Genomic DNA, 128,333 nt, shown 5'->3' with positions numbered 1-128,333 from the left:
CTGAGACGGATTGCCTTGCATCTGCATATGAGCAGCCAGATGTCGGGCTTAAGGGAGGCCATACACATAAGAAGCACTGAGGGCCCATTTTGACAATGAGAACCCATAATTTCTTTCTTTTAAAACATCACTGACATTTTACTGCTGTAAAAGATGTGCTGTGGAGGTGTATATCTCATGTTAACACAGAAATAAACTGTGTTTATTGTTCTGAGAACTGGCTTTTATTATTAAACACCAAGCAGTGCACAACAGAAACAAAACGTGGAGTGGGGGGGGCGGTGTCTGCTATTATAACTGCATGTAAGTCCAGCTGTCGCTCTTGTAGCTGTCTGAAGGGATGGAATTAAGAGGGTATCGGGGCAGTCCGTGACTTTTGTAGGAATGTGTTGGGGGAGTTGGTGGAGTGCAGTGAAAGAAGTTCTATTGTAGCTGTAGGTGGGGGTGAGCTTGCATAAATTGTGTCTGCAATGACACTATTGTCTTTAGACGCTCTATCCGCTCTTCCACGGCCTTGATCATGTGCTCATGGCCAGCAAAAATTCTCTGCTGGTTTGCCTTCCGTTCCTGTCTGTCCATCTTCTGGGATTCTGACACTGATTCTCTCCATGCCCTTTGCTCTCTTTTGGACACCTCAGAGGACTGAAGGAGTTCTTGGAACATCTTCTCCTTGCTTCTGTGGGGTCACTTCCTTATCTGCCAGAGGCTGTAAAGGTCACATCTGTGTAAGAACAAGAAACAATTAAGAGAACCACTATTGTCAGTGCCTTAACAGTACACATGTATCTCTGTGAAACACTCCTCATTCTCACTGTCTCCCTGAGCAGAGCACAGCTCCCTGATCAGCCTGGGAATGGTGAGTTTGGGGGAGGGGAGCAAGATCATTCAACTAGGTCAAGGTTCTGAGTGGGTGCTTGCTTGGGGCATACATGCAGGTACACTGGGAAAACAAATCTCAAACTGTGCCACCATTCTTCACAGGCAGAGGCCATAGAAGCTGATATCTTGCTCCTTAGAGTCAGCAAGGATGCAGCTAGTAGTGGACAGTAGCAGTTTTGTTTAGCTTTTGAAAGGACTGACTGAGAGCTTTTGATCAGTCCAGCATCACTGTACCTTGTTTATCTCCTGCTTTTTTATAGCTCTGAGTACAATTATCAACACAAAGAGATACAGTAATGAGCACAAAACTCAGTGTTAAAGAGCTAGCCTGTGATTCAAATGGTCAACTTGTGCTACCATCTCACAAATGGCAGAGTGGCTGCTTCTGGTTGGGATGTGGAAGGATCTCTTCAGACCTCAGAGTCTAAACTGTTGCACCTCTTGTTACATTTCCTGGAGTGGCTGGGAAACTTCAAGCCCAGGAATGTGAGATGTTCACTCCTGGATCAAGATATAATGTTCAGCACACTAACCTGAACCCGGTCTGTAGATAAAGGTTCTGGTTCTCTGAATGGGAAACAAGCATATTTACATAAACAGATTCAGATTTAATCACCAAATTAACTGCTAATGAAAATCTCGTGACCCTCCTTTGGGTTGATTTAATTCCTTCTTTCAGTGCTCACAGCAAATATGAGGAGAGCACTATCTAAGCCTTCTTCCTTCCCAGGTCACAGTCAATTGAATAGGAAAGGAAGAAACTGAGACCCTATAGGGAAACCTTAAAAGAAGTTTAGGGTAATTTCCATTTCCATTCAGAAAAACAAATGTGACAAGTTGTGCCGGGTGGGGACTCTCTTGTATTAATGAGGAGTCTCAGATACTGGCTATGGTTGTTGAAGCCCCGAACCACTGCCCAAGAGTACTATGCAATGTGTGCTAGAAATCATCCAGAAATATATGCTTATTACATCAGTATTGCCTTCTGTGCTGTCTGCTCCACAAGTGCTGGGAGTCTGTTGGGATTTAGCTGGGGCCTGACCATGAAATACAGCCTGAAACTACTACAGACATGTCTAACAGAAACTCTCTTTGGAAACGAGTGCCACCTAAAGATATATTTTTTTCTGTAACCTCACATTTATATATATAAATAAATATAATCATAGAAGTGTAGGACTGGAAGGGACATCAATATATCATCTAGTCCAGTTCCCTACACTCAAGGCAGAACTGATTAATAACTAGACTAACCTGTTCTTAAAAACTTTCAATGACAGAGACTCCACAACCTCCTTAAACAATTTGTTCCAGGACTTAACTACCCGGACAGTTAGAAAATTTTTCCTCATGTCCAATCTAAACCTCCCTCTTGCTGCAATTTAAGCTCACTGCTTCTTGTCCTATCTTCAAAGGTTAACAAGAATAATTTTTCACCCACTTTCTTGTAACAACCTTTTATGTACTTAAAAACTGTTCAATGAGTTCTTGCACATGTCCATTCAACTGTAGGTGTGTGCATGTACCCCAAGCACAGTTGCTGAAAATCGCCTCCTCAGTGGTACCCATCAGGTAGGCTCTGGTGCCCCCTGGTGCTCCATGCTCAGAGTGCCTGTATAAAGGGCCCAGCCGACTCCACACCTCTCAGTTGTTTCTTACCGCCCATAACGGTCACTGGAACTACTCTCCTAGCTGCGACAAGCTGTTCTTTGTTTTTCTTTGTTTCTTCATATGTGTAAAATTAGAGCATGAATAGTTGTTAGCTTAGTTAGATAAGTTTATCTCGCACTTCTCCGTCAGTTAGCGGAGTTTCGTCCATTCCCAGTGCCAAGGCATGCCTTGGTCACCCGGCATCAAGCCCCGTGCCTCCTGCAACAAGGCTATGCCTTTGAGTGACCAAAACTCTAGTTGCCTAAAGTGCTTGGCTGAGGCTCACACTGGGGATTGCTGTCATATCTGCCATGAGTTTAAACCTCATACAAAGAAGGACCAGAAGGCCAGGTTAAAGAGCTTATTGATGGAAGCAGTGTTCAGACCTTCCTCCAAGCCAAACCAGTCAGATTCGGCACCGAGACTTCAGCGTCAGTGCGGAGCACTCCTCTTGCTGTACAGGAGTCCTGGCACCGTTCACCATCCCCAGGGCTGAGAAAGAAGCCTAAAAAGCTGGCCAAGAGGGGATGTTCCCCAACTCTGAAGAAGGCCAGGTATGGGAAGCAGAGAGGAGCCTGACCTAAGTCAGGACACTCCTCTCCCTCGGCATCCCAGGCAGCACCGTTGCCTCTGGCCCATACGCAGGTACTGTTGAGTCCGATTCTGGATGAGCCGTCGGCACTGGAGGGACAATGCAGCACCAGCACTATCATATTTGTTGCAGCCGGAGACCTGCTGGTGCTTTCAATTCTCCCATTGCTGACGGTACAAGAGTCAGCGGCATCTGTGCCAGTGGGCAGGAGGGAACATGTAGCTCCCAGCTGCTATCTAGTTCTGGGTCCTGTCTAATTCCAGGTATTGTCTAGAGAGAAACGTCCTTGCTGGCCCCAGCACAAACCTCCCCACTTTGCACTGGTCTCTGGCACTGGTAGGAACCCTACCTCCATGATCCCTGGAGGAAGGCTCGTCATCTGATTCGGAGGTTGGGTCATATTCCTCATGTCCAAGGAGTTGCTCTCATTATCCATCCAGTCATACGTACCTCACCGTGGACCCCGACCCAGGTATGCCAGTGAGTGCTTGGCCTATTGGTCACTGGCTTATGCCAATGCAGTGGCCCTCTTGGAAACTGAAGGGGTTCCCCCCACTGCCAGGGCCCCATTTGAGATGCTTTTACTCAATGGCCTCCGAGAAAAGGGCGTCTCCATCCCATCAGGCAGCGCTGAGTACCAGTACTGAGCCCAGTGCTGAGCTTCAAGATCCAGATCTGCAGGATCCCATTGGTATAGAAAGAGAGGAGGAGAGCCCCCTGCTGGGTCAGGCCTCCTCCTTCTCCTCATCCTCCTCCTCTCTGGACGAGGCTATGTCAGAGGTGGGTATGTCACCCCCTCAAGATCATTATAAGGCTCACCAGGAGCTACTGAAGAGGGTGGCCTCAAACTTAGGCTTCCAAGCAGAGGTAGTGAAAGAATCGTCCCATAGCCTTGTTGAAATCCAGGCTATTGTGGGCCTATCGAAAGTGGCCCTACCTCTCAATGAGATCATTATGGACCCAATGAAAGCCCTGTGGCAAACCCTCGCCTCCTTTTCCCCCACATTGAAAAGAGCTGAGAGGAAGTATTTTTTGCCCATCCAGGGTTATGAGTTCCTATACTCTCATCCAGTCTCCCCCCTCCAGAATCCCTTGTGGTGTCTGCGGCCAATGAAAGGGAGAGGCAAGGCCTACAAGGAGCGACTCCTAAAGCAAAAGACTGCAAGATACTGGACCTTTTTGGTAAAAAGGATTTTTCTACTGGGGGACTACAACTTAAGATCGACAACCAGTAGGCGTTGCTGGGCAGATACCATTTCAATGTGTGGGACTCCATATTGAAATTCAAAGACCTGAAGAGGAAACAGAGCAGGGTTTTTAGGTGCAGACAGCCACCCTTATAATAGAATCATAGAATATTAGAGTTGGAAGGGACCTCAGAGGTCATCTAGTCCAACCCCCTGCTCAAAGCAGGACTAACCTCAGCTATATCATCCCAGCCAGGGCTTTGTCAAGCCTCAGCTGAAAAACCTCTAAAGATGGAGATTCCACCACCTCCCTAGGTAACCCATTCCAGTGCTTCACCACCCTCCTAGTGAAAAACTTTTTCCTAATGTCCAACCGAGATCTCCCCCCCTTGCAACTTGAGACCGTTGCTCCTTGTTCTGTCATCTGCCACCACAGAGAACAGCCTAGCTCCATCCTCCCTGGAACCCCCTTGCAGGTAGTTAAAGGCTGCTATCAAATCCCCCCTCACTCTTCTCTTTTGCAGACTAAACAAGCCCAGTTTCCTTAGCCTCTCCTCAGAAGTCATGTGCTCCAGCCCCCTAATCATTTTTGTTGCCCTCTGCTGGACTCTCTCCAACTTGTCTACATCCTTTTTGTAGTGGGGGGCCCAAAACTGGACACAATACTCTAAATGCGGCCTCACCAATGCCGAATAGAGGGGAATAATCACTTCCCGTGACCTGCTGGCAATGCTCCTCCTGATGCAGCCCAATATGCTATTAGCCTTCTTGACAACCAGGGCACATTGCTGACTCATATTCAGCTTTTTATCCACTGTTACCCCCAGGTCCTTTTCTGCAGAACTGCTGCCTAGCTCGTCGGTCCCCAGTCTATAGCTGTGCATGGGATTCTTCCTTCCTAAGTGGAGGACTCTGCACTTTTCTTTGTTGAACCTCATTAGATTTCTTTTGGCCCAATCCTCCAGTTTGTTTAGGTCCTTCTGTATCCTATCCCTACCTTCCAGGGTATCTACCACTCCCCCCAGCTTAGTGTCATCCGCAAACTTGCTGAGGGTGCAATCTACCCCATCTTCCAGATCATTAATGAAGATGTTGACCAAAACTGGCCTCGGCATCAACATCTGTGCTGCTCACACACACAGGAAGCTTGAAACAGATCTTTTAATGGGATGTCCAAGTACTATATGACAGTTCATGTCACCAGATCTGTGTTCCCTTTATTTTTGGATCAACAGCCCTTCTCTGAGTGGGAGCTGTGAAAGAGGTTCCACAGGATTTAAGAGGGAAGGGGTTTTACTTCCACTATTTCCTAATTCCAAAAGCCAAGGATGGTCTCAGACCTATACTAGATCTGTGCCAACTCAACAGCTATCTCAAGAAATTGAAATTCCACATGGTTTCCCTTTACTGAGCTCCAACCTTTGATATTCCTGGTCTCAGATGCATCAGACCTAGGCTGGGGAGCTCACCTGGGACCCCTCAGTACCCAAGTTCTGTGGTCCCTGGAAGAGTTCTCGCTACACATCAACGTCAGAGAGCTCAGGGTAGTTTACCTGGCCTGTCAGTGTACCTCATTCACATTATGGGAAGGAGTGTGCTGGTTCTCACAGACAACACTGCAGCCATGTTCTACCTCAACAGGCAGGGAGGGGCTTGCTCTTCCCCGCTGCGTAACAAAGCAATTCACTTGAGGGAGTTTTGTATAGCCCACTTAACCCACCTTGAGATGTCTCACCTTCCAGGAGTGCAAAACCAACTGACAGTTTGCTTCAGCAGGTCTTTCTCCAATTATCACAAGTGGTCCCATCACCCAGACGTTTTTCAGTGGTGGGGGACTCCCCATATAGACCTGTTTGCGACCAGACACAACTGAAAGTGTCACCAATTTTGCTCCCTACAAGGCCGCAGCCCGGGCTCGCTCACAGATGCCTTCTTGCTCCCAGGGACAGGGACCTTCTCTATCTTTCCCCACATCCTGCTTGTGCACATGGTTCTGTTGAAAATTAAGTGGGACAGTGAGCGGATCATTCTCATAGCCCAAGCGTGGCCCTGTCAGCATTGGTTCACCACACTGCTAGGCCTTTCCATAGTGACTCCAGTTCAGCTCCATCTACCCCTGGACCTTATCTCCCAGGACCACAGTTGGCTGCTCCACCCGAACCTCAGCGCCCTCCACCTGATGGTCTGGAAGCTGTAGGGCTAAATACCATGAAGTTGGCCTGCTTGGAGCAGGTCTGCCCAGTCCTATTAAGTAGCAGGAAGCCCTCTACCAGGGATATGTACCTCTCCAAATGGAAGCAGTTCTCTGGGCTTCCCAATGTGGAGTCTTGCCCACACAGTTGTTACTGCAGGCCATTCCTGAGTATTTGTTACACCTGAAACAACAAGGTTTAGCGATTTCATCAATTAAGGTTCACCTTGCAGTGACTTCAGCATTCCACCCTAAGGGGGATAATCGATCCATTTTTTCACATGAGATGTCCATTTGTTTCCTCATAAGTCTAGAAAGATTATATCCACAAATACGGGAACCCAGCCCTCCATGGGACCTAAACCTGGTCTTATCAAAACTTACAAGCCCCCTGTTTGAGCAACCTGTCCCTTGTTGTACCTTCTCTGGAACGTGGCATTTCTGGTGGCTATTACTTTGGCCCTTACATCAGAACCCCCATACATGATCTTCTTTAAGGATAAGGTGCAGTTGTGCCCTCACCCTACCTTTCTCCCGAAGGTGTTTTTGTAGTTTCACAATAATCAGGCAGGCAATCTTCCTGCCAGTTTTCTATCCAACACCACATATTAACTGGGAGGAGCAATGTCTCCATACTCTGGACATCAGACGTCCCCTAGAATTCTACATTGAGAGAACCAAATCATTCCGTAGACCCATCCAATTCTTCATAGTGGTAGCTGACAGGATGAAAGGCCTTCCCATCTCGACTCAGAGGATCTCATCCTGGATCACATTGTGCATTCGTAAGTGTTCTGCACCAGCCATCCTGACTGCCCACTCCACGAGGACACAAGCATCATCAGTGGCATTCCTGGCCCAGATCTCTATTCAGAACATCTTCAGAGCAGCAACTTGGTTATAGTGCATATGTTTTCCACTCATTACACCATCACTTAACAGGCCAGGGTCAATGCCAGTTTTGGTCAAGCTGTTTTACAGTCAGCATGTCCATAAACTCTACTCTCACCGCCTTATGATACTGCTTGGGAGTCACCTACAGTGGAATGGACACGTGGAAGCACTCAAAGAAGAAAAACCGGTTACTAACCTTTCCATAACTACTGTTCTTTGAGATGTGTTGCACATGTCCCGTTCCATGACCCGTCCTCCTATCCCTCTTTTGGAGTGACCAAAAAGAAGAAACTGAGAGGGTGCAGGGTCGGCCAGACCCTTTACAATGACACGGTACCAGGGGGTGCCAGAGCCAACCTGATGGGTATCACTGATGGCAAAATTTCTGGCAACTGTGCTAAGAACATACACACACACAGCCCTACAGCGGAATGGACATCTGTGCAACACATCCCAAAGAACAGTAGTTATGGAAAGGTCAGTAACTGTTTTTTATCGTGTCCCCTCTCAGTTTTCTCTTCTCCAGACTAAACAAACTATTTTTTTCAATTTTTCCTCATGGGTCGTGTTTTCTAGACCTTTAATCATTTTTCTTGCTCTTCTCTGGACTTTGTCCAATTTGTTCATATCTTTCCTGAAATGTGGCATCCAGAATGGGACACAATGCTCCAGTTAAGGCCTTATCAGTGAGGAGTAGACTGGAATAATTACTACTTTTGTCTTGCTTACAACACGCCTGCTAATACATCCCAGAATGATGTTCAGTTTTTTTTTGCAAGTATTACACTGTTGACTCAAATTTAGCGTGTGAGCCACTGTGACTCCCAGATCCTTTTCCACAATACTTCTTCCTAGACAGTCATTTCCCATTTTGTATGTTAGCAACTGATTGTTCCTTCCTGAGTGGAGTACTTTGCGTTTAACCTTATTGAATTTCATCCTATTTACTTCAGACCATTTCTCCTGTTTGTCCAGATCATTTTGAATTTTAATCCTGTCCTCCAAAGCACTTGCAATGCTTCCCAGCTTGGTATTGTCTGCAAACTTTGTAAGTGTACTTTCTATACCATTATCTAAATCACTTATGAAGATATTGAACAAAACCGGACACAGAATTAATCCCTTTGGGATCCCATTTGATATGCCCTTCCAACTTGACTTTGAACCACTGATAACTATTCTCTGGTAACCAGTTATGCACGCATCTTATAGTAGCTCCATTTACACTGTATCTCCCTAGTTTGTTTATGAGAAGGTCATGCAAAACAGTATCAAAAGCCTTACTAAAGTCAAGATATACCACATCTACTGCTACCTCTCCATCTGCGAGATTCATTCCCCTGTCAGAGAAAGCTATTAGGTTGGTTTGACATGATTTGTTCTTGATAAATCCATGTTAACTGTTACTTATAACCTTATCATCTTCTAGGTGTTTGCAAATTGATTGCTTAATTATTTGCTCCATTATCTTTCTGGGTACTGAAGTTAAGCTGACTGGTCTGTAATTCCCTGGGTTGTCCTTTCCCACCTTTTTATAGATTGGCAACATATTTGTCCTCTTCCAGTCCTCTGGAATCTCTCCCATCTTCCATGAGTTTTTGAAGAAGGCTCATATCTCCTCAGTCAGTATGCTGGGGTTGGCAGAATCCAATTTAAAAAATAATAATTTTGAAGGATAATACTGATGTTTATTTTTAAGGATATTTTTATCTTTCAGTTTTCATAGTTTCACAAAATTAAGTGTTTTAAGCACTGGAAATTATGGGAAAGGGTCATATTAGGGGGAGGTTCGACAATTATTCAATGACAGTAGACATTGAGATTCAAAAAGTTATAGTTCTATAACCATTAAAACACAAACTGTCAACATCACATCAAAATATATTCAGTAAATATCCTTAAATCAAACTCTAATAAGTTCTCAAGCAGCATATTTCTTACTTTACTTATCTGTGAATTTCCATTATCAATGGAAATATTTTGTGTCAGTTTGAGTGAGTACAGTGAAATAGATGTTTACTGACATTTACCAATAAAAATCTGATCCTTTCATGCCTATAATATATATATCTTTTTCATCCACTAATTTCATTTTCATGGTGATCCAACATCCTTATTAACTTTCACTCTTCACATTATTCCTTTTCTTTCTAATGTATGCATTTTAAATAAACCATCTCAGCATCCAGGTACTGCATATTGAACTAGAAATGTTTACCGCCTTTTGGAGATCAATAGTTCTGAAGAAGAACTTATTATTTTAATGTTTCACTAGCTGTTTTCTAAGAGAAATTCACTTAATTAAATCATTTCATTTTAGAGGCCCAAAATGTCTAGAAAGTGTCAAAGAGTCCAAAACAAAGACCCTCAGGATGGTCAGATGGTCCAAAAACTGCCCAACATGGGTCAAAGAGGAGCTAATCAAATACCAGCTCCCCTACATGTTGATGCAAAAGCCATCACAGAGAAAGATCCTCCATAACCAGCTTAGTCACCTGCCCCAATAATCTGCCTCAGAAATGTAACCCAACAATCAACCCCCAAAATAAACCCCAAAACCACAGACAATACACAGTCCAGAGATGTCAACCCCCAAAACCCACTGCCCATAACCTAGTTCAAAAAACCCTATCAAATCTAGTCTCTAAAGACTTCAAAAATAACTTGGAAGACCACCACTAAACAGCACAAAGAAAAAGACCCCCACTATCCCCTAAAAAAAAAAAAAAAAAAAGATAGAGCTTCAACTAGTCCTCAAATATCAAACCCAAATCCAGCTCTAGCCCCCCTCCAAAATGCCCCCAAATAGCACAACATTCTTCAAGTTATTTAAAGGATAAACATGAAAAACTCACCCAACACAGTTCCCCAAACTATTGAAATAGCACAAAAAGTGAGCTAAAGGCAGCCAAAAAGGTACCCAAAGTATAAGTACAGTGCCTCAGAGCTGCCAAAAGTGTTTGAAAGTCCAAAACATTCTCAGAAATGCCCAAGAGTGTTTAAATATCAGGAAATGGTCCAAAATGATTGTTTGTTTTCAAATTATATAAAGCAAGTGCCCAATAGCGCTCAAAGAGTCCAAACATAGCCCAATGGTTTTTAATGAAGGTGTCAAACCCTCTCTAAAATATATCATAAAAATGTCAAGAATTCTTGGAGATAGTGCTTGAACCTCATAAGGCCTCACTCTTTTACTTGCTGAATAGTTTGGACAAATAATTTTCAGGCTGAGAGTTGCTGGCCAACTGTTCACTTCAGCAATTCACTAATTGAATGGTGTGGTTATTCATTACACCATTCAATTATATTATTTCTCCCTAATTAGATAACTGAAACTTTAATAGGAAAACTCATGATCAAATAGCAACCCCAAACACTACACTTCCAGTATAAATAATCATTAACACTAAAATGCCTAAAATTGTCATGAGCATGAGCATTTTCTTTATCAACCTGTCCCAGGTAATAATGTGCACTTGCAATATATTATTCAGCCACTAGATGTCTTTGCGTGCCACACAGAATTCTAGATCGGGTCCCGTCACTTGTAGCCAAGAGACAATTAGTATTTAAGCTAAGTGTAAGCCTGCCTGCTGTGTTTGTCCATATTCTGTGGCAGTTTTCTTGAATAAATGGGTCCTGTTTAGGATGGAGTGAGATTCCATATTTCAGGACATTCCTCAGATGATCATGAACAAATTACATGGATCTATACACCATCATGAAGCTAGCTATGTGCTTTTTTCATTAACATTTTGCAAACTCTTTTAAAATATTTGATTAGTATTATTCCTAACTCTTTTATGTTATTTTTTTCCACACTGAAAAATTGCCTTGAAAAACCTTATCTGGATTTAGATCTTCATTCGTGCATCATCTACAAAAAGCAGTCTCATATGTATTTGTAATGCCGGATTGAATAAATTGCACCATATTCTGTCCTGCTGTGTCTTTTCATGCTGATATATATATTATACGCAGAGCTGGAAGTGCTGCTTATAAAAGTTGCCTTATAATTTCCCTTATAAGACCTTATTTTTTCAGTTGCTTATAACTATGTTAAAACTAACTCTTTGGGCTGAAATTTTTGTACCAGGTGTCTGTCTCAGGCTGATTTTTGGTTTTTGGTTTTTTGAAAAGTTTCAGCTAAAACTATTCTGTTGTTTTTGAGACTGAGATTAGAGAAAAATAAGTTGTTTTACCCAAGTTTAAAAGATTCTTACAATTGTTTAGTTGAGGAGCTCTAGCACCTCTGTGCTTTGAAGCAATGTCTTTAACTTTGGTGCATTCATGGACAGGGTCACCCTGGTACCAGGGATATGCTTTTGGCCATCTCTGTGAAAATTCACCTAATCTGAGCCAATTTATAAGCCTCAGAAAAATTGCTATTCACACACACACTGAATCTTGTCAGAGTTTGACAGTTAAATTTTCTGAAGATTTCATCTGCACTGAACATGTGGGAATTTAAATGCAAAAGTAATGCACATTGGAGAGAAAAAATTAAACCACTCATATACCTTACGAAGTTCTAAAGTAGCTGTGTCAACCCAAGAAAGAAAAGGGTCACTGTAAATAGCTCAATGAAAACTTCTTCTAAATGCACTCTGGTCAAAAAAACCAAAGACGTTACAATGCATAAGAAATGGGATGAAGAATATCATCATACACGTTACAATACCTTTATATAAATCAGTGGTGCAGCCTCATCTGGATACTGTGTGCAACACTGATATTGCAGAACTGGAGGGGGTTCAGAGAAAAGTGACGCAAATGATCAAGAGCCTGGAAAAACTCTTGTGAAGAGAGATTGAAAACATTGAGTGTTCACCTTAGAAAGGAAATGAGCAAGAGGGGACACACTAAAAGTATATAAAATAATGAATGGTCTACAGAAGTTAGACCAGGAACATCTGTTCTCCCGGTCTTGTAACACAAGAACAATGCAGATTTCAATGGAAGTGAACAGTGGAAAATAAAAAACAGATATAAAGGAAATATATATATCACATGTTGTGTGAGAAAGTATCAGCGTATGTGCTATGTGCCCAGCCATTTAAAGGCATCATCAGCCATGTGGAGACCCAGTAGCCCACCATTGAAATAAGTCAGTGGGCACTTAATGATATCCAACAGTCTAAAGTTGACCACAGCTGCATTGCGGGTCATTAGAAAAACCCTATTTGAAGAGATTGGCCATACACTTGCCCTGTCCTGTTCAAAACCGGTTCAGAGATTACCACAGGTACCTTGGCAGATCAAAACCTGGTGGACAGATGGTTGGGTCAGTGATGAGAAGGTGATTAACAACTGTTGTCCCTGATCACTTGTTGAGCCAGGCAGAGTCCACCGTCATGTCCTGTAGTGGCATAAATTACCATAAAGGGCATCTAGAAAAGAGGTGGGTTGAAGAGGTCTGTGTACAACAACAGGTCACTATTCTCATGGATTTTGGCTAGCAGCGTGACAGAAGCCTTTTCATGGTGAATGAGGGGTGGTGCTATGTTACTAAGTATTGATAGCCATGGCAATGGAGTTGCCCATAAAGTCCCTGTAACAATATACATAGCTTTGTTAAGCTCTACATCCACCAGCCTCATGTGAGATGAGTGATACCAGACAAGCAGCACAGTACTCTGCTGTCAAATAGCAGAGGGCAAGGGCTGATGTTCTCAGCATCCGGGTACTCACACCCCAGGTTGAATCAGCCAATTTTCTGAGCAGGTTGTTCCAAGTGCTGACTTCGGCTGCTGTCTCCCTCAAGTGGTTGCGGTACATTAATGACCTATCCATCATCACACCAAGGTAAACAGGGTTTGGATCACGCTGCAGGAGTTGGCCATTTATGAAAACATTTAACTCATGGCTTGTGCTTGCATTATGCAGACAGAACACACTAGAAACCATCTTAGAAAACCTTGGCTGCCGGTGCCATTGACTACAATAGTCTGCCATGAGCTTCATATCATATTGACCTTGTCAGTTTCTGAGAAGGGCTGAGCTTGGTAGCTGCAGCAGATGTCATCAGCACAGATAAACTTGCACAAGAATGTAGCTGGCAGATCATTGATGTACACATTGAATAGTATTGATGAAAGAACTGAGTCTTGAGGGAGGCTGTTGATCTGGCACTTCCAGGAGCTACAGCAGTAGCCCATGTGTACTGTAAACTACCTGTTTTGGAGAAGGAGTTCTACTACTTTGACCACCCAGCGTGGGGCAACTCGAGATAGTTTAAACAAAAGGCCTCTGTGCTAAACTGTGTCATAGGCAGCAGTCAAATCCAAGAAGACAGCTCCTATCTTTAGATTTTGTTGAAAACTGTTTTCAGAAAAGGTGGTCAAGGCCAGGACTTGATCACAGGTGCTGTGTCCTTTCCTAAACCCTGCCTGCTCAACTTGCAAGACATTGTCAAAATCCAGGGTGATTTGTTGGAGGATCAGATGCTCAAACAGCTTGAAACACACTGACAGCAAGGATATTGGGCTGCAACTCGACATGTTGTAGGGGTCCTTGCCTGCTTAAGAATGGCAATAATCTTTGACATCAAGTGCGTGGTAACTTCTTCTCAATAATGACCCATATGTACAAGTTAGTAAGCCACTGTGATGCCTTCAGTCCAAGTTACATGAGGAATTCTGGCAAGATGTGTGATTAAATGGTGGAACTGCTTGGCATAGGAAGTCATTGTGGTCAAGAATTTAGCAAAATTCAAAAGGGGATTGAACATTTATATGGATATCAAGAATCTGTGACGTTGTTATAATTAATGTCAATAAATGTTTTGAAAGGGATTTTAAATTTCATGTCTCAGGGTTCAAGTTCATCTCTATCAGAGACCAGGATGAGCGTATGTGGGGCAGGCAGATTATCTCACATCCACTGCTGCGGGGTAAATACACCTTTCTCTGAAGCTTCAGGTTCTGGCCACTGTCAGAGATGGGATACTGGAATAGATGAATCTTGGTTCTTAATGTTCAGGGTTCTTATGTTCATGCTCCATCCCTTCACAGCTCCAACATGTGATTGGATGATGCCTGCATCATCTTCACAGAACAACTGTGCATGTTCCACCTCAGGGGCTTCAAGGGCTAAGTAGGGCTTTCCTAGTAACTGATGTTCCTGCCTGCTGGGGACCTTTGAGCATTGGAAGTAAGAGCAGAGGATGCTGTCTCTCCTGTTCTTTCAATGAACCCCCTGTCGATATCCAGGCAGTGAGGAGGTGAAGGAGGCACCAATCTGACTGGAAAGCAGATGGGGAGAATAGGTTGCAAGATCCAGAAGATAGTGAGAAAAGAAGAGGGAGGAAGAACAGGAGACAGAGTTTTGAGGTGGAGCAGATGGAGAAGGAATGGAAGCTGGTGGGAGGTGGCTGGTGGATACGAATGGGGATGGCTGGGGGAAAAGGACTGTGGGTAGATACAGAAGCTGAGTCCTGAGGGGAGAAGGTAGCATGTGATCATGTAATTACAGACTATCATTATGCACATGCACAAGGAAGCCAATCTGAAGCTGCACAGGCCATCTTAATTCTGGCATTTCCTAAATGGAGTGCTTGTCTTTGTAACCTGAATGTTCTTTTAATGTAAGAGGTTTTTTATTAATGTACAATGCAATAAAGTTGAATAAAGAAGTGATCCAAAAGGATTGGAAAAAAGCTTGGAGGAAGAAACACTATTGTGCATCTGCTAGCTCTGAATTTACTGGGTGTTCGTAAGATTAACGACTCAGTCAGAGTTGCACTAACCGAGGATTTTTTTTTTATATAGTTTTAATTCTGTAGTCCCACTTACTGCACTGAAAAAGCACTCGGGGGAAAAAGAGAAGTTTTGCAGTTCAGAGATTTTGAAAGTAAACTGGTGGTGCATGATAATATAACCACATAAAAGTTCACCATGTAACCTGTCAGATTTTTGCATAGTGTGTTATAGAAATCTTCCCCGCCCTTTTCCCCACCCCCAAACCTCCTTCCCTGTCTAAATTCTTCAGTCAAGAGAATCAGATCAGAGATACCATGGGCAATCATGGAGGGTTGTAGGTGGCTACACAGACTGCACTTCTTTAACCTCACAGGAACCTCTCCCATCTCCACCATGCCGATGAAATGAAGGCTCCTCCAGGCATGAGGGCGAATAGAATTTTACTGCACATCGTTCTTGTGGTGCTCTCTCTGGCTAACCGTCAGGCTTATGGTAAGATGCTTTATCAGTTTAATATTAAGGTTAGTTACTAGCCTTCACAGAAAATCATGTACCCAAGTGATTTTCAGTGTAGTCTAGGAAAAGAGAAATTCAAATTATGAAACTATGGTATGCTGAATGATGGTGGAATAAGATACAGGACATGAAGTTAAAATAATAAGGAAGTGGATTATGAGTATTAAAATCAGGCCTCTAGGTTACTGTCTAGATTGAAATTCAGCTAATTGGGACTGGTCGCAATCCAGTTCTTGACCAAAGCCTCAGCCAGCTGTGCAAGGATAGAACCCAAGCACCTTGTTAAAGTCCTGGGATTCTACCAGCTGTGGATTGATGCCAGATTCCCATCACAGTGCTTGTGTGTCCGTACCTAGTAATTATCAATGCTGCCTCAGGTACATGTCCTAAAAAAAACATGGGGTCTGATTTTCCTCTCACTGTTCCCAGAAGTTGACTTTAATAGGGGTACTCCTGCCTTTTACTGGTATAAGTGGGAGTTGGTCCCTGTATTTATAAACACATTGTGCCTAATTCATCATGATAATTTTTCTAAAATCCGTGACATTACAACATGGTGATTGTGGAAAGAGAAGTTCTGGGCTGTCTCACAAAAGAGAACAGCCCTTTAAATGTATCCTTTGTGTTCATGATTTAAAAAAAACCCAAGTCAACGATGACAAAGATAAGTACATCCACTACATTTGCTTATTGCTTCTCATGTATTTGCTACTATTAGTTCAGTCTAAGTTTGTCCAGCCTATTCCATTTGTCCAAAATAGCGTGAAATTGTGCACATAATATGCTGTACGCATTGTTCTGATTTTGAATGGCTGTGATATGTTAATCTTAAAGTTGTATTTCCACCACTGCTATCATTTACTGCCCAGTACATGCTTGTAATATTGTTGTAAAACTCCTATTAATAGAACTAGACCAAGGTTAAGTGCATGTCATTAGCAGTTTAGACACAGATCATGGGAAAGTCAGAGGTGTGGGGTAAAGGATGTGCCACTGTTTTGCTCAACAGTGGAAGCTATGTGATCAACTCTGCCGCTGACTCAATGTGTTATCTGACCAGGGGCAAGTCACTGAATATTTCAGTATTTTGTTTTACCCATTTTAAACTAACAACTACCTCAAAGGTTTTGTGAGCTTCTATAAGTATTGACCATCTACCTCAGGGCTCTCTGTAAGTTTACTCTTCCCTTATTACCTTCCTTGTTGAATTTAGCATCACTCTGCCATTGCCCCCCCCACTCACGTCTGGCCATTTGTCAGTCTCTCGGATAATCACTTCTCTGCCTTATTCCACACGGCCCAAGTGCATGGATCAAGCCTCTCCAAATTCATCTGCCAAGCCACTACCCTTTCCACATTTAAGTCTGTCAAAAATCCATTTCTGCCATGTTGTCTATAATGAATCTTGTGTGTACATATAGAAAATCCCTGTTTTTGTTCCCCATCCCTGACTTACATCTAACGCTGTCTGTCTGTCCTTTGACTGTGAACTCCTCAGAGCAGGAGCCATCCCTTCTTATATACTTGGAAAGTGCCTTTGCACATCATGCATGCTACCTCAAAGAAACAACAGAAAGGCACCAGAAATATTACAGATTGCTGAAATTTGCAAAGCAGTCTCCATTATAACCCCATGATTTCTCATGTTCATAACTTTCTGACACATTTACATTTTGGCTGTAAGTTTCTTACACTTGTTCCTTGCCTAAAGGTGCATTTGTTTGAAGAGTTTAAGCCAAATTGCTTCAGCTATTTTTGACATGACTGAAAATGTATTTTCCCCCAACACAGATAAAAACTAACCCTTTCCCCTCTACACAGACAGCTCAGCTTTGAAACTTCATGTAAGGAGTCATCAATATGGAGCGTACAAGTTTATTAAATTTGAAAAAAGAAGTATATTTTTCACAGGCACAAAATTACAAGTGGAAAATCTCTCAACATGCTTCATTATTATTTTTAGCCTAATAAAACCTCACCAACTCTGTGACATGTAAGCGTATATTTTTTCCCACCTAGCCTGACAGGCACAGTAGCTGCTGCTCTCAAGCAGCTGCTGAAGCAATCTGCACAGATAATATTATAAATATCTCCGTGAAACAGAGTCCTGCAAAAAAAATTGCCTTAACATCAGGGAAAGGCGAAGATTAGAGGGGAAAAAATGAAGGACTTTGTGGTTTTGGGCTTTCATACCAATATGGCTGCATTGCACATTACTCTGCAAATTCTAAACTTTCATTAAAAAATTCTTATTATCAAGCTTCAGCCAAAGTGATCTGTTTTCACTGTTGACATGGCCTTGCAGAGAACTTTCATCAACCAGCTAACAGCAACAGCAAAAATAATATGACTCACTATCAGGCACCTCAATGGGAAGGTGAATTTCAAACAGTAATTGCTATAATTATTCACAAGAAATTTCTCTTTGTACATAAAGAAAGACATTGATGAAGCATTAAGGTTGCCCTGTTAAAATTTACTGAAGAAAGGCAAAAATTAAGCATTTAATAACAATATTAACTGAGCCATGTTGTGGAATATTTTGCAACTTTTAAAAAATATCATGGATATCTAGTTATATAATACACTATGTTTGAGCAACGTGACTGATATAGTTCTCCTGTGGGAACCTTAATGTGTGCACTCTTGTGTTTTATTCATTAGTTCATTCCAAATGTCAAGGAAATCAACTAGAAGTGTGCCTTCTACATTGCTCCTCTCTTTGGTTCCCCTTCCCTATATTGCAGATGGGAGAAGAAGCAGATTTGCCCATGAATCTCTCTCTCTCTCTCTCTCTTTTTTTTTTTTAATGAAGTTATAGAGACCTCAGCACTAAACATACAGTTGTAACAAATTATCAGACCTCATTGTCACTCTATATTCCTTCAGCCATGATCAGGGAAGTTTGTGTAAGGGAATTTTACAGCAATATTACAGGTAACGGCCACCTGATGCTTGATTTAAAAAACCCAAAAAAAATAAACAACCCACATTATTTTAAAAATTCTATGTTGCATATATTTCCTGCCCCTGAACGTTATACTTGCTGCATATTGATTGGACTTGTTCACTTTAAAGAAGGGCGACACCAGCATTTAACCTCCTTTTGGGTGGAGACGGGGAGATACAGAAAAAAATAAAACTCTCTGTCTTTGTCTGAGGCCTGGTCTACACTACGGGGTTTGGTCGATGTAAGCTGCCTGGAGTCGACCAAGCTATGAAAGTGTCTTCGCTTAAATTTGGCTCCTGCCAATATAAGTGCTTCTTTAAACCCTGGTGTGCACTAGAGAGTAGTGACATAATCTGCCCTGCATCGACATAACTGTCACCGTCTATGCTAAAATGTCACTCCCGCTGATGTAACTCGCCCATTACACCGATTTAACTCCACCTCCGTGTGAGGCAAAGCATTTAGGTTGAGGTAGTTCGGCTGACGCAGTGTCAGTGTAAACACTGCATTGCTTACATCGCTGGTTGCTGGCTTTCAGAAGCCGTCCCACAATGCCCCACACTGACAGTTAAATTGATGCGAGCGCTCCTGGTAAGGACACGCCACCGACACAAGGAACATAGTGTGGACATGCAAAAGCAATTTGATTACTGTGTTGATGTAACTTAGGTCAACATAATATTATCGTATAGACATACGCTATGCTCACGTAACACCACCTCCCTGAGCAGCACAGTGTCACAGTCAATGTAATTAGGTAGATGCAGCCTCAGTGTCGACACTGTTGCTTACATCCACTGTTACTGGCTTTCAGGAGTCATCCCACAATACCCCACACTGACAACACACTCGTGGGTTTGCACACCGCCAACACAAGAAACCACATGTGCACGAACATAAGCGATTTAATAACTGCGGTGGCTGTATGCTGATGTAAGTTAGGGCAACATAATTTTGTAGTGTAGACATGGCCTGAGTCTTTCTAGAGTGTCTCTTGCCATAGTACTCTGTCTACACTTACAGTGGTGCAGCTGTGCTGCTGTAGTGCTTAATCAAGACGCTACCTATGCCAATGGGAGAGCTTCTCCTGTCAGCGTAGATGCTCCACCTCCATGAGAGATGGCAGGTTTGTCAACAGGAGAGCTTCTCCTGTTGACATAAGTAGCACTGTCTACACTGGGATTTTGGTCGGTATAACTGAGGGACGTAGTTATACTGACATATGTTCATAGTGTGGACCAAGGCTGAGCAAATAAAGAGTTACATATCAAGAACACGCACATTCAGATGGGGAGTTGGCAAACTGGTTTTGCAAAATGTCAGATCACCCCATCCCCAAGCTTTTGGTCCCAAACTTTATGTTTACATGTGACCTTGCAAAAGGGGGTTGATTTGTGCTCTTTTTTGTTTCTTTATGATAACTAATTGTGGCTGAAAAAAAGTTCTCTAAACAAATAAAAATGTTCTTGCTTTTGTTCTACCTATCAATTATGTTCTAGAGTTTAAGACCAGAAGAGACCACTGGATCCTCTAGACTGACCGCCTGTACATCACAGGCCACCAACACCAGTCTGTTCTCAGAAACTAAGCAGCATCAGGTCTAGTTAGTACTCAGATGGGAAACCACTCAGGTACTGGAAGACTCAGTAGGAATTGCTCTTCCCATCTAATTAGTACCCAGAATGGAACTAGGAACTGCTGGAGTTGATGTTTTCTTTAGATAAAAGGTAAAAGCAAGCTGCTAGTTAGTTGTGGTTCTCAAAGGGAGTGATTTTTTAGAAGAGCAGGGGTCTTGGCTTCACTGTTTTTGTTGACAGATTCTTAGATGACTCCGATGTAAACTACCACCAGGTGTTAATTGAAAAATCAGGATGCTCAGTTTTTAACACAGTGTTTCTACCAATGGGTTGAGTTAGTTAAGTGTTAAGATATCTCAATTAATCTGTTTCCGCCTGCCTGATTAATTTGTGCCATAAACACACACCATTTACCAGTTCTCCTAAGTGTTTTCCAGGAGAAAACAAAACTTGAATTTCTAGTATAGGCAAATAAACAAAACAAGAAACCTTTAAAGTATAAAGCACTGGAGGGAGGATTTCTCTCCCAGTGGGGCTATGGCATGGGTATTCATTTGAGAGGAGATATTTAGCTCAGTGACACAACAGAAAAAAAGATTATGCTTATTTATGAAGAATCCAGTCTAGCTGGAAACTGAAGTTTGGTGCTCTGCATCCAAAACATTAGAGCAATCAACTGATCTAAAGGAATCTCTGCTTTTGCAGTATTTGAGGACTATAAAGACTAGTTTGATGCATAAGCAATGCACATATTCTCGATTCCTTTATTCTCTTTCAAGTCTCACATCCAAGCACTAATCATGCCCACCCTGTTTAGCTTTTTAAGACGCGAGTTCCACTACATCTGACAGCAACAGGCCAGCTTTTTCAAGCCCTCAGCTAATGACTGTGGAATTACCATGCACGTACACATCTACAGTATCATTTCTGGAGTTGGTTAGTGACACCACTAGCGTTAACTCTTTATACACAGCAGCACAAAAAACAGGCAGAAATGTTCAAGAGAGATTTTCAAAGGAAAGGAAGGGGAGCATTAATCCCCCTCAGTAAGCTTGTTAGATAAACTCTCTGTATAACTGCACTAGTGTCCAGATTTTCCCCTCACTAATGCATATCCCAAACTCCAGTTAATAAAGAAAAAAAAGTCCCCCACTTCCTGGGATTCTGTATTTTATTTAGGCTCTTAAACCAAACCAAAGCAAAACCTCAGACCATTTCTGCCATGAATCAGAGGCCCATTACTGCTCTAACCATCTTTAAAGGGAACCTGCAAAGAATTTTTTAAAACTTGGCCTTGTGCCCCTTAATTATGTATGAGGCAGGCCTGAAATGTTTGTTTAGGATTTTTTCACTGCTTGTTTTTCTCCTTAGAAAAACCTGGAATGTCAGGTCTGATTTTCACTGGCTTTTTGGAAGGGCCATTGGGAGGTCTTCAAGCATATTCATTGTGGGCTCTAACCATTTAACTGAAGGAGAGAGACTGTTGAATTTTAACAAAGGCTTCCTTTATCCCAAATGTTTAGTTAATTATTGCAGTTAAAATCGGCATTAACAAAAACCAAAACCAGAGGAGTTTTAAATAGTCTGTCCAAAATTCTCTTCCACTGCAGTACCTCAGTTTTCACTCATCCGTGTCTCCTGATGTTACCATCACACTAGTTCTCCATTCTTCAGTATCATCTTTCAGCCTAGATGGGAACTGAATCTTTAACATTAAAAACCAAGCAGAAGTGGGTTTTTTGTTTTTTTAAGTTACACACACGAGTCATTCAGGCTAACATATAACAAAAACAAAAAAGGGTACAAGCCCTCCCTTTTTTTTTTTTTGGCAGATTATTATTAGCAGCAGCTGAGTGACCTCAGGCAAGTTACTTGCCTTTTGTTCCTCAGTTTCCCCACTTGTGAAATGAGGATAATGATACCGATCTCTTTAGTAAAATGTTTTGAGATGTGTTGATGAAAAGCACTATATAAGAGCTCGGTATCATTTTATTATATTACTCCTCCTCCTCCTCAAGCTTAAGGGCTAAAGAAGTGGCCATGAGAGATCAATCCTTCTGGACTGTGGGGAGTCAGTTTTGCCTCCCCAGTACTGTCATCATTGCAGCAAGCCTGATTGTTGTGGTTTCCTACAGGTGACGCTGAAAGAGCAAATAGCAGTACTTGCATTGCAGCCAATTAGAGTATCACGCTTCTGTGAACACTGACATCAGAAAGGAAAGTAATGTATACTGCATATGTTAATTACTTTGTGCCTACAGAATCTTATTTCCTCAGACAAGGCAAACAGATTGTTCCATAGTGAGGGCTTTCTGCTGCACCAACCCTTGCTACTGTTCAAATTTTAAGATAAAGATGTTTTGGAGACACATGCTTTTTTTAAAGAGGGGAAAACATGAATCACATTCTCCTTGCTCAGAAGCAGATGAACACATTTTATTCAAACTCTCTCTTTAAAAAAAAAAATCACCTTTTGGATGATACAAAGCACAAGAACTCTCAACGCAAATGGAAATTTTTGTGAAGTTCAAAGTGAATGAAACATTTGTGTTAAACATGGAATGGCTCCATCTGCCTTAACTGATAGCACTGCAAGGAGTTTATGGGAGGGGACTTTCCCTCTGCGATCATCTATGTAGGCAGGTTACAGTTGGTCTGGAAAACTGAAATCCTCAGTCTCAAAGCAGGTCTGGTACAAACAGCAGAAGTGCAAGTGCATCCATGTTTCAGTGCCAGCTTGCCTCAGTAAGATGGTTTCTGTCCCAAGAGCTCCCTTTCTTGGCTTTTGCTTGGCAAACCCCATTCAGGAGAATAGCTCAGCAGCTTCTTTAAGAGTCTGAACCCAGCTAGGCTCATCCGCACCTGTTTGCCACAACCCAGGCAGGTCCTTCCATTGCATCATACTTTAGGGTATCTCATCCAGTCCAAGATGATTATTTCCCTTGGGTGATGCCTGCTTTTTTAGCTAATGATGTGGTTGAAAAGGAATGTGGTTTTAACTAACATTTACATTAATTAATCTATGTTATTCCTTAGTTCCCGCTTTCAAGGGAGTCCCCTTAGCTACATATATCATCCCTTCGGGAGAGTTTAGGAAATATTAATTGGATGATTCTTCCTAAACGAATAGCGAATGGTGATGTTTCTGTTTCTACACCATTATACAAGTGCATGAGGATATACAGACAAGAAGAATCCCACAATCCCTGCACTGAAGAGCTCAAGATCTAAAGCCCCATTCCTCTGGTAAAGTCTGTGTGGACAGACCCCCTGCACCTCTGTGAAACTCACAGTAGGATCAGGGCCTAAACTAGAACAAGACAGGGAAGGTAATGTTAGTGTGGAGGGGGGAAGAAGAAAGAAAAATTTCCAGAAATAATATAACATTGTTTCTTTGAATACTGATGCCAAATTAGTGAGGGCTACTACAGGTTTGTTTTAAAGCTGTGTCAAAGGAAGGAAGGACTAGATTGTGCAGGCCCTCCAAGACAAACTGGTTTTGAGGCGAAAAAAGCAGGAGAGGTGGTTTGCATGAGTGACCATGGACAGCTATTTAGATGAAGGATAACAAATTAATATATTTAGGTAAGAGCCATCAAGTATATGGCAGTATCAGACAGGCTTATTGGTATAATACAAAAAACTATACAGCAAATTTAACATCCTGACATAGGCATCTGTCACACTCAGTGATGGCATAGAAAGGGCTGCTAGCAAGGTGTGATCACAACAGGCACTTCCGGAAGATTATTATAGAAGAGTTAATTGTTGTTCTGGTTGAAACTTCTGCTTTCTAATTCTAGCTCTTTGTTTCCATTTTCAGACTATTCAGCCACATGCTGCTGTTGTGGTATCTATACGCCTTACACATTAACAGCCTATTTGAATGTTCCTTTCCTCAGAAATGGAAGGGTCTGAGTTACAGACAAAGATGATGATCTCACTTCATGATTTAGGGTCCATTCCTGCAAACACTTGCACATGTTTGTAACTTAAAGCACGTATCTAGCACTACTAAGTTCAGTGGGGCAGAGACTGCCTGCATGCTTACAGTTACATATGTGTGTGATCACAGGATTGGGGTCTTAGAGAATATAAGAACAATAGATTCATATTTGGTAGGTTTATAACAGTAATAATTTCTTTTATTTCAAGGCACCTTCTCTCAAAGTCCTCTGTGTGCCTTAAAAAAGTAACCTGAAAACGTGGTTTACAATAATGGGGCACCACTATTAGATTTTAATCTATTTGAGGCAAAGACTGTCTTTATTTTCATATGCTACAAACTGGAAGCATGTTGTCACTACTAACCAAACCACCACCACCTTAAGTAAATCCTAGAGTAGCAACAAAGTCTGAAAGGAAAAAGAGGGGCGGGGTAAGCCCCAAAACCCAGCACGCATAATTATATCCCTTTTTCCTAACAAATTGGGTTCCAAATCCAGAAGTAATATGTGAAGGGCAAATTACACAACAGTGGGAGGAAATGGGTTTAAGGGAATCTAAACTGGCACCACTTTCATATTATTCCAGCAGGTATGCTCAACAAGTTACTCTAGCTTAGACTCATTCATGCACTAGCTGTAAGGACTTGTCTACACGGGGATAGGGGTGAGGATGGGGTGCAGCTGTTAAACTGGCAGCTTTTTGAGTTTATCCACTTTGAGTACACCTGACACAATTTATTGTGTGCACTGACTCTGCATTTATCACAAACTCTGGGTTTCTCTTTCAAAATGAACTCAACTTTGCCGTGAAGCGAGTTAGTCCAGTTTATTGTTCGTGGCCACACCATGCTGCTCCTAACTACTTTGGCAGTCTTCCAAACGCTATACCGTACCACTTTGCGGGCGATTGTTACTGACCTTTCTGCCCCATCCTGTTCTGGAGTCAAGCTGATCAGATGTCCTTCCCTCGTTTAGCCTCAGGAGTGGGGGACAAAGTTGGGGGAGAAATGAGGTCACATTTAGGATACTTTTTCCCTATCTCCTTTTCTATTAATGCACAACAACACTAAGCTGTGTGAAAGTTAAGGTGGATCTATACATAACACACCTAACAGAAAACCACAAAATTAAAGAAATGAAGAGTTAAGGCATCTAATAATACATACCTTTTACTTCTCCATCCAGAAGGCACAGTTCACCAGTAGTGCAACTATCATAATCTTAACTATGTCCCAATTTCACAGAAACTGTATTTTCCATAAAAAATCATTTTAACAAAGAATTACTGACCTGCTGTAATGGTAACAACTGTCAGTCACAGCTGGGCTAGATTTGAATCAACAGACAAAAGTTGCATCACATTACCAGTTTTCTGCAAGTGCCAGTTCTGTGTCTTTTGAGATAAAAGAACCCCTAATCTACGCGTTATCTTCTATCAGTGACCCATATAGAAATAATGAGGCGATCCCATGAAAGCAAATAAGGCCGGGAATGGGCAGTGACAGCCAGAAGAAATATGAATGGAGTTCTAGGGGAAAGAGACACTATGAAACAATTATAACTTTTCAGGTTTTTCTTCTCTTCCAGGAAATGTGACTGGGAACTGTACTGTTGAACTTCAGGTCTCACGTTTAACTAAATATCGCAGTCAACCGGGGAAATCTCTCAGTATAAAGTGTCCCGTGAAGTACTGCTCAGAAAAGCCGGCCATGAACTGGTGCAAAATAGAGCAAAATGGGTGCTTCCCCCTGAAAGATGGGCCAACAAAACAGACAAACTGGACAGAAGAGAATGTGTTTGTCCTGACCTTTCTATCAATTTATCAGAACGACAGTGGATGGTATCGTTGTAAAACTGTTGGGGGCAACTTAAACAGTCAGAGTCACGCAATAACTATTGTTGTTCAAGGTAAGCATTAGAGGTCATCTAATTGTGAAGGGGTTTTGCTTTATCAGAACTGATTCCAAACTTAAAACTCATTCTGGCTGGAAGCCTGTTTCTACAAACACACTATTCAGTGACACGTTAACAATCCAAGCCGTCTCCTAAACAGTTTTACTTCCCTCATTCTGCTCCTGTTACTGTTGGTCTTCCCTCTTTACAGCTCTCTTAAAGGTCACTGTGAAGAAATCAGGAAAGACCCAGGAGGATCAGGAAAGGAAAAATACAGTCACTGGGGATTCTAAAACTCTTGGGATTTAGGATGATCCATGAAAGGCCAATCTACTAATAAGAACTAAGTTAATCAAAGCCAAGGAAAGTCAGGAGAGATATAGTCTGGTCACAAGTTGCATGAATCAGTCAAGATGCAAGAAGGTGCATGTTATTGAGCAAGGCCAACAAAGTACAAGGAATGAAGTGGCTTAGGAGGAGAAAATCATACTGAAAGCAACAGCTGTCTTACCAAGAGTGCAAAGAGAGCATATGAGTTTGTGCTATGCCTCTTGGAGCACAGAATACAGGTACAGCTCAGCAGCAAGAGAGATGATGCCCTTAGGATCTGGGGTTGGTGTAGTTCCCAGAGTAACTAAGACAGCTCAGAGGTCTGCTCTAATTCATGGCAGCCCTGCCTGGGCTGCTTATAAACAGCTATGCAACCAAGGAACTGTTTAGTATGGCTCTGGCACTTTCCTGGCCTAGTTCAGCTGTAAGGTTGTCTTACACAGTGCCTGCCTCAGGAGAATTCTCTCCTGATATGTTAAGGAGCTTTTATGGCCCCTGTTCACTGCAGCAGCAATGTACATAGGGTGTAGTGAGAGAGAAAATCCCTCTCAGCATTTATATCTGCAGCTAGTTAGAACGTTTAGCCTGTGCCCAGCTCACACAAGTCTCTTGGTGTGAGATAAACTCTAACAGAAAGTGCTGAACCACTAAGAAAAACAGAGTATTCACAAATGTATTTTGAAAAAGTGACATTAAGATCTATTTGCAAATTATTCACTCAGCTGATTTTTTTTTAATGCCAAATAAGTCTTTGAATAAAATGTATGTATATTACTCAAGCAGCTTTAGGAGACAAGTGCTGCACCTCCCCACCAACTCCCTTCTTTGTTGTTTTGTTGTTTTCCTTAATTGAAAGCAGAAGACATTAAATGGTTGCTTCTTGAGTATGGAAAACAAAACCGTAATATAGAGTTCACCAAGTTCTCAGCTCTGTTTCAATTTTTGTCATGCTTTTCTTTTTCAGAAGAAGTGGCTACAAATACCACCAGAAATCCACCAACAAGTAAGTTCAGATCTTTTCTCATAAAATAGGGGAACTATCTAGTATTTACATGACTGTGTGTGTGGGGGGGGGGGGGAGGGGGGGATGAGGGGGTCATTTACTTTTTGCACATACTGGAATACTGTTTAACCTCATCGCTAAATTACTGCTGCTCAAACCAAAGCTTGAATGCTTCACCTGGAACTAAATGCCCATCATCTATTCCAGAATCCCCCACTGCTGCCCACCCAATGCACGAATATATCAGCCTAAGTGAGACAAAGCTAATTAGACACTCCATCATAGCTTAACAGATTGTTCATTCACACACATTGCTCTAGATCACACACATTCTCATACTGCGTAATACATGCTACTTGTGCCATTCATGCTCTTCCAGGAGTCACACTGTATCAGAATTGTAGTCTTTGATTAATTTACAGTGCAAAATGCACAAGTCACTAATAATAAGTTCTTTTACTCAGGTGACTCCTTATATATTTGTTACAGGTAATGAGATTGGTGAGTCACATATATAGAGAAATGAAGACTTTATTTAGTACCCAAATGCAAGCAAGCAAGTATAATTACAGTCATAGAAAAGACAGAGAAGTATAGAAAAATAATTCCTTACAATGTGCACATTCACAACCCTATGGAGATCATCATGAGTGAAGGTGGAAAGAATAACAAATAGAGAAGCCCTGTAAATGGGAGTGATGGTAAGGTTTCCACAACTAAGAGCGGGTGTATACTTTTTTTATACCCCTTCCCATCACAGCCACATATGTCTGGGACCATATTTGGTTAAGTCTCAGAGCTCTGCCCTTGTAAGGCACTCCTGGGGATCAGTGTTAGGGTGCAGCTGCTTGCGTGGTCAATTTGCATCAGTATATTTCACAACGGTTTCAACAGGTAAATGTAGTTTTGCTCCATGGTTACATATACCCCAAAGCCTCTAGAATGCTATTATTTTAAGTTTAGTCTATTCCTTTGCAGTTTACTTGTTTATCACACGATACATATTGCTAAACATTATAAAATATGGATTAAGTACTTATGCTCAGTATTTAGGCTTTATACTAACTGCTGGTCTCTGTTATGCATCAAACTTGCTGTAAAGCCTATTTCCACTATTTATACATTTTGTTTTTCCCTACTCAGATTACAACTTCAATATCTATAAGCATGTTAGCTTTTCCTAACATATAGATTATAGTCTGCGACCTCATCAAGAAAAAAGGATCTGTGCATCCTATACATTACATGGGTTTTAAAATAGATTTGGGGGATGATCTTTACTATCTTTGTCACCTTCATTAAACAGACTGTTCTCTTAAAATATTACAGGAAGCAAAGGTACGAAAATCTCGTAGGTTCCCACCAATCTGGCTCCTCCGCCAGCCCTTCTCCTTTCTAAGCTTTTCCTCCTGCTGTCCCTTAAAGGAAACCCAAAGCTCCTGAGTCTGTAGCTGGGCACCTGGATATGCGGCCTGATTTTCAGAAGTGCCGAGCACCTAGCAGCTGTCAGACTTCAGTGGGAGCTGCTGGGTGATCAGCACTTTTAAAAAATCAGGCTAGTGCCAAAGTCTGGACTCAAGATCTTTCGGCATCCATTTCTGACAGTCTTGGGCTTTGACTTTAGTTGAGAAAAAAAATTAAACAGAACCTCCCAAATTAGGTTTTCTATGCTGCAAAAAGTTCAGGAAACAAAAAAGAGATGAGAGTCTGGAGCCAAAAATGGGAGTTTTGAGCACCTCTAACCCCAACTCCCCCATGAATTTCAGCCAGCCATTCACCCCTCACAGTTCACTAAATATATTCCTAATGAATACTTTAAAATGCTTCATTAACTATCCTAATTCAAGTTATTCTAAAAAGTCTGCAGTTGGCAGATTAAACAATTGGTAAATTTAATTTAAGAACTAAATGGATGGCTCAGAATAATCCAACCAACATCCTATACAATGTACTAATAAATCTTAGAGGAATTTGCAGGTACCACTAGTGTCACAGAAGATCCTCAAGGACCTAGAAGCAACAATAAGAAGTGGATTATTTATGTCCTATCATCTCTGGGAGCATTGTGCCTCCTCATCCTTATCTGCATATGCTGGCTGTGTTGTCTGTGGAGGCACCAAGGTGAGCTATATATATATATACACACACACACACACACACACACACCCCCCATCTCCTGTCCCTTCTTTTGCTGCTGTGGGCAGAGTCATTTGCTTTTCTCTGGTTTTCGCTGTTTAAATGTTTCTTCTCTAAGCACTGTTAAAATGTCTGAGAATAATTATTCCTCACTGAGCTCGATCATGGCCAAGACTTAGTTGTTATGATCATGATTTTTTGGCAGTTTTATTTGTCCCATGGGCTACTCTCATTTAGGGATAGTGGAACAGGTTTGGATAAAACAAGAACTGACCCAAACCTCAAATTCCACTGCTTTAGTAGTATGAAATAGTGTGATTTGCTCTCTCTCTTCTCCCTCTCCCTCATCTTACAGATAAGACATTAAACAAGAGTCTTGACCGTGTATGGTCATTACAGATCCCATGCTACAGTTCATAAACATGAGACAGTTAACCTTGCAGTCTTGATTACACTCCAATTAATTACATTCTGCTTCCCTAATTTCCCCTCGTATTTTCAATTAGATACAATATTATTCTTCCATTCCTAAAATGTAGCATCATAGATGTTACGAAGAGGCTATTTTCCACCCAGAAATGGAACCCACAGTTCCACTACATTGTCATTTCAGTGGTGTGAAGTGATGGCTCATTTCCCTTACTTGTTTCTCAGTGGTTTTCCGAGAGTTAGTTGGTTAATATTTGTAAAATGCTTTGAGACCTCCAATGAAAAGTGCTATACTTGCCTACTAGATGATTCAAGTTTATTGAGTGTTTTCTAAGCCTAATGCCCATGGTTAGCTTATTATTGTTTATGACTAGACCTGCCTCCTCTCCAGTTAATATAGGGGAACCTCCCCCTCCCCCGAATATACTAGGAAGATATCTTCTCATATTTCTGGGGCTCTATAGGGGCACAGAAGCATCCTAGAACCCTCGGTTATATTTCCCAGTAGACTGTAGAATATGTTTATTACCTTTTGTCAAACAGGGTCTTCCTAAATCCACCCTGGGCACACACTTACTGGATTTTCATGTTTTGAAGTGTATCCATCAAGGAAAGGGTGTATTACTAGTGTCCATAACCCTTTTCTACTAGCAGAAAGACAATTCACACAGTTGTTTTATTGACCTACTATCTTCTTTCTTTCTTTTTTCTCTCCAGTGAAACACAAGACGACCCCAGTAACCTCAGAGAGGAAAATGAGCATGGTGTGTTTGAGCTTTGTGATACCAAACTTTACTCTATCCTGTATTATTAATAAGTGCTGACAGTGTGCTTAGCCTTGTACAAACATATAGGAAGACTGTCCCTAGCTCAAGGAACTAACTGTCTAAATAAAAGACAGAGAATACTCCTCATTCATGTACCACCACAAAGGCTGAAGGTGCAAACTTCAAGTGAAGTAGTTTTGTTTTGTTAGTCTGTGTTCTATAGTTGTTGGATTGCAGCTGTATAAGGAATAGTGGAAGAAAGCTGCTGTGAATAGGGTTTTGATGGGACAGAGGGATGATATTCCAACTATATGGGAAGTGCAGAAGATGATGCAAAGAGGATACAGATTGGGTTTCTAGGACAGGAGCCTTGAAGGAACACAAGCAATGGAAAGGGGAGTGGAAAAACATAGAAGCAGAAAACCTGGTAAGGTTGGAGTTGGGTAATGCAGTGAAGGTGAGGACAAGAAGTTTGAACTTGACATTGAAAGTGAAAGAAAAATAAAAAAATAATTTGACTATGTGTATTACCATAGCACTGAGGAACCCTAGCCATGGACCAATACTCCATTGTGCTAGTCACTGTACAAACAGAAAAAAAATACAGTCCTTCCCCAAAGATCTTACAGTCTAAGTATAAGACAAGACAGACAACATATGGATACAGACAGGTGAGTACAAGGAAACAATGAGACTCTATTCATCAGTATGATATACAGTAGCCTCAATGCACTAAGAAGCCAGAGGGCAGGGATCTGATCAGAGTGGTAAGCCAAGGAAGACAAAAAATGCTGCTGCTAACATTACAATCATTTCTAGTCCCCCAACAGTCTGTAGGCAACTAATATGGAGTAGATTGCAGTAGTCAAGGTGAGAGAAGACAAAGTGGGAAGGACTGAGAGGATTTCAGAAATGTGTAAGGAGGGAACTGATTGATTTGGAAAAAGGAGAGATGTGGAAGAAAAAAAGGAAAGACAGGAGACACATTCAATAATGTTGCAAGGCTGATATGGAGGATGGCACAGTTGTCAAAGGTGATGGAGAAAGAAGGGAGAGGGTTTAGGACGAAAGAAGGGGAGCTCCAATTTTGTCATTGTGAGCTTGATTTGTCAGTGGGATGAGTCAGTAAATGTGAGCTAGCAATGAGAGGAAGAAGGCAAGAGATTTGGGAATCACCTACCTATTGATGGTAGCTGAAACTGAGGGACTGGATGAGCTTGCCTAATGAGAGAGCACAGAGGGAGAAGTGGAAGGGATAAAGGACAAAACCCCGAGACAAAAAGAGAGGGGAGAAAGGGAAAAGTTACTGGTGGAAGAAACAGAAAATTGAAGCCCAGGGAGAAGTGTCAAAAAACAGAGAGAGAAAGATGAGTGAAGAAAAATGGTTCTTAAAATGTGGCCAGCATGAGGTCATGTGACACTTGCAAGGGAAGTTCCAGAGGAGTTGAAAGGGCATAAACCAGACTGTTCAAGGTTCAACGGGGCATTTCAGGAAAGGAGGTTGAGGTAGCAGGAACAGATGTCCCACTCAAGGAGGAAGATGCAATTTAGGTGGTTAGGCAAGTGGAGTCTAGAGACGGTTTCTTTAGGAAAAGGAATACATACGTGAGCTTGTGAGCAGACAGAGATGCTGGAAAAGAGAAAAATAAATTTAAGATTAAAAAAGACTGAAAGAAGGAATGACAGATTAGGAGATGGAAGGATGGGAACAAATAGAGATAGTCTTGCCTTCTGAGACTGGATTGGTGATGGGCAAGGAGAGCCATGGAAGAGAGAGGCACAAAGTGAATGAGTTAGGAGAGCTCTTGCAACATGATGTCAGTTTTACCCTGAAACTAATGACATCACATGGAGACAGTGTAAGAGGAGGAAAAGCAAGGAGACAGGAGAGAGTTTGGGCAGGGAAGTAAAGGTAGAGAAAGGCTAAAGATGCAGTGATTTCTAATTTTATCTCATCGTTTGGTGCATTACTGTAAATATATTCCAGGGAATCTGGTTGTCCACCTCTGCTCCAAATTTTATCCATAATTTTTAACGCAATTATGTAGTGGTAGATCCCACCTGGATGAAACCTTATGCTGCATCTCTGTTACGTCTCACGTATGCTTTGCCCAGCAGGCACATATATGAAACACAATTCCACACAGAGCTGAACACCATTCTGTTCTCTTGCAGGTCAGCCAGCCTCCACATGCTCCATACCACACTGATGAGACCATGAAGACCCCCAATGAAGGATCTACACTTTACTATTGCTCCATGGCTAGCCTGCAGCAGCAATCGGATGACAGCACAATTTATGATAACAATGTCCCTCACTGGAATGGTTGCAGGGCAGCAATAGGCTCTACCTGTGACAGTGCTGCTGTTTGTTCTCACCAATCCTCATCTGAGAGCCAAGATGACCTTGTTTATGCTTCACTAAACCATTCTGCTATTCTAGAAAAGCTCCCAAGAAAGGAGCAGGATGTGGAAATTGAACTTACAGAATATGCCACAATTTGTGTGAAGAAATAGCCCTGGCAATGACATCTCTTTTCCTTGGTCAGTACCATAATGTTACATGTTCTGCAGTGATTTAAGCTTTACAAGAGGGACATAAGTACACCTTCTTTCTAGACAAAGAGAAACTCTTATCAATAAAAGCATACTGATTTTTCTGATATGTTCTGGAATTCAAACTTAAGTGAAGCCCATGTTCATGCTTGGATATTAGCAACCACATGTTCATTATCTTCCACGTGGAGTCATTTGAAGCTTTCATATTCTAGGAATCCCCCGCTGCTCTGGTCCAAAGCACTGCCGAGAACAAAGTCAGACTTTGGACAGGATCAATAAAAATTGAAGAATAATGAAAGGTTAGAAGCATTGGAAAAGACAACAAACAAATGTAAAGGACAATGACCTAGATTAGGTCCACTTGGGGAAAATTATGAATTATTTTTGTTGAAGATATGAACTTTGCTTGAAGAACATATTTAAGCACAAGATTTATGCCCCACTGGGAGGTTCACTGTGAATATGAAGAATGTATCAACCTGCTACTAACCAAAAAGCAAACTAGTGGGTTTTGTTTTTCATTTTTTACTACTAGCTTATCATTCTCAACCATCAGCCTATCCCCATCAGTGTAGGTGGGGTTATCGAGACAGTATGCAAAAAATAAATAAATAAAAGATCATGCTTGCTGTGATGGATGAGTAAATAACTGTGTGAAGTTAAAGAGGCAACAAAGAGGAGGAATGTATTGATAAACTGCAGGATACACAAACAGGGGTAATTGATGCATATATTAATTTATGTATTTACAGATAAACTGATATTGTGTTGATAAGACACATCACAGATGCATGGATGGTTCAGCCGGTTCGTATGGAAGGTTAGACTATAGGTGAACATGGAATTCACTTTTCTGTGGAGAACCATGATTAGGGAAGCCAAACACCAGTATCTTTTCAAGGAGTGTCAAATTTGAGGCAGACGTGACTTATATTGTATAGCTAGCTTTCTTTGATCTTTATGTTTAAAGATCGCTGTCCACCTTCTCACATGTAAAATGAACCATCACCCCATTCTCACACAATTCTACTAGCTCCCCATTTCATTCAGGATCCAGCTAGCAACTGCCCTCATTTTTTAAAACTTTCTATGGACTTATTCTAACCTACTTCTCTGACACTTTATACCTCCCAATCCAGACCCTTTTCCTGGCCTTCTCCACATCCCATCATACCTTCTCAAAGTAGCTGGCACAAGAGCCTTCACCCTTCATAGATCCTGCCATCTCCCACCTCTCTCCACCTCTTTCAAAATTGTATCTGAAAACTATTGTTCCCCTTCTTTACACCAATTAATTTCTCTCCACCTTTGATTTCAGGTTTAATTGTACTGTTTATTTATATAGAGAGACTGGGATACAACTGCATGTAAGATATTATGCAAGATGAAGATGGATTGTGCTGCTGAGGTGGTAGACAAACAGGACGAAGGGTCTGTCTACACAGCAAAGAAAAACCCATTGCTGGCCTGTGTCAGCCAACTTGGGCTCATGGGGCTCAGGCTATGGGGCTGTTTCATTACTGTGCATACTTCTGGGCCCTGGCTGGAGCCCAGGCTTTGAAACCTTCCCACCTCACAGCGTCCTAGAGCCCGGAAGTCTACACAGCGATGAAACAGCCCCGCAAGCCCAGCCCCACGAGTCTGAGTTGGCTTGCACAGGCCAGCCACAGGTTTTTCTTTGCTGTGCAGACATACCCTGTCAGTTTGTTTATTTGCTACAAATATTTCATTTGTGAACAGGCTGATTTTTAATTTATTCACTTTTCATAACTGAGATGAACAGTTTATGTGGTCAAATTTCAGTCTACAGATTAAGGGAACAATTTGGAAACAAAGTATTCATAATTTGCTATCCTGGGATTCTGATTGGTTATTTAAGTCACATGATAATGCTTTTGTTCATTGACTGAAGGATGGAAAGTTTTTGAAAAGGGTAACAGTGAATGATGAGCAATGAATGTTCTCATGCAGGCATGATCAATTTTACTGGCAAGTAAATGTGGGTGAGTGAACAACTCCAAACATTGGCACGAACAAAAAGCATTCACATCAAACTTTGTGAATACAAAGGGGACACCAAAAAGACATTTTAAATGTGAAAGAATGTTTGCAACATTGCTTTACATCATTTGATCAGCTCTAGTTCTAATACCATGCATCTGGTGCTGCAAAATATGTACTTACCAAGAAACTTACTCATAGCAATATTTGTATCAACAGATTAGTGCTGCAACAATGAAAAGTCTTCTAGCTTGGTTAAAATTCAGACCACAATTCAAAAGGAAGGATGTACTACATCTGCTGTTCTCAGGGTGCAGGTAACATACCAGATGATTTGTGCTCAAGCTAATGGAAAAGAGAAATGCTTGTATCTTATCGCTGTACTATGTCAACTAGCACCATAGATATTAACAGGTTCTTGATCATTCTTTTCCACTGCTAATAAAGAATATTTATAATTCTCATGGTACATTTAAGTTCTGTGTTAATTCCACCCACTTGAGATAAATCTGCAGTATCAACACAAACAAAGCTCTCATTGAAGTCAGTGGCAGTTTAGCTTGCAAAAAGATTGCAAGATCAGGTCCTTAGTTTTTAAGCAAACACAAGCCATAGATCATTGCTCTGCTTTGGTAAAATAGAGCTAACTACACAGTTATTTATTTCTCAGAAGAATTTTACTTTAAATGTTCTTTTATTTTGAGTCAAATTCTGCTACCCTGACTAAACAGTATCTATCTTACCCTGGAAGTGGGGCCACTGAATTCAATGGTACTATCATGGAGTAAGATACATTCAGTATCAAGTGGTGGCTGGCAGAAGTGGGCCTCTAAAGACATCTGGTGTTCAGTTAATGAAAATAAAATGCTTTTCATGAGCTACAAGTAAGTAGGGTAACCAGATAGCAGATGTGAAAAATCAGGACAGGAGGTGTGGGGTAATAGGCACATATATAAGACAAAGCCCCAAATATTGGGACGGTCCCTATGAAATCGGGACATCTGGTCACCTTACAAGTAACTATCACAGAGGGCATGGCTGCTTCTCTGGGGTGAGTTCTACCATGATCATCTCAGAAAGTATGTGAAAATGGGAAGCAGAAAGGGAAAGCCATTAAATTAAGCAGATGCAAGACTGGGAGCTGTGGGTTAGTGTGCTCCCTGCAAACCCAGGTTTGATTTGGAAAGCAAGATTTCTGCAGATAAACAGGAAGTGTCTTACCACCAAATGTGCTAACTGCAAAAAAATACTAAACGGAGCTGGCATGCACTTACGGTGGTTCTGTTTTTAGCAGAAGACCAGACATCCTGAAGCAGTGAAATGTTAAGAGCTGAGAGCACCCACCATTTAAAATGGAAATAATCTGTGCAGGTGAAATGCAGTCTGCTCAACTTCCATGGGCCTTTTTTCTCCTGGAAAAGACTGAAACGGATTTCATTTTCGGTTAATCCTGTGCGTCTCTGCAGTGTGCCATGACTCATAATCCAAAACTAGAAGGACTATCCCAACCTCTGGTTCAGGAGTTAGTATACCGTCTTCTGTTCCAACGTCCACAGCACATGCCAATAATTCAGTGTTACGTTTGACAATTCAAAAATAATTTTTAGGGCTCAGCTGAGAGCCTCAGAGACTGATGTTCTTTAGTTTTTTAAGGGTATGTCTACACTGCAATTAAACACCTGTGGCTGGCTCATGCCCATTGACTCAGGCTCATGGGGCTCAGGCTATGCAGCTATAAAACTGCAGTGTGGATGATTGGAGCTCTGGGATGCCACAAGGGGAGGGGAGGGTCCCAGAGCGCAGGCTCCAGCCCGAGCTTGACTGTCTACACTGCAATTTAATAGCTTTGCAGCCCAAACCCTGCAAGTCTGAGTCAGTTGACACAGGCCAGCCACAGGTGTTTGACTGCAGTGTAAACATACCCTGAACAACAGGCAGCGCACCAGCAATGCCAGTACAACCTTCTCCTAATCTGTCTGACCCATGTGCCTCAACCCTTGGCTTAAAAGAACCAGTTTCAGGGGTCAAAGGGTAATTCAGGAACTTGTCAAAATATGGAAAATGAAAAACATGACAGACATTCAATTTACCCAGCCACTGTAGCACATTAAAGTAGGAAAAGGGGCCTAGGAACCATTCCGTACCTGACCAGCCTTCCTAAAATACGTGAGGCTGTACTGAACATATTAGAGAGACATGGTAGGTGAGGTCATCTCTTTTCTTGGGCCAACTTCTATTGGTGAAAGACAAGACAAGCTTTCAATCTTACACAGAGTCCAGACCAGAAGAGTTCCACATAAGCTTGTCTCTTTCACCAACAGAAGTTGGTCCAATAAAAGATATTACTTCATCCACTTTGTCTCACTAATATCCCGGGACCAACATGGCTATAACAACACTACAAATGGCATACATTATGCATCCTTCTTCCTGATCCTCTTCGCTACCAGCACGTTTTGCATCACACATACTGTACATACTGTATATTCATACAGAAAGTCAGAAATACACATGCAGGGATGAATTCTGCCCTCCATTACACCCATTAAACTTTGCGGAAGTTACAGTGAAGTCTATGGAGTGCGTGTCAATTAGAGCAGGACTGAACCATCAGCTTTCGAGATAGTCCATTAATCTGATTTGCCCAGAAAAAGCTGGTAGTTACAGTATAAGCGATGCCAGGTCATCCCCAGAATAACAGGCATGGCATGGAACCTTTCAAAAGGCTTAGGACTGGGAGTAAAATACATATGCCAACTCTGTTTCATTTTTCCTATTCCCCAATCAATAAATTTGTTCATTACTAAGAAATAAGAATAGTAAATAGTGTGGTACATCATAATTTGCAGGTCCAAAGGTCTGTCAGACCTGGGACTATCTCAAGTGAGCCGTAAGTTTGCTCCCTTGCTATACGAAGAAGTTCCTCAATGAAACAGAAGTTCTATGAGGAAGTAGCAAGCTCTGCTTTTCCATCAACGTGAGCAGCAATAGTGTCCCTCTCACTATATCCTATCTCTTGCTACCTACAACAAAGAGCAGGCATGAGGTGGGGGGACAACGGCAATAGCCAAAAATGCCTGAGAAGCAGAGTTTGCAGCTCCCCAAGGGAAGCAGCATCTCAGAATCTTGAAACTTTTGTGGTTTGTCAGAGAGCAGCCCTGGATCTGATGAATCACAAAAGGCCCACTGGGCTGGGATTCCCATTGCTGAAGTTTCTCATTCTGTTCAGAGCATATTCACACAAAAGTTAAACAAACATTAAATACTCTTACTGGAATGTTGCTACATAACTACCTTATTTCTCAGAGTTCAGAATCCTAAACACAAGAACCCTCAACAGAGAGAGACAAAGCAGGCTGCTCCCTGAGAGGCACAAGTCACCCCATCTTGCTCTAGGTTAGCTTTCTGCAGACAGACTCTGATAACATGCTTCCAATCTGCAAGCAGGACCTGGAAACCCCTTACCCTTAATATGATCATTTGTAATTTTAAACACAATTTTCAGTACACCAGAGGCATGTCTGAGGGACGATGAAGGGCCATGAATGGAAGAAAACAAAGGAGGACAAGAGAGCTGGGCAGCCAGGCTCCACACTGGACTTCTTGGCCCTCACTGCACAGCCACCTCCCATACCACTGCCTGGCTCATTTCCCTGGCCCCCATTACCATGGATCTTCCAAACCATCAAAAATGTAGATAGATAAAGGAGAGGAAGGGATGGAGAACCAGGGAATTGTGAAACAAGGCTGCATCGTGGGGCTGTGTACAATGAAAGCCAGGGAATGCAGTTAGCTTCATTGTGCTGCCCAGCCCCCAGTTCTGTTCCCCACCCACCCACTCTGATTCCATTAGTCAAATCTCCAGTCTCTGCCCCTCAGGCCTCCTACTCTGTTGACCAATGTTAAATGGAAAGGGGAAACAAGAAACAGCGAGGGAGCATAGGGAAGAGGGTACTGCAGAGTGGGGGAAGGTGATCGGGGATAGGCTGGGGGGCAGGGTGTGGAAGAGATTACAGTGGCGGCAAGGCTTTAGGGGAGGAAAGAGGGAGTGACCTGACAGGGTCACAGGAAAGAGGCTCTGAGCTGAGGATGCAAGCATCTAGAGGGCAGCAAGGTGGACTACAGAGCATGAGTAGAAACATAGGCGGGGAGAGTCACAGAAATAGAATTATGGCAGGGGCTTGCAGGGTGAAGACTTCCTGTTATTGATTTTTAAATAGCAGCACAATTCCCTCGCTCTCTCTCTCACACACACCCACCCACCCACCCACCCACACCATTAATTTAGTGTTAAACTAGCTCAAGGGCATTTCCTGCTAACACGCTAAATAAACCAACCAAACATCAAGGACAGCCCTAAATAAGGGAACATTAACAGATTCCCCACCAACTTCAATTCACGTTTCTTATCCAGACACCAGAACACACAAACAAAACTTCAGCTTTATCAACTGCTCCATAAACTCCTTTTCCCTTTCATGATCCAGCCGACCACAAGCCACAACTCACATTCCCAATTCCTCATAACTGCACACAAATGCAAAACCAGGACTCTAACCTCATGACTTTTCCATCTACAAACACTGCACTGAAGAGCCATACAGGGGATCTGGTGTTTCGGCTGCATGTTTGAGTGTGATTGCGAAGAAGTGGATGTGTGCGCTGTGGGCACTTACATGTTCATGTTAAAATGGTCTGTTGTAGGGCTGAATGTCTGGGCATTATGACGTTCAACTTGTAAATCATGTAAGCTGAAGCTGGTATGCACCTTTATGTTGCCTTAAATGGTGGTTTCCTTGATTTTTAGTAATTGCATTGATAGGAAATACACTTGATCAGACTTAATCCTAAATTAATGGTGCAAATTATGTGAAATAATACTAGACTTAACTAAGATCTTTGAGCTACCCCATTACATATTTCTCATCAATTCAAGGAAAACTTTGCTGCTTTTCACATGGTTGTGTGTGTACGGCGCTTCAGCTAGTTTTCAATTCGTATGACAGTGTTCAGAACTAACCCAACAGGAATGATCTTTTCAAGTCAGATTTTGTGAGGTAAGTATCAGGCCAACCCAGACACATATTTGTAGTCGTTATGTGGTTGCACATGACATTCTTTTAACTGAGCTCAAAACTAGTGCTGTTTGCTTTGCAGTAGCTTTTGCTTCCTTCTACTGCTGAGTTTTTTTTCAGAAAGATAAAACCTTACCTCTCACAGTGAATCACAGACAAATTTCCACACCACAGGGGAAAAAAAAGAAAAGAAAGGGGAGGGGGAAAGAGAGACCTTGTGGAAGACACTACTACAGAGCACATGCATCATTGGTATATGTAAAGGAACATTATGATGCTGTGGTCAGGAGACAACTGCAGCAAAGAAATACTCACTGCTACATCCCTGCTGTACGCTGCTTAGAGAAGCTGTGATCTAATGGCCGAAGAACAACACTAGCTCCTAAATTCCAATCCATGCTGGACACCAAGTCTCCTTTTGGCCTTTGGCAAGTTACTTAGGCCCAGATCCTCAAAAGGCAGTTAGGTGCCTAACTCACATTGATCTTAATGGGAGTTAAGAACCTAAATACTTTTGAAGATCTGGGCCTTATCCCCATTTTCCCCATCTGTAAATGTGGATACTACTACTTACTGTGCAGGACTTGCCACCCTGCAGGGATAGTATTAGCTAATGCACACAGAGTACCTTGAAAATGCTAAGTGCTGTTGTAAATACTCCCATCACTCGCACAGCATTTTGTCCTCAAAACCAGCCCTATGGACATATGCATTCTGATCCAGATCTTGGATTGTCATCATCATATTTTACAATGTCTTTGTACTGTTCATTCACCCTTCATTAAGGGCCAGATCCTCAGCTGATGTAAATGGTTGTAGCTCCACTGAAGTCAATGGAGCTAGTCTATTTTATATCAGCTGATGACGTGACTCTAGATGTTTTAAATTCTATTGACAAATATTGTTTTAACTGAGTGCAGTATCATCTCCCATAGACTGATGTCTGTGGTCTGAACAGTTCAAATGGCTCATTTCCTTCCTTTCTTACAGCTCCCATCTGATACTCTGGAACATTGTCTCTCTCTGTCTCGGTCTGATAAGGTAAGTTACTACTTTAGAGTTAGCTGGGGTATTGCCCCAAACTGCCCCTTCCATCCACACAGAAAAACCTCTAACCCGAGATTGAGGGTGTTTTAAGCCTTGGCTAACAGTCACGGCTGAGCTCAGGTTTTGCTTCAACCCAGGCTGGCAACCTACCTACTTTGCCATGGAAATGCAGGCTAATCAAGACCAGACACTCTTAGTCCTACACGGCTATCCACAATTCCATCTGGGCCATACTTTCTTGTCTAGCTCCTCCCTTCTCCTGCGCTGTAAGTCATCTACAGTGGCTCAGCATTTTAAACCCACATATGCCTGCTCTGTTTCTGCTGTGCTTCCAGAGCATTTCACACAGGGATGCCATCCATGAAATCCTCCTCCCAGGCTGCCAGTTGGCCAGACGTTGACACTAGCCTTCTGGTAAAGCTGTGCTGTGATATCAGTAAGACCCATAACTTGGGGAAATGGACCCACAATGACATTTTTATGTTAAATGGACACAAATGAAACAAAGAGGCACCGCAGTCAGTCAGGTGCACTATAAATCACATTGTGGTTTGCAGACTGAATTCCTTAACATTTTCATTTAAAGTTCTTGCTGCCAAAGGTTGTTTGCTTTTGCCTTCAGAACTGTCTGCATTAATAATGAGCAGCTCCACTTGGAAGTTAGTCAGGTAAAGTATTGTTCTCATCTCACTCTCAGAGACAGCTGCTCTGTGCTAGGCAAAAGACAGTGAGAGAATTCACCATGCTAATGAATTCATAGAGGAATCCAGTTTTATGCACCACTAAGAACCATGGGATATCCCACCAGAAATCATGCCACAGGCTAATACAGAACCATTGTGGATGAATCTTAGTGGAGATGCTCTGCGCAGGCTGACTTAGCCCGGGCTAACTCTGTAGCGAAGACATAACCCTAGAGATGGGATTTGTTAACCATTAAGATATTCTACAAAGCTCATCTATTTTCTAGAATTTTAAAAGGATGGTCAAAGAAGGATCGTTTTTACTGTATTATGGGCAATTTACAGCTTTATTGATCTGTTCATTACTAAGCCAAGTCATTTGTACTGGGGATTTACCCTCAGTAAAGATGTTTAAATAATTCAGCATGGGACCCTAAAACCATTGGGAGATGTACTTTCAATATATGCAGATACATATATAGTGTTGGGGGCCCAGTACAATTTGAGTTGCTTGACCATTGTCTTACGGGCCTAGCATAGCTTCAGTTGCTTGCTTGCCTATTTTGGCTCCTGTAGCCTGACATTTTTAGTTGAAAAAATAAATAGGACTACTGAGTGACCTTGCAGACGTCTTAGTTTTTGCATACTACGGCACATAAGACAAAATACACCACAACATGTATGCTTGCAGCTGCACATAGATAACGACAACAGGAACAAGTTATCCTTGAACGTCTTGGGGTACACTGTTTCATTGCAAGGGGGCATATTTTTACACCGCCCCTCCTATCACCAGATGTTGTTTTAACAACCCCAATTATTATAGTAAAAATAAAATGTAGTTAAGGGTAAAAACCCAGTGTAAATAATTAGCATATATAATAATAAATAGAGAGGTAATTAGGTCAAAGTTGTTTATGGAAGAGTGTAACAAGTCACTACTTAAACAAAAGGGTGCACTCTATCAACACCTGACTCTGTGGGAGGTGCTGCAGGTCAGATCAGAGGCCACTAACTCCCTGGCGGGGCTCCTGAAAAAAGGCGTTCCTGTATACAGCCTTCTGAGTGACTGCTTAGCTCTCCAGGCTTAGTGAGTATGATATATTGTAGTTAATTTTAGGTTTTGTATTCAACTAGTATATCTATAGAAAACCTTGCACATTAAACCTTACTGATCTGCAAATCGGGTGTACGATGTCTCACTGGTATCCACACTGATCACTAAAGTGCCCAGTATCAACATACACTGCTTGCCTTGGTCCAAGCACTGATCATGACTATCTGTGGTTGTCTGGAGGAAGTGGCTGACTTCAGCAGAGCCATGAATTTTCATGTGGAAGCCAGATTTCTTCAGTTCACTATAGTGACAGCCACAGTCATGCAAGGAAAGTAAAGCGTGAAGTTACCTTATGTAACTGTGGTTATGGAGATGGTATCTAGCCTCAGCCCACGGCCTCAAGAAATGTATGCAATGGTCTGTTATCTAATGTGTGTGGCTATGAAATCCTTGATGTCATCTATCCATTTCCTCTTCTCTGCAGTCTAGGGTCATACTTACTGATGCAGCAATACTTACTGAGTGACCCAATGATCCTTAATGTATCCCATCGCTTCTCACCCCAGCCCATCACACTTCTCTGCCAGGTTGGCTATGCCCACAGCTTCCCATTTTAACCATTAACCTTTTATCAGCATTAGAGACCGTGACAAGAGACAGAGCTGTGAGGCTACGCAAGGGGGGAGGAAGCAGTTGATAGGCGTGAGATTTAATTTTAGAAAGCTGCTGGCACGTGGTAGAAGGAAGGCTGAGCAGAATGGTTTCCATCCCTACCACTGACCCCAGCCTCACCTTCCAGCATGGTTCCTCTCTTTCCTCAGGGCTCTATAATTTTAAATCTGAGCATAAAGAAAAGCAGAGTCACATGTGTTAAAATACTCCAGCTCCCCCAGAGAGGCAGTGGAGAACCACACTCTATACCCTCAACCCCACAAACCCAGTGACACCAGGCGCCTCTCTGGCAAGACACAGACAACCACCTGTGGCTCTTTTTAACACCATATTGTGAGGAGCAGCAGTTACTGAGCGAAGCCTCTGCCAGAATGACCACAGAGCTGGTCGACCTGATAAAAAGAGAAAGAGTATTTAAATTCTGTGTGGGATGGGGGGGGGAGGGGGCTTGATTTAGTACTCTCAGCTGAGTATCTCTGCTAGGTCTGCATTCTGGAGGATAACTTCTCTCACCAAGGCTATCAATTCAGCACTGTTCACCAACGCAAAATTCACTGGAAATTTCCCCCAACACACTAAAAAGAAAACCATAATAATAATAGACACGGCTACTCTTGCAAAGCATTTCAAAATGTTTTGGTCTAGGCCCATCTGTGCAAAAAACCAAAAAATCATTTACTGTGGCATGATGATATATTCAGGGTATAATGATCAAGAGAGCAGATGTTCTATAAAACAGATGTACACAGCTTGAAAATATGTTCCTGTGCTGTATGCATTTATTCAAGCACCATATGCATCAACCTTAGACCTGACTCGGCTGGTAACACCTGCTATAAAGACTGTGGGAAGAAAAGAGGAACTGCTACCACCACCCAAAAGCCCCCGATAGCTCATTCAGTGAGATGTGATCACATTCTTTCACTTTGGGAACAAGCCGTAAGTATATCAGTCCATTGCCTTACCGAGATGTTGCAGGGGATGCACACACACACACAAATACTGGGTGTAACTTAATTCCTCGGTCTCTATTGGAGTGCTGCAGAACTATGTTTCAGTTTTCAGGAATTCCAGCAAACCCCATCCTGAGTGCAGATCATGCAGTGTCATTTGTTTCTGAGTTTTGCTTACATTTTGTGTTTGAACAGACCCAGAAACTCTATGGAAACCACCAAGTTTTAAGTAGCAACAAATCATCCCAGCACTACTGGATATTTGCCTGAGTTTACTGAAGCATCTGAACCTTCCTACAAACCTGACCCTATTTTTGGATTTGTAAAGTGAGTAGCCCTACACAAATGCATAGCTACTGTAGGTTTACTGAATCAGCAACTGGACCTCTGAGCCACACAAACAGATAAGCCTCCATGCAGCTTGGGTTCTTTGATTTCTTTGATATACCAGGGAGCACATCTACTCTACACAATGCACAGACGTTTAGTGGCTGAATAATATACCCCAAGCTCACATATCATTGCAGTGCTCTTACACTTTTCTCCCCACAACTGCCAACGCTACCCATTGAGCTGGCAGGTAGCATGGTTAGGCCCTGTTTTCTGCTAAGACAGCTAGAGAAAGAGGAATTCACCATCTTCGCAAGAGGACTCATATGGGGTGCTATCCTGCCTGAGCATCCTTACAGAGAGAAAATGAGCGAGGCAACAGGGAGGACAGTATCTAGCCTATCAGAACAACCTGCTGCTGGGACCCCAGCCAGCAAACCACATTTCCAGGCACAGCACATCTCTTCCCATCTATGTCTTCGAAAGGCTATTGCTTTCCAGTTGTTTAGTTAGAGGATGTTAGGGTGACAGCCAGTGGATATTACAACAGCATCTCCACTCTAAACAGAAAGACCCTGTGCAAGTCAGATCACTCATCATGTGCCGCACCAGCACAGTGCAGTGACTCAGGCCCCCAAATGATGAATTATCACTATTTAAAAACTGCCCAAATATGAAGGCCTTTTGGACAGAACAGAGGGCTAAGAGAATAAAAACCCAGGGTCTAATAGCTAGATTTATGAAAAAACTCAGGAATTGCTACAGACTTTTACAATCATGTGCCACTGGTGTAGCTAATGAGATTTCTTCTTTTTCCCTGTCTGTGAATGAATGATTTTTTTTAAAAAAACATATTAAACTGATATCAAACATTGATATTATGTGACGTACGACACACAATAGTAAAAGAGGGGAAACGACTGCATCTAATATCATTAAAATGTATACAAAAGGGAAGTCAACTATAGGGGATACGACTTTGGGCAAAATATTGTAAACTTTAATGATAGGGTTTACTTCATGGGCAATCCTGTTAGGAAAGAAAGGGGTTGCATGCATATTGATTTCTTTTAGGTTAAAATTATGAAGTTAAGAAGTTTCTTTCTTGAAACTAAAGCAACACTAGAAGGGGTTAAGTGGGGAGAGAAATACCAGCTTGAGCACACAAAGGCAAGAGCCAGAAACGGGGGGCCATATATGGGAGACCTCATGTAAGCCAGGGAATATTATTTTGTCACCTTACCCTGGCCTTTAAATATGACAGAGGCATGTGACATATGATGGGTTTTGCCTAGTTATAAAGTAAAAGGTTGTCTTTTCTCCAGCACACACCAGGTGGCAGGAAAGAACATAGATTCAGAGCTTCTTTCTACACTGAGCCCTCTGCTCCAGCTAACGAATCCACGCTCAGACCCTTACACCTCGGTGAACCCTTACAATTTGGCAAATTCAGTGGGACGCTGCAAAAGCATAGTGGTTCACCTGCCTGGACCTGTTTGCAGCAGTAGGGTATAACATTAGATCTAAGTCATGATCCCTCAAGCTTATTTACTGGAAACACATGGCTAACTTCCCCTTTTTGTGATGTTTTAGGATTATTATTTTTAAAAACATTTAATCTTTTAATGTGTTACTGAACTACTGGGTAATGCCCTTGATTGCACAGATGCAAAATGCAACTTACAATTAGGTTTTTTTCTGAGAAAGTTAGGTGTTTTTCAACAGTTCTTTAGAAAAAGAAAAGGATGTAAGGAGTTTGTTCTGCATCTAGTTGTGTGATCAGCTGGAAGGCCCCTTAATAGGTGATTCAGTTATAGGGGGTTGTTTATTTCTGATGTTAAGGGTGGGGGGTGGGGGGGGTTAGGACAAAAGTGCTCAGTTAAGAGGAGCCCCCCCCCCTTTTTTAAACGGTGCTTAAAGAATCGATTTCCTGAGTTATATGAAAAGTGACACTTGCTTGCCTCCTCCATCTCCTTGTCCTGTGGAGCTGTGTTTCCAGAGAGACGCTCCCAGCAAATGTGCAAGAATCAGAGTTAAATGGATCCTTTCAACAAGCAGTTTTCAAATGCTGCAAAGATAGCGCCACACTTTTTTTTAAACCTGCAATTTTCACTTGCGTGGGTTTTTATTGGTTTACACAGGAATCCCCACACATATTGCACTTGGTTAATTCTGCCAAGGGTGTTCGGTTAAAAAAAATCTTATCTCATCTTCTGAATTTCGAAATGAATTAAGGTTGGTGGAAGGTAGGCAGGCAGACAGTCTGAATAGCTGTCTCTTTGTCCACAGAGGAAGTACAGCATAAACAGAAGCACTGTAAATACCTTCACAATACTCTCTCCCACCATGTCTCATGACCTGGGGGGACCCCCTTCCAAAGCGCCATTCTACAGGAATGGTGAGTTCCTTTTCTACAGCTTGTTCTATCCGTGCCCTCTCTGCTGGGAGCAAGTTGTGCTGTGGACCCTGCCTCCCTAAGAATCAATTACCAACGCTAGGTAGTGGATATACTTTGGTCAGGTCATTCAATGGCTTTCAGATAGCGACAGCTTCCAGTCACTACTGTCTACTGATATGGCCATATTCAAACCACGGTACATCTACACTCGAGATTTTACCTTCAGTTAACTTCTTGCCAGTTAGCTTGAGGTAGTTGATCTATTTGTAAAGGGAAATCTGGACACTCCTCAAATGTTTGTGGGTTTATCTTCAGCATCTGTTAGGGTAAACAGCATCTGTTAGGGTAGTTTACGGATGCCTGTAGCCCTGAACAAGCATTTAGGCTATGTCTTCACAGCCAAAAGTCTTGTGTTTTTTCACAGACACATAACCAATGCAGGTTAGTTATCTTACTGTAAAATCCTAATGGAGACAAGGCAAGGGTAATTTTTACTGATGTAGCTAGGTGAAGTCGATGCTACAACCCCTACCCGTGAGCTTGCCTAGCTACATCATGGAGAAGACTACTGTGACTTATATCCATTAAGATTTTACATTGAGACAGCCCATGTGCATTAGTTATGTTGCTGTAAACAACAAACCCTTTTTTGGCCATGAAGGCAAAGCTTTAAGGCTAGTCTACACTTGAAAAGATAATTAGGATTAAGGTTTGGTGTTGTAGCAACTGGCATGGAACCTGGAGGAAGGAGCACAAGTTGCAAGAGGGAAGAGTATGAAGAAGCACCAGGAAGTCAGTCTGTGCGCACATGGTTAGAATGCTTGATAAAGTGGCAGAAGCTCTGTAAATAGTTCTGTTTATAAAGAGACCATTTAATTTTACAAGCATGCAGTGGGGGTGCTTGTCCTGGGGGGACCATCTGCAAAATTCAATTTGAGGGCCCCTACCTGGGACTGGGAGGAAGATGTGGGCAACGGGGGAACTGGGAGAGGCCTGGGGGAGCAAGGGGTTCTCCCAGAGCCTGTCCCATCCCTGCCCCACCCATGGAACTCAGTTCTGACTCTGCTTCTGAGTCCATCCCAGACTTACAGCAGCTCTGGCCCATGCACTCCCCCACCTATGCCCAGGACCTGCCAGCTCAGAGGATGCTCTGCAGCGGAGGGAAAGGGTCTGCATGGCAAGAGAGCACATGGACTGGAGCTGCTGGCGAGGGCCTTCTGTTTGCCCCACCACGTATCCTGCTCCCTGCGGGGACTCTGCTGTAAATGCAACCCTGCTACCTAGCTCTGGCTGGTCCAGGGCTCCTGGCAGCTCTGGCCCTTGTGCTTCCTTGCTTCCAGGTGGCCCCTTTCCTTCCTGGCTGCAGAGCATTTCCAATCTGGTAGGGTGAGGGTAGGGGGTGGCACTTAAAGGTGGTTCTGTCTGGGAATGCTGAAGCTAGGACCATGCAGGGAAATACAGGTGCCAGAGCCACCAGGAGTCCAAGGTGGAGCTGGAGCTAGGTAGAGGGGCAATTCTTACAGCAGAACCTCCACCAAGGAGGAAATGGAACAGCTGACCCACATTGGGCCAAATGGAAGTCCCATGAGGGTCAGATCTGGCTTTCAGGGGACTCCCTTGCTGCCTCAGGGCCTGTTGTAGGTGCCTAACACAACACCACTACAAGCATGGAGTCTATGCATGTTATTTCCCAATGTGCAGTACATGAAACAGATGTATAAATTTAAAGCACAATAGCTATACCTAATACTTCCAAGCATGGACAGTCTTATGCTGGAAGTCTTATGGACAGTGCCTCATCCTGTTTAGCTTGAACCAATGAACTAAACAGGAACAAGGCACTCACATTCCAGAATAAGTGTTTTCACATATGGAATTTTTCTGTTCAACAGCCTTTCCCAAAAAGCTCCATATGTTAACAAGCCCATTAGAGAGTGTCCAGACTTGCCTTTACAAACATGTCAGCTACTTCAAGTTAATTGGTCATTAATTATCTTGAGATTAAAAAAAAAGAACTGCGTAGACGAAAGATCATTCACAATTCCGAGCTACTCCATCCTGACATGGTCAAGTTTTCAGTGAAAGTGAAAATCACATGACGACTTCTTAAAAGCAAATCTTTGTGACTTGAAACAAAATGTAAGCTCTGTTCCAAAGATTCTCTCAATAAATTACCAATTAGGGCAAGTCTATTGACTGCTTTGTCCTTTGCTGTCTGTGCCCCTCCCTGTGCTCTTTTTCTGCGGGCACCATTTTTTATTCCTTTATAAACTTGGACAATTTTAACTGTAGATTTTCTCATGAGAAGATAATTAGATCTAGGAGTCTTTTCCCTATCAGGATTTAGACTTCTCTGATCCCATGTAACTTGTTAAAGAAAAAGCCAAGTATTTAAACACTGGAGTCTCTAGCCTCCAAGTTTCTGTTAGATTAAGAAATAAATTAAACAAAGGAAGGAAGCAGGCAGGGGTGGGGGAGGAAGAAAGTGAAGAAACTAAAAAAAAAAAAAAAGAAATAAAAAAAATCAGCCATCTAGAACTCAGCCTCTTGCTATGAGAATAACTAAAAAGTCAGTCAAAAACGCACATTCTTAACAATTCCAAAAAAAAGTCCAGATTATTTAACCCTTAGATTTCCAGCATTTATGAACTGCCACTAAGGAGAATGCGTAATAATGGGTGCCCTGGCTATACCTGAGACCAACTCTAAGAGCCTTTCCATGGGAGGAACAGCTGGATTTCTGAGCTCCTTATACCTATGACTGTCTCCTTGAGTATCTGTCTTAGCTCAATATGCTCAATTTTTTATAAAAGTGTAAAATACTTCTTTACATGTTTTTGAGCCTTGATGTTCTTTTTATGGTGTTTAATTCTCCTTTTAGTTCCAGTACTGTATTCTACCTGGATTGTATAGTGCTCCAAAAATCTTAGAGCTGGCAAGAAAGCGGTGTGGTTCTCCTGACCCCAAACCTTCTGTTGCAGCCCTTAGCTATAGCTGATGTCTCATAGGCACATCCAAGTCTTCTACTATCTCATTCCTGAAAGATCTGCACGTCCCTCTCCATTGGATCAATTTTTCCCATCCCCACAAGGCCTGGGGAGCAAACACCTTAAACAGCTGCAATCTAGATGCCTCAAGCTTATTATCCCCACATGATATTCCAGCAACATCTTTTTCCAGGATCACACCAAGTCCTTCAACACTCAATTATGAGCCCCTCTCCCATTTGCCCCACTGATGCTGCATTTCCACAGATGCTCCTATGCTCTCAGCTGCCACTGTCTTCTGTGGCCCCACTGCCCCTTGCGATTTCATAAGTGAAGGCCTTTCCTTCAGTAATCTGCAGGAAAGTGTTTCATTAAAGAGCTTGAAAGTCCTGGTGTAGACCTGCCCCTGCCCTAGGAACTGGCAGAAGCTGCAGCACCTGCAGCTGTTGCCTTTTTCTGAGGCTGCGGCATTCTTGCCTCCCTGTATCACTCCATAGTGGGAGCAGGAACAGAAAAGGTCTCTTCAGCATAGCCTCCCATGACAAAGGATGGAAAGTGAGTGATTAAGCAGAAGAAAGGGAAGAGGAAAAAAGAGGCAGGAAAGACTGAATCTTTTTTTTTTTCTTTTAAGTGGGAGGAGAGAACAAAATGTTGGGGTCATTATGCCTAACTTAAGTGGAGCCTTGCCCAATAAGAAACCCTGCTCCGTTCCTATTACTTCTGGACTTCCAGAGCTCAAATAGCTCATAGCAATGTTACTAGGGGCTTTGCCAAGGAGAAACTCCCTTTTAGCTCACTTGGTTATGTCAGCTTTCTATGGACCACCAAGATCTCAGTCCAGCTATGGTAATATGCCAGGTGCACCTACACTTAGCTGAATTCAGGCTGGCATCAGAAAATGATGCAACGCTGACTTTTGTGGATCTGCACCTGCTTTACACCAGGTCTGAATTTGGTCCAGCAAGTCTAGCCTCAGAATGAAAAAGACCTGTCGAACGCTTAAACCATTTTAGTTTGTGGTCATCAGCTGGCAGATTCAAGAAGTTATTTAACTGCAGAGCAAGCAGATAGTTACTGTGAACTACATGGATGAAGGGAATGACACTATGCTTGCTAGTATAACCAGGGAGTGGAAAAGTTTGTCCTATAAATCCCTCTTAAGAGGTCAAAGACGTTTCTTATTGTGGTTTACAAAGGAAGGGGGTTGTTATAAGGGTGGTGGGGTAGGCAATTATATGATGGCTGAGTAACATGGCGAGAGGTTTTTTGTTGTTGTTATTTTGTTGTATTTTTTAAGGAAGCAACAAGAATGAGGGGAAGGGGGAAGATCAGGGTGAAATTTAAGATGCGCCCGGCATAAAAATATTTCTTGACTCCAGCCCTTACCCTCCACCTCCTTTGTGCACCCCCCGAACATTTTTAGAGGAGATTGTGCAACCTGGCTAGACATGGGAAATTTCTTGGTAACACAACGTTAGTAGGAATTTGATACAATGGCTTGCACAGCAGGTCAGAGCTTGCGAGGAAGGACATTTGCCAGAAAATATTAAATATTAAATTGCAGCCTTATCTCTGACAACCAGAAAGATTAGTACAAAATATAAGCAATTAATAAAATCATCAAAGGTACATCCTTTAAAAAGGAACTTTCCGACCGTTTCTCCTTCTATTTCCCCAATATATGAGATAACAACATACTGTAAAAGCTGCCAGACCTATGGGAGCCGAGGAATTGGAGCTTTGGCGTCATAAAGCCAAAATGAAAATAAATTTTTTTGGTCTGTTTTTAAAAGTTCCCCAAATCACAAAACATACCAGGGAATTACCGGCACTTGCGCTCTCTGTCTGAGAGTAGCAGCTGATTCTCTTTGATCTGCTAGGCCTCCAGTAAACTTAATTCTGATCATAAGAAAGAAAAGTTACTTCATTTGACTAGGTCGTGAGGGAGTTTACATCATAAGAGCCAAACTCCACCATGATTTACAGCCAGTACAAGCCTGTCATAGTCAGTGGGGTAGCACATGAACATCTTTGGCAGAATTTGGCCCAGTTAGTGTAAGGAATAAAAGTGAGTGTAAGCAGTGTCGTACCGTGGGCCTCCAGCACCCAGGGGTCAATGCTTGCATTTGCACCCCCACCCCAGGCTTCATGCACCCCCCACGCAGGGCAGGAGGGTTCCCTGGCTCGCACCAGATGGTGACGCCCCCCAGCTGCCCCAGGGAGGGCGGGGGGGGGGTCTGTAATTCTGGGGGACATGCCGCTTTCCTCCTTCTGCATCCCATGGACTTTCTGGTGCTCAGGGCAGTGACTACCCCGGATCTGGCCGGGCTCCGCTGCCACCCCCTCGCAAATACCTGCCGTGAAGCACCCGTCTCTCCCGCTCCAGCCTCACAACCCAATCAGATCCTGTGCCAGCTCTCTCTACTGGGTGGGGCAGCGTCATCCCCTGGCCGGGGTAGCAGGGGAAGGGAAGTTCCTCCTGCTGGTCACCCACAGCTCCCCACCCCCTTACCTGCCCCTGAGCTCCGTCCAGCCACCCCTCAGAGACTTCTGCACCTCCCACCCCCTGCGCGTCTCTCGTCTGAAGGGCCCGGCTGGTGCCCTCCCACAGACCGGCGCCAGGGGACCATGGTCCCTTCCAGTCCCCCCCGTCAGTCCATCACTGAGTGTGAGGAGCTTGGTAACTCCTAAGAGTCTTCTTCCCAGCTCGCTCTCTCTCTCCTAATTAAGCACAGAGCCAGTGGAAGAACTCCCAGGAGGAAATAATACCAATTAGCTCTTATATAGCACTTTTCATCAATAGACCTCAAAACATGTTATAAAGGAGCTCAGTATCGTTCTCTCCATTTTACAGATGGGGAAACTGAGGCCCAAAGAGGCAAAAGGACTTGCCTAAGGTAAGCAGGCCAATGGTGAGCCAGGAAAGAGAACTCAGGTCTCCTGAGCCCCACTCCATGGGTAGGATTCCTGTGTTCTGTTCCCCCACACTGCCATGACTAGCTGACTTTGAAACTTTTGGCAAGGTGCTTTACCTCTCCGTAGCCCAATCTACTAATCTTTGTGACGTGCTCCAAATTCAAAGGGAATACGGACTTTGATTGAAGGAGGTGTTGTAGTCTCCCAGCTGTTGGCTGAGGGAAAGTAGTATGTGCATGAAAGCAGGCTCATTGAACACATTTATCTCCCATTTTCTTCTACTCAGAGCAGCACTGTGGTGAGGGGGCGGGGAGTAGGGCGGGGGGAGGAGTGGTGGTGAACCAGAGAGAGAGAGCCGATGGAGTCAAATTAATTTAGTCAACCCTAAACCTTCTGGCATTTCAGGCTGCCCTCTTGCTTTCCCCAGCCTTCTGCCATCTGAGCCTGCTTCTGTTCTAGCACTTATAGAAATGTAACACAATAAAAAAGCCACCTGTCTGGAGCCACTGGGAATCAGATTCACCACCACTCCTCCCCCTTCTCACCCCCACCCCCTCACCACAGTGCTGCCCTGAGTAGAAGAAAATGGGAGATAAATGTGTTCAATGAGCTTGCTTTCATGCACATACTACTTTCCCTCAGCCAACAGCTGGGAGACTACAACACCTCCGTTGATCAAGGACGTATTCCTTTCTACATACATGCTCCGTATTGTGCAGAGTACTCAGGATATATCACACACACTCACCCCAGAGTAACCTCTTTACTTTTGCTAAACCAAAAGCCCGTTCTTTGCAAACACTAGCCTAGACAAAAGGGGGAGGGGGAGTTGAGTTTAACATCTTGGTATGAAACAACTCAAGGGAGAATAAAAGTCATAAGTGGCATGAATGTGTTGAAGGAGAGAAATACCTTTAAGTGATTACCTGTGGTTTAAAATGAACAATGTTTTACCAGAGATGGCTAGTTGATCTGAGCTGCATGGGGTCCTTTAGATGAACTGGATTAGGAATGCTTATTTAAAATGCTTTTCTAAGACCATGGAGCCTTCTTTCTCCATGGATCCTCAGCAGCATGCTCCATTTAAGCCAAGAGAGCCAGATTCTGAGCTGGCATCAATTGGTGCAGCTCCCCTGAAGTCCAATGGAGCTCTGCTCATTTACACCTGCTGGGGATCTGGGCTCAAAGTCTATGGCCTGTAAACCCAGAAACCATGAAGGAAAGAAGAAATCAGATGAGATGAGGAAAGCTTGAACCAGAACCCATCGGAAATTAGAACTATCACAATGAAAGTCTTTTCTTAGCCTGGTCCTTGAGATGCTTCATTATCAAATTGTTTGGCTCTCTGATTTCTTACTTCCTGTGTGGTTTTACCAGTTTTACAACTGGTGTTTGCTTTAATGTTATGATTTTAAGCATTTCTTTGTTTCTGTAGTATGAGGCCCACCATTTCATCAGGTTTCCCATGTTTAGTACTCAGGCTTGGCCAGCTGGAAGATGTTCACCTACAAAACTAGTGTGCTGCTAGAAATGGCAGTGTTGACTCAGATGGGCATGCTTCTTCCTCTCATTCAGTATGAAACAATAGCCCAGCCCAATGTCAGGGCAGTGCTTTGCATACTTGCTCATAGCATGCAGCACATTGTAATGCCATGAGGACTGAGGATGCCTTGACTGACTCAGAATCCTTCCCTCCCACTCATGATCATGTAACATCCTTGCGGCAATTTCAGCAACTGCTTAGATGGAAAGCATTTAATCCTTTAGTACATCTTAAAAGCTGTAGTCATGGCTAGCACCATGTGAATAAGCCTGTTTTCTGTGGACCAAAGATTAGAGTTTGGGAACAGAGATGGTCAAAAATTGGAATTTCTATCCCACAAGCTATTTCAATATTTTAACATTTGTTTTCCATCTCAAATCAGAATGAAAAGCTGAAGTATTGAATTTTTTTGCAGGACGAAGAATTTAAAAAAATGTTGATTTGGAAATGTTGATGCATTATATTTAGGGTCAGTTCAACATTAATCTGGGTTTGCTTGAGATGCCATGAGTGGCCTATGTCCCATTTTCCTCCATTGGCACAAGGACGCCAAATTAGGATTGCACCGGCACCCTTAATTCTGCCATTTCCTAATTTCTAAATGCTTAACTCTGCAATCTTAACGGTGTTCTTTTAATGTAGTTTGTGTGTGCAATACATGCTAAACAAATCACAAATTTATTTTTCAGTACTTCCTTCCGTTCTCATCTCTGCAGCCATCACTTGTTCTTGATGCTCTTGGTCTTACGGCAAGAGCGCACAGAAAAGCACCACAGTCCAAATGGGGCATAGACTCCATTCAGGATCAGGTGCTTCAGAGGAACACCACAGCAGGCAGACATGGGATAATCTGGCACCATGAAGGTCTCATTCTCAACTACAATAGAAATTGGTTTCAACCCTAAAGCATGAAGTTTTCTCCCCCTTCCACTATTTTTTGTTAGCATGAGCAATAACAGCTCTGGCTATTAACATTATCTATATAAATGTCCTATCCCTCTTTCAATCTTACTAAGTTTGTGGTCTCGGTATTATCATGTGGCAATGTGTTCCACCGTTCAATTATGTGTTGTCTGAAAAAGTATTTCTCAATCTTTTTTGAATTAGTCACACTTTAATTTCATGTAACATCTCCTTGTTTTTGGTTAACAAAGGGAGAATAGAATCTACCATCTACCTTCATTAGACCATTTATTATTTTATATACTTTTATCATGTCCTCTCTTACTCATCTTTTTTTCCTAAAGTGAACAATCCCAATCTTTCCATCTCTCTTCATATCAGTCTTTCCATATCTCTTATCATTTTCAACTCCATTCAATTCTGTAATGTCCTTTTTGAGATGGGGTGACGACCCATGCTGCATAGAGTATTCTACACGAGGTAGCACCATTGATTCCCATTCCTTGCATATCCTAACACCTTGTTTGTTTGTTTTATACTGCAGTTGGATATTGACCAGAAGTCTTCATGGAGCTGTCTCCAATGAGACTTTGAGTCCCTTTCTTGAGTTGAGACAGTTAACTTAGTACACTGCAATATGTATGAGCAATTTAAATTTTTTCTTCCAATGTGCATTATTTATAAATGTGGAACTTTGTCTATCATATTGTTTATTCATCTAAGTCCCTCTGAAGTTCTTCATAGTCTTCTCTGCACTGAACCTAAATAATTTTAGGTCATCTACACTGTACAAACACTACCTTCAAATATAATAGGGAGTGGGAGATTTTGTATCTATAGTTAAATATGCCAGCCCAGAATCCTCAAAACCTGGATGTCTAAATTTAGGCTCCTGAATCTGTATTTAGACACCAACATTGTCTGATTATCAGAGGTGTTTAGCATCCACAAATTCCACTGAAGTCGATGGGTGTGCCAAATACTCCATAACTCTGAAAACCAGGCCACTTCTATTTAGATGCCTAAATACAGATTTGGATGCCTAAATTTAGCCACTCCAGTTTAGATATTTTGGGTACAATTTTCAAAAGCATCTTGGTGACATGGGATCCTAAGTCCTATTTTCAAAAGCACCTCTTATATGCTTTTGAAAATATTACATTTTGTCCTTAGGTGATAAGACAGTTGGATTCTGGAATGCATGTGAAAGAAATTGCAAAAGAGTTAGGGGACTGTTATAACTGTGTGTATTAAAGTGTCTTGAAATGTATTTGTGTTATTACAACTTTTAATAAGGTCATAATTTAAAGAGAACAGTAGCTATAATTTCTCCTTTCACCCACCTTTTGTTGGTTTGAACTACTGAGGATGTAAGCTCTTCAGAGCAAGGATTGTCTTTGCCTATGTGAATGTACAGCACCTAGCACAAAGGGGCCCCAATGTAGAGCAGGACACTAGATGCTCCTGTTATACAAATAGAACAGTAATCTACATGGTACTGAACTAAATATAAGACATTGGCTATCAACATGACCATAAGAGAACTGGAATTACATTAAAAAATAAAAATTAAAAAAAAAGACCTTATCCTAACATCACATGAAAGGTGTTTTAATACTCTAAGTGTCTTATTTATGGAGATATTTATAATAACAAGTAGGAACAGTCTTATTTTTTGTTCTCACTTTAATTGAACAATAGATATGTTAATAGATATGTCTGGTTTGCTTCATATTTTGCATTCATGCATACGGAAACATGCTTCACTTGAACTCTGTACCTCTAGAGACAATTTTTCCTCTTGTAATTTTTTATACAATTTTATTCCAAAATAATCTGTCCAGATTCCCATGACTGATAGCCAAATCTTGTGTAACCCATTAGATAAGAAGCCTGTCTTAATGGGCAAAGTGACTTAGTTCAAATCCTTGAGGGGTTCATTTTTAAAATAATTTTTTTGTAACAGGCCGCATGACCTCTATTCTTAGTGTCAAAATGAATCACTATTTTTAGTACTTTGTTACAATTAGAGATAATCCACATTTAAGAAAAAGAAACATTTGAACAACTTTCAGTTTAAGCAGCAAAACATAATACACAGTAAAGAAAAAATCAGTGAAATAACTTTGCCTAGGTACTAAATGGAAAGGAACCAAAATAAGGACCTCAGATTCAAACCCTTTTGAACTTTGTGGGATGTTTAACCTTCAGTCTCTGGATGCAAATCCTCCCACTACTAGACTAGACTGATTTTTTGGTCACAATTCATATGACACAGGTCTCAAACAACTGTTCGCCCAAGATTTCAGCTAAAACCGTGAATATCTTTTCAACTGAATGTATTTTAGGGGTTTTCGGACATCAGGACCAAAATCTCATGAGATTGCTTCATGAAATTACAGTGCCTGCAAACCAAGATCAAACCTGAGCCATAATCCCACACCCCATCCACTGCAGCCAAATTAAAATATTCCCCGAGCAAAACATGCCTCTGTCAATCATTGAACCCGCCAGCATGCGACACAAGCAACTGAAATGTGTGGCAAATGAGATGTGGAATATCTGTGTGAGTTTTGCATGCCACAGATTATGTTTAACTCTAAAACGTTTTCAATGGTTATTTTCTCATTGTGTGAATTAACTAAACTACTTTATTTAACTAGAACTATAAATTCTATCATGTGCAACCATAAGCCCCACCCCAACACAGGCCATCAACACGGTCACAGATCTTAAACTTGAGCTAAGGATTAATTTATCTTCTCTGTGCACTGGGCATGAGCGGGGGGAATGTGACACATACTTTGTTAGTGGGTTATACAGTTGGTTGTTAAACAGCAGTAGAAATTGGGGGCTGGGGAGTCCACAAACCTGAGTCAGCTAAAATATGCAATGTCCTACAAAATCCACTAGATTTGAGAACTCTGGATCCTGGCTATGAGAATAGGCTGATGAGCTCCTGCTGACACAACTCAATGAAGGAACATACAGAGAGAATAATTACTGTACCTTGAGTAAACCACAAGGACTTTGATATGGTTCTATGACAACGAAGTAGCAACAGGAAGTCACGGGGCCACCTCTGGAAATAAAATACAATAGCAGAAGTAAAGTTAAGATTACATACACTAACAGTTATCCTACTGGGGGGGAAGGGGAGAGAAAGGTCGCAGCTCTCAGGAGTGAGAAGACACACTCTGGTGAAGACATTTACCTCTCTCTACTATGTAGCACATTAGAAGCAGCCAACACTCTGAACAGCCCCTCTCTACTGCTTCCCAGCTGGACTTGTGGCACCCTAGCACCCTGCTGTCTAGCACACCCCCAATCAGATAATCCCTCTGGCTCCTGGAGCTAGCTCCAGAAAGGAGTTGTATGTGTGAGCGTAGCAGGGAAGGAGGGAGACTTGAGGGATATGAGAAAACACTCTGCTTTCACCTCAGGATGTTGGCAAGAATCGGGAAATTGATTGAAGGAGATCCAGAGACCCACTTTTTGTTTTAAAGGGGGAGTGGTGTGTGTGATTTTTGTTGTCAGGGGAAAGTGGGGTGTGTGTGATTTCCCTCACCCTAGGGACTGTTGGTGGCATCACAGCCCATGGTGCCTCCAGTGCCACAGACATAGATAGAACAACTGTGGAAGTTATACTAAAGCAAATAGAGTAAGAGCAGAAAGCTGGTCTCTCTCTCATGTGGAGATGGCTATGGATTTACTGAGACCCAATGCTTTTCATGAAGCAGATCAGATCTTACATTATGGAAGATTTATATGAATATGTTTCATCCAAAATGGCAGAAAGGAAGCTGCAGAATAGGAGGAATTCACCCCAAAAGAAAAGCTCAGGCTTTTCAGTCTCCCCTTTGAGGTAGATTTTTGCTACTACTCTGCAGACTCCAGCCAGAGGGACCCTCAGAATAGCACCCACAGCCTCTGCCCCGAAAGCAGGGAGCAGAGGCTACAGATAGGAATTTGTTTCAGTTTTTTCTTTTAAAAAAAAATAGGAGTTTGGATTACTTTATTAAACAAGTATTTCACATGTAGGGTTCCCCACACTCACCATTGCTTGTTTAGACTGTGTAAGCACTGCAACTCCTTGCCTAAGCAATCCCTTAGATTGTCACAGCTCATTTTCATCCAGGTACATCCTCAAGTGCCTTACAAAATTATCATAGAACATTCTCTCTCGCTCTCCATTAGTACAAGTCAAGTCTTAAATAGGGCACCTAGTTGCTCCCCTTTCCAAGATAGAGAAGTCCAAATCAAAATCTCCCCTTTGATGAGCAAATAGATCCTAAAATAAAAGGCCAACATGCTTTACAGGCCAAGCACCATCTGGTAACAAAGACCCTGCTTCCTTTGATTCCTTTTATGCATATCACCTGGCCTTCATTGGATAATGAGTCCCAGTTGCATATACCCCAGGCCACTTAAACTGACCTGGTTCCAGATCTGACAAAACTGAAGGTGTTTTGGCTTTACTTCCAGCTCCAGGGCCAATTTTCGGGCCCCACATCCTCCTCAAGGGCAAGAGAGGTGGTATACCCTATCACACAAACTACAGGCTAAATTCTCTACCACAGCAATCCCACTGATTTCAGTAGAGTTGCACTGAGAAGAGAATTTGGCAGTTGATGCTGTATCTTCAGGAAAAACTTCACTATCACCACATCTTTATGAGAATTAACTGATCTTTTTCTAACATGGCTTTTTAATTTTATTTTTTTAAAAGAGAAAATACGTGTTTAGATCAAAGTGCAAGTAAATTTTCTCAGAGAACTTTCCTCTGCTAATCTCACATCAGTTGAATCTGTATCTTTAATAGCAAAAGATATCTGTATCTACATATATCATATCGCATCAAAAACACACTGGAAAATCAGAGCTGTCTCAGCAGGAAAAAAAAACAGATATTAAGCTGAAAACTCATCTGTATATTTTATAACAAACAAGAAATTTCCCTGGTCTTTTAATTACTTTTTCCACAGTTGGTATCTACTAAGAGCTACCCTGTTTTTCTTGGTGACAGAATGAGTCACTCAGATAAGACTTACTACTGAAATGTCACTGATGACACATTCTTCAATAGTTTCCTCTGTAGCCATTATTTGATCACATTTAGGGTAGGTCTCCCTAAAAAATGCTTTCATCGCTTTTTGGACACATCCCTGCTGGTTTCACAAAAAACAATATTTTTACCCAATTTATATAAACCTCCCCTGATGGATCTGCTGGTCATCCAAGCACATATGCACCTCAAGATCCATTGCATCACACCAGGCTTGTCCCCTGATGACATGTCCTGTATGACGCCTCCCTCACTACTATAAAGCGCTTCCATAGAGAATCACATCCACATGGAGGTCAGAACCCAGACATCTCTGTGAATGGTGACTACTCCCATGGCAGTGCTGTACTGCCGTTATATATGCAGGGACCTGGGACCAACCTAGCTAGCATCTGCCCGTTTCCACTGCAGCCCCCTGTGGATTGTGATAGGATACAGGGGCTGAGGAAAGTGGAAAGACAAAGGACAGACAGAGTGTGTGAAAAGAGAGTAAATATATGAAGTGAGCAAGGAGATAAGAATGGGAAACCAAGGCACTGAAAAGAGAGGGGGAGAAGACTAGTTTGGGGAACTAAAGAAATAAACAGAAAATAAAGTGAGATAAAGGGGAAAAAAAAGACAGAAGCATCGAAATATAAAGGAGTGGGGACCCTTTTTTTCCCCTTCGACCCCAGCTATCAAAATCCTTCTATGCACATCTCGCTGCCCTTACCCAACACGGTTCCATACACTCCCTTCTAACCCTCACCAACACACGTGTCCTCTTTTTCACTCATCACGTTTTCTGATCTAAAATCCCAACCTGATGTTATTGTTCCTTCCTGGTGATCCTCACACACACCCGGGCCTGACAGGGAGTGAGCCACACAATAAGGAGAGCTCCCCTGTGCCCACCCCAAAGTCCTGTCTTCAGGAAATTAAATCACACCATAAAGGAAAACAGTTCACAGTGGTGCTCTAACACATACAGCATGAAGCAGTTCCACCCTTTTCTTCAATGGAGTTGTCTGGGTCACCAGATCAAAACACTTGCTCACTGGGAGTAGCTGAGGTTGTGGTCTAATGTCTGACCTCTTTCTGTTTGAGAGTTTGGAAAGGAATGAGACAGAGCATGGAGCAAGAACAGTGTAAACTTTCTCATAGGCTTTTTTGGGGTAATGACTAAAAGGATAAATGGTTGCCTGGAGTATTTCCCTCAGGGTTAGCGGACCGAGGAAAACAGGATTCCTGGCTTAAAAACAACTGGAAATGTTTCACCAAGTTATGTATTTTGGCAATGGTTTTGGAGGGTATTCTTTGCTTGTTTGTCACACTAAACTAAACACACACACATATGCCAAAGAGGGAGAAGACGCAAGGTCTGCATGTTACCCACCCCTGCAGGATATCTGGCCAAACTGCGGGAGGTTGCCCACATCTCATCATTCTGTACAAGCACCTCCTTGTCTCCCTCCTCTTGTTTATAGCGCTCTCTCCCTCTGTAATTATGAGAGTGGTAGTACCTTTGAAGTTGGATCATCTACAAGCTGAAATTCATACTATATCTGGGATGAGCAGCTGAGGGATGGGGCAGTGGTGAGAATAAGAGAGACCTTTTATCAGCAGTAATGTCAGTTCCTTTGTTCTTGGAAGACAATGCTGTGTGCCAGTGTTGTACATGTATATCCTGAAAGGGGCCTGTCAATTAGACTTCAACATGTTATATATATATATATATACACACAGTAAATGGGTCAGGTGCAGATGAGAAATAGTTTGCTTTTTCATTAAAAAAACCCCCAAAATTGTGATATGATGAAGTTCACGAAGATATTATTCAGATAATTAATAAACATGTAAAACCACACTGGTTGTAGTATAGAACATTGGGGTACCCACTGATAACCTTTTGCCATCTTGAAAATGTATCACTCATTCCTACTCTTCATTTTCCTACCTCTTCGACAGTTTTTGATCCATTTCTGCCCTTTCTTACCCCATCGCTACCAAATTTCCTTAATAGCTTGTATTCCTTGTAGGGGACTTTGTCAAAGGCGTTTTGAAAGGCCACATAAGTTGTCAACCATGTTCTCTCTCTCCCCCCTCCCCCCAATTCTATTGCTATGATTAAAGAATTCTAATAGGTTAGAGTTGTGTTTTTGTTCTTTATCCCTATCCGATCCTGTATTAGGTGTTTTACAGTTCTATTTAATTATCATTTCTACTATATTACCAGGTATGAAATTAAAGTTCATTTGTCAGTAATACCCAGGAGGATCATCCCAACTCATTTTATAAAGATAGAAACAACTTTTGCCATTTTCTCATGCAGTAATTGATTTTACTGAGAAAATGCATATTTTTGTCAGCAACTCACCTACTTCTGTCGTGAATTCTTTCAGAATTCTTTCATGCACATCATCTGGCTCAGATAATACGTGACACATTAAAGAACAACTTTCTTTCAACATCTTTTGACATAGAATTTTAAGACTGGAAGGGGCCTTCAGAGGTCTTCTAGTCCAGTCCCCTGCACTCAAGGCAGGACTAAGCATTAGCTAGACCATCCCTGACAGGTGTTTGTCTAACCTGCTCTCAAGCTCTAACAGTATCTTAATCTGTATCACCCAAAAAGGAGTAGGTAATCTAAGAGTGATACAAAGACATCATTTAGCATCTCTGCAATAACCTTATTTTCCTTTATTGCGCCATTATTTGCTCTAGTAGTCTTGCCAACACCACAGATTCCCTCACAGGTTTTCTTCTTTTGATGTACTGAAATAATTTCTTATTTGTGTTTATATTGCAACCATCCATGATTCTATGGCTTGCACGTTAATTCCATATTCCAATGTACATTAACACTGCATAATAGAGAAAAAGAGACATTTTATACAACAGATGCAACTACATTAACCATGTGAGAATTACATGGAAACAATTCCCATAACATGATAATGAGTGGTTGGTGATCCTCAAGAGGTTGGTTTTGGGTATTCAGTACCCAGAAATGTCTTGGAAGTTAAGCATCCAGATGCTGATCTGAACCTGCCAGAGTAAAAAAAAAAAATTAGGCTTCCTAGTACAATTTCTGATACAATATTTCTGCTTCCAGTCAGACTGGGAAAAACAAACAAACAAACAAAAAAAACGTGAGAACTTCTGTCACGGTATTTCATCATCTCCATTTTTAGTGGGACCCAAGAAGCATCAGGCATCCTTATGACAGCACCAAAACAATGATAAAACCAATGAAAGAAGCTTGAAAAAGCAACAAGCTAGAACTGCACTATTCTTAGGTTTGCAAAATAGTCACACCACAAAGAAGACAAATATTGTATGTCTTTTTTTATATGCACTCCTGGCTTAGTCCCTGATTCACCTGGAACAACAACATCATGTTCTTATCCATATGCCAAAAAGAGAACCCAGAATACTTCAGTATGCTCAGAGCCAGTTGGATCAGTATTAGCTCCCATAAACATTGCGCACATTTTCCCCCCATGCTTGGATACAGTGCTTGCTTCTCACTGGCTTATTTTATATTCACACACACACACACCCGCCTAAGCCACAAAATTTGAGTCTTGATGTAGACTTCTTCAAAGTTCAAGGGTGTTCAGATTGGGGGCTAGCTCCGGCTTAGTTCTAGACAAAGTGATGCTAATTCTTTTGTGAGCTAGAGATTTTATGTACATTTTCATATAAAAAACCTTTCAGAATATCCCATAGCACCTATGGGAAATACCAGCTGTTCGCTCAGGATGCAAGAGCCAGCTGGGATGAGGATTGTGAACAGAAAAAGTATCTTTCACAGAGCTGTAACAATATGAGTTAATGACCTGAAAAAAAGCTCCATGTAAGCCTGAAAGCTTGTCTCACCAACAGAAGTTGATCCAATAAAAGTTATTACCCCATCCACCTTGTCTCTTTAATCCACAGATTCCAAAGGGCTCTCTAACTTGTTTTAACAATTAGGCATAGAGGTGGGATTTTCTCAATCTTTATTAAAATTGCTACAGTGTTCTACAGTAAAAGTGTTCCTATGGTATCTTAGACTATCTTCAATCCTTATTGTGCTTTGTCCATAGAACAGATACCCTATTCTTCATCTTCTTTCTGCTGGTGAAAATGAGAAAGGAGAAAGTGTTCTTTGATCTCAATACAATGGATGACTTAGTCTCACAGGCCCATCTCCATGGACATAGGCATCTCTAGTTCCCTTCTGTCTATTTGTGGTGCCTGTTTTCTAAAAGCTGCATTTTCTTTCACTCTGGCCCTTGGATTCTGTTTCTGTGCCAAGACCTCTGCCGTTCTAACTCCCACAAAATTCCCCTCCCTATCTTTTCTATTTCCTCCTCTTCTTGAGGAAAACAAGTACGGAAAGCAAGTGGAGGAGGGCGGGAAAGGAGCAGAGAGGGGGAGAAACATTCTCATGAATAAGAATACAGTATACACATGGTATCCAACACATATATCTGTCATCTTAGCTTCTGACCTTTTATTCTATTGTCAGAACATAGAGCAATCTTCCATTAAGCTAGAAAAACACTTGTTTTTTTTTTAAAAGGAATGGCTTATTTTGAGAAAAAATGCCAATGATTTAAGTGACTGGTTACAAATTGGTGAACTCAAACACCCAGACTAATTTCAGACTGGGATTTACCCATCCTTAATTTAATCTCTTCACAGCTGTTAGCTAACAGAGTTGCCAAACTGGAACAAAAATATGCCAAGATTTGTGGATTTGTTTTTGTTTTTAAAAAGACACCCACTTTTAAACTGGTAATCTTTTGACCACAAAATAAAAGGTAAAATAAAACATTACACAACAGTTTTATATCATCACAGGGTCTGATATCAGTGGTTTAATGATAAATAATGTAACAGGCAGCTTACAAAACAATCCAAACAATCTTGTGTTTCTTTTTCCAATTCAGTAAATGGAAAAAAGCTAGATGGTGTAGCTATATCTCCAATTTCAGCTCTCTAAAAGGTATACACAGCCAATAGATGGTGCCTCATATGACACAAATGTTGAACATTTCTTGTGGCCTACAGTTACTGCCTCTGTGACAAGATGATTTTCCTCATTTAAAAAAGAAAAAAAAAAACTTTGTATACATTTATGGACAATTAGCAACCCTGCTAACTGGCAGCAGGCCTAAAATGACCAGAGCATGTCAGTGACATTTCTATTTTATGTTATCTAACCACTGAATATCAGCCGTCTGGAAATGTGCTAGATCAACAATCCTGCTTTTGTTTTAGTGGCTCTCCTTCCACCATATGAGATATTCCAAAGTTAAATATTGCCTTCACAAGCCGTTGAAAATAAGGATACAGCTGCAGCAGCACTTTGCTGAAAGCCAAGAACTATGCCTCCTAGAAAGGCTAACCTTTACTGCTTACCTGATTCTGTACTTGTTATTCCATTTATCTGATGAACCGTTTTAAAGGTTAACATTTGCAAAGGTACCGAGCGGATTTGACACATCTTGCACTAATTTTAATGGAAGATAGACATCTAAGACTCCTAGACGGCTTTGCAAACCTCAACTAAATAGTCTGGCAGCAGAGGAAGAGATGAAAATCTCAGATCTCATAGTTTAGCATGTGACTTGTCCATTCCTAGGGTAGAAAAGGGCAGGCTGCAAAAGGAGAGCAGATTCCCCCAGAACTGGTGGATAACACTGAAGTTAGACTCCCCCACCAGTCACAAACAATGCTTCTGATTCCCCACACTGGTTATCAAGAAGCTAAAACAAAATATACACAGCCCCCTTCACTGCATTTCAGTCTCGGGCTCCCAGTCAGCCACTAGGTCCAGTAAAGAGATCGGTTATTTAAAACTCTATTCCCTTTACCAAAATGTTCTCCTGATCCCCAAAGGGTCAGCCATGTTACTAGATCAATATAAGTTTGGATCCTACCCAAAATACCACGCTGCCAGCCAGTCCTTTAGGAACTGAAACTAAAGATTTATTATAAAAGGAAAGAAACAAATAATAAGAGAGATGTTAAATTGGTCAAAGCAATCAGATACATACAAAGTCCATATATATCAGATTCTCAGTAGAACTGTGGAGTTTGCAGGCTTCTACAGTCCCTCTGGTGTATGTCCAGGACTGGATGGATCTCAGTCCTTTGTTTCAGAGCGTCAGTTGCTGGTGAGTTGATCCAGAGGTAGGAAGCAGGAATGAAGAAAACATGGGATGGAGCAGCTGCCTTTTATTCACAAAAACAAGATGGAGTTCTGGGTCACCTGGGCAAGTCCGGATGACTCAGAAAGTGTAGCCCTTGGGTTCTTTTCCTGGGTTCATTGTCCCTTTGAGTTCCCTTAATGGGCCATTAAGCAGGATTACTGCTGCGGCCATCCAGTCTGGGGTGTCACCCAGAAACACACCACAAGTTGAAATACAGATATATCAAACATATCCATAACTTACAATACAAATACGACACATACACATAAACAATATAATCACACTTAGCAAATTCTAATGGTGCCTGACATGGCATATACCATATAAATTATTGTAATTTTGAAATATTGATGTTAATATTATAAGTGGTCCCTCTAATTCAAACAAAGTCACAGCACATATAAACAATGGCTCAAGGGGTAGGTAGTCTGACAAAAAATCTGCTATGCAATTTTTATGTTCAAAACTGTTGTAACAATTGTGCATTATATGACCATTACATGAACAAACAAAGGCAGCCAAGATAATAAAGGAAGTCTCTCTTTACTTCCATCATAAGGAGAAAGAGCTGAGGAGTCAGGGTTAGGTCAGATATGAGAAATATACATCACTTGTTAACAGCCTCAGTGTCAATTGCCTCACTTTAAAATGATAAAAAGACAGCTACAAAATCCAGACCTAGAATTTGTGCAAATGTATCAGTTGGGCATGACAAAAAATATCTCCTTTTGCATTTCCTAAACTGATCTATTGTGCTTTCAGTCAACACAGAGATAAGAAATTCCAGCCCACAAGAAGATAATAGGTAGTCCAGGTTAAATGGATGAGATACATATTTGAGACCAAATCCTTGTATGGTATAAATTGGAGCGCTGTGAAGTCAATGAAGCTTCATTACCCTGCAGCTATAATCAAAGAGAGCATCACTGAACAATAATAGTTTCAATTCATTTCACTGTGACATGGGATTAAACATTTCTTAAATCCCAACGCCATTTGTGTTTCCTTCAGTGGAACAGATATTGTAGTGTGGTCTAGCTGCTGGGGGCAGCAATCCCCATGATCATGCCCTCTATAATCCTTTTATCTCTAGATTCCTTACAGTTAATAGATTGGCAGAAGCAAAAGATAGAGTATTTGCACTAGAAAAAAAGGCATAGATGTATAATATGCTGGTGCTAAACGACAAACCAGTGAAACCAACATTGCTAACTCTTTTTTTATTTTGACCATCAGTTGCATTTTTAATCAATTGTTAATAGCCCCTGGTAGTTTTTTTTTAATTTAAATAATTATGCTGCAATATAGGAAGCCATGTACAATTGCAACGAGACATGCTATTGAATCAACTAACATATCACCCCCTGACGCCACACTGCACTGCCAGTGAGAAAAATGTCCTATTTTAGTTAACAAAGACATATTCATTATTTTACAAGTGCTGAGAGAATTTTTCCCATGACAGCTAACATTCTAAAAATAAAGACTGTAATAACAAAACAGACTAGAATTCCCTAGGCTGACTTTTAGGAGCCATTTTCTCCATTGTGAGCAAAACCCCCTTTTAGGTTTAATACCAGTTTAACATTTCATACCCCAATTTGTTTTGCCAACATCAACAGAGATGTGTCAGAAGGCGTCAATCTATAAGAGTGCACCTCGCTGATGAGCTGTCACAGCTGAGGTCAGTTGAAACATTCAAGCTTTACAGCAAATGACATCGGGACACTGCTCCAGAGGCACCCACGCCCACTTTTATACAAGATTCAGTGCTTACTGATTCTTTGTACACCTTGTGTGATCATGAACACCTGTGCACAGTGAGCACAAAGGAGGTACATGCCACCACCATGGCTGAATGGTAGCATTTTCCGTCAGCTTTGCATAGGTGTAATGAGCAACACAAAATGCAAAGCAGGAGAAACTCAGGGAGAGCTTCCATGCTACAAATGGCAAGCACAGAACTTGCATTACAGGGCAGTGGGGACTATAGTGGTTTTGAGTCTTTGCACGCTCCTACTTCTAGTTTGCTGTGCAACCTCTAGCATAGTTTAAATAACCCTTGGGGAGCCTGACTAAGTTACAGCATCCTCCTCGGGCTGCCTTATCACCCTACGGGGCTGCATGCTGTCACCTGCCTCCAAGACGATCCTCACATCCCCAGACAACCCCTATGCCAGGACTTGCAGCTTTATGGCTGCCTTCACTAATTCTGGTGGTAGAGGAGTTCTCGCTCAGCTAGAGCCAGGGCTTTTAGAGCCACTTTATGCTGCGCTGGGCCTCTTATATGATGTACAAGGCCAGAGTGGGGGGGGGGGGGGTGAGGAGCTCACCTTCGGTGTTTGTCACTCCAGGTAGATAGATAATTAGTGACAGATGCCTTCCAGCAAAGGGCTCGTTTGGGCTAGTTAGTGAAGTTTCATCCCTGTGTACACCGCAAAGAGGCACAAGTGATATATAGAGATATAGCCCACTCCTGTTATAACCCCTTTTTACTTCCCTTTGGGGACAACCCTCCCATTATCCAATGTTGCAATCATGCTAGGGAATTGTGTTAATGCTGGTATAAATAACAAGACTGAAGTATGGTTTCTCAACATGGATATGTTCCCCTCCCCCCCCACTCAAGCTAAAAAGGGGTGTCTGTGTGGGGGGGAAACCTTTTAACATAGTTGATTCCCAGCCATGTTAAACATGGTTATTGTTTTACATCCCAATAACGCTTCAGCTCCTAAGTCACTTTAGAAAATGTTTTAAAATCTTAAAATGCGTAGGGTACATCTACACAGTCTGCTGCAGTGCGCCACAGAGCCTGGCTTGACAGACCTGAGCTCACACTACGGTGCAAAAAAAACCATAGCTGGGTGGATGTTGCGTCTCAGGCTGGAGCTTGTGCTCTGAAGGATATGAGGGGGGAGGGGAAGACTTCAGAGCCTGAGTTTCAACTTAAAAGCACTGTCTACAGAGCTATGTTTAATGCTGGAGCGTGAGCCATGGTCTGCTGACCCAGTCTGGGAAGCTCGCTGCCAAAGGCCACCGCTAGATGTGCAGACATACCCTCAGGGGCTTTTCAACACTTTGCCCATAGTGAAAACAGGGCCAATGGTCATAGCTACATTATAAATTCAGCCAGTGCCAGGGACCTGCTTACAACACTATTATCCTCTTACCCAGTTACAACATGGCTGCCATTTGCAATGTTCATGAACTGTACTAACTAACCCTCAACATTATCCTGCTTGGGGAACATGCATAAAGTCCCTTGTACTCTAAAAATTGGGACTATGCGCTTGTGACTGAATGCACACCTATATTCACACCCTACATGCTATTATAATACTCTCTGTACAACATATGCCTTGTGAGGTACCATTTGAAAAACGAGTAACTCACTGGTCAATAATATTATGGTGCATGTAGCAACATTATATGTAAAGTTATGAATCTCCCCTGTATGAGTTGGTAGCACATGTTCAAACCCTCGTAGTCCCGATTAGGCAGGTGTGGTTAAGCAGTTCTGTCTTAAACAAAGGAATTTGTGGTTACCTCAATTTACATATAAGTAGTAAACAAGGCGTGACACTGGCAGACCAAATGCCAGCTCTTGCCAAAGCTTCATTGCTGGAAACCAGTCAGTTTCACCTGTGCGCTAATATGGTTAAGATGGGTATTGGACTTATAACAATGTATTTAGTGTTTAGACTTTATAAATAACTTGTAAATTGCTGCATGCATTAATCTCATTTACAATATATTTATCACATGCTGTAAGGTAATATTTAAGTTTTTGCTTTGTGGCTGTAAAAAATGTTTGCTCTGAAACTGTGAACCCAGTCAGGAGGGATTGTCTCTTGCTCATCAAAACTACATGGGCTTTTGGGGGACATTACAATACAATGACTTTGTTAACTGCCCCCTCACACTCATGAAGAGGCTATGTGCAGAAGGGCTTCTCCCCTCAACTTGAATTGTGGAAGAAGGAAATAAAAATAATTTATCTTTTGCTGTTTGGACTCTCAGAGAGCTGGAGCTATGAAACAGAAGCAGAGATCCCCGGGGTCTCCTGGGTTAGCCCTAAAAGACATTCAGAGCTGACAGATTACTACAAATCTGTCACCTTTTGAAACCATAGACAGTAACTCATTTGTGTGTGTACCTTTGCCTGCTTTATCCTTACAATAACTCTCTCATTTCTTTTCTTAGTTAATAAATCCTTAGATAGTTTACTATGGGACTGGCTACAAGTATTATCTTTGGTGTGAGATCTGAGGTACAAATTGACCTGGAGTAAGTGACTGGTCTCTTGGGACTGGGTGCAACCTGAATATTTTGTGATCTTGGGTGTATAACAACCATCTATCACTAAGACCAGCTTGCCTAGATGGCAAGATAGACAGGAATGTCCCAGGGGTCTGTCTGTGATTCCATGGTTAAACTCTTATAGTGCTTTAGAAGTTCACACTTGGATGGTGAAATCTAATCTGCTCTGTTTCTTGGCAGTTTGCCTTGAGATTGGCACTCACAGTCGTGAACCATTCCACAAGGTTCCTGAGACAGCAAAAAGGAGACAAGGCAAATCTGCATTTCAGTATTGGGGCACCTCACACACCTCACGCCCAGACTGCCCCATTGCCTTCTTTATTGTTTGAATAAACTCTTCTGTGAGGGATAATCCTCAGATGAATCCACTTTAAAGGTGGACTGGACTATAAACATGCGGGGCAAAAACACCCCAGGTATGTTCTCGCTCTTTAGCCACCTTAACTGACTTTTAACTAAGGTTTTGTTGGTGTGATAACAAACTGGAGTCTCTTCCTCTCCTACTACATTTGAGTGTAGCTACCTTTGGGTATGCACTGCAGACAAGTGTATAATGGTGCACAGCAACACCGCAGGGCAAGCAGGAAAGGAGAATTCATTTCCTGTTCAAGTGGCACAGAGAATGTTAAGAGGCAGAATGTAATTGCCCATTACGAAAACTGAGCCCTTGGATGCTAAAGCAGAGAATGAAATACTAGCCCCTTACAGTTGTGTGTGTACATGCACGGCAGACATTCTTTTGGCACATTGCACAAGACAGACTATGAGCCTGTACCCATTGAATTCAATGGGAATATTTAGATGCAAACAGTTAAGCATATATGTAAGTCTTTATAGAATCCGTGAACTCTATGAATAAAACATGTTTACCTTCCACTGTGATGCAGGCCCCATTTTGTGCTTTCTTATCACCTAGAAAATATTTTAAACACTTTCCCCACCACCGTCTACAAGTCCAGTCCTTCTTACATCCCTCACTGACAGCATTGTCTTCCTCTGCAGCAGCATAGCACTGAAGGCTGACATCACAACTTGTTTTATGAATGTGCTTCTGTTTTCTAGCTTCCCAATGAGCCTGGGCCACTTATGAATAAGGCAGACCATCAAATATTTCTCAGTGGCCCCATCTATTTGAAAACCTCAAGCAAATCCTTCAAGAGGTCACATTTCAACTGGGGTCAAATGAGCTTGGTGACATCATCCTTCCTTTTTTCCTGGTGATCAATTGACCACAGTACAAAACCAGTTTGCCATGTAAGCATGATTGCCTCTCTCATGCCTGTGAGATTCCAGGAGGCCTTGGCTAGAGGGTCACGTAGCTTAAGGGAAGGAGCCAGGAGCAGCTGGTGATAGTAGTGCATCCCAGGGAAGGAGCACAACATTTCTGGCTAAACTTTAAGGCTCCAGAATTTTGGCTGACCACCCATCCCCAACTCTAAGCTAAACTGTAGTCTGCAGTACACTTGCTGGTGCTCAGTAGAGCAAGGTGGTGGCTCTGTACTTCTTCCCAGCTCCTTCAGCGAGAATCCAGGCAATTTGTTCTAAAGCAGAACCGTGTGCTCTGAAAAAGCATCTGGAAACAAGGAGGAGCCACCAGCCTAGGTGCCCCTACTAGTGACTGTTGGAGAGAGAAGATGCCTTCAGAGAATGGAGCCACCAAGACTTCCCAGGCACCATCAGAAGGAGAATGTGCCAGGCAAAAGGAACAAAGCAGTATGTTCACGTGACCAAGAGTACCAAGCTCAGGGAAATTATGTGCAAGGACAGAGGAACAGGAAATAGGAAAACATGTGCAGGAAGAGGAGGAGAAAGGGATGAGGTGACAGGGCAGCACGAGCAGGGGAGAGAGGAACAGAACAGCTGGAAAGGGACGAGGTGAAATGAAAACCACAAAGAGACAATGTGATTAATTTTTTTTCCCTAAAAGGACAGACACCCTTTACAGAGACAGCTGAAACATGTTAACTACTTCCCTAGTTTACTTTCAAGTGCAAGCCAGTGTCACGTTCACTCCAGGAATATGATGTGAACATGAATAGGAGGAGAGGTGGTCCATGCTATCGAGACTGGGAGCTGTCACACAACCCTAAATAACAGAGTGATGTGTCCAGGAGACACTCCCTCTACTAAGATGTGGTCCAAATTCTGAAAAAGAATGAGAGAAGGCCTGTTCTAAATGTTTTCCAAATCCACTGTTGGCACGAATGTAATATGAAACATTCTGTTGCCTCCCTCTTATCTCAAGGATGACATGTTACCTCTTGCAGCATTCACAGCTCCTGCTGTCCCCACCTACATTGTTCTGGCCAGGAAACCCAATCCTAGCTTTTGAAGGAAATTCAAGATGACTGAGGCTATGACCAGACTCTATCCTGTTGTTGCCAACCCCGGAAACTGGATGTAGGCTTCCCCACCTCTTCTTTTTTCACTATTTTTCTGGTGAAGTGTAAAACCAAGCAACTGACTGCTCGTGATCACTAAAGACCCCATGACATTTTTTACAAGACTAACTGTACTAACCCTGCTGTCCTGGCTAAATTCCAACGTAAGCAATTAAGGTCTGGCCGTCTTAAAAAAACAAACCCTGTTGTAGTTCTCGCCGTTCTCATGTACTCGCCTATGTCTTATTGTACAGTGGAGCTGATGAAGAATGTCTGCTGTGTCCCACTCCAGCGCTGACTGGATTTCAGTGGATAGGTGAAGGGGAGTGAGGGCTCAGTCAGAGGAGCAAAGCATCATGGCAGTAGTGTGGGATGTCCAGACAAGGGAAGGTGATGACGGGTGAAGGGAGAGTGTCAAGGAGATGGGGAAAAGGTCATTTGGGTATCGTGTGGTTATGCAGGGGCGAAGAGGAGGGATAGTGGTACGTTCAGACTTGTTCTTTCTCGGAAAATGAAAGAGATGCTGATCTGAGCCTCATGAGGGGGTGAACATTTGGCAACAATGTGAAAGCAGAACATTCACAAAAAGAAAAGCGAGTCTTTGTTTTGAGCTGCTGTCATGGCTCCCCCCCCCAAATTTAGCTTTGCTCTTGCCTGCTGCTGAGGTTTCTCTGATAACCCTCTCTTTAATCACCAGTGCCATATGTGGAAATGGAAATTGTTATCTCCAGCACTGACCTCACCTTCCTGCCTTTATGATGCCACTGAAACGGAAGTGAGTTCTCAAACCTCAGAGTAATTGAATAGGTGTCAGTCACAAAGATTGAAGAACAGAGAGGGGAAATATCTGTGGGCAGATACCAATGCCACTTAACAGTACATTTACTGTAACTGAAATAAGCCACTGCGGGAAAAAGAGAATTAACAGACTGATCTAATGCTTCTGGGCAATAAATCTACTGTCACTCAGAAAGGAGGGGGTAGAGCAGTTTCTTAAGGGAGACTGGGGAAGCACATGGGGTGGGGTGGTCACAGGAGTGCTGTGCTTGGTTATGTTTGTATAAAGTCAGGTATAAGGAAGAAGAGTATCAAGCAAACTTCTCCCAGGTCACTTGTGCTTGCTATTGCTCTTCAGTTCCCAATCAGCAGCACCTCTTGCTGTTTCATTCCTACCCTCCTCTGCCAGTGCAACTTATCATAGTATATATTTTGCTCTGGTCCTGAGCCCCACACGGCTCTGCCAAATGCACTTCAGTCCTAATCCTATCACCCTCTGCTATTCTGAGCTAGAGAAGAGATATTGAGAAAACAGTAATAACAGAAGACAAGAGAAAGAAAAAACACAACACTCAATTAACTGCATGGAATCATAGGGTTAGAAGGGACTGCAAAGATCATCTAGTCTAAGATACTGCCAAGATGCGGGATTTTTTGGGGCTAGACCACCTAAGACAGATGGCTATCCAGCCTCTTTTTGAAAACCTCCAGTGAAGGAGCTTCCACAACCTCCCGAGGCAGTATGTTCCATTGTTCTACTGTTCTTACAGCTAGCAAGTTTTTCATGAGATTTAATCTACATCTGCTATGCTGTAGTTTGAACCCACTGCCTCTTGTCCTGCCCTCTGTGGCAAGAGAGAACAACTTTTCTCCATCTTTTTTATGGCAGCCTTTCAAGTATTTGAACACTGATATAGTGTCCCCCACTTAATCTCCTCTTTTCCAAACTAAACATACCAGGGTCCTCCAGCCTTTGCTCGTATGGCTTGCATTCTATCCCTTTGATCAGCTCTGTCATTCACCTTTGGATTCTTTCCAATTTCTTAACATCCTTTCTATACATTGATGACCAAAACAGGACACTGTACTCCAGTTGAGGCCTAACCAGCACTGAGTAGAGCAGTGCTATCACCTCCCGTGACTTGCATGTTATGCCTCTGTTAATGCAACCTGAAATTGCATTTGCTTTTTTTTGCAACAGCATTGCATTGATGGCTCATGTTGAGGTTGTGATCCAAGCACAGCTCACAGATCCTTTTCAGTATTGCTGCTGTCAAGCCAGTTTTCCCCCCATTCTGTATTTGTGCATTTGGTTTTTCTTCCCTAAGTGTAGCACCATATATTTATCTTTGTTGAATTTCATTTTGTTGTCCATAATCCCATTCTCCAATTTATCAAGTTCCCTCTGAATTTCAGCTCCAAAGTGTTAGCAACCCCCCTCCCCACCCCCCAGTTCATTGTCATCTGCAAATTTTATCAGTATGCCCTCTATTCCTACATCCAGGTCATTACTAAAGATGTTAAATAACATTAGACAAAGAACAGATCCCTGTGGATCCGACTCGAGACCTCCTTCCAATCTGACAAGATTCCATTAACAGTTACGTCTTGTTTGCAGTTGTTTAACTAATTATGTATCCACTTAATGGTAGTTCTGTCAAGCCCATAGTTCTCCAGGCCATTCAAAGATAATGCATTTAGTGACTGCTGTTCAATGTAATAGGATAGTCTATAGGTAGTTTACACTGTAAGTCAACGAGTTTCAGACAGACTAAGACAATGACATTATTCTTTTGGTAAACTTCTTCTAAATCTAGATACAGGCCTTTTGGTCTAATGGCAATTAAGTAAAATTGCATACATAATGTAAAGGTAATACAGAATTACAAGACATGAAAAGGATTTAGCAAGTATAAGTTAAATGTATACCAGTGTAACCAAACTAACAGAATGTAAGTAAATACAATTAGCATCAATTCTTGATTTTTAGCAACACAAGTGAAAGGGCTTGTGTCTGCTAACCTATTTACATTCCTTTGTTACCCACAAACATTTGAAATCATGCCCTGAGCTAACTAGCTGTCAGCATCACAGGGACCTTTTGCAGAAAACATTAACAGCTGTGGGTTGGTTTTTGTTTTTGTTTTGTTTTGTTTTTAAAGGTCAGCAGGTGGGTGGATGTGCTGCAAACTCAGAATTCTCCAGGAGTCCTTCTCTCCATACTCTGTCAGCAAAGGGCTTGGACAAGGAAACAATTTCCCCCAATCATTAATGTTTTCAGATGGAACCTAAGATAAAATCCCACCATCTCCACGTAGCTTTTTTAAAGGGAAAAATGGCAGTATTTCACCCCGTAACTGAATTTTCACCATCACAGAAGCATCTTCTTGGAATTGTATTTTTCCCTCTCCCAAAACTGCCTTCTATCCTTGTGAACTAAGAGTTGAATCGGGTCAGCTTGCAACAGCTTGGTGTACCAGTACCTTTATGTGGTGGGTGCCAGAATCTAAACTTTAATTTAAAAAGAGATTAAGTCAGTAGCCATTATGGCTGTAAAGATAACCATAGTTTTACAATTCGACCAAAACATACACAGTGATACCCTAAATTACCATGCTTTGGGTCATTTCTAACTTTAGGAAAAGTGCCACCTACTGAGTCAATAATCCAGCTTCCTGCAGCAGCCTGATGTGTCTCTCTCAGCCAGGTATCAACCTGCTTGATTTGATTCTGTTTGCTCAGATGGAGCAAATGGGATCACAGTATAAAGTGATGTGGCGGCTACTCACAGTACAAATACATAGAGCCTTTATTTTTCAAAATAGCTTTATTTGGCCTTTTTTCAGCATTGTTAGAACATGAAATGATGAATAATACAGTCAATGCATTAGGAAGAGAGGTAGCATCCGATAGGATCATCATGAAGCAGCAATAACTAAGTCTCTAGCACAATAGAAACTGTCAGCAAGCTCTCTCTCATGTCCTTACAACACACAGTTGAATACACGTTAACGCACAAACAAATGGTTCTATCACACTGGGGCATTGAAACAGCTGCAGCTCTGGGAAATTAACACTAGTCCTTTGAAGAGATCTGCCCTTCCTTACACCAATGAATCTGAACTTTGAATCTGAAATAGTTACTTTAGTCGCAAGAATCTCAGCTGCTAAATGTTCCATGTTGACTTAATAAATATGTATGTAGCATCTTACATAAAGCTGTAACCCAACATGTTTTACAAAAGTTAAATGATGTAGGACATGACTGATGAAAGAAGAACAAAAGCCAATGGAATAGAACAGCCAAATGACTCACAGGAAGATGCTGATCACACTCTAGCTGGAATACAAGGCTTAAACCATAGTAGAAGATTTAGACATCTTAGAAATGACTAAACAGAAGCAGCAGCTGCAATATTCCTGCCATAGAGAAATATGCATAGGCATGACAGAAAACAGAGGGGTCAGCTAAGCCACTTAATGACCGGATAACACATGAGAACCAGCTATGGAATCAGAGGAGCCCCACTGCAGGGTAACAAAAATTAGAATGTGTACACAGTGCTAGCAGATGCATTAGTGATACCTATTATCATGTTGTTATAACTGCGTTGGGCAAGCATATTAGACAGACAAAGTGGGTGAGGTAATATCTTTTATTGGACCAACTTCTGTGGGAGAGAGAAGCTTTCAAGCGTACAGGACCTGAGGAAGAACTCTGGGTAGCTCAATAGCTTGTCTCTCTCACCAACAGTTGGTGGCCCAGTAAAAGATATTACCTCACTCACCTTATCTCTCTAATATCCTCTTGGTAAACTACAAAGAGCTACTGTTTCTATAGGAACAGGAAGCCGTGGCTCACATGGTGACAGCTGCCTTTGGCCTGTGATTATTGGTATAGGTCATGGAACAGCTGTTAAAAACAGATAGGTAAGAAAGAAAAATAGAGATAGACTAGGGCTGAAGTATGGAAAATGGGAAGGTCCTGATGCAGCAATGTATTTACCTTTAAGCATGTAAGTATCCCACTGAACTCACTGGGACTACTTACATGCTTAAAATTAAGTACATGTTTCAGAGTTTTGATGGATTAGGGGCACAACGCACACCTGTGTGCACATGCACAAAATCCAAAGCAAGAAAAACAAAGAAGCACCACAGACATCTTCAGGTAAAACATTTTCAGCTGTTCAGTTTCTTCAGAGTGCCCGTTTCTTTAACTTGACCTTTTTAGTCAGACAAGCTTAGGATGTGCTGATTTTCTTTAACCAAGCCCCTGCTAAACCCAGCCATTCTTAACCAAGTTAAAGTGACCAGACTGGAACATGCTAAACCAGGATGACCTTAAAAATATCCTAAAATGCATTAAAGTTAGAAAAATCCTAATGTTTATAATGCATCAGGTGGTCAATTTTAAACTTCAGGGAAAAGTCCATTTTTCTTCCAAAGTGGCTTACATTTTTAATACTCAGATAAGCCTACAAAATGAGTCACATTCATGGTTTCTAGCTTCAACTGTCTGAGTTAGCCCCAGCACAAAATTTCTGAGAAGAAATTAGGGGCAGAATGGTATTTTTCTCATTTGTACAACTCAAAAATGACCAAAGTTATTGTTTGAACTAAGAAAAAACAATAGATTGGGCTGAGACCAAAACTGGAAACTTTAAGATCGCATGGAATGTGTGAAAAAGCTAGGACAATTGAAAACAAGGATATTGGAATGAACGCTGGATGTCATCCTGTAGTGATGGTGCGCAGGCTGCCCTTTTTGGATCTAAGGGCATGACATGTGGTAAATCTATTTTATGCAAACTTTTACATTAATGCTTTTGTTGTTGAATTCACATTAGGCACAGCCATTAGGCAGGTAAGGGTGTACCATCTGATGTAACATTGAGAAGTAGGATGTTATCTCTAGGTGGGTTATTTGGTTATTCTGTATAAATAAATTACCAACTACAAAGAAGAGGGAGTTAATCCAATAGCACGTAAGAGCCTAGGGAGGCCACTGTGAGGACTAGTCCACACATTCTGGTAACTGAGCGAGGGAGTAAACTAGGGCACTAGATGGAATTTGCTACTTCAGAAAAAACAAAAAAGGTGTGGTGGGTGAAAACAGAATGGAAAAGGAGCAATGAGAAATGTTAATAATCCCATTTTTGGAATTTAATTTAAGAGTATCCCCTTCCTCATTTTCACACTTCTAAAAATAATTTATTTTATTTTTTAATACTTATTTTATTCATTAGCTCTGCTATTGTTGCTCTGTCTGGTTGACAGCCTGTCCTGAAATCCTATAGCTCTTTCCCTAGTAGTGCCAGGTAAATGTAGTGTGGCTGGAGCCATGTTGAAGATCAACAGCAAAGGAGGAAGAATGTAAAGAGAAGAAGTGACAACAGCAAGTCTTGTAAAAGAAATTCCTTGGCAGATGATCCAGATTCATCAGTCATTCGCTGCTGAAGAAGAACCTGCTCAGCTGGGTAGAAGGAAAGAAGCAGGTGGACAGTTGCTGTACAGAGACAGATGATGTTAGGTCTGTCCCTTATATGTCTGAATCTGGTGTCAGGTTTACTCCCTATCTTCCAGCAACTGAGTCTAGATTGGATCACACTTCCCTTTTATTGATGTTACTTTCAGGCCACGCCTGGTCACTGCTCCTTATGCTGAATCAGGTTTGCCAAGGAATGATCCAGGAGATGGGTTAGGTGTTCTAGCTCCTAGAAAAAAGGAAAATGGGAGAAAGTCTTGTAGATTGTTGAAAGCGAGAGAAAGAGACTGACCGACTGCTTAAAATACAGCAGCAGCTGTAACTAGAGACTCTCCAAGTCACATTATATTGAGTGTTAGATTTTCTTAAACACAGATTTTCTTAAACCATGTAGCTTGAGTTCCACCTTTTTTCCCCTTGCTTATCAGGGACAATACCTCATCTGGAAATCTCTGTAGTACTGAGAGAGACATCTAGTGAATGAATAAGGCAACTGCCAGTAAACGTATAGTTATGTAAACATGTAATCTTTGTGGTTTTAATCCAGGACCTATTGACCTAACAACAGAAGCTCCATTCTGTTAGCGCAAAGACTGTACAGTTTCAAACCTCTCTGAGGCCCAGCCACTAGAGGTAGACAGAGCACCTTAACGAGTTAAAACGACATCTACACATGCTCAGCAGCAAAGACCCCGTAGAGTGACCAGATGTCCCGATTTTATAGGGACAGTCCCAATATTCAGGGCTTTGTCTTATATAGGCATCTCTTACTCCCCACCCTCCATCCCGATTTTTCACACTTGCCATCTGGCCACCCTACTGTACAGCAACTGCTTATCTGTTGTCAGGTTCCCCCATTTGTGCTTCAGTATACTTCTGGCATCAGGTTACTATTTTCCCCAAGGAAGAGGATTCTTAAAACAAAAGCCTTCCGGAGGCTATGTTTTGGTTTTTGTTTTCTAACTAGAGAATAATGCCTTGAAAATCTGTTTCTGAAAGAGGGTCAAAAGAGATTATTCAAAAGTGAATGAATACAGAATACCGTGTGCCAGTAATCTCTCTTTTGACACAAACGGTCCCTTTGGAACACCATCCTTTCCTAAATATCCATCATGGTGGAGGTGGTGGGGTTGCTTGCTTTAACTTGATAAAGCCTTTCGCTGTTCAATAGATCACTGAATCAAATGCACCCCAGGTCAGTAGTGACTGCCACTTTTTATCAACTGATGGCTCTCCAGCAGCATGAATAAAAATCAGAATAAAAATTTTATTAAACCCCCCAGCAGTTTTAAAAAATGTAAAGCAAAGTTTGATTTTAAAAATAAACCTGTTTAAAATTAAATTTGAATAGCTGGCAAGCGATGTTAAGGGCTGTAACAGGCTGCCTCCTGAATGCCCCCTAATGGCTGGAGGTCATTCTGCAGCACCCCCACCACTCTTTCGCCCTTCTTTGAGGCCCTTTAAGAACTGCACACAGGCTTCTCTGCATTACCATGCCTGCTTTAACAGAAACAGTTCACAACAATCCTCAGAGTCCCAGAATGACATTCCTCACCACAACATGGAAGTTCATACTTTGCTGTGGCTGGTAGAACTCTTCTTCTGTCCCCGTCGGTTCTCACAGCCAGCCTTCCCAGTTCATTGTAGCTGGAGCTCAGTCTTCTGCTTCTGGCCTCCAAGCCCAGAGCCAATCAGGGATTCCCAGAGATGCCTCCAGCTCACTGGGCTCTTAATTCCCTTGATGTCAGGCATTTCCTGAAGGACGGCAGGAACCTTTCCCTGCCTGCAGTTTCCTGCATTTTCTTCCCTTCCCACCCTCTTCTCCCTACAGCTCTGATTTCTCAGCTGTGGCTCATTCAGTAATCAGAGTGCGCTAACCCCAGGATCTCCAGTCCTTAACAGGCAAACCACACCTTACAAGGCCTAAACATACTACAATCTACTAAAATAATTTTAAAAAGAATAAAAAAATTACATGCTGAATAAATGAGCCTTCCTCATAATACTCTGAGGACTGAGTTCAAGGTTTTGTTTTATATACAGAATCAAGCAGGGAGCAAGACATCTTTAACAAACTTTTGAACTCCTCCTTTGAAATATGACAAGATGCCACATACTGCATTAAGTTTTTATATTATTTTCAGTCTTTAGAACAGAGTGAACTCAGAGTGAACTTATTTCCAGTTATTAACAGTTTCAGCCTGTTGCATGCAAAGGATCTGCAGAAACACTTTTAGTTTCATTTTTTTCTTATGTAATCTACACAGGTAAAGGAGTTTTATTTAATTAACTAAAAACAATTTTTAAATGCTGATTTGTGCATTTTTAAATTAAATTCCAATTTCCATCCAAAAGCAGCTTGATCCAAATCATGAGTAAAAAGTTATCTGGTAAATAGGAAACACATTTCCTAACAATGAAAAAAAATGGAGAGATTAAGAATCTAAATGTAGAGAGACGTTCTGACTAGGATATTCTGCCACCTTGGAAAATACAGTAGAACCCCAGAGTTACGAACACCTCAGGAATGGAAGTTGTTCGCAACTCTGAAATGTTCATAACAATATGTTATATTTGTTCTTTCAAAACTTTATAACTGAACAACTGATTTAATAGAGCTTTGAAACTTTACTATGCACAAGGAAAATGCTGCTTTTAACCATCTTCATTTAAATGAAACAAGCATGGAAACAGTTTCCTTACCTTGTCAAATGTTTTTTTTTTAAACTTTCCCTTTATGTTTTTAATAGTTTATATTTAACTCAGTATTGTACTGTATTTGCTCCTTTTTTTTTTTTTTTGGTCTCTGCTGCTGCCTGATTGTGTACTTCCAGATCCAAATGAGGTGTGTGGTTGACCAGTCAGTTTGTAACTGTGGTGTTTATAACTCTGAGGTTCTATTGTATATCTAATCTGCACTGTCAACAGGAAAGGTGGCCATACAGTGTGTGTCACGGTTAATTTCAGAGTTCAGCTTTTAGTTGGCAACTATCTTGAGAAATCTGCCAATACTGGCTCTTTGTTCCTGTGTTGAGGGCAAGGACTACATCCCCAATACTGAGAAAAATGTAGGGATGAAGGACGATCCCAAAAGAGATGGAAGGCTAATTAGTGTAGAAGCCTAGAAGGAAGACAGAGCAGTACCGATAAAATATGATTGGACCTAGCCCTTCACCCGAAGTTCAAAAACAATCTTTTCTTCTCAGCCACCCTTTCGAGTGACAGCTAAAGAGGTGGTTCCAGAGAGATTTTTGCCGTCTCTAATACAAATGCAAAAGTAACAGAAGTCTGGCGTAAGAAGCATGAGATTTCCAGATTAATTAGCATATGTCTCCAAATTCCTCCAATTACCTTCTGTTGCAGGTTTGAAATGGGGATTTATGGGGCGTCTGGGTGGGCTCTCCTTTCAGGTGAATTTGCATGGTCAGATCAGACATGTTAGGTCATTCTCAGAAACCCAGGCTAAACCTTTCAATCAGAGGTGATTACTACAGTTCGGCAGTAGTGTTACATCAGACAGCTCTGCATAGATTTCACAATTCATTTCTGTCTACCCCACTAAATTCTCATCACTTTTAATCACGGTGCTGCAAAATAGCATTGAGACAACAGATGAGTAAGTCTGAAAATAAGTACTAGACACTTACATGAGTAAGAAGTTAACCAAGACAGTGTTCCATTCAGTGAAGTTTAACTGATTAACAGGATGTGCAAAATAAAAGTAATCACATCACTCATTGCCTGCTGCTTTAGAACCTAGCCTGGCTGCACAACTATCTCAGTAGGGCTGGTGGAAAATTTTCCATCAAAATTGTTTCTTAATAGAAAATTGGGTTTTCAACTAAAAGAATTATTTTGCAAAAAAAAAAAGAAAGAAAGAAAGAAAGAAAGAAAGAAAAAAAAAAGTGTTTGCTTTCTGCTGAAAACTTTGGGTTTTTTGGCAGAAAAACTGAATGCCCAAAATATATTTAAAAAAAAAATCTGTTCTGAAATGACACTATGATGCCTTATGTGAGTTCCACTTTGGTTTCCTCATGTTTCTGTTCTCTTCTATGGCTTCCCAACTGGCCTTCATCACCCATAATGCACTGTGGCCAAGCAACTGCATAAAGACAGGAGACTGTGGTGCCTCATGGGAAATATAACGCAGCCAGGGAACCAAGCCTGTAGAGGAGAATGGGAGCATGAAACACCTGAACTATAATTTCCATGAGACACCAGGCTGGCAAATGAAATATTTTAATTTTTGTCCAGAACATTTCAGTTTTCAATTTTTCACTGAAAACTCAAAATTTTCCATTGAAAAGACCCTCCATTTTCTGACTAGCTCTATGTCTCGGTAACTTGCTCTTGATTTTTGTTTGTACATGAGAATGTTTAACAACAGCAGCTCTCAAATTGTGGTCTCTGGAGCCTTGGCTGGTGGACCACAGAATTCAACTTTTTGATGACCTGTGGGATCAGGAGAGGAATGGTCTGAAGCATGAGAGAGATGGAAAACCTCTGTCTACGTTGCTTAGGACAATTTGAAACATCTTGCTGAATCTCCCTCTTTGTGAGTAGCACAGATGTGAGCCCTCCCCAGGAGCTGGGCAAGCAAACCAGATGTAGATTCTTTGTTCCAGTGTATAAGTGAGATAGAGGTAGAGAGAAATTTTTCCTTTACTGTTATGATAATGGTATAGTACTGCGTAGTGTGGCATAAGTGGACACCATCTTGTTAGATTCCTGAAGTGAGCTCTTTCCTGAAACTTGTACTATTGAACCTACAAATATCTTGATAAATTCTCTTTGTGTGAGTGAGGAATGTATGTGCAGGGCATAAAAAGACACCAACCTAAACTGCTCTAACAGAAAGGGGAGTAAAGACACCAGCTGCCATCCCAACCCTGAAGGCCGAAGAACCTATCAATGACCCTAAAGTGCAAATTAATAACCCCAAAGTACAGAAGGATCCACGCTGGGAACAAACAAAGTACAAAAATAACAAAATAGTCATGATTTCAATTAGCTGGTAATTAACAACTATACTGAACCTAGAGGCAGCATGACACAGCAAGGCCCATAGACTTACATGAAAGCCAGCAAGTATAAAAGGTGGGTAAAAACCTGCAAACTTTGTGTCTCATTCTGCAATTGTCATCTTGGAGCATTGGAATTGCGACAGAGAGGCCTGGCTCCCTCCTCGTGCCCAGCCTAGTTGGCCACTAGGCTGGTCTGAGCAATGCATAAAAGGACTGGTAATTATATCACACCAGCTTGCAGAACTTTATGAATGTGTGTGTGAATGTAACTGCTTTTTAATATTCTTACATGTACAATAAACATGGCATATTCAATAAGATCCTGCTAGTCTTTTCTTTTACAAGCATAACATTTTGATGGAGAATTGCGAATGGGGGGAGCATAGCAGTATCCCATGATTATTGTAAAAACTGGTGTGCACACCGCCGCCTTCAGTAAGCTTGGCAGTATAAAGGAAGATCTGAAAATGTGTTTGTTCCTGTTTGTTTGTTTTCTCAGTTAACCAGACAGACTCTGAAGGATATAGGAGTTTAGGTTTGGGTGTTATTGATATTAAAGAAATTGCTCTTCCAGGAGTTGATAGTTAAAAAAATAATTAAAAAAAAAAAAAATTGCTCTTCCAGAAATTGGTTGTTGCTTTTCCAGGAGTTGATATTTAAAAAATTGCTCTTTCAGGAGTATGTTGTTGCTCTTTCAGAAGTAGAAAATATTGCTCTTCCAGGAGTTGATATTTTTTATATGTAAGTTTTAGTGTCATTGTTAGTTGTTGTTCGTGTTTTGTTGGGGGAAAATGTTTAAGAAAACACAGCTTAGAAATATCCCCAAGGAAAAGCAGGAAGCGCTGCCTTTTGTACAAAAACTTACACCCTTTAAACAGGTTTTGCAAAGGTTTGGGCACAGCCCCTGGACACCAGAGCCACTGTCATTTAAGCCAGGATAGGGGCTGGGGTGTGGGTTCAGATGCTCTGGCCCACGGAGCCCCACTTCCAGATTTGTTGTTACTGTCTATACTTATGTTGGCTTAGGCTTTCCTTCCTCCTCTACTATTGCTTCTCTCTCTTTCTCTCTCTCTCTCTCTCTCTCTTCCTTCCCCCCCACTTGCACTTCTGTTTTTCTGAGATTTTGATGGAGGGAACTTTGGATACACTTTGAATGTGAAAAGTTTTTTTTGACAAAGCATAGACTAAGGCAGCTGGGTTGCAAGACGGTACTTCGTGGCTCAGGTTTTACAAGAACAATATGCCCCCTTAAGAAATGAATAAAATACACTAGAATCAGCTCAGTAAAAACAGCGACTGATAAACACAGCTCTCTTAGTAAGAGAATGAAGAGTTTAAGATTACAAAACCATGTTGCCAGTGAAATATTAAAAGCTACGGCAGCAAAGAATAACATAATAATGCTAAGATATTGAAGGCAAAAGTAAGTGATTTAAAGGAGAAGAGAAGAGAATTGCAGTTGAAAATTGTGGAAAGTGTTATAGGAAAAGAATTCTTAGTTTCTTTGCAGCCATTCTCAAGGAAAAATGGGCCCTTTTTCCCAAAGGAATGGTCGGTGAATCCTGACTGAAATAATTTGAATATGTATGATTTAGTTAAAATCCCTAAAGGAAAAAAGGGTTTCATTGGAACTTAATTGCCTCCAAATGTATAAAAGAGAATATAATGTGTGTATAGCTGTGTAAAAATAATTAGATTGGTGCAAGGAAAAAAAAAAAGAATTTGTGTGTGCAAATATATTGTGTAAATCTGTAAGGTTTTAAGGACCTAAACAAATATTTCTGGTTTGTAAAACCCTATTTTGTAAGTTTAAGATGAACTGGTTTTGTTTTGTTTTTTAAAATAATGCCACTAAAACGCCATTTGAATCTTTCATTCAAAGTTGCAAAACTGACAAACACCTTTTTGCCAGACACAGGTAAATTAGTGCTATTTGGCTTTGTTATTCAGCATTTAACTCTTGAGAGGTACCTCAATGCTTTATAGGTTCAATATCTTTTTTAATAAGGACCAAAGAATGTGGCCATGGCTGTGGAGGGGCAGCCAAAAACAGAAGAATGAAAAAAAAATCTGGATTCTTTTTATTTTTGTTAACAAAATAGCAGATAAGACTGCAGTAAAATAATAAGAAATTAAAAGGAAAGTGTCTCCTTGGAGCAACATCGGGTAAGATGCAAACCACTGATCCTTAAGGTGAGTCTGAGTAATCAGACTGCCACTTTGGTAAGGGTACATGAAAACTCTAAGCACAAAACAAAGTTACACCTATGTAAAAATTGATATGGTTAATATGTTATAGAGAAGTTAAATTATGCATTTTCCCGTGACATATGCAGTGTATATTGTAGAAAGGTTAAAAGAAACATAAACCAAACTTGCTACTTAATTGAAATCCTACAAGGCTCAAAAAGGAGCCAGGATAGGTTCTGTTTTCTTTTTCAGATTGCTGTGTGCTTTAAGAACAAACAAAAACTGACAACTAGTGGTGTCTGTTGATGCAAATTACATAGCTGATAGGGAAAGAAGAGAACTGTCAAAAGATGGTAGCACAAAGGGGCTGCAGCAGATAATGGACACAAAAGAAAGGGGATAGTAAATGTTCTTTTTATCTTTCAGAACTGCAGGAAAAGTTGGCGCCAGCAAAACAGCTAAAGAACAAAACCATGGATCTACTGTTGCAACAAAGATTGTGTTTTGTGTTGTTTGTCTTCTTACTAACATTATTCTGTATGGTACTGGGTTTAAAAAAAAAGATGAGGTACTGCATGAAGCAGAAAAGAATCAAGGAGCCCTGTATTTGTATTTACAAAACATCCTCTATCAGGTAGAAAAGAGGAGAAATAAAGGGCAATCAAGTTCAATGAATTTGGAAGGAAAAGAGGTCCTAAAAATAGATGTCTTGGCAGAAGTAAAAGTGCCGGTTAATTTTGCTAACAGTCCTATGAAAAATGCCTCCTCTGATACACTGGAAGCCTTTGAAAATTTCAGTAAGACCAAAGCCAGGGCTTGTGATGAATTTGCTGAGCCCCATATGGGTGGGGTGCTCAAAGCACAGTTAAAAGCTTGAGTCCCCTCCCAGGAAAAAAGGGAAGGGAGAAAAGGGATTAAAGCCTGGCTGGGTCTGAGAGTAGAAGTTAATTAAATTAGCTTAAATGTTTTAGTGATATGTCCCAGATAGGGAGGGGGAAGGTTGTTCTGCTTTGTGTTTCAGATTAACAACCTGTGAATGCTGGAAGATCTTGAAGCACCTAGACAAATGCCACTATGCTATTAACCCTTTTGCCACTAATAACTCTGTTTGTGTATGTAGATGATCACTGTGTGTGTCACAGAAGCTGGTGTTCAATGCTTCTTGTTAACTACATACAACAAGGTGATTATAATCCTCATGAAAATAGATGTTTTTGTAGTATTGTAGCGATTAGGGGATGTAATTTTGAATTTCAAGTGCCTGAACTTAGTTATAATCAGTTAAAAAGTGATGTATACCTTTTATTATGCTGTGAAACCTGTACTACTTGACATGAATTTGACTGTTTTCCAAATGTTGCTTGTACATCCTAATTTGTAGAACCAGCTGCACTGCCAAACAGGAAGGGTGCGGAGTCATGGTTATTGTCAAAGTGGGTATTTGCAAGAATTGGCCAGGATCTAAAACATGAGTGGTGGGAGATATTGTTGCAATGGCTCCCCACTAGCATGGGAATCTTGAATTTGGCCTTGCACCCCAATGTAGTGATTTTGGGGCTCCAAATAAGAGTGATCCTCTTTACCAGCTCATGGTATGCTGGATCTGGTGCAAACTTTGCCAACGTTCCCCGACAGAGGAGCCAGTGCCTACTGCCACCCTTGCTCTGTCCTGGAAGGGAATATATTGAATTTGTCACCCCTCTCTCGAATGGGAGTTAGGGGAGATGACTGCTTGTCAATTGCTGGGCTGGTGTGCTGAGATGGGATGGTGGGATGGTGGGATGCCAACAAGAAGATCATTTGCCCAGTCTCAGGGGAGAGCCTTGAGCTTTTGTTGGATCACAGCTCTGGTTTATCCAAATAAATGTGACAGCAGTTACATAAGGCCCCGTTCTATAAAAAGTGACCTTTTAAGGAGAGGAATGGTACAGGGAAAATTTAATTATCATACTTGTTGCTAACAGTAACCAAAATCAGTAGGACTTTCTGCAGGCCTGCGCAGCTATGGCATTACTAAGCCAGAAGGGGAGGGGAGCCTCTTGTTTAACCTTTGCCTGACTCTGCAGCCTTCCCTGATGCTCTGGTGGACATAATGTGATCTGTGTTTTTTTAAAAAAAGACCAATAAGCTTATTTATGAATACCTCATGGGATGGTCACCCACTGCCAGAGGAATTTTATCCATAATGTTCCACCCTTTGTTGATTATTTTACCATTAAGCAGTTTATGCCTTGTAATAATGTGCTGTAGGATGAGAAAAATGTATCTTAAATTGAAAATTTCTTTGAAACCACAAGCTCAGAATGCCTCTCAGTAACTCGCTGAGAGAATTATACAAGGTGTGACCCACTCAATACATTCAAATCGAAGGGTCAAAGGGGAATAATGTGAGCCCTCTCCAGGAGCTGTGCAAACAAATCAGATGACGATTCCTTGTTCTAGTGTATAAGTGAGATAGAGGTAGAGAGAAATTTTTCCTTTACTGTTATGATAATGGTATAGTAAAGGTATAGTACTGGTAATTAACAACTATACGGAACCTAGAGGCGGCATGACACAGCAAGGCCCATACAAGAAAGCCAGCAAGTATAACAGATGAGTAAAAACATGGAAACTTTGGGTCTCATTCTGCAATTGTCATCTTGGAGCATCGGATTCATGACTGACAGAGGCCTGGCTCTCTCCTTGTGCCCAGCATAGTTGGTCACTAGGCTGGCTTGAGCAACGCATAAAAGGACTGGTAATTATATCACACCAGCTTGCAGAACTTTATGAATGTGTGTGTGAATGTGACTGCATCTTACATGTACAATAAACATGGCATATTGCTTTGTCCCCTTGAATAAGATCCTACTAGTCTTTTCTTTTACAAGTATAACACAGATAGGACAAAAATTACAAGGAAGATAAAGTCTCATGTCATATTTCAGGACATAAACTGATGAGCAGCTGGGGTCAAGACGATATTTTCTGTCATTTTACAGTATTACATAGCTACATTATGGACATTTAACACCTCTCTCTAGAGAGCCCAGCACTGACCACACTCAGAGAAAGGATAGTATAAAAGATGGACCATTGGGCTTTTCTAGAGCTGGTTGAAAAATTGTCACCGGAACAGTTTTCTGACAGAAAAATGTAGTTTCATCAAAATTGAAACATTGCATGAAAATGTGTCAATTTTGGCAAACATTTTTGATGGAAGAGAGTTGAAATTAATTTTTACTTTCTTTTTTTGGTAATATCAAAATGTTTCATTTGGTTTGACTTTATAGTAAAATATTGATTTTAATATTATACATCTATATTACATAGTTATACTATATTAGAATGTATTCATCATATTGAAAGGAAACAATTCAATGTTTCTGAATTTTTTTTTTTTTTTTTTTAATTTCCATTTCACGGAAAATGTCAACATTTCGACTTTGCATTCAGACTTTGCATTCAGAATAGAAACAATTTTTAAAATGTTGGAATTTCCCATGGAAATTCCCATGAAGTTTTCTGACTAACTCTAGTCTTTCTTGGTATGGATATTCATACCTTCCTACACCATATACACCTGCCCTCTTCAGCCTTCTTATGGCACTTAATAGCCTCTTGATAACAAGCTCCATGAACTTTTTCCCAGTTTCAGACCTTTTACTTATTACCAATACTAACTTGCTCTACTACCTGCAAAGTTAAACACACACCAAAGCACACAGCAAGTGCCCAAGTGAGATCATCTACTCTCCTCCCCTCCCCGGCCTTGTCAAAGTCAGCTGTGTTGTACTTGTGGCAATTCCTGGACTAGATCTTTCTAGTACATGGATCTCCTGGCATGTCTACACTGCAGTAAGAGACAGACATCATGGTAGCAGCTGGCCAGCGTCAGCTGACTTGAGGTTGTGGTGTCTTGGGCTGTGGAGTTCAAAAGTTCCCGTGTAGATATTCAGGCTCAGGCTGGAGCAGGAGGTTGGACTAGATGACCTCCTGAGATCCCTTCCAACTCTAATATTCTATGATTCTATGAAGCCTGGGCTCTGAAACTCCACAGGGAGTCTCTGAGTCCAGACTACAGGCCAAGCCCGAACACTACAATTTTTTAGCCCTGCAGCCTGAGCCCCACAAAACCGAGTCAATTGAACTAGGTTCTGAGACTTGGTGCTGTGGGGTTTTTATTGCAATGTAGAGATACCCAGAGTGTTCTCAGCCAAGACCCTACATCTGTGGGATAGGCGTCCTTGGAGAATCTACCATTCCTTCAGGGAATGATGTAAGACTTTTAGCTAATTAGGCTTGAACAAGAACTGCAGAACAGTAATTTTAGTAAATCTCCTTGTGGTGACTTTGAAGATTTTTGTTTCTTTTTAATTGCTGTAATGTACTCAGATATTATAGTGGTGGATGTCATGGAAATATCTAAATAAGAGCTTCTGGGGCAGAGAGTCTATTTTATAGATCTACAACAGTGGTTCTCAACCTGTTTACCACTGTGGGCCACATATGCAGCTCTCTATGTGTTACGTGGGCTGCATCCACACAATATATATACTCCCTGTATGGCCTGAGGATGTCACATGGGACGTAGCTGTGTGCTGATTGGGCCGTGGGTTGAGACCCACTGATCTAGAGACATGTCAAGCACATCCCCATTCATTGCACCTGCTTATGGAAAGCTATGTCAATCTGTGGTTTATAAATGACTGACCTGCAAATTCTATGCCTCCAGCAATGTAAGTAAGACAGCCTGATATCTGTGTTCATCTCATGTGACCCTTTTAAAATGTTTATTCTTGGATTTAAATTTTTCCCTTGGATGGACATTTGCCATTTGTCCAGCAAAAAAGCCATATCATGGGAAGTAAGGGAGAAACTTCGTCCTAGATCAAATTAATGAATATATAAGAAAATATCAATTTTCAGTCTCAACTACATAGCAAAATCTGTTGGGTCAGCTCAGAGGTAAGTCCAAGTGAGTTGCAGCACATCAAGAGGGAATCAAAATTTATGCAAACTTACACCTTCTATTTTCCCTGGTCCAAGTTCCCAATGCCAACGGACACTAAACAGACTGCTTTACTTAGGCTTGGTCTGCACCTAAAAGTTTTGCCGGTATTACTATTTTGGTTAAGGATGTGATTTTTTTTTAACTGACATCATTATACCAGTAAGAGCCCTAGAGTGGACACAGTTATATCAGTATAAAGGTGGTTTAAACTGGGATAGTCATTCCCTTTTCATTACAGCAACAGCTATACCAATATAAAACACAGGTGCATCAATACTAGGAGGGCTGTAAAGCTTTAACTATACCACTATAGTTAAAGTTGCACAACTTCCTAGTGTAGACAAGCCCTTAGCTGCACACTACTTAATATTGTGTAACTTACACACCCTCTTAAATGTCACCTATGAATATGACCCATTGGGTTAAATTTGCACAACAAGACAAAACAGCATCCCTTTGCTAACCCACTTACTCATATGACAATAGAATTATTACATATTTAGGGTCGTCATCCGTGGACATTCATGTGAATTTTGTCATTAACTTCTGTGGGACTAGGCTTTTGCCCCTCAGACATCATTTACTAGTAAATCTGAGACTATTCTGTTGTACAACCAATTTCACTGCTTATCCTCCCAGTATAGTGTATTCTGGAGTCACTCCAGTGAAAGAAGTGAAAGGCCAGGTTTGGGGCTACCTGTGGGAGCAAGTCCAGAGTTTTCTTCCCAACCCCCAAAGATGTAATGCTTCTTCACATGATCTCAGCCATTAGTTATGCCATCATGTGGTTGGAAATCTCCTAAGATCAGGATTCCTTGGCAGACTAACACTTCTGTTACTTGTTCTGGCTTGGAGAGTTCAGCAAAAAGAACATCAAATCCCACCTTTTCATCCTCAGAAGAGATTTATATCAAGTTTTGAATGAGTTCACCTTCTGTTACTTGTTCTGGCTTGGAGAGTTCAGCAAAAAGAACATCAAATCCCACCTTTTCATCCTCAGAAGAGATTTATATCAAGTTTTGAATGAGTTCACCTTTTATCTAACATGGTTTGCCAGTCCCCAGTGAAGACATATGGGTTAAGTTTCGCAGCATAGAAGATGCGGGTTTGGTGGATTATAAAACAGTACGTTGGCATCATGAAACAATTCCACTCATCTGGTCAGCAGTAGCAAATGAATAGTCTTGTTAGAGTTGCATCCATGCTTGGCTGAGCATGACGCGTCGAGCTGTTAGATGCTGTAACATTAACACTTTAGACTAGAAATGTTTGGAACATTTTTGACAAAATGAAATTTAGACAAACCTTGCTTGTAACAGGTTAGCCCTGTTCATTTAGTTCCACCTTGCTACATCTGTGCATGGTATAGAACTTAAAAGGGAAGAAGGCCAGCAGTAAGGAGCTGCAGGGCTGGTCCAGATCCGGGCAAGGCTTAGCTACTGGGCTGAGGTTTGAGTTGGGCTGAATGTTGGTGCCTGGCTGAAGACGGTGAGGGTGGGCTGCAGGAGAAGGCTGAGAGGAGGGCTACAGCTGGCTCAGGCCCAGAGCTGAATGGAGGCTGAACACTGAAACCGACAATGGAGGTGGGAAGGGGGGAAGAAAGTTGCCCTGGACTTTGAAGGAGAAGTAGCAGGGGATGAGGAATGGTCTCAGATCAGGAAAAAGAAAAAACAAAGAAACACACATACTAGACATTTCAGGATCTGAAGAAGGAACGATAGAAATGAACAAGACGACCAGTATAAGTCAACATTTCCTAGTTGTTAAATCAATGACAGAAAATGTAAATAGAGGTGTTAACTCCCTGAAAATGGGAGAAAGGCTAAAGAGAAGGGCTGGTGACATACAAAGAGCTAAAGGAATGCAGGGTTGAGATCTATTGATAGAATGTACACATAAGGAGCAAGCTGAAAGGCTTCTTAAAACTGTAACTTTAGGGAAAATGGAAGTTACTTGTCAACTGCCTAATTCCTGACAGAAGGAAGAGGAGTGCTGCTACAATTGTCAGGGGATGATGTAAAAAAGAGTACAGATAAATATAAAAGTGTTGTTTGTGGCTACTTAGTAGGAAAGAGGGAGAAAAATGGCCACCTACGGCTGTAAGCATAACACTTAATGGTGGGATACCTCAGGATAGAATCTAAATAGGGTATCAATTTTTCTCTGTTAAACCATATATTGTCCCCATATATTGTGAGGTGCTATAAAATTGACAAAGGTTTGGACATGCAGCAGCTATTTGTAAGGGAACAATGAGGTGCAGTAAATGTGGAGTAAATCACTCATATGAGAACTGTGAACAGAACCTAAATTCAGCAATTGCAGGGGAAAGCGCAGTACAGCATATAAAGGATGTGCAGTAGCAGAACAAGCTATAGAAATACAAAAAATTAAAACCATTCATACAAATTAAATTAATAAGAATTAAAATACAAAAATTTAAAACCATTCATATGCAGAGGCTATCAAAATAGTAGAAAAATACTCAAGTAAAAGAGAGAAGATGTACGGGGCAGCAGACCACATCTCTGATCAGGGAAAAGAATATGAGAGGAATGGGAGATGATGTATTGCTTGTAGGTAAAGAGAAGTTTATACAAGTAATTAACTGTACCTTGCAGACAGGGAAAAAACCTGAAAGTATTAAAATCAGCAAAAGCAGCAAAAATATATCTAAAAATAAATAGACAACCTCTTGATAGACCACATTACCACAATTTTAAATAAAGGCAATAATACTGGTAAATAACAAGGTCTTACCAATCCTTAGCTGGAATGCACAGTTTAATAATGCATGGACAGGAATTTAAAAAACCCATCTTTGAAATGGGAAAAAAGTCTGTTGTAATGTGTGTGCAAGAAACACGGCGAATAAGTAAACTTGTGTTCAATCTACTGAGGTCTGATTTACTCTGAAGGGATTGAGAGGAGACATCTGTATAATTATAAGAGATGGATTTAGTTACATAGAAATGGATGTGCAGAAACTAAGTTTTCAGTATAATGCTATTGTGTTTCCCATGCAGAACAAAAACACTTATATATGGATTTATAATATGTATATAACAACATGTAAAAATTATTTATTTTAGAATTAGAAAAACTAGCTATTTTAGAATGTCAAAAATTCATTCCTAATTTGCAGAGACATTAATAGTCATAATGAGCTATTAGGTAGTAAGAAAACTGACCTAAATCATAAATGCTTAGAATAATTTATTGATATGCATATCATGGTAATACTGAAAACAAGATTTAATTCAGTGGATGGATCCTTTTCTGTTTTGGATTTGGGAACTGCAGCAAATCATATAGCTGGTAAATGCAGCTCAGAAATGTATAGAGAAGATAATGGGAAGTGATCACTACCTGAATACCAAAACTGAGGAACTGTCAAACATACCCAAACAGTGGTAGCTAAAATTTTTGAAAAGCTGACTAGGACCCTTTCAAGCTTAAATGTGATGAATATATATATAGTAAATATACTTGTGACAACCTAGGAGAATTCTATAACAACATAATAAAAAGAATTACAGCAGCAGCTGATCCAGCCATCTACAAAACATCAAATTGTCCTCAACTTAGAAATCTCATTCCTGGTGGAATGAGGATTGCAAATTAGCAATCAAGAAAAAAAATAAGGCATACAAGCAAAACACACAATCAATAGTAAAGATTTAATGAATTACAAAAGATGTAAAATGGTGGCACAAAGGATTAACAAAATGACACACACACAAAAAAAAGTTTCTGTAGGAAATGGAACAAAGATTCAAAGCTTTCAGAAACAGATAAGCAAATTCTAAGAATGAATGGAATTTGAAGTAAAAGTAAATGTATACTTGGTATTATTGTAAACAATGAAACTGAAGTCTCCAACCGAAGAAAGGCAGATATTTTAGCAAAAGAATTCCAAAATGTTAGGAGTGATATGAACCAAAGCAATGAGTGTTGTGAGGAAAAAAAGGAGGTTTATTGAGGAAAACTGCACCATTAAATGGCTGGAGAGAATATTCTGATGATGTATTAAACAAAACGTTTAGTAAGCAGGAGCTTAATGCAGCCATTAGGAAAAGGAAAAATACAACCCCACGTAAAGATTACATGGAGTAATGAAATGCTCCAACACTTGTCAGAAGGGAGTCTAAAAATTCTACTGCGGTTATATAATGATATATGAAAAAAGTATTGCTGCCGATAGAATGGAAACAAGCATTGGTAATACAAGTTAGAAAACCAGGCAAGGTACATAAGACCTGATGCTTATAGGCCTATTGCCCTCACATCGTGTGTGGGGAAAATCATGGGGAAAAAAGTTATACATGTAAGACGAGTGGTATGCGTGGAGAAAAATGATATTATTATAACTCAGGTACAAAGAGGTTTCAGTAAAGGAAGATGTGCAGTTGACCATATAGTGAGATTAGAAATGAAGGTACAAAACTGTGTTCATTTTAAAGTGTGATTATAGTCTGAACATGACAAAAGATTACAGGGGGTGGGGGGAGGTTTCATAGTTCTTCTTGCCATGATACAAGCACAGATTTACTCTGTTAACTAAACAAAGCAGTGATTCCCCCACCCCTACATGGCATGTGCTGCCAACAGCCTGAGATTTGAAAGATTTCGCAGTGTCATTTCTGCCTCTCCCACCAGCAGCAGCAGCACAGATTCTGCAATCAGGGCTTAGCAGACACTTCTGTTGATGACAGAAGAGGCTAAACAGAATCCTGCTCACCTCTCCCCACAGCAGTACTGCCTCTGCAGGGCTCATGGCAGTGTAAACTGCTTTGTACCAATTGGGCTGGTAGCTGTGACTTGATGACAATCAGGGAGCTGGCATAGTGAGTGACAATGTGCTGTTATTAACTATTTTTCTGATTACAGCTGCATTTTTATCAGTTTGGGGCAAGAAAAGCAACCAACACAGTGCAGACCTATTGTATAGCATCTTGTATGACCAACCCTCCAACTCAAATGGGAATTAATGTAAGAGGTCACTAATGAAAATTGTCTAACAAATAACTCTTCGGGGGAAAAAATCAAACACAAGATGGAGAGGCTCTCAGCGGTTATCATTAAATGGATAAAAAACAAGAAGAAAACCAGATGCTGGAAAGTGAAAAAGAGTGATTAGAGTGAGCGAGCACTGGAGAGCATTTTACTACATAAACTCAACAGTGAGGCCTTCAAAGAATCTGATGTTTATTAAAAGGATGGGACACACATGTTCCCTCAGCTTGGCCCCCACAGAAAGGAATACAATAGGCTGGTTAAAATGACTTTAGACAAATTACTGTTGTGCAGAGGCTTTTACTCTAAGTTGTCCGAACTAACAAAAGAAACATCTCAGCCCCTTTATATAAAATTGTTTGTATGTAAAGAAAAGTCGGAGATTAATAGACTGGTCCAGACTGGACTGAGTAAGTTAAAAGAACTGAGGTAAAGGGTCCTTCAAGACTTCTGGTAAAGCCACAGATTGGCATAACAATAAGCCAACAGATTCTCGAAATGGGAGGAAACAGTTACATTTGAAATAATCAAAACGCGTCTTGATTGGTTAATGTTATTGGGATGAAGTTGCCAACAAACACTGGAGTATGGGACTCTATGCTTCTTTGTGTTCCATTCTTTTACCCCAAGCTCCAACAGCGAGCTTCTGGCACACAAGTCTCTTCTGGGCTAGAATCATGAAAAGTATTCTGTGCTATTTCTGTCAGGACTCAAAATGCAACACAGCAATGCAAACATGGTGAGCGTGTAAAGGGAGGTCTGTCAAACCAAACTAGCAATATTTGCATTGGGTTGAGCAACCCCTTGGGTGAAGGGACTGATATTCACCTCGAGAGAGCTCCAGCTGCTAATAACTATTTCAGAAGCCATATTTGCAAAGTTAACTTACAAGTCTTTGCATTTCAAGCTGTGTCTCCAGAGACCTGTGCAAGTTGTCCATATATCTAAATCTCAGGGAATGCCTACACTGCAGGCTCCATTGCGATCGATGCAGCAGGATTGATTGAGTGGGTCATGTAGACCCGTTCAGTCAATCCCAGATGGCCTCTCCGCTAATCCACCTCCCCGAAAGGAGCAAGACTGTGTCGATGGTAGACCGGTTGACACACCACCATGAAGATGCTGCAGTACATCAACATAAGTACGTTGATGGGAGACACACCTCAGACTACACAAAGTTATTTGCATCTGCTCATAGCCTCTCTGGGTGGGATTTTCATGATCCACTTCACCATTGTCGTAAGAGGACACAACTCCACTAGTTTCAGTTGAGTTGCACCAATTTATGGGTTAATGCAATTGGGATATTTTGGCCTAAAGAGTCGTTCTGATCCAATTTTATTTGCAAAAATATAATCTTGTGTTTGTTTAATCAGAACTTTTTTTCAAGGAGGAAAAACGTTTTGGCTGTTTAGTGTAGTTTGTGCGGAGGAGGGTATTTCTCTCTCCTTGCCAGACAGATTAATTTTTTTCCTGGGGAAAAGGCAATTCCCCAATTCCTCAGCTTGCTCCCATCAAATTCTTTTCAGAAACCACATCTCTCTTCTCTTTATAAATTTTATAAATTAATTTACATTAATTATCTATACAATTTTGCATTGATTCAGATGTTGCTAGCATTAGCAGCATTGCAAGTCGGGGCTTGGCCCTTGCATTTTATAGCAACATAAAGAATGCATAACTTTCTGTAATTCAGGAGCTAATAAAAATATATACAAATTAAGTAGGGGTTGAGGGGAGCAAGTGTGTGTAGGGTGGGGGATGGAAGCAGGGAGGTCATGAAACCAGGCAGCTTGACTAAGTATCAGGCCTGAGAAATTAGGCTAGACAGTGGGGTTGTGCAGAGCTGTTCAGTGGGGAGGCCTGGTCTCCAGTGCTGGTGCCTGCCTCTTCGCCTGCCAATCACTGCCCCTTCTGCACACTTGAAAAGGGGAGAGAAGCAGAGCTAAAGAGGGTCTGCGCTCTGACAAACTGTATACCATAGAAGAAGTCCTCTCTGATGAGCCACAAGATTTATCAGAGCAGGGTCTCTCCCTGGCCCTTCTTCTCCACATCACAATCTCCCTAACCTCTTGTCTGCCACACACAGTCTCACATCCCCCTCCATTTCCTTTAACATCCAGCGGTGGCCCCCTGGCACCCTAGGAATGGTAAAACTTCTGTGTTTCCCAAGGAAGAAGGGAATGGCCTGTTTCACCAGTCTGCAGTAGGAGCATATGTGAGCACAGCAGGCAGACACAGGGCAGTTCTCCTGGTTTTTCTTTCCAGATTTAAATTAGATAACAACTAATAAAGGCCTGTGTGTTCATCTGAGAACTGTCCTATGTTATGATAATGTCTGTGCGCGAGAAGTCTGTGGTGACTATGAGTTTTTAGCGAGAGGGATTCAAAGAAAGAGAGACTCTCAACAAAAATTTTACAAAAGAAGCATTTTAAAATGTTTCTTCTAGGAAAGTCTGTCCCTGTTTTACTAGGAGAGGAGTCAGAAGGAAAACTTAATTTTTCTTTGAAGAATAATATTTACTTGGAAGATTAAATTCACTTATTAGGGACTGTGAAGCAGAGGGAACTTAACCCTAGGGAATGTTCATAACCACCACAACATAGCACTTGCCTATCAAACAGAAATGAGTTTTGCATGTGAATCCTTTGCACAAGAGATAATGTGCAAAACCTGCACAGACAAATGGAGGCCAGAATCAGCTCACACTAAGTCTCCTTTTTGTCCATCTTGCTGCAAAGTACTGGGATTTAGAGAATGATACTGTTTAAATTGGGGGAGCGCTGGGGGGAGAGAGGGTTGTGTGTGTTGTTCATTCTTTATGGGACTATAAAAAGATTGTGTGCGCTCTGCATCAGTTAAAACAGTGGTTCTCAACCAGGGGTATGTGGGTACAGGTACATCTTCCAGGGGTACGCAGAGGTCTTCCAGGGGGTACATCAACTCATCTAGATATTTGCAACAGGCTACATAAAAAGCATTAGCAAAGTCAGTACAAACTAAAATTTAGTACAGATACTGACTTGTTTATACTGCTCTATATACTATACACTGAAATGCAAGTGCAATATTTATATTCCAATTGATTTATTTTATAATCATATGGTAAAAATGAGAAAGGAAGCAATTTCTCAGTGACACTGTGCTGTGACACTTTTGTATTTTTATGGCTGATTTTGTAAGCCTGTAGTTTTTAAGTGAGCTGAACCTTGGGGGTGTGCAAGGCAAAGCAGACTTCTGAAAGGGGTACAGTAGTCTGGAAAGGTTGAGAACCGCTGAATTAAAAGTTGCCAAGGACCGTATCACGGAATCTAATTACCAGTAAAAATCCAGCTGGTTAAATTCTTGGAAACTTTCTCCTCACTAAACTACTCATTCAGATAGCTGTTACTGAGGCAGCCAACATACTGACAGCAGTTTCAGGATCACTCAAAGTAAATATTATGGAGTCTTGGCTCTGGGCAGAAAATGGAAAACCTCCAGAAAACAGTTCTTCATGATGGTAAGTCAAAATATCAGGGCAAAACAAGCCTCTAAACATTCAGCATGTGTGTTTGGTTTGAAAGCATGCAAAAGTTTGGAAGTGCATGGATTTTAAGGCCAGAAATATAATTATCATCAACTAGTCTGACCTCTTCTATAACACAGTCCTGAGAATTTCTTCCTGTGGTTTCTAGAGCTCAATGGGATGCTCCCTCCATACATAGCTCTCTTCCCTAACGGGTTCTACCTCTCCCCTCCCCCCACCTCTTATGTGCTATTTTCTTACACAGACTACAGTTAATTAAGGCCTGTTGACCTGCTACTGATCCCTTGTCAGGTTATCATGTTCAAGAGGTGACTGGGTTGGTCCATTCTCCCTGCATCATCTTTAGGGAGCAGCCTTGTAGGTTCTCCTTGTAGTCCACCTACAAAGACACTCAGACACTCCTCCATCATATCCCACTGCTGTCCCTTTAAAATGCAAAAGAGCACTGCAATCAGGTGAGATTCCTTCTTCTGAAAGGTCCCTGTGAGTGGATCACTGTTTGCAAATGGGGGAAGAGGTCAGCTGTTTTCTTCCTGAAAATCCTCTCAGAGGAGACTTGGACTGGACACCGTGTGACAGCCTGTGACGCCAACAAAGACGGGAGGGATACCTTGTCTGCCCAGTCATATCTCTGAAAGTGAGAGTCAGGCCTTATGCTTTGCTGTGCCATTAACCTAACTTTGCTAATCTGGAATTAACAGAAATGATATGCCATAGCACGGTATCCTCTCTAAAAGAATCTCAGACAAATAGCTTCCAAAATTATAGGAAACTGAAGAAACCTCTAATAATCTTAGAAATAACCCTAGCAAATGTAACTGTCCCATATGGCACTACCAGATACACTGAGTAGGCATAATTTCTCCTTTGCAGCTACCACTTTGCAAGCACTTAATACCACCGGTATGGAAACCACACAGTCAATCAGCTATTGGTTTACACTTGAAAGAGTGACTCACCACTTTGCTTTTTCCTGCGTCTTCTCCAGCACACTGCACCCACAATCAGAACCAACAGTATGAACACTAAGGCCACTATGGCCAGCAACCAAGGAATGGAAAACCACCTGCCTGTGGAAAATAAAAACAAACAAAGGAACTGCAGTTTAATGAGAGGGTGTAGAGGACTTAATGCGGAACTGGGCAATGTTGGGTTCTTTCCAAGTTCTATTTAGGTCATCACTAGAGTTGTTCAGATTAAATGAGAGCAGAAATTGGCTGAGTAAATTTATCCCTGACAACACACACGTCAAAGAACCTGTGGTGCCCATCTTCATCACTTATTCTCTCCCCCGCCATTATCTGTTGCCACATCTTCTGGGAAATCAGAAAACAAACATTTTGTCAAGCTAACAAGATGTAACCAGACTCATTCCCAGCAAAGAAACCTTACGGTCTCTCCATCTCTGTTATGACAATTGGTAGATAAATAAGCAGGACCTCATGTATTCAGAAGCCATGATTTTTTTTTTTTTTTGGAAGAATACTTCCCACCAAAGTCCCCCTTGCTGCAGAACTGAATTCCGGATTCCAAGTTTCCACTTATAAAAGAAACAAGCATTTCTTCTTATTTAACATGTCTATTGTAGTTGCAAAGGTTAAATTAACCTTCAAAATATGAACTGAGTGCCTGTAATGATGCCTGCAAGCAGCCTCAAACAATGGCTCAAAGACTTGTAAACTGCTTCCCTTTATCTCAAGGAGGAATTAGCAGTGGAACCTCAGTGATGACTATTTAAGGGCTTGATCCAATTCTCATCAAAGTTAATGGAAAAACTCTCACTGACTTCAATGAGAATTGGATCAAGCCAAAAATGTCCATGCTGTTAATAAGAGCTTGTTCAATTTTTTTCATTTTTACTTGTTCTTCAATGAAAAACTGCAGGTTTGTCCATACTGATACATTTTTGCAAAAACAGTTGGATTACATGTACCCTTTTTGATTTTTCAAACAAAAAGAATTTAAAAACCAAACTCAAATTGTTCTCTTTTCAAAACCGAAATTTTCACTTCTTTTAAAAAACCTAAATAAAAATTTCAATTCAAGATGAAATATAAAATTTCATCTTGAATTTTTTTCAATTAAAAATGCAAACATTTTCCACAAAAAAAAATTGGATTTTTACCAGCCCTGGTTGTTAACCATTTGTGCTAAAAAGATCATTTTAAATCAGACAGCGAATGGATTTAATCCAGTCCCAAACTACCTTGCATGCCTTCCCAGGTACTATAAAATTGGAAGGATTGTCTTACATTCAAGACACTGAATGGACTGTAATTTGGGCCATGTGGGCTTCATTCCCAGCTTCATCTCGGGATTCTTCTGTGACCATGGACAAGTCACTTAAAACTGAGTGTTCAAAAGGAATTAGGCTCCTAATTTCTACTGAAAGCAATGGAAGTTAATAAATAGAAGGCGCCTAACTCCATTTGATCATTCAGCCCTAAATCTTTTAATGCTTCCGTTTCCTTTCTATAAAAACTGGGCTAATAATACTTCTCTACCTCACCGGGATGCTAGCAGGACAAATTAATTAGCATTGTGATGTGCTCAAATACTATAGTGATTAATCTAAAAAAAATATAGCCTCAAATGTCTCCCCTCCCAGCTACCCAAAACACCAATTTCCACTGCCAACTTTTACAATAGCGTTGTGTTGTCAGTTACCATAAAAAAAAAGATTGGTGTCACATTGAAAATTTAGGGGCAAAGGGCAATTAACTGAATTCATTACTAAAATAAGTAACACAAGTGATACTGTACTGTCTGCATTATTCATTTTCATATTTAATTCAATAAAAACCCTACCTAGAATTTTCAGCCTGATGCATGGAATTGCCACAGAAGTCATGGAGCCTTGTCACAGAAAGCATACGTAGCTCTCTCTCTCATTTTTTTCCTCCAGAGCACATAGCGATATGCTGCCATCCCCAGCACCATACCCTAAGGCAGTGCTGAACTCAGAGTAGGATCCTCTCTCTTTCTCCCTCCCCACTGCACACACACTTGCCTCTCCTCTTGCTGGGAAGTCTGTTTCCCATTATCTCCCCCACACAAAAAAAATGAGGCTGAAGATATGCTACTACAAAATCTTGCAGCCAAGAGGACATTAACACTGATCATGCGTGTCATTCACTGACCCTCTTTCACTTTCACATGATAATCGCTGTCTTCCTCCATGTGCCGTACTCTGCAGATCAGCTCTTGCCCGATCAAACTTGTAGAACTGTTGACATGGAGGGTGCTGATCACTGATTGTGTTCCATTTGGGTGCTTGACCACCTTTTCTGTCTTTTCACCTTCAGCATTCGGCACAATCCAGGAGATCACAGGACGAGGCCAGGCATTAGCAGAACACGTGGCTGTCAAGCTATCTTCAGAGACCGTGTAATGGAGATATCCTATGAGCTTCTCTAAAACACAAACACACACAATCACAAGGAGCTGTTGATCAAATGGAATAGCAATGAATCATACTTCATTGTATTCTGATGCAGCCCCACAGGTAAGGAACACAAACAAGTCCCCCTGTCCCAGACACATGCTATGGTTCATTCTGTATTCCCTTGTTCCCCTATATTGAAGAGAACTATATTATGGAGGGGTTAACTTCTTCTGAGATCCCAGAATTGAGGGTTTCTACCAAGAAGTAAAGCATGTGTCCACTTCACAACGTTCTCCTAGCTACTTCCAACACTGCTGTGCAGTGAGGAGGCTGACGCTGCCTGTGTCCTAGCCATAACTGGGAAGACCCTGGAGGGAAGAAGTTCCCCCTCCCTGAATTTTAGCTGGCACTCAGAGAACATTGAAGTAAGGACACTCATAATGTCTGAGTCTCTGCACGCATTAATATGGGCCTGCAGTGAGGCAGCTCGTGTTGCTGGACACCAGCTGGCAGTGACAGAGCATTCTTCTACCACAATTCCAGCTGGTACAGTCACAGTCCTGCTGTGGGGAAGCTCCCAATTCTGGACTCCTGGATGCAACTGACCCATGAATGCTGCGAGCAAATGCTGTAGATAGAAAACACCTTCCCTTCCCATTAGAGATACTTCTCCATAGAGAACCTCACCATAGACAGTCAAGCAGGTTTCTTGTTGGATGGCTCCTTCTGGAAAGGTATTAAAGAGGCACATGTAACATCCGTCATCCTGGATTCTAACTCCCCAGAGGGTGATGGCCGTATCATTCAGTGACAGGCGTGTGAGATTTAATCGACCTTGGTATGTGTCAGGAATATTTACCCCATTTCGTTTACTGTATGTGGCCAAATTTGCTCCAGTATTTTTCTTCTGCCATGTAACTTGCAGAATATCATATGATCCCGTCAGGACGCAGCTTAAGGTCACGTTGCCACCCACTGCTTTTTTCTGTGTCACTGTGTCCGCTGTAGCAATATAAAACAATATATGAAATAGACCAGTATCACCTTTGGTCATGCTTACAAGTCTCTTGCTGACTTTCCAGGCAGGTGACCAGAAGGTGTAAAATGGGGCTATTCTATTGTCCTCAATGACGCATTGTCCTCAGCCTCCATCATTATCAATTACACCATCACAAAGGGAAAGCCACTTACTGCACCTCCTTACCAATCCCTCTATTCACCTACCTCCCTTTCATTCAATCCATGTATGGCTTCTGGTTCTCTCAACAGATTTTGTTTTTTAATAAGAGGTTAGAGGAAGACCAGATAGCAAGAAAGACCCAAAGCCATTCCCATAGAGTCAGATGGAGAGAAAATCCATTAAATTATCTACTCACACAGAGAAAGATGGAGACTGAGATTAATTGGTTTCTTGGAGAAGGGGTTCTCAAACTTATTTAATCGCGCCCCCCTTCTTTGTGTCTGTAGTAGTTTACACCTCCCCCCCCACCACACAAATACATATACCGATAAAAAAAAATCAACAGCAACTTTCACAGAATATTAAAAACGGTAAGGCATTAATTCAAACAGAGCCATTTAAGTAGATAGTAATGTAAGTTTTAAGTGAGACACTGCTTACTGGCATCACGCTGTTGTTACTAGTGTGATGGGTGTGCCTGGTTTTTGGAGCAGAGCAAATCCATCCTGGATTGGCAATACTACACCATGCCCCGCTTACTTCTGTGCTGCTGCTGGCGGCAGTGCTGCCTTCAGAACTGGGCGCCCGGCCAGCAGCCCACGCTCTCCGGCTGCCCAGCTCTGAAGGCAGCGCCTCCCACAATATATTTCGCAAACCACCCCAGTTTGAGCACTTCTGTCTTAGAGGACCCGGTGGTGTCATGAATGGTCATTTCATTTCACTGGTGGAACCTATGGAATCAGAGACCAGCCCTCAAACCCCCTGTAGATATCGGAGAGGAAATTTCACTGGCCTCACCTTCTGCCCTGCAGAGCATAACAGAGACCACACCCCAAATCAGACCTTGGAAAGTCATCTGAGAACTGATCTCTTCTTTCACCTGGAGATGTGAGAGAGAGAGAGATTTGATACATGAAGTTATGGGCTTAACAGTAGTTCTATTTCCAGTGATAATGCTCCAGTTTATGGAGCCATGACAAGACCGCTCTTGGGTGTAACAGGAGGACATTTGCAAACTGCAGAGAGTCCATTCTAAAGGCTCCATTAAACTACCAAATGTGATTGAGGGGTAGGAGCTGGAAAAAGTTACCGGAAGTTAAATTTGTTTGTTTTTTTCCTACAAAGTCCCACATTTAGAGCTAGAATTTCAAACAGGCCTCTATGATTGCAGCCAAAAAACTTTGCACATGCTCTGTACATGTAAAAGAGACGTTTGCTCTTGTAAATCATGGTTGTACATCCAGCAACCTATATGCATGCAAAACAGAGCCCAGTTTTAGAGGTATAATTGAAACGTTGGCATTTGCAGGCTTTGAAACCTGCATGAAAGTATCAGGGATGGAGGCAGACAGAGATTTGGTAGATTTTGAACTTTGCTGGAATGTTTAGTTGTTTTCTCATGATCATTTTATCTACTAGGCTATAATTACTGTTCATGGATTAGTCATCTGTTACTCAGAGCATAAAATGACCACCAGCTGTGGATGCTGGGTACAGGAAGAAATGTCTCCTCTTACGTATAGCATGATTAGATGAGATGTCTCTGCCACAAATATTTCTAAGGCACTACTTGTACCTTAGTACCATAGCATCTAAATGTTACAGTGGTGTTTATACTAGAGCTGGTTGACAACCAGGACACATGTTTTCATTAAATTTTCACAAAAACTTCATCTTTTCTGTGAAGTTTTCTGGTAAGTTTTCAGCCAACTCTGGTTTATACCCTTTGTCTGGCATTGGTCATACTGGAGACAAGATAACGGACATGATGGGTGAATCTTCCATATGGTTTCCTCCTTCAAAGAAAGGGAGAAAGTAAGAGGTATACAAACACATACACATTTTCAACAGCATTAACGGCAAAGCAACCATATACAGTATGGTAAATTAAATGTGGGGGAGTTGAGCCAAAGTTTGTTCAACTTTGGAGACGTTTGGATCTGGAACATCTCCAATTAAAACTCCGTGAGGCAATATCTCAGTGCTGTTCCTCGTTCTGTTATGATCTCTCTTCCAGTATCACCTCACAAATGGTGAGGGTGTGCCTACACCAGTGCGTATGCTGTCAAAACTTCTGTCGCTCAGGGGTGTGAAAAGAACACCCCACTGAGTGATATAAGTTTTCCTGGTATAAGCACTACTGAAGACAGCACTATGTCGGCAGGAGAGCTCCCTACCACTGACATAGCTACCGCCCCTCAATTAGGTGGTTTTATTACGTTATCAGGAGAGCTCTCTCCCACTGACAGAACACAGCTACACAAGTACTTATGCCAGCAAAACTTTTATCACTCAGCAGGGTGTTTTTTCACATCCGTGAGCAACAAAAGTTTTGACAGCATAAGCGCTCGTGTAGACAAGCCTTAAGTACCTACACAGGGAACAGAAACTGATGATAGAGGGCTCATCAGTCTAGCAGACAAAGGTATAACAAGATCTGTGGCTGAAAGTTGAGGTCAGACAATTTCAGACTAGAAATAAAGCACTATTTTTTAAATAGTGAAAGTCATTAATCACTGGAACAATTTACCAAGGATTGTGGTGGAGTCATCATCACTGGAACCCAGACCATAGCTCCTGTAGATTGGATGTTTTTCTAAAAGATGCATTCTAGTTCAAACAGGAATTGATTCAGGAAAGTCTGATGGCCTGTGTTACGTAAGAGGTGAGACGAGATGATCACAATCATCCTTTTCGGTCTTATCTATGACCTATAAAAATCTAGGTTCGGCCCAAGTACAGACAGGAAATTATATCAGTTTTGGGAGAGAGATTGTGGGACTGGCAGCTCTCCGCTAGGGATTAACTGAAGATCAGTAAACTCATTTTGCATGGTACTTGGTGGAGATCCCCACCAGACCCAAGCTAAGGCATTGCCTTCTATACCACGACCAAGCTCCCAAGAAAACACATTCAGCATTAATAGGAGACATTTTTATTCTAACGTCCTCACTAGTAACATTCCACCTCTGAGTCCCAATAAAATACTACTGTGTTCTGTCTCTTTTATCCTGGGCACACACCTTCTATTCATTTACTGACACTGTGACAGATACCCCTTCTCAGCCTCCGTGGCTCACAAAAGGACATTGAATTAATGTAGGGTGCGGGACACTGGATAACAATAAAGAAATACATTTCTTCTGGACAGTGACTCCTCCCAGACAAGGATCAGGAGCAGACAAGGAAACAGCAATGACAAGAACAATAAGGAGTGGGGCATTACTCAGAAGAAAAACAAAATTATTGGACTTTCTATGGAAACGCAAGACACACAGTAAAAAATTACAAGTGCCCTCCAGAGAGCCAGTAGGAAAAATATCAAGACAGACAGACAATGAAAGGAAAGGTATCTCACAAAGCAGCTGTTTCCCAGGACATCTGATCACTAAAAAAATCGCTTCTTGAGACCCAAGTTCTGGCACACATTCAGCCCTTAAGGCTTAATAGCAAAAAAAATCTAAAGCCACTATTTATTATTATTAATAATAATATCTGCCCATTTGTACTCTCCCAACCCATGCATTCTATTTAATCATTTCATGCATATAGTCAACAATACATTTGTAAGGAGATATGTAAAACATCTAGTTCCTGGTTAAATTCAGCGCGGCTTGCTGCACTGCCAAGTCACTGAGAAACAAAATTCCTCATTATCGTAGCCTTTGATCCAACTGTTCTCAGTGACTTCAATCTGTATGTGGATGATAAATCTTCTAAGGCAGTTTAGGATTTCCTGGGCACCAAGAGGACCATGGGCCTATCCCAAGCATTTACTAGTTCAACCGAGACCTGGTTTATGGATTGGGGTTTGAGGCTAGGTAACTGCACTTAAACCAGTGTCACAGACCAATGATCAGCTCCTGCACTTTGAGGTTGGGGCTCATCTTTCTTTTAGGGGCAAGGGACCTGTTTTGATGGTCAGCCCTCAGAGATTAGCAAAGCCAGAAAGATTCCTGAACACTCTGAGGGAGAATTGTATTCCACAGACAGACCACTCCCTTGATGGTTTGATAGGACATCAAGGGTATCTCTACAGAGCAATAAAATGCCTCTGGCTGGCTGTGTCAACTGACTTGAGCTCGCAGGCCTAGGGTTGCGGGGCTATAAAATTGCAGTGTAGAGGTCTGGGCTGGAGCTCGGGCTCTGGCACCCCTTATTACAGTATTGACACACCCTATAATACTTTTTATCCTCCACCACTGACGAGCTGGCCTCTGGGCACCTTCTTCACTGTCTTGTTTCTCACAGATCACCTCGGTTTATAGATGATTTGCCATATGCAGAAGGGAAAGAAAACAAAATCCTTTGTATTTTCCTCCACTAGCATCTTCAAAATCTCAGATAGCACATTTGTTTTGGGTGACAGATAATCTGCTAAACCCTAGTGGTCTCAGATCAGTAGCTAACCAGGTTCCCCTCACTATGGGAAAACTACTTGTTATTGTATGCACAAGATTGATCAAATTAGAGTCTGTTTGCATAGTGAAAGAGTAAGGTCTTGAGGGAACAAGGTCTTTGTCTTGTTCGCTAGATCTTCAGCAGATAATGCTCACTGAGATACTGACTGAAATGTTGAGAGAGCTTTATCCCACCACCTGTGCCTTAGGGCCATGTGCTTCCTGGCTGGTGAAGGCCAACGGAGAAGTACTGGGTCCATTGCTTGTGGAGATTTGTCAATGCCTCTCAAAGAGAGGGCAGGGTTTCTATTGTTTTGAAGGAAACAAACGCGACCTTCGCTCAAGAAGTCATAATTTGCTGTTGACTATCTTGCCAATTAACAATCAGCATCATATCACCCCTTTTTGGGAAGACTATGGTGAAACAATTCTCATGGTATCCAGGTGCCTTAGATATCTTTGACCCTTTACAGTCTGGTGTAGACCTGGCTTTGGCACACAGACTGTGCTGGTGGATCTCTTCCTAGCAATGGATGAAGATCAGGTGTCTACATTAGTATTATTAGATATATCAGCTGCCTGATTGATCACAAGGTGTTGACAACTCAACTACAGACCCTGGCAGGAGTGGAAAGAGTTGCTCTTCAGTAGCTTTTTTTCTCAGTTTGCAAACATATAGTTGTGGACAATCATTCCTGTTCTCAAAGGGTTTTCAAGCATGGGGTGCCACAAAGTGCCATTCCTTCACCTCCCCAGTTCAAAAATATATACGGGGCTGTTAAGGGGGTCACAGCAAGGAGGCATGGGATGCAGTGTATCCAGTATGCTGACCCAGATGATGCAATTCAGCACCTCAGCCAGTGTCTAAATGAGATTGGGGTATATATGAGAGTAAGCTGGCTGAAGCTCAATCCGGACAAGATTGAAGTGAGGATGGTGGGTTAAAGGAATCAGAGATGGTAGATGTAACAGCAGTCCTGCTAGCTTCTAGGAATAACTAGTATTAGTTACCAATAGAGCAGATGAGATAATAGGTTCCCCACCCCATTGTGAAAAATTTCAATATTTTGGCAAAATACTAAATATTTGAGCTGAAACTAAAACATTTCTATTGAAAACAGCACTGCAGTTCTTTACAGGAGCTATTGTCTGGGTCCCTTGTGTTCCTGTTCTTTTCTAGGGGCTGGACTCTGTGGTTGGACTACATTTTCCATGATGCACCACTTTCTCCCTCTTGGTGAAGGGAGAGGGTACATCACAGTTGACCAAGGTGCATCATGAGAGATGTACTATCCAGATAGCCCTGCCAATAGAGAAGAGAGGAGCATAAAGCACCCAAATTATAACTCCCATAAAGCGTGGCAGCGCCACTCTGAATCAGAACATTTCTGTTTGTGTGTTCAGTTTTTCAATGAAATATTGACGTTTTCCACAGAAAGCAACCACTTTTTGTGAAACAATTTTATTTAGTCAAAAACCCAATTTTCCACTGAAAAGCACTGTTGATCAAATATTTTTAACTAGCTCTACTTAAAAGGATTCAAAATGTGGGGGTGATTTTAGACCCTTTCAACTTTTGTGTTACCATTATATTACAGTAATAACTCAGTCAGATTTCCGCCATCTGTGTCTGGCTAGGAGGTTGCAACCTTTCCCATTGAAGTGAGCTGTACCACTGTTATCCATGCTTTTGTTACCTCAAGATTAGACTGTTGCTAAGCACTGCGTTGGGCTACACATTAAAACCATTCAGGTACTGAAGCTGGCGCAGAATGTAGCCACTCCTCTTATTAAGGTGGGCATTTTACTGGGAGCGTGTGTCACCAAGTCTCTAGGATCTGTATTGGCTGCCTGTCGATTTCTGGGTGGAGTTTAAGGTATTGGTTATGAGCTTTAAAGACCTAGATGGCCTGGGACCGGCCTACCTGAAGGATCACCTCTCTCTCTCAAACATATCGCCACATTTGCTGTTAGCAGGGGCACTCAAGCTGGCTTCTCTTCACTATAAAATGGAGGGGGCATCTGGCAGGACATGCTTTGTGAGGGTTCCAATACTCTAGAACTTGCTTCATTCCTCTGTCCAAAATAGATTGAAATGTGGTAACCTTCGAAGCATGCTACAAAAGAGATTTGTTTCACAGATTTGAAGAGGGCTGAAGGCATGCTTCCTAGAATGATGAAGAGGTGGAAAAGAGTTTTTTGTGTGTGGCTAGTTGGCTAGCTGGTTTCCTGGAGAACTAATTATTTTAATGCTGCTGAGACTTAATTGTATTAAATGGCACGTTATGGTGCCTCTGTTGAATGGGGCTGTTATCAGCAATCAGTGGCAATTTACTAGTGAGACACGGTAACATTCAATTTGCAGATTGTTTCTCAGAACCACTTCTGTGAAGAAAATAAACACTCAGAGATTATGAGCTTTCAGCAAGATTCAATATAAGCAATGGAAACAGAGTTAATTGCAAATTATTTCCTGTGTCCTGGGTTCACTTCTATTCTTGCAGTGTAAAAACAGGTTGCAGTGTAAAAACAGAACTTTCCATTTCCAAAACAAATCTTTAGAAGAAATGGTAGCATACACCTACATCCCATACTGAACAATCTGTCAGGAAGTAGTCTATTAATATAGCATCTTAGCCATAGGCCATAGAGCACAATAAATATGAGTTTTATAATAAACACAGCTCAGTCAAATGGATACAGATTTGAACACTCTTATCTTTATGCTTCAAATGTAATGGGCTAAATTCATCCCCAATCTAACTCTATGGAGAGGAACAGTTATACCAGGACAGAACTTCGGGCAAGGTTTTCCATCACATGCAATAAAACCGTAAAATTCGAATCTACCAGCAATGACACAAATGAATAATGAATTTGCCATCACCAAATACCAGCCACATTTAACAATCCAAATACGTCCTGCTACTGGATGGAAAATAATCAACTGATTGATATTCCAGAGAGCATACATCCAAACATGTTTAGGATAATGGCTAGAGGAAGAACTGCATATTGTGTATTTCTATATCACAAAGATAGGTGCCTTAGATATATGATGTCACATAGGCATGTCAGCATGCTGATAAAATGGTGGACAGAATAAAGTACTGGTGGTCGTGTTTTAATTTCATGCCTTGTCTTTTCTGTGGCTGGTAATGTTACTCGTGGTGTTAATCAAGGGGATTGCAGGGATTGCATTTGGGACTGGCCTCTGCTTCTCGTAAGAGGAATAAGGGAAGTGAGGGGGGTGAAGAAATTAACGCTGTTTCCCGCTTATGTATTTGCACAGGAACTGGTCACTATGTGGCCTTTGATAAAGAGAGGAAATTCCCAGGGTTTGTGATGGCTACCGTTCACTAGGGAATAAAAGGTTCTGCTGATGTCAACAGGCAGATAGGAGCTGTCAAGCACAATTCCTGTTCCTCCCAATAGACTGGAAGTGGGGGTGCTTTTAGAGGCCATCCTTGGAGGAAATCATCCCTAGAGCTCTTGCTCCACATAGCATTCCAATCTCTGACCCTGACTGCTGCTCCCCGCTGCCTCCCAGCGCCTGGTGAGTCGGGCTGGCAGTGTCTTGTCTTTCCCCCACCCTGAGACTCCTGCTAGTAGTTTATGTTCTCTCAACATCAGTGGTTTACAACCAGGAGTCCACAGACTATGTCTAAGGGATCCGCAAAAGCTTGTCATTACAGTTGTTTTCAAACTGGGGTTCACGGACCAGTGGCTGTCCGCAGTTGATGTCTTAAAATTTCCAAAGGAGTCTGCGCCTCCATTTGAAATTTTTTAGAGATCCGCAAATGAAAAAAAGGTTGCAAACCACTGTTCTAGGTAGTTTGGGTCCTTATTTAATAGAAGGCTTTTCAAGTGTAAAAAATTGATTTGTCCCTTTTTGATATATAAAATTGGCCTCAGTGGTTTCCTATTCCTCCCAACAAGTTTGGGTGGCTATTTCTCTGCTGCATGGCTTTCTGTATTAGAAACTTCAAGTCTTGCGTCCTAGAAGACACTATGGCAACTGAGAAATTGGCACAGTGATGACTTCACAAGTCCAGAGAGGAAGAAATTTGATCATAAAACATTTCAACTGAAATCATTCAGTAGGTTTAAAATTCTTGTTTGTTATTTTGGCTTGTAAACATCCATTCAATTCGAAGAATGGAGAAATGCTTCTCAGAAAGGACTGCAAGGGAAGCTGAAAGTAGGCTTGACCAGATGGCCTGATTTTATAGGGACAGGCCCAATATTTGGGGCTGTGTCTTGTATAGTCACCTACGACCTCCCCATGTTGCACACTTGCTATTTGCTCACCTAGCTGAAAGTCCAAGCTCTCCTTCCTGAAGTTCAGCTCCCAGGTTCGGGGGATTGCAGCTGCTAGTTCCCCCGCCCTATACAAAGCTGCGGGAGCGGAGGATTTGGAGGGTGGGGGTCTGTTTGTACCTGGCCATTGTTGACACCAGACGCAAGGCGTGCCCGGCTCCCCCGGGTGCCTGCCCGTGCCGCTGCTCCGGGGCGCCAGCCCCTCAAGCCTGCCCGGCGCAGCGGTGCTGGCGGGGGCAGGAGGATGCACAGCTGGGGGCTGATCGCATTTGCCGGGCAGCCGGTGCAATGCAGCAGCTGCCCCGCCCTGGAAAGGGCTTCCCCGCCCCGCCGCCCCAGGGGCGCAGCAGCCGCGAGGACCCCGCGCGCGGACAGGGAGGAGGGTCGCAGCTCTTACCTTGCAGTGCGCGGCGCCCGCCTTCCAGAGGGGAACAAGCGGGTCGCCAGGACCTAATCCCAAAGCATCAGCCGGGCCCCGCCCCGCCGGCGTCATCCGTTTCCAGCCCACCGCCGGAGAGGAAGGGCCGCAGCGCTCGCGCTGAGCCCCGGTCTCCGGGTTCTTCAGTCCCCCCAGCGCGCTCCTCAGGCCCCGGTGGGCTTGCCTTGGTCATTTCCTCCTTGCAACGTTGAGGTCAAGCTGGGCGGGGCTTTGTCTCCCACTTGGAGTCTTGGGACGTGGCTTCAGTTTCCCCGGCCGGAGTTCTCTTGTAGAGAAGAAGCTGCCGGGGGTTGGTCCCTGGGACAGCAGGGGTGACAGAGGGTGACGGGCTGGTGTTGAAGCAGGTTTCTATCCGGTTGGGGAAAGGTGCTGAGGAAGCAGATCCACACCGAGCCCAACCACAGGGGCCATTTAGCATTTCAGCAGCATCTGAAAGGAAACATAAAGTCATTGCCGAAGAAATTTGGAGGCGACGCCAAGATTGGAAAAGTGGGAAATAAGATAAAGACAAGTCCGTGTTACAAAGCGATCTGGATCGCTTGGGGAGCAGTGCCAAACAAAATGTCTACCCTCCAGCCGAATGCAGGTACACCTCTAGGAACAAGGAATGCACGCCATCCCACAGAATGGGGGAGACTGTCTCCTAGAGAGCAGTGACTCTGAAAAGGATTTAGGGGGCACAGTGGAGGAGCAACTGAACACGAGTTTCCCCAGTGTGATCCTGTAGCAGAAAGGGCTAACGTGATCCTTAGATATATAAGCAGGGGAGTAGCAGGGTGATTTTAGCTCTGTACAGCATTATGAGACGAATTCTAGAATACCACCTATTTTCTGGTGTCCACATTTTAAAAAGGATGTTGGAAAATTGGAAAGTGTGAGAGAACAGCCACAAAATTAATTGGGGGATGGATAAAAATGCCTTACAAGAAGAGATTTAAAGAGCTCAATCCATTTATTTTACAAAATGTAAGATTGAGAAGCAACTTGATTACAGCATAGAAGTACCTCCATAGGGAGAAAACATTGGGTACTAAAAGCCTCTTTAGCCAAGAAAGGCATAACAAGAACCGATGGCTGGAAGACAAACCCAGACAAATTAAGATTAGAAGTTAGGCACAAATTTTTAAACAAGGGAATAAGCATCCTCTGCTAGAACAAGTTACAAAGGGAACTAGTGGATTCTCCATCTCTTGAGGTCTTCAAATAAAGACTGGATGCCTTATTGGAATCAATACAGGGGTCAGATTAGATTAATGGTCCCTTCTGGCCTTAATCTCTAGGAATCATGAAGGTGAAGAGTTTCTGTACACAGACACACACACACACCCTACACCTTATTTGATGTTTACCGTGGAAGCCTTTAGTTTGTCAGATAAAAGGAAATTAGTTACTACTTTTCTGTAAGTGGTATTTAAAAATTAAATAAAAGGGGCTAATTGTAGACAGACATTTGCTGTCTAGCACGACTAGTATGCAGTGTTGTTGTAGCCGTGTTGGTCCCAGGATATTAGAGAGACAAGGTGGGTCAGGTAATATCTTTTGTTGAGCCAACTTCTGTTGGTGAGCTTACACCGTATCACCTGTGGATGAACACTTCTCACAAAGCAATCCTATATCTGACCTATCAGTCCTCATCCTCAAAGGAAACCTGCACAACATCGTCAAAAGACAAGCCTGGGAGCTTAAATGCATAACTATGCTAGACATTAAAAAATCATGGACTGACTAGAGACACTGGATTTATGGTTTATTAGAACAATCTATAACCAACTAACCCTCCCCCCAGCCCCTCCTACCCAGCTGCCTTGCCCTCCCTTCCCTTCCTTTCCCTCCTCTGAGTGGAGGGGGTTAATGGACCACTTCACCTTGAATGGTCCCTCGAAATGTGTGTTAACTACTTATACTAAATAATATGTTCCACCTTGTATTTAGCTGTGACACTAATGTTTCCCAGATCTGAGGAAGAGCTCTGTGTAAACTCAAAAGATTGTCTCTCTCATCAGCAGAAGTTGGTCCAATGAAAGATATGACCTTATCCACCTGGTCTCGCTAATACAACAACTAGTGTCCTGCAATAAACAATCAGGCACCACCATATTATTGTTTAGACTTTGGGGAGGTATTTGTTTCACTTAAATCACTAACTGTAAGTTATATAAACTTCATTACCTCATTTTCATAGGAAATACTCTGGCCCTTGCATGTCTGCAGCTGCTGCTCAGTTCTCCCTCCTTGTCCATGGATGAGATGCATTCTCTCTGCATCAATGCTGAGGATACTGCCATCCTTGGGCCTGTAGATATTTATTTATGCAGTGGACAAAAGTATAGGTGCTTTACAGATAAATAAAGACGGTCTCTGTCCCTAAAAGCTAAGGATCAACACTTTAGACAAGATGAGACAAATGACAGCAACAAAAATGTGGTGGGACCAGCGGGAGGGAGACAAGCTATAAAAGAAAGGGTCATGAGATTCTCAGGATTTATGATATTTCCAGCTTGATGGCTCTGTTATACAGCAGAGGCATCCTTTAGTTGAAGTAATAAGGACACCAATGAAGGGGATTTATTGTGTCATCGCATTGAGAGTTCTGAGTTTTCATCTAGAAATACGATGACTTTCCCAACCATGCAATCCAAGAATATTATATGAGGATTTTTCCTTGACTGTCTTCACTTCACAGATCTCTTGATGAAGACACCAATGAGGTCATTTTGTTATAAGGATTCAAATATATTCTCAAGGAGAAAGTGTAAGTTCTACACAAGGACAAGTCCTGAAGCATTAAACAGAGAAATGAGCCCTCGCCTGTATCAGTGCAGAACATGTGTTGTGATGAGGACAGAGAGGACTCAGATGGGCAGTTGCCCTGGGAGTTGGGAGCTGATAGCTTGAGCATCTGCCAGGTATCATGGGAAATTGTGAGCAAGCCAGGGAAGCAGCTGCTTAGGAGACAACTGTCTGGGAAGTGAACCAGCTCAGAGAACACCATGAAAAGCTAGCTCTCCTTTAAATTTTTTTTAATTTTTTCAATCTTTTGTCCAATTATGGACAAACCATTTTTTCAAAAATGTGAAATTTTTCACAGGAAGGAAATTCCTTCTTCCAGCCAGCTCTTGAATTTACATTTAGCTATTAGCTAACTGCTTTAAATTGGGATTTGATTTCTTGGGGTATGTCTACACAGCAACTAGACACCCACGGCTGGCCAGATGGCACGGGCCAGCCACAGGGTTTTCTTTGCTGTGTAGACATACCCAGAGACAGAACAAAAGCAGAAGATCAGGTGAAGGTATACAGATCCTTAACTGACTCAGCTGGGCTTGTGGGGAAAAGATAGGCCCTACAGAGCCTTATAGAAATTCGCAGGAAATTAATATTTTATATACTCATCTCAAAACCCATCAGTACTTCGAATGCAGCCTACACAGATTTTCTGGCAGACCACAGAAAGTGAGGAGAGCAAATCAACCATTAACCAAATGACTGCAATGCTGCAGCTAAGAGGAGCCATTGACTGTGGCTGACAAAGGTTGAAGTATGTCAGTAAGGACTTAGACACTATAATTTCTTTTCAGGTTCTGAAGAAACCCAGTTGACACACAGTACATTTTAGGATGACTACTGTGTCCAGTTCTGGGCATTGAGCTTTGGAAAACACATGGACAAATTGGAGAACATGCAGAGGAGAGCAACAAAAGTGATTAAAGGTCTAGAAAACGTGACCTACGAGGAAAAATTGAAAAAGAAGTTTTGTTTAGGCTGGAGAAAAGGAGACTAAGAGGAGACATGATAACTGTCTCCAAGTACATAAAAAGTTGCTATAAAAGAGGAGAGTGATAAATTGTTCTCCTTAACCACTGAGGACAGGACAAGAAATAATTAGTTTAAATTGCAGCAAGGGAGATTTAGTTTGGACATTAGGAAAAATATTGTAACTGTCAGGGTAGTTAAGCACTGGAACAAATTACCTAGGAAGGTTGAAGACTCTCCATCACTGGAGGTTTTTAGGAACAGGTTAAATAGACATCTGTCCGGGATGGTCTAGATCAGTGGTTCCCAACCTTTTCGGCTCGAGGGCCACAAATATAATTTTTATCAGTCTATCAACTCAAAAAAAAAACGGTATTGATGTATACACCATTAAGGACTACAAATCACTATATATTTAAAGTAAACATTTTGATGCTACTGTGCTCATTTTTACATTCACTATTTTACACCTACAAATTATTCACAGTATGTCACACACAGACAAAGCACTAGTGTAGCTGAGTGATTGTCATTGCACACTGAAGCACATGGCCTGGCAGCTAAGTCACAGTGGGTGGCCTGCTAAGTGCGGACCAAACTGGAAGGCACTGATTTTTAGAGTCCTGCCCCTCCACAAGCATGGTGGGTCCCGGCTGCTCAGCCAGCAGTCCTCACTCTCCCCTCCTCCATCCCACTGAAGCCAGACAGAAGTTGTTCAGCGAGGAGCTGCCTTCTTGCCTTCTCGCTGCAGCAGGGAAACCGCATATGTCTTGTAGCCCTGTGTGCTCCACATGGCTCCTTAGGCAGTGACTCCCTTCTGCAGCCAGGGGGACAGGAGATCAGTGCTCCCCTCCTACTGTCTCTAGGAAGGAACCCAGTGCCTAGGGACCCAGGCAGAGCTCTTTACTCTCTCCTGGAGCCAGGGAGGGGAGTGTTGATCTCCCCCACATCTGGCTCCAGCAGGGACCCCAACGTCAGGGACCCACAGCACTTTGCTGTGTTCCCTACTATAGCTAGGCGGAGGGGAGCACTGAACTCCCATCCCCTTGGGTGCAACAAGGAGCCTGGACTGGTCTGGTAGCTCCGCGGCAATGTGCTCTGCCTGGGTCCTTAGGCGGTGGCTCCCTTCTGCAGCCAGCAAGAGGGGAGCAGTGGGCCACCTTGAAAGACCCTGTGGGCCACTTTTGGGCCCTGGGTAAGGAGCCACTTGTCTAGATAATACTTAGTCCTGCCTCACTATAGGGGACTGGACTAAATGACCTATCAAGATCCCTTCCAATCCTATGTTTTAATGACTTAATTCCACCTATCAGCCCATGGGGAATTTGCACAGCAGTTAATACAACCTGAGGTAGATAATGTGTGAGAGGAGCCCCTTCATGCTGAGGAGTATTTCTCCAGCAGGACTCCAGGAGCAGTTTTTGGATGGAGGAGACCCTGTCCGCAAGGTTGCACTAGACTTGTTCCAACAGAAAGTAGAAGGCCTGAAGGCAGCAGGAAGGCACAGGGTCTCCATGGATGGGGAATCCCTGCTTCCCCAGAAAATGAATTTGGGGGACTCAAATAAGGGAAACCTCAACAATCTTTGTTCCCCACCATGGCCTCTTACAGTTTTTTTCCCATAGAGGGTGTGTGGTTAGGGTCATTATCATCAGCATAGGTAAGCTTTATACCTGATATAATAGGAGGGTGGGGGGTAAGGGGGGGAGCAGGGGGTTGGAATCACACTAACTTTATGAACTTTGTCAAATGAAGGTTGATTGGATTTGGTTGAGGAAGGAGACACATATCTTGACCAATTTCCTTACTAGCTGAACATTGCTGGGACCTGATATATTCTTCATACATTCTCACTGTTTTCAAGTTTATTTACATATTTCCAGTGGTCTGTATTTTGACTTAACAGGCACTCTTGCCAACTATTTTGGCGACAGTCCACATCTAAAATAGGTATTTGTGTAAAATATTGTTTCAAATGTTTCTTAGACCCTGTCTACACTTACCTCCGAGATTCGGCGGCAGTCGACGGGAGTTACTCAAGCTACACAAAAAACTTGCGCAACTCCCATCGACTTCTCTGCTTCTCTTATGCGTGCCATCTTCACTGCACTGCGCTGACAGGAATCATGTTCCCGTCAACGCAGCGCTACGCCACTTGTGAAGGTGGTCTTAGTACGTTGATTTCTGGATTGACTGAGTGGGTCTTCACTGACTGCTCAGTCGATCCAGAGAAATTGATCTGACGGCGACAACCTTTTTTTTACAGGGCCTACCACAACATGGGTCTAGGCCTCATTGAGACCTCTGAGGCATTACCACAATGTGAATGAATAATAATTTCTCAGATAAGCTATTCACAGTAATTAAACTCTCAAATGTCTCGTTTCTCCCACCAGAAGACATTGTGTCATATGTTGGTAGACTACTTCAGACACAATGGAGTCCTGGTCCATGACTATGGCTCCTAGGACCTACAGTAATACAAATAATAATATTACTACTAAAAGGAAGGTTTAAACTTACTTTGTACACTGATGCATACTTCTTTTTCCAAAGTGTCATGAAGGAAGGAATGGATGAGGCACTGGTATGATGCCTCATCTTCCCACTTCATTCCACATGAATGATGCATTGTTTTTGGTTCCATGTAACTTGCTGTGGGTGGTGATGCTTTGTAGTCAAAGATCCTTTGACCTTCTGCCAGCTTCCTTGTAAAACTTCAAAAGGGAGTGTACAGTTATACTTCAGGATCACATCTAGGGCTGCTGGAACCTGGAACCAAACCAAAAGAAGGATCACATTGAGAGAGAATGGAACATAGGAGATCTCTACAACCAAGCCATCAATGTGTGTGTTTTACACAATCCTAGGGCCAAGAACGCCGTGGTGCAAATGTCTTATATAGCATGGACATCTCTAGGTGTCTAGGCCATGTGTGCTACACTATGAAATGGGTCACACAGTTCCTAGCTGTGTGATGGTGGGGAGAGAGAAATATTAATACAGCCCAACGTCATAAGGTTACACACATAGGCTCTAGACGTGTTATATCTGATCCTTGTTTTATGCAAGAAATAGATTGAGAATAAGCCAGTAAATAGCCTTGTAGAATACAAAACTTTTGTGCATGTCCCTAATCTTTTTTTGTCTTTTCTTTCAGTTTTCCAGACATCCCCATTTGCCAGTGACAAAACAGTAAGCTGCAAAGACTCTATACGGACACTAGATGGTAGCAGATATCACAGAGAAGTTCATGAAGGAGCACTCTACTTAGAAATAAGCTCAGGGGCTACAAAAATGAAAATTCTTAACTGAAACCCCCTCTTGGACATGAAATAATTAAAAGAAAGGTACGGTTAGCCCAGCTCCTTTGCCAAATGGAAGCTGGTTCATGCACCTTTTGCCTCTGAATTGAGGTTATGTGGGGCCCCACAGGCACTATGTGACAGGATCAATTGTAGCTCCACCCCCTAGCCTTGCCCCATCCAGAGTGTGGGGGTTCGCTCTTCACTCAGAAAGGCAGGGCAGCAGCATCGGGTCCCCCTTTTCCCTCCTCATGGAGCAGCATCAGGGACTCCCTGTCCCCAGAGAAGGTCAGGAGTGGCAGCAGGGAGGCCCCCATCTTTACCCCAGAATCTGGGTGCATCTGCTTTGCTGGGCCAGGCCTCCTGCACTCTTCTGCTGTACACAGAGTCCTTGACTGGGATGGTGTTAGGAAGTCTCCCAGTGCAGCATGTCTTGGAGTTAACACCCCACCGAGAGGCCTGGGTCAGTTCACAGGTCTCATTTGGGTTTGCTGTAAACGCAGGCTGATATCCCTGATTCTTCCCTGGCTACGCAGCTGTGACAGTTTGGGGCCTGTGGCAGTGGCCAGTCATGAATTCCATTTGGTTTTATGAACACTATTTGTACTTGTAACAGTCAGTGTAGATTAGAACACCACGTTGTAGCAGGAACAGACTATTTGGGAAGCTGAAACAGGGGCAGGGCCATCACAAATGTACCCTAATTGCCATTGGCAGACCCATTGACTTTTAATGATCCTATGCCAGCAATCCCGCAGATGGGGTGAAGGGGGAGGGAACTGAAGTGTGGAAAATCCTCAGTGGAAGTAGAGACATTGAAAAAGTGTCAGAGAGCCTGCTTTAAAAAAAACAAAACAAAACCAAGACACCACACCAAGCTCTGTGAGCAAGACAGCCAATCCAAAACAGGAAACAGGAGACCCACCTGGAGGAGTGGAGGCAGGATGGGCTCTGCCTCCCCCTCAGGGACACTGACCAACCCTGATGACTGTCAGAAATGGCAAGAACACTTGAGGGGAGGTTGTAAAATTATGTTCAGGCATTTATTGTTCAGGCACTTCTGATCTGTAACTGTGAGCCGTTGAAGAGTAAAGCGTGCATGTGTGTGTGTAAGAAGTTGCTTTGCAGAGCCTATGTTCCTTATTTTACCTGCCATGTGTCCTTGTCACCATCTCTTGGGCTGGTCTCTTGGGGGGGGCCTCATATTCTCCTGACTGACCCTCCATCGTTTGCTCTTTGGCCAATTCCTGGACCCTCACCTGCAATTAAGGCTGCTATTCCTTCTCTTTTTGGGCTTGCTGTCTCCTGGCTGGTTTCCTGGAGGCAACCTGGTGCAAGGCTGTCACCCTTTTGCTGTCTCAGGCCTTTCTACCTCCCTTTTATCCTCTGTACTCTCTGTCCTTTCTAGCAGGCCCTGTTTCCTCCATAGGTTGCAGCTGTGGGTGCCCGCCTCCATGACTGGCAGCTGCAAGGGGCTGTGATCAAGCTGCTTCATTGTAAACAGGAGAGACTCTCCTCCCCTTCTGCGTACACTCAGTATGGGGTTTGCAGATCCCATTACAGTCCTCAAAAGAATTAAACTCTAAACCCGAGTGCCCACAGGGCTGGAGTCTGTGAGAGTGTGCAAAATGATTGAGAGGGGGGTGGGGGGTGGGGGAGGGAGGGGTCATGACCGGTTTCAGAGCCTAAAGCAGTTGGACTGTGGAGTTGAGAGTTATGCACCCAGGAGCGGGCTTTGGAGATGCAGAGGTGGAACCAGTGACTGGATGCTGCCCAGAGCCAGCTGGCTTGATAGCATGTGCGATCCGAAGGATGGTGACAACTAACACAGTCCAGTGGCTGTCCACCACTAGATCCAGCCAGGGCTGTGAAAATACCTAGTGGAGAAGCTATGGGGACTGCTCCTTGTTTCCTTCTGCTTGCACATGTCCAAGATCTCCTTCTCTCTTTCAAAGAAAAAAAAATAAATGACCCTAGTTTAAAAGCGGATGAAAGAAGAAAGAGGAGACATCACATCACATCACAATGTGACCTGCCAGGGATGTGCAGATCCAAGTGTGAGAACTGCTGGGTTAGAATGTTCAGACTGTGACACAACCGCACTGGTTCTGCAGCCAAACAAGTTGTAGGGAGACTGGCATATGGATGTCTCCAGCATAGAGGAATTGACATCTGCAGCTCCCTGAAGTTCTCTGCTTCTGTCAATCTCTCTTGCACTTCCCCTCCCCTGAAGGGAGGAGTGTTGCTAATGAAAGAAGTTGAGAGAGAGGCACAGAGCAGCTAGGGAAGCACAGAGAGAGGAACTGAATGATCAAGGGTATCCAAAGAGTCTCATTCAGGCCACAGTTATGAAAGATATCTGAACTGTCAACTTTCTTCCTTACCCTCCCTTGGTTAATAGAGTAATTCAAGTAAATTCGGTTTCCCGAAAGAGCACTTAGACCCAGCTGGATCTGAAGCACTCAGCAAAATGGATCCTGCATGTGAGCTACAGCATGGGAGGAAAGGGCACCTCCAATCACCTATCAATGGAGCCTAGAAACTGAGTGGAGAGGGGAAGCCAGCAGAGTCCAGAGCAGAAAGCACCCTGCTTTAGGCGCCAAAATTAAATTAAATGAACATCATGGAGGAGATCTCTTTGGATTGAGCCCCGATGAACCCATATTGATCCTTCGGTGTCTGTTTTCCCAGAAAACTACCCATTAATCAGGGAGGAGAGTGGATTTTGATTTTTGTTGTCTTTGTCACCCTCCCTCTGCTCTCTCTGTGACAATCTCACTGCATCTAGTCCTCAAAGCTGCAGTACCTGGCCTCTCCCTTGTCTTCCCTAATGAGGAATTGGAATGAGATCCTGAGTTATTGGTTAAAAGTTTTTTTTTTTAAAAACAAGTTCCTGACAACACTACAGATTATTACTGTGAAGCCGTTTTCAATAATCAGGTTAACTTTCCTTATTTTTGCCATTTGCTTTTCACTCAGGTTGGACTTGAGAATAGACTGGTCTGTTTCACTTCTAATCATTTTAACTTTCTAGATATTACACGCTAACCAAAGGCTGCAATAGTTGGGTTAATATGTTGGGGTTGCAAACACAGTTGGGGCCTGCTCATGTATTGAAAAACATTCCATTAGGTACATAGGCATTGCCAGACTGGATCAGGCCTGAGGGTCCATCTAGTTCAGTATCCTGTCTCTGACTGCAACCAGGACCAGATGCTGCAGAGGCAGGTACAAGAAAACCCAAAAGGGCAACTATAGAATGACCTGGCCACACTGGAAGTTTAACCTTCAGCTAAAGGTTGGTTTATGGTGGGAAGCAGGAAAGTTTATATCTATTTCACACTTTACAAAGATACCAAATTGATGTGACTAGGGATGTTCTCATTATCCATATAGACTAACAAATTTATTTGGGCATAAGCTTTCACGGGCAGAAACCCACTTAGTCGGATGCAGCCAATGAAGTGGGTTTCTGCCCACAAAAACTTATGCCCAAATAAATTTGTTAGTCTTTAAGATGCCACAGGACTCTCGCTATTATCCATATAAACGTCCTGCTCTTCTGGATCCCCACCAATCTCTTGGCCGCAGTGACATCTTGTGGCACTGAGTCCCACAAGTTAATTGTGAAAATGTCTTTCCTTTTATCACTGTTCAAACTGCAGCTTTTCATTTTTATTGCCTGTCTCTTTGTTTTCATATTATGAGAGGACAAACAACGGCACTGGCTTGCTTTAGTATTCATTATTCCCTACACCACTGACATATTCTCTCTTATTTGTCTCCTCTCCAAATGAAATAGTCCCAGTCCTTTCACTCTCCAAATATGGAAGGTTTTCCAATTTTTTCCATTAATCATTTTCTTTGTGTCTGAACCTCCTCTCTCTTTCAGCAGTAAATATTTTAAACAATTATGGAAATATTTGTATTAGTCTTTAGCTGTGCAAAAGCCTTTTTTTTTTTTTTTTTTTTTTTTAAGTATTGGGCAAGGTGAACTGACCGTCTCTTTAATTAACTGCACCGCTAATTTCTTACAATGACTCAAGCAGATCTTGCATAGAACAAGGACATAAAGATTGGGAAGGAGTTAATTATTGACTCTGCCGTACTTGTATCAGCGAGGACACATTTTTCCTGTCTCAACTCTCTGGTGCCTTCTCATTAGCTAAACAAAGCAGGAAATTTGATCTGTAAGTGCTGGGAAATTTTAAACTCATTTGCTTATTCTTATTAAAACGTGAGAATGTAGACAATTATCAGCAGCTAAAATAAAAATAAAAAATTCTGAAGTGTGAGCTCTCTGTATCTCCACTTCATTTTCCCCTCCCTCTCATCTTGCCCGACAGGACTCTCCATCTGCCCATTCGCTCCTCCCCACTCGTCTTGTTTTAGTCACTTATTCTCAGCTCTGTCTGGAGCTGTCTGATCCCCATCATGCATCTAGTACAAGTGTGAGGATAAAGTGAAACGCCACTCACCTGTGACTGGAGCTCCCAGCAAGCAGAATCCCCAGCGCTGACATAGTCAGAATTTAGGCTACCAATCTCTCTGCAAACACATCATGGAGATTTATTCCCACTTAATATTTTTCCTTCCTTAACCAGCAGGGAAAGTTTCTCTTTCCATGAGAAACTCTTGGAATTTAGCACCTTTTGTACATTCCTTAGTGACCAATAAGAAGATATTGAACATTAATGCTGACCTCCAGTTCTACGTCTGCAAGAGTACTTGTGTTTATCCAGTCACACTCACACTCCCGCCTGGCTCATCATCTCCTATTTTCCTCCACCAACACTTGTTAGCACGATCTAACACTAAAGAGGGAGTGGAAGGGGATTATCAATCATTAATCAGCTGCATCAGCCTTGGACCTTAACCAGAGCAAACTGACTAGCCACAAAATGTCAGGGCAGGTCTACACTGCTAGCAAAATTTGGAAACAGTCGATGGGCGTTACGCAAGCTACACAGAGAGGAGCGCCGTCTCCATGGCGCTGCGCTGATGGGAAATGCATTCCCGTGAACGCAGCGCTATGCTTTTTGGGGAGGTGGTTTTATTAGATTGACTTCTGGATTGATTGAGCGTGTTTTCACTGCCACTCACTCGAACTGGAAAAAATCTGACAGCAGCGAATTTTCTGTCGTCAGTGTATACATAGCCTCAGTCACCCCACTCACCACTGACCAAAACTGTTTCCAAACACACCTGTTCTCTGACACCCTTCTGGCCCACCCTGAATAGAATCAGCCCTTCTCTACGCTTCTTTGAAGTAACTTGAGCCTCAAATAGTTCAATCTATTATTTACTGAAGTTTCATACTTATTTATAGTGTGGATCCCTTCTTCATGGAATGATTGTCTCTTGGATGCATCCGCCCCACCACCATGAACCCCTCCACCACTGCAAACATTCCTGTGGGAACTATATATAGAGGTCAAATTTTGCACAGTTCCGTGTGTGACACTTAATGCAAATGGCTAGAGGGGGTCAGGATTTTCCAGCAAAATAATTTTAATGGGAAATGCAGTGTCTGTAAAATCAGAACTTTTTCCATGGAAAAATGTAAGTGCTATCATAAATACTGCTTTTTTTTTTCCATTAGGAAAACCAAAAGAAAATATTTCAAGTTCTTGCACTCACCTGAAACATTTTTCTTTCAATTCAGGTCAGTATTAAACAATCCCTTGATGTTGCTCCTCCTCTCAGCTGCTTCTTCACCTCTGTGATCCAACAGTGGGGCAGTGAGAAGGGCAATGGAGAGGAAACATAATTTGCTTAGCTGGGTGTAGAGAAGTCTCCACATGGACCTCTTTCAGTCAGCAGCAGCAATTGCAACTCATTCCGGCAGCCTAGCTTGCGTGCGAGGGCCTTGCAGGACTGCGTAAGCACCGTACGGCAGACGTGTGCCATTTAGCAGCCCAGAGCGCCCTAACCCTTGTTCTGCAAACCCAACTGTCAGCTTTCTCTGCCCTACCTCAGAAAACAGGCAGTGCTGGAAATCCAGCCTGTCCATGAGGTTCCTGGAGTCACCTTTCCCTGCTTCCCCATAGCCCTGTCTCTTAGGGTGAGCCACACTACCGTGTATTAGCTAACCTGTGCTAACTAACATGAGGTAAAATTCTAGTGACAACAAGACAGTGTGTAGTTTGCACATGCATTAGCAAGTTGATTGGGCGGGGGAGCTTAGTGTTTATGGTGCTCTGTTGATAAGTGAAAACTACAAACTGCCTTGTCTTTCCTAGGATTTTACCTCAGGTCAGCTGTGTTAGCTCACACTAGGTAAGACCACACCTTTTTCCCTAGGAACGACAAGGCCGTATAGAATGCCCTCCCCACCCCCACACAGACACCCTCAGCAGAAGCTCTTCACATTATCCCCCCTCCACAACTCAGAAACATGACACCACCACACCATTGGCCTCACTCTCCCCTTCTTGTGTTAGGGTGCTCCATACCCACAGCGTCCGCTTCTGTTGCGCAGCGCCTCCAGAAACTCAGTCCTTCTGCCTCTGCTCCTCAAGCTGCTGTTGCCTCTCCTCACTGGCCTGACCCTTCCTTCCTATGCAGGTGGAATGGACCCTCTTGGTACTTAAAGGCAGATAGCTAAAAGAGCTCAACGGACCCAAAACAGTGACTCGTGAAATTAGTTTCCCAGATGAGAAGCTAAATGGGGATAAAAAGAAACTCCAGTCACCTCTCACTGGATCCTGGAAGATGAAGTAGCTGGGGAGAATAGCACAGAGCAGAGGCTCCTGTACCATTTTACAAACAGCTTGGAGGAGGTTTCTTTGCCTTAATTTTTCATCTATCTCCC

General features: G+C 42.0%; 2 protein-coding genes across 8 annotated transcripts; one reads left to right on the top strand and one right to left on the bottom strand.

Annotated features, from left to right (window-relative positions):
• Positions 1 to 15,427: 15,427 nt before the first annotated feature.
• BTLA (B and T lymphocyte associated) lies at positions 15,428 to 35,588 on the top strand. Its single transcript, XM_067546241.1, has 6 exons — positions 15,428 to 15,585; positions 25,671 to 25,991; positions 27,274 to 27,309; positions 29,275 to 29,430; positions 30,592 to 30,638; positions 32,817 to 35,588. Exons 1-6 carry the CDS (start codon positions 15,498 to 15,500, stop codon positions 33,156 to 33,158), a joined length of 990 nt encoding a protein of 329 aa, XP_067402342.1. The 5' UTR covers positions 15,428 to 15,497; the 3' UTR covers positions 33,159 to 35,588.
• On the bottom strand, positions 25,032 to 116,697 carry LOC137151793 (OX-2 membrane glycoprotein-like). Of its 7 annotated transcripts, none has more exons than XR_010919360.1 (7): positions 106,101 to 106,964; positions 104,810 to 105,124; positions 103,878 to 104,150; positions 101,697 to 101,807; positions 58,775 to 58,847; positions 36,476 to 36,623; positions 35,409 to 35,546 (listed from the first exon to the last, which is right to left on the bottom strand). XR_010919360.1 is itself a non-coding variant. In XM_067546236.1 (7 exons), exons 2-7 carry the CDS (start codon positions 114,513 to 114,515, stop codon positions 83,979 to 83,981), a joined length of 1,044 nt encoding a protein of 347 aa, XP_067402337.1. In that variant the 5' UTR covers positions 114,516 to 114,890; positions 116,631 to 116,697; the 3' UTR covers positions 83,860 to 83,978. The 7 variants fall into 7 exon arrangements, 6 of the variants coding, with proteins under 6 accessions (XP_067402341.1, XP_067402340.1, XP_067402339.1 ...); XM_067546236.1 differs by lacking the exons at positions 35,409 to 35,546; positions 36,476 to 36,623; positions 58,775 to 58,847 and adding exons at positions 83,860 to 84,145; positions 114,420 to 114,890; positions 116,631 to 116,697 and having other exon boundaries at positions 106,101 to 106,182; XM_067546240.1 differs by lacking the exons at positions 35,409 to 35,546; positions 36,476 to 36,623; positions 58,775 to 58,847 and adding an exon at positions 25,032 to 25,059.
• Positions 116,698 to 128,333: the final 11,636 nt, after the last annotated feature.

This window comes from Emydura macquarii, unplaced genomic scaffold (assembly GCF_026122565.2).
Source record: "Emydura macquarii macquarii isolate MOO-44397 ecotype Brisbane River unplaced genomic scaffold, CSIRO-AGI_Emac_v2 contig_1119, whole genome shotgun sequence".
In the NCBI taxonomy this organism is placed as follows: Eukaryota; Metazoa; Chordata; order Testudines; family Chelidae; genus Emydura; species Emydura macquarii.
Note: the sequence above shows the minus strand (reverse complement) of the source record. Positions and strands in the feature narration are given on the sequence as shown.

Bases quoted from the DNA above. Each gene is read 5' to 3' on its own strand.
- BTLA (XM_067546241.1), top strand. From the start codon at position 15,498: ATGAAGGCTCCTCCAGGCATGAGGGCGAATAGAATTTTACTGCACATC. The intron at 29,431-30,591 runs GTGAGCTATATA...TTTTCTCTCCAG, and splicing joins TTGTCTGTGGAGGCACCAAG to TGAAACACAAGACGACCCCA. The intron at 30,639-32,816 runs GTGTGTTTGAGC...GTTCTCTTGCAG, and splicing joins CAGAGAGGAAAATGAGCATG to GTCAGCCAGCCTCCACATGC.
- LOC137151793 (XM_067546234.1), bottom strand. From the start codon at position 106,347: ATGGAGCCTTTAGAATGGACTCTCTGCAGTTTGCAAATGTCCTCCTGT. The intron at 104,151-104,809 runs GTGAGGTTCTCT...TTTGTGTTTTAG, and splicing joins AACCTGCTTGACTGTCTATG to AGAAGCTCATAGGATATCTC. The intron at 101,808-103,877 runs GTCAGTGAATGA...TATTTTCCACAG, and splicing joins TCATGTGAAAGTGAAAGAGG to GCAGGTGGTTTTCCATTCCT.